The following is a 144,179-nucleotide window of genomic DNA, read 5'->3' on the forward strand; positions in this document are numbered from 1 at the left end:
CCAGCATGAGGAGGAGCCAGGCTGTTGTGGCTGTGTATGGTTCTTTCACATGTTAGTGAGGCTCCTGTTTGTTAAACGAAGCAATTGTTAAACAACCAATCAGTCTTCATCAAACAAAGAAGAGTCAGTGGCAGAATAAGCTGTTTGGCACTGGCAGAGAAGATTTGGCAAATTTTTCATGGGTGCAACTCACAAACTCAGCTCTGCTGCTCATCCCACAGATGCATGATCCTCATAAATGTGGCACCATTTAAAAGGGTAATAAACAGACTTTCTAACAGTATAAGATTATTTCCATTAGGCATTGTTACAATAAAGAAATAATCTACCAAACACTAATGCCCTTTCTTTTAATGCTAACTCCATCCATCCATCTTCTTCCACTTATCTGAGGCTGGGTCACAGGGCAGCAGCCTAAGCAGGAAAGCCTGGACTTCCCCTCTCTCCGGCCACTTTGTCCAGCTCTTCCCGGGATCCCAAGGCGTTCCCACACAGCAAAAACTTGAGTGTTGAATTCTCAGTGTTAAACATTTCAGTGTATATTTTAACACTCAAAGTGTTAATTTAACTCCATTCAGAGTAAATGGTCTTCAGTGTTGGAGTTATTTGACAGTGTTAAATCAACCAGTGTTATTCCAACACTATAGAGAGTCAGTTGATCCAAGCCCCTCCTACTGCAATTTCAAATCTGTAGGGCAGAGTTTTCCCATCATACCTTAGTGCAGAGTGTTAAGCTGGGTTCAGATGTTTTTAGATGTATTTAGATGATTAGCTGTGTTTAGACGTTGCCTGTTGTACAGGGGTCACTGCTGGGATTCACTTGCACATGTTTCTTGAATTATCTTGAGTTCCTAAGTTTTTGATGCATAAACACTTTTGCACCATGAGTGTGGTTGTCTTCTAGGTTGGTCAAGTCTTGACTGTGGTGACAAACCAGCTAAACTTGTGGAGTGAGAGTAGATTATTATCCCAGGGTAAGCTTTGTCTTAGAGTCTGCCTCATATCTCCCTGATCACCGTGGAATAACTCACAATGTGTGGTGGCAGTTAATATTGTCAAGTGTGTCTGAGTATCAACACCCACTTTGTGGAACTTACATGTCTTGTTTCTTGTTATTATCAGGTTGGTGGAAGAGGGGCAGTTGCTATCCACAGTATTTTACACCTGCTGAAATTAATTGTTATACACTCCTTAGTGTTAATTTTAACACTGACGCCAGTGTCAAGTACTATCAACACTACTCAGTGTTCACCAGTGTGAATTATTGACACCATACAGTGTTGCAGTAACACTGGTTTAGTGTAAAAAAGTAACACTTTGAAAAGTTTTAAATTAACACTCAAAAGAGTGGACACATATACATACTTTTCTATTGTTAGATTTAACACTCTCAGCGTTAATCTAACACTGGTGATTTTGCTGTGCAGGCCAGCCGGGAGACATAGTCTTTCTAGCATGTCCTGGGTCTTCCGCGGGGTCTCATCCCAATGGCCGAGCTTCTCACTTTATCTCTAAGGGAGAGCCCAGACATCCTGTGGAGGAAACCCCGTGATCTCGTTCTTTCGGTCACTACCCACAGCTCGTGACCATAGGTGAGGGTCGGAACGTAAATCAACCAGTAAATCGAGAGCTTCACCTTTTGACTCAGCTCTTTCTTCACCACGACAAACCAATGCAGAGACCACATCACTACCAATGCTGCACCGATCCACCTGTTGATCTCCTGCTCCATTCTTCCCTCACTCATGAACAAGACCCCGAGATACATGAACTCCTTCACTTGGGGCAGGATCTCATTCCCAACCTGGAGAGGGCATTCCACCCTTTTCCGACTGAGGACCATGGCCTCAGATTTGGATGTGCTGATTCTCATCCTTGCCGCTTCACACTCGGTTGCTAAGTTTAGTTTTATATTTCTTTAGGCTATACCCACTTTTGCTTTTATAAGATGTATATCCAGTTATTTAAGAAGATTTTAAAATGTATCATTATCAAGACAACATACTGGTAGATTAGCTGCCAAATGGGCCTTTTCCTGTTGGCAGAAATAAAAGTAAGAGAAAAGACACAATGCCAATCCTTTCATGTTAAAAATTAAACACTATCAAGGACATCGGCCATCAAAAACCTCTCCTCTCCTCTGTTTTTCATTTTTTACATTCCCTTAAAGATGTATTCAGGAACTTTTTTTTAGTTGTTTGCAGACAAAACAGAGATGAGACAGCTATAAAACAATGGCCCTGAAACAGAGGACACTCATCTGCTTAGTTTATGGCTGTGAGGGCATTCAACCCTCCCATTGTGTTTTATAACCAGAGATAATCCTTTTAATGTCCATTTAGTATCTCTGAAGAGAGAGAAACACCAGAAAAGCCTCTCTTCTACCACAGACAATGGCACTGCCTGGCATGCACAGCTTCTGGGCGTGTTAGCTTCTCTGTGAATCTGAGAGGATTTCTCTTTAATTATTAAACTGTAACCAGGAAGTGATGAGAGGGAGAGGCTGCCTCATCTGTTTCAGCTGCTTTTTTAACCAGGAAGCTGCTCTATTTTTTTATTTTACATACCTGCATGTTTGGTTAGCTGGGCTGTTTTTATCATCTCCTAGTATGGGGGACATTAAACTCTGTATGTATACATAAGCATTTAGATAATTCACAGAATAAAAGTCACATCCCAGAGAGTCAAACAAGAGGAACAATGAAATCTATTTGGCTGGAGGGTATTTTCATTTTATTCTTTCATCACGCTGTAGCCAAATGTTAGAGGCCGTTAAGGTATCAAGTTATTTAAGGAAACAATGAGAGAAGAGGAAGGATACAGTGCGTGGCGTTGGAATCTGTGTACGTGACTGGGTCACAGACTTCAACACACCACAGACCATGTGAGCATGTCAGTGAGGCAGGTATCACTCGCAAACAGCATGAGACGTGAGAGATGGAGTTTCCCCCACAGCTAAAAGAAAGAAAAAGCCCTTTCAGAATGACTTCTATTGATCTCTGTAGGTTTCAAAAATAAAAACATATTACACGTCATTTAAGGGAAGAGTTGAGTGAATGAGAGGGCTCATCAATTACTCCAGTTTATGGTATGACCGGACGGTCAGGTGGATGCTGTAAACTTCTGGCTCTGCTGGAAGACAAACAGAGAGTTGGCCCGCTCTGCCTCTGTGGTTTTATGTCAACTGCTGTTACCTGGAAACAGGACACTCCCGTTTCACTCATGCTTTCAAGAATAAACCTTTGATACCTCCTTAATTTGACTATGAATGTTGTTATGTGAGGAAAGCCTTGAATAGATGATGATTCAACAGAATACACCCTGAATATCTCAACTCAACAGCATGATTATAAACAGTTTTGTGCATTTATGCACCCTTATGGCTATAGATAATTAGTGTCACTGTAGATCAGTGATCAACAACTGGTGGCATATCAGGCCCCTCATAGCTCCCCATACAGACCCCAAAGGGATTAATAAATTCAGAAAATGTGAGGGGAAAAAAGGTGGTGTGGTTTTTAGGGTATCTTTGGTCTTTACATCCCTACAGCTATCTAATCATCCCCCAAATGATCATGATTGCAACAGTTTTCCCTGTAATGACTTGATTTTTTAAAATCATTTTTTACATGAAATCACCTGTCAGCTAAGTAAATATGATGCAGGATAAACAAGTACTTATCAGTCCAGTCCTGATTAAATCTACAGTTTTGTATCAACTTTCACTTTAGGCTCTTGGAGAGAGTGAATTTTCAGAACCAAACGTAAACCTGTTTCCTCCATTTGTTTTCCAGTTAAGATGCAGGATGGCAGTCCTAGAATTATGTAGCTAAAATATTTTGATTTCCCATAGGCAACGGCCCCAGCCTTAGACGGATGGGAAATTGTTATATCTTTCTTTATAAAGCCTTTCCATGACCTTCATACACTGGTTTATTACTCTCATAAAACTAACTGAGGCTGTAATCTTTTATCATCACATATCAAATTCAGTCTTTCTGCCTCTTTGGTGTAGTACCTTTTACTCCATCATCTTGGTTTAACCTACAGGTTCCTCTTAAACTTGAGTGTTTGTGAAGAAGATTTTTTAACCAGGATCAAATGTCAAACTAACCAATGTAGCACATGCTATAATGCTATATTCTGCTCATTTTACTGATCGTTCAGGGATGGGAAACTTTGGTTACCAAGAGGGCTGCATAAATTTTATTGTTAGTGCCAAAAGGCAAAATTAGTAAAACTTGTCTGATATACTCAATTTAACCATTGTTTATACCAATAATTCAATGAATGGAAGAATGTGTTGCTTTCATGGTCATTTGAAATACCTCGTTTATGTTTTTAAACTCAAGTACAAATAGTAAATGTCAAGGTCAAGCTCAATGGCATCTCTTTTGTCCTGGCCTTTTCACCCCTGGTGATACACCCAGAGACCACCATAGGTTTTCTGGGCCCTTCGAGCATCCACAGCTTGGGCAAACCTACTACCCGCCCAGACAGTACCCAAGGGCATATGTATATGCCACATCCACCCCTTTCTCCACCCTAAAGGTGCTGACTTTATTTTTTCAAAAGGTTATCTTCCCATGCCCCTGTGCAAGGACATCCAGAGCACAGCCAGCGTTTTGTCAGACCTCACCCAAAAGTGCCTTTAGGTGGCTTGCTTGTCAAATCAGCGTCTTACTTTAGCCTCAGTTTTTGGCCCAAACATGCCTAGAAGTTCTGCACAGTAATGTATTTTACTTGCATATCTATTTTTTACAAGTGTATTTAGTGATGCGAACAATAAAGTCTGACAAAGCCAATTATATCAACTAATTCATCTCTTTCAAAGAATTTAACATATACCAATACTGAAAGGCATAAAAGTTTCTATTTCCTTGTTTTCATGGCAGATTTGTCATGATTTCTTCATTTTTATAATTTATTGGTATTTGAAATTGACTTAGAGGCCACACTGAGCGAGGTAGAGGGCCACATGTGGCCCCTGGACCACCAGTTGCCCACTCCTGATGTAGTTTTTGAATGTTAGAGTCTGTTGCTTTTTTTTTTTTTTTTCAAATTTTGAACTGCTACCTTTGCAGGGACTCCCTTGTAAGAGGTTTTTGAATCCAAATGGGAATAATCCTGGTTAAATACATATGTAATACATACATAAACTCAAAAATACATAGTCTAATTTTAGCAATATCTTTGTGTGCTTTCAGGTTCTCAGTCTACATAAGACACAGATCAGACATGTTTCCCCCTTAAGGTTTTTCTAATTGTTACTGAGTTTCCACATGCACTATACAATAAATAATTTGGTTTCAGCATGTGAAAAGACTTGTTTTAATCTATGCATTAGTGTGAGCACCTTATTCTTAAGGGGTCAAAGCCAGTGAAATGCAATCTATATATATGCATGTTATCTTATCAGAGAGGATCCTGTCATGGCAAGAATTTCTCAGCTATTGTAAAAGTGCACCACCCAGTGTTGAAATGTGATAACTACACTGCATTCCTATAGTCCAGTTTTGTCAGTGCAGCCTGATACTACAGTCAAAGAAATTCATGTTGTCTCTTATTAATCTACACTCAGTGCCTCATTATGACAAAGTAACAACAGAATTTTAGAAAAATTTGCACATTTGTTTGAAATAGAAACTGAAATATCTCATTGGCATAAATATCCAGAGCCTCTGTAACAACACTTTAAATTTAGCTCAGGTTCCTCCAGTTTCTCTTTTTATTTTCTGAGATGTTTCTACACCTTGATTGGAGCCCACCTGTGGTAAATCAATCTGAGTGGGCATGATTTGGAAAGGCACACACCTCTTCATAGGAGGCCTCACAGCTTACAATGCATATCAGAGCAAAATCAAGCCATGATCACTCTGACTGAGCTCCAGAGATCCTGTGTGGAGATGGGGCAAAGTTCCATAAGGTCCATCATCACTGCAGCCCTCCACTATTCTAGGATTTATGGCAGAATGGCTAGCTGAAAGCTAGCAGTTACTCTTTACAAAAGAGTAACTGAAAGACTCTAACTCTAGACTGTGAGAAACAATGTTTTCTGGTTTAATGAAACCAATATTGAGCTGTTTCTAAATGTTACAGTATGTACGAAACCAGACATCGCTCGTCACCTGCTCCATACCATCCCAACAGTGAAGCATGGTGGTGGAAGCATCATGTTGTGGGGGTGCTTTTCAGCAGCAGGGACAGGGAGACTGGTCAGGGTTGAGGGAAAGCTGAATGCAGCAAAGTACTGAGATGAAAACTTGTTCCACAGCACTCAGAGCCTCAGACTGGGAGAAAGGTTCAATTTCCAACATGACCCTCAGCACACAGCCACAACAAGACAGTGAGCCAGAACCCTGACCTGAACCCTATCTAACATCTCTGGAAACACCTGACAATGGCTTTCCACCTATAGTCTATAGTCTATAGTATAGAAGAATGGCAGAAAATCCCAAAATCCAGGTGTGCAAAGCTTGTTGTGTCAATTCTAGAAGGACTTGAGGCTGTAATTTGTGTCAAAGATGGTTTAAGTACTGAGTAAAGGGTCTGAATACTTATGTCAATGTGGTAGTTCAGTTTTTACCTCTAAATACAGTTTCAAAAATATCTAAAATTCTGTTTTTACTCTGTCATAATGGGGTACTGAGTGTAAATTAATGAGAGCCATGTCTGCCACACATACAAGAGCCTTCACCCTATTACTCATCCACACATAATCAATGACTGTTAAAGGAACTAAGGTCTGTAAAACTTGCCACAGGGAAGTAGATATATTTATGTGGACACCTCAGAACAAAACATACAAGCAGTGCAGTGACCTCAATGGTAGGGACAGCCACGGATGTAAAAAAAAAAAATACAGACAGTCACAAATGATTAAATACTTTATTATAAACAAAAAGTGATCCAGTTTCTGATTTCGCTTGATAATTAACATCAGAGGAGTGGAAAGGTTTATCCAAAACCACGCCACAGCCTCTAAACACTTGACGGAGAAACACTTTCAACAACTTTATTGGCAGATCTCTCCTCACAGCTCTTCCTTTAAAAACACTGCAACTCTGAAATACTGAAACTCTCTTAAACCCATCTGCATGATTACACTGTAAGTCACTGAAAATGGAAAAAGCTGTGTATAGAGCGTAAGGCTGAAACCACACTGAAGTCAGTCTTATTCAAAGTCAGTCACACTTTGATTGTCAGTTGCCTGTTTGCCACGATAAAGTAAAGACAAGCTTGCGTAAAATGTCAGGTAAAAGTGAGGCTATTGAAAGTGTTAGTACGACCAATGAAGACCAATTAAACAATCTAAAAATCTGCTTTACAACAGACTTTGGCTGAAGAATACTAATGATTTAGTGCAATTGATGAGATGAAATGTCTACTTAAGTGGTACTCCTCATGTAAGCCAGACCGAGGAGTGCAGCTTATATGCCCTGTGACCACAGTTATTATCTATGGAAGCCTCTAGTGGACATATATCTGTGCATTTTCTTTTACTCAGTTCCCTAGAATAACAAGTACATTTTAGACCTTTACGTATCTTTCTCAGTATTTCAGGAAAGCAATGTAGGTTTTCACATAATCATAATCATCAGTTTTAGAAAGCTGGAGAAAACAAGTAAAACAAGAAAAACTTTCAATACTTTTTTTTAAGTCTGCAACCTATATACCAGTTTAAAGTGCTAAGATATGCTGAAAGATAACCACTAGTGCAGCCCTGCAGTCCTCCATTCTTTGTGTTTTGCATGCAGCCACTTCCCTGCTCCCATTTGATGATTCTTATGGATACATAATGACCAGACCAGAGGGGGTGGGCACCACTTTTTCACCCTCACTAGGTAATAATCTTGCATGTTAAGAAAAAGAGGCTCTAGATGAGCATATGAGCCTAGTGTAGCGCTGGCTTTTATAGAGGAGTCATTCAAAACAACAAGTGATGGAGTCTGCTGTTTGATGACTGTGCCTGTCAACTTCCCTGTAATCCTCGCAGACCGAGAGCTCAACTACCGTAATATAACTAGCAGCTACACCAGTGTTACTCATCCCTGCTCAGCCAAAAAGCTAACATGTTGAAAAAATACCCCTGCATGAGCCACAATCCAAACCTGGGGGTATGGCTCTTAAGTGTGTCTGACAGGGTTGACAAAAATCAGGATGTGATTGGTAAAAAAAAAACAACAACAAAAAAAAAAATCATATTTTGGGGAAAAAAAAGCTGATGTGGAAATCTGCTCCTACATCCAACTGCCAGCTGAGATCTCCGCCTACACAATTCTACACTTTAAATTACTGGAGTAAAACAAAAACACAAAGTCAAACTTAGAACCTGTTTGTCCCTTTTCTCAGGAATCAGTGAGATTCATCCTGCATGTTCTTTCTGCACATATGTGATGGAAAAATACAGGCAAAAAATAAAAAAATAAGTCTGGGAAACTAACTGATCTGACTTGCCATGGGTAATTTCTGAGGTCAAAATTTCCTTTTTAAGGTTTTCTTGGGAACGGGGGGGATCATAATAAAAAGTAAGAAAATAATAAATGGATCACAGAGGTAGACTGTCTCAAGCCATGGCTCTGGGTGTATTCGCACAGCGAGCCAGATTACAGCGACTGCTTTACGACAGCAACAGAAACTGTAAACATTAGCCCTATTAGCACTGGTTGACTCTAATGATACCAGAGTGGAAAATACTAATCCTGCCCACAGTAAAACTTGCTTGTTATGTTTTGTAGAAGAAGAAAGCTTCTTTGGGTTGATGGCGTTTGTTGAGCTGAAGCAAAAGCAACCATGACGGCTAACTACAGCCACAAGAGTGGAACCGATAACAGGATAGAACAGCGTGTTGATAAAGTGACAGGTAGGAAAGAGTCATGGACAGAGCTCATGTTACTGTTGGCTATCTTGTCTCAGGGCAGTGTGTTTTGGTCTGTAGAGGAGTTGACAATGATGACTGAATAACATTTTTACTGTTCAGTTAATACTGCTGAGCTCTGTGTAGAGTTTTTTTTTTTACATTCAAAAGGTTACCATCTCACGTTGTTTAATTCAGAGCTAGGATCTGGAGTGCTGCCGTGCAGCCCTAGTGAGAACTTGAGTATTGAAAACATTGTAAAATTCTATCCCTAACAAGCTAAAAAAAAAGTTGTCTTACATTATTGTTATGGGAAAACTGAGTAAAATAAAAGTACAAATGCATGTCCTCTTAGGGCTTCCGTAGTTATGAAACATGAGGTACGTTTCCATTGCTGACATTCTTAGTACAACACAGTCTTAGTTTATAGTCTTCCTGCTAGTAGCAAAAATTAAAATTATCATCTAGTGAAAAAGCATAAAGTGAAAAATCAAACAATAAAATATAAAAAAGTGACCTGTTGGAGTAGGCTTTTACGGTGAAATAAGAGCAAGTTTTTTCATTCCTTTAAGCAGAAACTTTTCAAACTTCACTCGCACAAAGTCCCTGATGGCTGAAGTGACCTTTCATTTAGAAATATGCATCTGCCGTTTCCCCAGCCTTTGGCACCTGTCTTTTGCCCCCTTAAAGAAATTACTGAGGCTCCTTCTATGGCACTAAGCTGTGACAGTGCTGTGACATCTAGTCTCTCTCTGTGTGCTGTGATCTCTGCTGTCTGTCTTCAGGCGCTGGGCTGCTGACAGTGTGCACAGCTGCGTACCGGCCGCTGTCTGTGAGTCTGGACCTGGACTGTGCACCTGGTGAGGCCGTAGGTGTGAAGCAGCAGGTGGCGGGCCTTTGCTTGGACCTCCTCCCAGTTGTTGGCACTAGAGGGCGCTGTGAACACAAAAATATAACTGAATATCTAGAGGAAACACTTGCAGTGTGTCTCAAAAAAAAAGACATGTTATACTGTATACAAAAGATTGACCTGATTAATGATGAATGAATCCCATTCAAGCAAAATCGTTTTAAGACCCTGGTTTAAGTTTACTGGTTTGATGAATTGAGGCATTGTTCATGTCACTGTATACGCCTGTGCTGCCCCTCAGGGGAGGTTTAAGTGATTTAGAGCCCCCTCTGGGAAGAGCAGCATTAATCCATTCTGCTTAAAGTAGCCATAGGGTAAAGAAAAGTATTTTGACAATTAACAAAGCCACAGAACTAAATTACCATAATGAGAGCAAGCTGAGTGTCACCTCTTATATGACTAACAAAAAAATCAAATCCCCACATCTCAGAAGTTTAACACCTCAAGGCAAGGTTAACTAGTAGAAATAAACAACAAATGCACACTACAGATGTAATATCAGTTCTTCTGCCACAAACACAATTTTATATTAATTTTATGCCATTTTGATACACAATGATCTGCTATTTTATTGATTTGATATTTCTGTATCTGCTTTGCTATAATTTGCTTGATATGAAGACATAGTTGGACTTTTTCAAAGCCTTGAACTGGGGATCCAGGTGTCCTTTCTAGGGGATTTATTTAGACAATAAAACTAAAGCTAGTACAGGAAATAAGGAAATTTGTGTTTTTTAGATTATTAACAGAGGGTTTTGTGTGCATTTTGCCCTTTTGTATACAACCAAACGACATTTAGGAGACTGAAAATGTTTTGTAAGAAAGTTTTAAAACACATCCAAACCAAAGTGGGCAGGTGCAATAAATAGCTCAGATTTTCGGAGCCCTGAAGTGTACAAAACACATATCATGTTCACCTAGCTCACTGAAAACATACTTTTTGGAAAACTCCTTTCAGGGTGAAGAATTTCAGAAACTTTGTTTGCAGTGTTTTATGTGTTCATGTGGGCTTAAAATGTCACAACATGAGCTGTTGCTCCTCATGCTGGTGGAACAACTTTGAAAAGGAGTGGACATAGTCCAGAGATCAGAGTGCACTTTTGACTGCATGTAACAGTGCTTTTTTGAATTTTTTATGTGGATGAAGATGTTTTGGAACATATGTGTGGACAGGATTCATTTTGAAAAACAGATGAGAAAATCTAAGCTTTCAAAAATGCCCACCTAAGTGTGTGCCTAGAAGCTCCTGGATGCATGAAGCAACAGCCACTTTCCAACCTTTGCACCTTGGTAAAACCGCCTATGGCTGGAGAAAAGGTGGATTCCACCTTTTTATACCACTTTATATAAACAGAACTATAAAGTTATTTCATCATTTATACATAGCAAACGAAAACTTGGTTGCACCAGATTAAGTTAGTTGTTAATTTTCATCTGTAGTCCCACATAAAACTGATGCGAAACACATAAAACTCGCTAAAACTAACAAGGACAAACACCTGACAAGACAATATACATAACATACATTGTTGGTCATTATAGAGCATAATTAATAACTCCTCCTCAGTAAAAGTGTAAACAAGTAAAAAAGTTGTCTAAAATATTCACAGGTGTATTTTAAATAGATCGACTGGCCAAACACACTAGATGAATAAAAGCATAGATAAAGCCTTTTCTGTGAGTTGTAAGAAGTGGCCAGGATGCAATAGCAATAGAGAAATACAGCAAAGCTATAGTTATAACATGATCAAGACTTAATAGCTTCATGATGTGCCTGAAGTCTAAGGTCTGTGGTATAAATAGCTTTATATTTGCTGTAATTCAAATGGCTCTTTGATAAAACAGACCAAAAGTCAAACTGTTTTCACTCTCAGCGTGCAGCATCAAAGAGGACAAAGATTTAGAGATGATGTGAACCATCATGGGTCAAAAGTGTTTTGTTTCACATCCACACGTGAAGTTTCACTTAATTGTTTCTTTTCTGTAACTGTGACTCAAATCAGGAAATATCAAAAAGATAACCACAGCAGTGTATTAAAGCTACGTGTCTACCACTGTAATGAAACTGTTGCTGTTACTTGTTTGTCTTTGCGGTCTCATGTGCAGAATAGATCACAAAGCTCCCTCTTGATACAGCTGTGCAAATAAGTCAGTACAGTTAAGAGTCTCACAGCAAAAACAACAACCAACAAATTATGTAAACATCTTTTTTATTCTTCAGTGAAGGTTTACCTGAAGAACAATGTGATGTGAGTGATGAAATTCAAACTGGATTCATATGTGATTTTTACTCTTTCGGTATATTACAACCCTTCACTTAAAGGCTGCTCTGTCACATTGTTCCCTTAAAAAATGCAGCTTCTTCCATTGAGTTATCGCTCTTTGCCTTGTGCAGTTTTTGATGGCATTTTGATTAATTATGTATGAGAACTAGAAGGACCTTTTGTTTCTTCATATACCAATGGCAAAAAATCTTTTCATCAGTCTGATGAAATGAAAATAGAAGTTATGAACTTCACTGCAGCATGCAACATCTGAGACCAATAATTCTCATCTAACATTAACCTGATGGTGAAACCTGATGGTAGCATCATTAATCAAACTAATATTAAAACAAATAAATCCACCTGGCTGTGGAGACATGAAGGCCTTATACAAACTCTTTAAAGGGCACATATTTTACCATTTTAAGACAAGTTTATATTGTTCTCAGAGGTCCCCAAAACATGTCTGTGAAGTTTGTTGTTGAAAACCCCCCCCAAAAACTCTGGTATTCGATTTTTGCATGGCAAAAGCCTTCTGTTTCAGCCCTTCTCAGAACAAGCTGTTTCTGTGTCTGTGGCTTTAAATATTAACGAACTGTCTGACTCCACCCCTGACCACTCTCAGGAAATGGATGCGGCTCTCCTGATATTACAATGTTACAGACACATTGATCCAAAGTTTAGGTTCTGACTGGGATTTGAACCATCAATCTCCCAGACCACAGTCAGCAAGGTAACCCACTGAGCTATCCAGCATCGGCTTGATTCAGCACACATTTTCTGAAAGGTGGAGAAAGAGAAAGGGGAAGGGAATGGATTTTTATGGTATTTGAGGGGATTGTGGACAGGCCAGGGGCACATATTTTTGTTAGAAAAGCCACAAAAAGGGATATTGTATAAAATGTCCCCTTTAAATTTTTATCCCATTGCCAAATAAACTTTTTGAGTCTCAAAGGTCAAAATAAAGGCTCAGAAGCAAATTTAATACTTATCAAGACCTTTTCCAAGACCCTCTCAATGTATTTTAAGACCCCATTACCTTTTCTATTTCTAACAAGTTACTGTACATTGGTGACACAATTATGCACGTTTTGTGCAGATTGTAAGATAAAAATGTCACAACATAGTCACGAAATGCAGACTGTATGAGTTACCGTAGTATGCAAATAGAGCTTTCTTTGGCATGCTAGCAGTGCTAGTATTAAACTAAGAAAAGCTTCGCTGCAAACCTGCTTTTATCTGTACAATCTTGCAGCTTGCTAGCCTTGCTAGAGACACAGTGAAGCTTTAAGGATGCACTGACAGCTCAATGGGCCAGAACAGGCGGGAATGGGCAGAAAAATCTAGACTACAGCCACTTTTGATAAATATAAAACCTGAAAACAGCTAAAAAAAAAAAAATCCTTAAGAAGTTACTTTCTGGCATCCTTGACTTCTTAACCCCCCTGAGCCCTAAGCGTTTTTTTTTTTTTTTTTTTTTTTTACCTGATGTTGTCCTGCCTGGACCTTTGTATCAAGAAGCTTGTAAACATCAACCCTGTGGTGCCTGTTCTTTGTTCGATATGAGAGCAAAGGTTGTCAGGGTTTGGTTAGGACAATCCATTTGAGATATAAATGTCAGACTTGGCAATAAGCCCCACAACAATGATTGATTTAAAATTTAAATATGACTACTTCACATCCCCTGTTTGTATTAATTGTGTGCATGTTGAGATGCTACTCACTGAGCTGGAGATGAACTAAAGCTGCAGTTTTGTCGGCTGTCAGCGCCCACACATTCAGCTCATCCACTGATTGGACATCCTCCAGCTTCAGAAGGTCCTCTCTGATTCGCAGAGTGTCCAAGTGTCTGGGAACACCTGACACAACAGGATAAAAACAAAATAATGAAGCATTTACTCTACTCCCACCACAACCCCCTGTCTTGTGTTTGTGTGTATGGACCCTGAGTCTGACATAAAATCAATCAATCTATCTATCAATCTATCAATCTATCTATCAATCTATCTATCAGTCTGTCTATCTATCTATCCATCTATCTATCTACTCCCACCACTCCAGTATTAAACCATAATCTGACAGCAATATTGGTGCATTTCCACCTATCAGTCTGCTTCGGTTCAGTATAGTAAACACTGATCTTCCTTGCATTGCCACAGCCAAACTCTGTCCAACCTTGCCTGTGGTGATGAAAATTCAAGCTCTTTGTAGAGACCTAGATCACCTGGCTCAGCTCAGAAATAAGAGCTAATCTTTCAGCAACCATGTGGCTTTTCATTTGGTTTTATTTTCATGTCTGTTAAACAACAAAATCTCAAAAAAGGAAAATGACTCTCAAACGGGAGGTGGCTCTGGCCATTCTAATGAAAGTGATGGCTCTTAGAACCGGCTAATTCACAAAACGACACATTGCTACAGCTTTTTACTTTTCATTCTGAGCTCAGTTGTCATTTCAATCTCACCAGGACCCCATTGCATTAACTTGGCACATTTTTTTTTCCATTATAATTGCTGTCCCTTCTACCAATCAACAGACAGTAGTGAGTCTAGTTCCATTCTTTAGGGCCCAACAGGTACGCTAGCCCCAACACAATGGTGCAATAAAAGTAAGACGGTACAGATCGGTTATTTAGGTACCTTTACCAACTTTTGACAGTAGAAATACAAATTATCACATACCATACCAAACAGAACTGAACCATGCTGCTTGATGGAAACACAGCTTATGTGAGCAAAGACCTACCCTCCAGCACGATGACAATTGTGTCACGTATGATTCGGAACGTGGTGCAGAGGACCAGAACAGAGAAGATGTAGGTACAGATCGGATCTGCCAGTTTTAACTCCGGCTGTAAAGTCAGAAAATTACATCGCGTTAGCTAAAAGGATAATGGTCTTTTCTTTCCTTTATTTTTTCAGCACATTGTGACTCAACACTTGACCTGTTGATCTCCTGTTACATGCTCTGCCCTCTTAACAGTAAATTTAAATTTCAAACCAGGAGCTAACGATTACAGGAGACAATTAGGGAAGCATGGTTTTGGAGAGTGTAAAAAAATGTTGGCCAAAATAAATTCTAATAAGGCAGTAAGCTGTAATAAAAATATCTAATGTTAATAGCTATAGGGCAGAGTACCTTGAAGCGGACAATGTAGGCAGCTATGAGCACCCCGACACTCTGGAGGAGATCTCCCAAAGCATGGATGAATGCAGCTCTTACAGCCAGGCTGCCATGTTGCCTCTGCTGACCCGACCCGGCGGAACTGGAGGGAGCTGAGGGGCCGTGAGAGTGACCATGGCCGTGGCCGTGAGAGTGGAGGTGACCACCCTGGTTTAACAAGAAACCCATTCTAAAGAAATGAGAAAGCATAAAAGAGAGATTTTTAAAATTACCTTCTATGTCATATCAGGTTGAACAACAGCCTTTAAAACTCACTCAGTGAGTCATTTATTCACCTTCCTTCTGTGATCAAAAATTACAAAACATAAAGCTATGAAGTACATCTTAAACGTTACTTTGGACTCAGCTGTTACATTTCTGCTGACTCTCACACTCGCAGACATGCAGACAGCACTGTCATCAAAGCTCACTTGGGTTCTTATTTTGGAAAAAAACACCCACAGTTCTTCTCTAAACAGATATTTACATGAGGTTGACAGCCACCCCCACAGCTGCGGTGATGAGCATGACATCTCCGTCTATATCGAAGTCTTGGTGTACGGTCCTCTGTATCGCCTCATAGAGCAGTATGGCCGTCAAAATATAGATTAGCACCACACTAAGGACTGCAGAAACCACCTCTAGAATAGGAAATCACAGTCAGTTTCATGGACAAAGAACAATGACAATATATTTGGCAAAAAGCTGGGGTTCAGATATGTACAAGGAGGTGGTTACAAGGCTTATTTTGCACACTACACTCATACCATATAGGGCAAACTCCACTAGTGGAAGATACTTTTACATGTAACAAACAAAATGACATTTTTAGAAGAAATATCCATACTGTGAATCTGTAATGGCTGCATAAGTGAATCTAAAGTATCATTTCTGAAGCCTGATCTCCTCTGAACACTGCTGAATATGCACTTTCACTTTCAAAAGTGACTCATCCACTAAAAATTTAGAAGTTTTACTTCACCTCACACGTGACAGAAGCGGCCGATAGAAAGGGTAATGGAAAGAAGAAGTGAGAAGGCCTCTGAAATCAGACACTTACCGAGGCGATGCAGCCCGAAGGTGAACCTCCTGGTGGGTGGCTTTGTGGAGAGCCAGAGGGCCAGCAGGGAGAATAAAATGCCCACCACGTCTGCCAGCATGTGCACAGCATCAGTCATAATGGCTAAGCTGTTTGATATGTAACCACCTGGAAGTCAGAGACAACGTGATTGGCATGGCATCAAATCATATCTATGTAAACTATTCTTGCAGGCACAGATCACACAATAGAAAACACGTGTGGATGAGTGTGGCTATATACAGACAAAAGCTGAGTACATGGCTGGAATTTTTTGATATGATTTGAACTGATGGATGGTTTTCTGAGCAGTGGGCTTGTTTTTTAAGTCTATTTCCTTGAGAAAGTATTAATTACAAAAAAGTACAGTCATGCAGGCTTCTAAGGGAATGAAGTCTTATTTAAAAAGGGGGTAAACTGGTGCACACAGCTCAAATTAGAACACATAGCTGTGTATTATAAAATAAAAACATGGGCAACAAACCATTCAAAGCATATCAACCTTATGGGTTTTAACATGCATTGGACTTTCTTTATAGTATAACTGATGTACTAAAAGTAACATAAACTCTTTTTAAAGATTAATCTATTGTCTAGGAGAGTTGATGGCTCAAGCAAGTCAGCAAAAAGGCTTAAAGGGTTTCTATCTCAGAGGCTGAAGTGATTTCTTTGACTTCTACAATTTATCTTAGTTGCCTTTGGTCCTTCCTGTGCAGACAAAAATCCAAAAAAAAAAAAAAAAAAAAAGAACTTGATGTGTTGCTGGGAGGTGCAGGTGAGGGCTGTGATAACACAGTCATGTGTTAAACCACGTGTAAATGTGCAGGACTTGATTGCATAATGTTATGCTGATAAATGTCCAAACTTCAAAAGCAACCTGCTCTTCTCTGTGCATATTTATACAAACAGGTTTTAGGTGCAGGGATACTTTTTTCTGCTCTTTACTAAAACAGCAAAAAAAGACAAGAAAGTCATTGCTTTTGCTCTGTGCAATGAAACAGCCACTCTGGGTAGAATTACAGAGATTCTTGCATGGCATAGCCTAACACTTTTTTGTGATTTGCCCCAAGGCTATTCTTTTGTGATGTTAGCGCTAGCATGTATGAGGGTGTCTATCTCCAAAAAATCCTGCTGAGAACCTGATCTGCAGCCGTTATAACATTCTGTACCCCTGCTGGTATGAGTAACTGTCTTTTTAGTGTAAACCAGCCCGTTAAAGAGAGTAATTACCACTGCCAAGGAGGTCATGTGATTGGGAGGGTTTGTTAGTTTGTTTTTTAGCAACATAACTCAAAAAGTTATGGACAGATTTTAATGAAACTTTCAGGGAATGTCAGAAATGGCATAAAGAAGAACTGATTCGATTTTGGGAGTGATCTGGATCACCGTCTGGATCCAGGAATTTTTTAAAGGATTCTGTACTACTGGGAGATAGGACTAATGGCGGAGGTCTGCGCACTCCGGGTGCTTTTATAGTTTAATCCATTTTATCAGTTTATTTAAAGCTCCTGTGAGGAGTTTTTAACTGATGGCTGTAAAACAGACTGAAATTTACATCAGTGGCTCTTCATGATTTAAAAAAAACAAACAACAGCATTAGCAGAGAAAATTATTGTTTCTCTATAGGTACTTTGCAGAAGACGTCATGCAGCAGAGGAGAACTGCCCTGGGGGGCGAGTAGTGATTTCTGAAATGTTACCACAGCCATGTTTTTGAGCTGCTTACAACTATGCAAGTTGAAAAGAGATGAAAAAATAACAGCCTTTATTCTTAAGCTACTTTTGTGTCCTGAAAATGAAGCATTCAGGCAAGTTTCAGTGCTATTGTGGTATCATCTCGCAATGTAAATTTAAAAAAAACTCAGTCTAAAGCCTGGACAAGCAATGTCACACAACCAGGGTAGGAAATTAGCACCCGCCACTGGAAAAAATGTATTTTTTGCAGTGTCTGGTCAATTTGCCCATCCTAACTGACAGTGGGGTGTAATTTTACTTTTCTTTCTCAATATATTTTAGGTGTTTTTTTCTCTTTTGATTTCTGTTTCTGTCTTGTGATTTTTATTATCTGTTTAAATAACTTGTTTTTAAGTTTCAGTTGTTTCTTTTTCCCACAGTCATTGTGTTTTGATATCTTTTTTGAAGCACTTTGAATAACCTTGTTTCTGAAATGCACTTTACTAATAAACATGCCTTGTTTAATGTTGTCTTACTTTCTCTAATTTTATCTCTTTATGTGATTGATTTTGGTGTTTTAATGTCTTTTACTGAGGTGATACAAAGGTGCTTTACAAATAAAACTAAGTTGACTTGAGTTGTGTAAAGTTGATTGAGAGGTTTTAATGGCTCCCCTTATACTTTGAATACTATGAGACAAGGCCGACATTAAGTAAAGACAATTCACCTCTGAAAAGCAGAAATGATGGCGCTTACATTGAATCTGTGACTTCCTACAAGTATTTGAGAATGGGTTTCGACAGCAGACTTTCAACGTACATGTTTTTAAGCTAGTCAGATAGTTAAAGGAGAAGATTGTTTTATGTTTTAGAAATAAGCCCTGCTTTACCTTCATTGTCAAGACAAAGTTTGTCGAAGCCAGATTTCTGTCTGTGATTGATTATGGTGACATTGTGTGTGCCAGCATCCTCATCCACTTTACAGACCCCTGAATGAGTGTATCATTTGTCTTTTCCTCTCAGTACTAATGTAAAATCCACTCACCACTGCATTTTTGATGAGCTTATGGGCTGGATATCATCTAAAATTTTCAGACAACAGCACTGGTATATTCTTATTAACGAAGCTATACTGGGAAAACTGCCAGCCTACCGCTGTGATCTTTTTTATTTCAGCTCTGCTGGGTACCAGTAGACCATCCCCACCATCCTCAGATTCTCCTCTCTGTACCCTGAGTTTTAAAAGATCTGCCTTTTCCTGCAATGCACCTTAGGCATGAAATAATCTTCAAAGAGAGCTAAAATTAGAGTCACTGATTCTGAGAGGGGTCTGTTGGCTGATATTGCTGAGTAAATTGAGGATAGCATAAAGATTGCGGCTACAGGGGCATTTAGTTGTTTTCCTAGAAAAGCCACTGGTCATTTAAAGTGTGCTCTAAATTGTTGTGATTCTCCCTCGTAGAATTTTCCTGGTAAAATAAAATAAAGAAGAAGGTGGCAGGAGTCATTTATTTTAAAGCACTAAGCACTATCCAGGTGTCCTTGAGCAAAACCCTGAGCTCCAAACTGCTTGGAGTGCCAGAGCCTGTGCTTCTTATTCTGACATCTCTCATAAATGAATTTCCACGTGTCCTGTTTGTGGTCCGTGTGTGAGCAGCACAATAACAGAGTTTGTCTCTCCTCTGGATTAATAAAGTCTAAATAATGATGTGTGAGGTGCTGATAACTCAGTCAGAATAGAGAATGGCTACAATCCTTGTCACATGGGTTCCAAGGGATGCATGATTTTGGATTTTTGCTGATATCAAACATGCCAATATTTACAAAATTATTTTAAATGAAAATAATGTTAATGTTTGAGGAAAGCCAAGTCTCTCCTGTGTTAGAATATACTGTGTCTCATTGTGAAAGCCTATTTATTGACATATGTTACACCTAGATCAAATTCATTTTTGAACATGTTTACATTTACTCAAGCTCTGTAAAAAGAGAACTATAAACTACTTAGCCATTGATTTCACAAAGATCCACAGCAGAGGATGTTAGTAGAAATGGTCTTTATTCCAAAGAAATTATAGCACCTAATTGGATTTTCTCCACTGTAGGACATGCGCCCTCTCCAGTTTCATCCACTGGAAGGAACCCCACTACCCCAGTGGGTAGAGCTGTAGAAGCTGTAGTCCTGGACGCACTGGTTGCAGAATTGTTTCCTGTCCCCTGTGTTGTGTGGTGCATGTCTTCACCCAGTCTTTCTTCCCTTGTTTCCTGTCTCTCTTTAGCTGTCCTCTCTAAATAAAGACCAAAAAGCCCCCCCAAACAAATCATTAAAAATGCCTCTATGAGGGCACTTCAGAGGCTCTTTGTTAAATTTTGTCTAAACAGGAGAGCAATTGTCCCCCTGAGTCCACCAGTGGTCTACAAGGTATTGGTTTTTATATGAACAGTTGGTTTGGTGTTGGTTTTGAAAAAAGGGCCAGTCTGTTTCCACTGCCACTAATGTTTTTGAAACCAGTGTGTCCCTTACAAACAATATGGTGCATCCCCAATGATTGCAGGTCTAATTCTTGATTCTGATCCTGTCTGGTGTATCTTACCTCCAACTCTCTCCATGAATTTCCTGTTTCTCTACATCTCTACACTCCCCCCAAAACACCAAAGATACTTCCACTTATGACAATAACTATAATGTAAAGCAAGGCTGGAATTTAATTTTTTCATCTACCTGCCGCTGTGGCTGGTGGATTCAAAAATATCCCAGCCACAAACAATTTTTACCAGCCACTTTGGCTTATCAAGAAGTATTATTACACGGGGTATATTATAATATTCAAGGCTTAAAGTATTCAAGTGACCAACTATTTAATAAGAGTGTTGGTGCATAAATGTTCCAATCAGTTGCTTCTTTTAAATCCTTCCTTAAATCCAATTTGTCCTGTATTCTACCATGCAAATCATTGCTGTGCTTTCCACGGAGGCACTGTAAATTCATAGGCATTTGTCTGAACTATGAGTGTCAGACTGACTAGAATTTAATATTTTGAGCATGACTTCTGCAGTCTCACATCAAACTTGAGGCACTGTTTAACTACCTTGGGCTTGTGACAAATAAGAGGGGTTTAATTTATGGTTTTTACTGTAATAAATTCACTGTGTTAGTTTAGGATAGGCTACTTTTATTTACCTGGCCCAGTGGCCAGTTAGTTGGATTGATTCACCTGACACTGCTCAATAGTATCTGCATTTGGCTGGTGGTGGGTGCAGGGAGAAGTACTTAGCACATACTTACCTACAATTTCACCGATCATGAAAAGGAAATACAGCAAAGCAGCAATGGCAAGCCTCTTCATCACCCTCCTGTGTTTGATGCTCTCCTTCTTCTTGCTGCAGTTGTCACAGGGGTCCATGTTTAACCCCGGACTGCCCAGGCTGGAGGACGACTCCAGCAGGGAGTCATCATCATCATCAGCCACCACCAGCGTGTTCACCGCCACCCCGTTGGACGGAGCCCCGGCAGAGTAGTCTGACATCTCCCCAGAGACCACCACCTTCAGCTTGTTGAATTTCGGGGTCTCATCCTCCACCAGCTCATCGGAGAAGTCGAAGGGAGCCGTGTCGCTCAGGTCCCATTCATCCGGCTCCCTCCTGAAGGCAGACCGCACCCTGCTCAAGAAGCTCCCACCTGACATCTTTGATGGTGGGGGGTAAATGTGTATCCAGGTGAGAACTATCCGAAGGGTACTATGGAAATCATTCACATTTTAGAGACGAGGTACAGTTGTAGGAGTGCATATCCATGTTAGCACCTGGAAGAGAGTAACCGTGTAAATGTTAATAAGACACAGAGAGAGCATCGTTTACGTCAAAGCAGCTCAGCAATTCCAGCAAAAACATCCCGGCAAACCTGTTAACGTCTTTATCAAGATGAAGATCCGATATGCCAGAGATAAGAAACTCCCAGTCCCACTAGAGCTGATAAAAGTTCAACAGTCCGTCAAAACAGCCTTGGCTAAACAGTAACAAGCTAGCTACCAAAGGTTAGCTATCTTCTCATTTTAGTTTCCGACAGACAGACATCCCTTACACTGCTGTATTTTGTTTGAAAAACACGAGAAAAACTCACCTTTACCCGTTTAACAAACTTACATCGGTCTTGTGTTAATAACTGTCATGGTAATACTAATGTAAACATCAGAGTCGTAACAGTAGCGGTCTACCTCCGCATTCAGGAGGAACAGTTGCAAGTACTGATGAGTTGTTACGGACGAGTGGGCTTTTTGAACCGATTCTTTATGGAACCGTGAATTGGACAACATTGTGCAACCATAGTGAAAAACAAACAGCAAAGAATATCTGTATCCCTCTTCAAATAAGGCTACCAGAACAAAACAACTTTTTCTAATATAAATAAGACACATTTGCACTATGAGTGAAGTTATCCACTTAGTAAATATTCCCCCTCTGACTTTAGTAGCTACCAAAGAAGGCAAAGACCATATTTTTCATCAGTACGGACTGCCTTCCTATGAAGTTGACTCTGCTTTGTTCTTGCCGGAGGAGACCCACCTTGCCACAGATTTTCAAGAGCACTGCAGCTCTTTCCTATTGTAAAACACCACTTTAAAAGAGTCACTTAACTACATCAAGTGTAGACTTATATAGATATTTATAAAGCATTAAATCTAAGTATATGTGATTGTAATTAACACTGTCAGTTTTGCTGTGTATTTTACTTTATCATAGAGATGTTACTTTACTTGAACAACCTGCTTGGAGATCTATTCTCTTGTTGCCAATAAGGAAAGGTCGTATTTTACAGTGCAACTCCTCTGTAGCTACTCAGTACTTAAAGTAAACTTTGAATAAAATACTTTAAAATTTTACTGGAATAGGTTTATGGATCAAGACTTACTTTTTACCTTTTAGCCTTGGTTACAACTTCCTACTAAAAGGATTTAACTAATAAAATGCAAGCTGACTTTTTTGTAGTGACACTGAATCAGACATGACTTTGGCCAATCCATATGCTTTGCAAAGTTAAGATTTCAGAGGAAGCATATATCAGTGAAGTAAAAGTTTATTCACAATAACATTCACAACAGGATGTAAAAAAATGTGTATTTTTAATACATAGTTTGACTGTCCCATCTGACTCATTAAACCAAAGCCAAAATGGCCCCATGTGAAGAACCGTTTGGGAGCAGAAAGAACCCCCCACCCCTATCTTGTTGCTGAGCCAAATGTATTGGATCACTAAAAATAACTTAATTTCCCATTAGTACAGCAAGATTGGTTTCGTCTGCACGCAGTCACGTGATGACGCATGAGTCACATGACATTTTTTTTTAGCTGCAGCAACAAATCCAAAATCTTGCGGTTGTCTGTCCTGCTAGTGTCAGCAGAACTAAAGTCACCTGTATTATTATTTTTATTAAGTACAGAACCGAGCAGGTAAGACAGAGGGGATTATTATTTTCATCCTGAAGGGTTTCTGACTGTGTGGTTGCTAACAGAGCAGCTTAGAAAGCTAGCTGGACACTTCCTCAACGTGCAGATTAATGTTGTTATTAGCTAACGTTATAACCTTTACTTGGACATTTTATGATCATTACTGTCTGATAAGTCCTGAAAAATAATGCATAATATTGCCTGGTGTCTTTTTTGGGTTAGCAGTGTTGTTTAAAAGTAAATGGAGGAAGAGGAGATGGGAGATGAAGGACCTTCGTCCAACAGTGAACTTCCACAAAGTGAAGGTAGGTATGCTAATGCTAAACATGTACTCTGGTATCTTCATCCACACTGATAAAGACCAGACCAGACTGTCTGAACTTGAATTTAAATCAGTGAAATCCAGCTGCAGCTCTAGTTTCAGTTTACTGTAAAACAACTCAGTGGCACCATTAATTTGAGATTAACATATAGGTGAGTAAATGCTCAGGTACCTTATATAATCTATATTTATTATAATTTGTACCATCATAGTTTAATTGTGTTACCGTGCCAGTTTATTGACAACAATGTTTTTTGCTCATACTAAAATCTGTCTAACAGTTAACCTTTATTTGTATAGTGTCAGTTCATAACCAAAGTTATCTCAAGACCCCTTACAAAGAAGGCAGGCCTAGACTGTATTCTCTGATGTGGCCAATTATAATAAAGACCAGAGCTAATCAGTATGAGCACAATGCTAGCAGTATTTCACCCTGTTACAGTGGTGAAAAAAACCTTCATCTCTAGGTGGGTTAAAGTAGTTACAAGTATCCCCATTAAAGCATAAAATGGAAAATTTTTGGCAGCTTACTCAACATAAAACATGATACTTCTGCAATTATACATGTGCTCATTTTGCACCAGTTATGGTAAAGTTTTGTCTTAAATTGAAGTTTAAAATCAGTGGTCTGAAACTATCCTTAATGCCACATACTCTTGTCTAAGCAGCGATCTGCAAGTGAAGTGCACTCCAGGACAAATCATTTATTTTCTAGTCAGTCTAGTCAGTTTCACAACACGCCTTCCGGTCCGTCTCTGGCACATACCAGAAGCGCCACTCTGCTCTAGAAACAGGCTGAGTCTATTTTCATCAGAGACCGCTGCCATGTCAATCCAGATTGGCACAAGCAGGACCAAGAGTGTAAAAAGCATCTTTTCAACTTCAAATACAACTTATTGCACAGTTTCTTATCACTATATCAACTTTAGGTCTCATCTTGTGGCACTTCACTTCAGAAGCGCATTTAGTTTGGGAGGGTACGCACCCTTGGTTGAAGCAGACTGCAGTGCACACACAGCAATGTGGGCAGAGATGATTTTATAACATAAGAAAAGATAAATTCTATTATTTCATCCTATACAGAGATTTTTAAAAGGTATTCACTCTGTTAATTTCATGTTCAGCATCTGATAATACCAGGCTTGGTGCTAAAGGGACATTGCCATTCATGGCTGGACTAAAAAAGGATTGTCTTCATTTTTTATTTACTCTTTATTTGCAATTACCAGAAACTTCTTGAGAGCACCAGGGATAATAATAATTATAAAGTAACACAGAGTGTTAGCAAAATGAGATAAAAGAAAGACAAAGCAGAACAGGGCTAACATTTAGTTAAACTGCATCATTCATAGTTATGTCAATGCAAACGCTGAAAGAGAGAGATAGGCAGTAATCTTTAAAACATGGTACTCTTTCAGGAATTCTGTCCAAAAATCCATCGTCATACAGGATGTACAGTACAAACGAGTAAAGTCAGTTATCCAGGTATTGAGCTGAGGTGGCAGTGTCTGACTCCCTGTGATACAACAACACTTCCCTTTGCAGTTACCATTGCCACTGGGTTGTTTTTGTTTACAGATTTAGATTTGGCTTTTTATGCCTTTATCTGAGAGACAGGACAGTGGATAGAGATAGGAATGGGGGAAAGAGTGAGTGGGAAATTACATGGGTAAGGAGCCTGTAGAGACTAAGCCAGTGCTCTAAGCCCTTGAAGCGCGGCACTGTGGCTGAACCAACTGGCCCGCTGATAGACTTGATCATGTCTGATGAAAACTGATCTAACACCGTGTCCATTTATTGCTTCCAAATTTCAGTGTGGCCATAAACAGTAAGTGTTATGCAAACAACACCCACACCACTTCTGCTTCTCCAGCTGTCAAAAGCTGTTTACCTTCTGGGTGGAACGCCTACCCAGACAAAGATCGGTTCCTCTTTGGTTCCAACAGAACCTTAGGTTGGATTATAACCTGGACCTCCCACCATGAGGACAGCAGCCTCTGTACATGAACTAATCACTAGGCCACACTCACCAAAAAATGGATCATTTATTAACTTTTTAATTTAATTTTTGAAAACATATATCGTTAAAAACTGGAACTTAATACGTCACTTCATGATGCATTTAAGACCAAGGTTGTCAGGATTTTTTAAACTTTATGATACCCCACTTTTAAACATTTCAACTAGGGCTGGGTAATTACTCGCAAATTAGATTAAATCGCAATAGGGCCTGCTGCAGTTTTTCAAATTGCAGACAGTGCAATATGTCTTTAACCTGAAACGTGTTTAAATGCTGGTTTGATAAAACTTTTTGCAGCAGAGATTTTTTTGCTCTACACATTGTGCACACATTTAAGTGCCTTTTTTTTTTTTTTTTTTAAGAAAAGTTTACAATTATCCTATGTTTCCTGTTTATCTACAGTGCTTAACAAATTTATTAGACCACCTGTCATACTTGTCTCAAAGACCATCCAGCATCATGAAGTGCTTTAAGGGCGGACTCTTTCATTTTCAGTGAGCTCTCAACGTTTTACCATTTTGAACAGGAATGAGGGATTTCAAACTGAATTCACCCAAATCTGAGCTGGCTCACTGGGCTTCTCTGAGAAGTCAGAAGTTAATCAAGCATAACATTGACCCACTAAAACTCATTTTCTGTTCAAGAATACAAGTAAATAACTATAATTTGACATATTAATCAAGAAATATTAATGTGCTATACTGTTTTTTTCAGTTTTTTTGTCAATCAGTAAATTTGAAAATTCATGGATAACAATAATAATTATATTTTAGCATAAAAAATATCATTTGGGTTAAAGAGCTTCTACATATTGGTGTATTAACCATTGCAGAAACATAAAAAATGATTTTGGTAATTACCAGTGCTGTTAATTTAGAGAGCTGTGGCATAAACCTTACTTTGGTTAGGGTTAGGGTGGTCTAATAAATTTGTTAAGCACTGTAATTTATCTATGATTTGATTTTCTTAATCAAAACTAGAATAACAATGATTTTTCATACCCTTCAGTTTACCAATTAATATCAAATTTGCGTTAAGAGTCAAAACTCACAATTAAATATTTTTTTCAAGTCTTTCATCCATAATTCAGTTTATCTTATATTGTGCTAGTTATAATATAGAATGATTTATTGCTTGTGCTTGTTGAGAAATACATAAATGAGGAACCTAAAAACAATCAGATTTTAAATTGCAATTTCAATATTGTGAAAAACATTGCAATTAGCCTAGATTATTTTGACAAATTGTTCAACCCTAATTACAGCCTCCTCTACTATGATGAAAAATTGTATTGAATAAAGCTAAAGCTTTAAAAAGTCCTGTACATCTTTAGCTATATTTTTAACTTGGACAGAAAGAGCACTGTCTATACTGCACAAATTCACTGGCACTGTTTCAGTCCTGAAATGTTACCAACATATTTATTCAACTTTGCTATTGTACAGGAGTTGACATGAAATTTCTTGGTGTTTTACTCCAATAAATCAGCCAATATAAGATATCCAGCACCGTATTTTTGTTGAGCAGGTATCAGTATTATCTGATTTGTGCTAGTATTGTGTCAAAGTTTGAGATTCTGGTACTGTGACATCTTTATTTCAGACTATTTTACTGAGGTTGTTAAACTTGTCAGTAAAATCTGCGTCAAACCAGGATTCAGTGGCTGCTAGGGCTGGGTATTGCTAAGAACCTCACGATTCAATTCGATTTCGATTCTTTAGGTTGCAATTCAATTCTATATCAATTTGATATTGATTTAAATGCTTTGATGTTGATTCAGTAAGAAGTAGAAATACACAAATGACCTGTTGACAATTTTTAATAATTATTTTCATGCCCATGTGAACATATGTAGTAGGTCATCTCACGTTTTTTAGCAGTAAAACATCTGAAAATAAAAATTTGCACAATAATAACTTATTTGTGCATAAGGAGTACAAAAGTAAAAAACATGCCAGTTATGTATAAACACTGAAAAAGTAAAGTGATAAGGTAAGATAGGTAAGATAAACCTCACATAACATGGTTATGGTTGGTTGTTCTTTGGTGGAATGTGGCCTCTGTCCATACAACGCCAATCACACGCACAGTGACCCCCACTGGCCAGGAGGTGAATCGATTCAGAGGATTTGCTGAATCGATATTGAATTGAGAGGGGAAATATTGCGATGCATCGATTAATCTATATTTTTATCCACCCCTAGTGGCTGCACTATGATTTTCAGAGCGATTCAGTCGTCCATTTCAACAGTCAGCAGACAGAAAAGATGAAAAATTTAGTACGGACTTTTTTGAAGCTAGAACTACCCAAACCACCCGTAAAAGATAATAAGTTTTAAAGGCTTATTTTGTGACATAAATGCTTTATACATTTTTCCTCTAAATGTCTGACAGATCAAGAACTGGCCCAGCAGCTGCCGCCGCCTGTTGAGAGCTCATCTCCTGTAGAAAATGTGTTTGTGGATAAGAAAGCAGTGGACAAACTCACTGAAGGATTACTCTCTCACTATCTACCTGATCTACAGAACTCTAAACGAGCCCTCCAGGAGCTCACGTAAGTGTATTTCTACAAACCTCCTTCAGAATTGTCTTTTCATTTATCTTTTCAAATATCCAGACAGAGCCTTAGCAAACAAGCGCCACTGCACATATTTTATGATTTCGTTTGTGAAAACAAAGCAAGGGGAAGATATTCCTGAACATTTTTTTGACAACAAGCTGGCTGTGACAGCACAGCTCTCAGTAATGTGAATCACACAGACATACTGACACACAGACTGCAGCATTCAGTAAACAAACATGTGGCTCAGAGTGAGCGTCACATGACGAGAAGAACAGGATATATATTTTAACCACATGCTCTTATTCTGACAATGCTCAGTGTCCAATCATAACAGCTTTACTGTCAATACACTGCCATATGATTGTACATGTTATGTCATGTAAAGCTCTTGAGTGGTCCCTCATAAACAAGGTTAGGAAAAAATATTGACCCAAATATAAAGAAGAAGGCAGGATCATGTCTGACAGCTCGAACAAGAAGTTAAGGTATTAGCTGTGTTGAGAGGGGAAACTGACACCAAATTTCAGTTAATATATGCAGACCCCAATTCCAAAAAAGTTGGGATGTTGTATAAAATGTGAATAAAAACAGCACAGTGAATCAAAAATCCTTTTCAGACTTTATTCAATTGATCACAGCACAAAGATAACTTAATATATATTTTTTAAAAATATTTTTGGGGGGCTTTTTATGCCTTTTATTGAAAGAGGATGTAACCTTGCAAAGCAGATGGATTCGTCCATTTCTGTGTTTCTCACTGGCAAATCCATCTTGCAGAGCTCCCATCTGAACTGTTTGGGTCCGGTTAGAAAGCGACAGGACCAATCACTGTCGAGGGGCAGTACTTTCGGGCGCAGCAGAGTTGTGGCGTAAGCAAGCAGCAACAAGACGCCAGTGCAGTTATGGCGAAAGACATTAGTTTGGATGCTGCTAAAGTGCTAGTTTTATCAGAACTTGACAGCAGTTCTTCATTAAAAGAAGAACAAAGAATAGCAGTGAGTTTTTTTTTTTTTTTTTCAAAAACGACTAAAGTCGTGCACTTACATGTCTACAGTGGCCATGGTTTGCGTGGTGCAGCTGTAATGGAGTTTACTCCTTTGGTAGGGGCGCAGCTTGCTGGTGGCTACGTCACGTGTTGTGTTGCTCTGATTGGCCCGTAAAGATGTGACAGACAGAATGTTCATCCAATCACCCTCCGAGTTTGTTTTTTCAAAGGCTCTGCCCTTCCCTGAACTCTCTGTATGAGTGGTTTATATGTGAAACAAATCCATTTGGCGTGTCAGGTTATACAGGATGTGGATAGAATCGAAATAGGGATCGAAGAGACTGACCACAGCACACTTTTCCCCCTTAGATCAGTCCACCTCAGGTGAAAAGAAAAGCCAGCTGGATGCTGCTGATATTTGGCTTCCACTTTGCATGATAGTCTTAATTTGCATTTGCATTTGTATTTGCAGTAACACCCTGTGTTAACGACATTAGTTTTCAGAACTGTTCCTGAGCCTATACTGGTTTTTAATACAGTGCCACCTGAGGGGTCGAAGGTCATGGGCATTCAGTGTTGGTGTTCAGCCTCCTGAAAGACAGAAATGCCTTACATGCAGAGATCTCTCCAGATTCTCTGAATTGTTTGATAATATTTTGGGCTGTAGATCTCTAAATTCCTTCCAAGTGCATGTGAGGGAACATTGATCATAAACTGTTGGTCTATTTGCCCACACAGTCTTTCAAAATGAAGGGAACCTCATGCTGTTGTTGAATGTGAACAACCAAGCCTTACAAGAGTTCTCCTTATATACCAAATCATGGTACTATCACTTGTGTTCTATAAACCTGCATACCTATAGTATATAACCTGTGTTTTTTAACTTTCACAACTTAACCAGTCTTTTCTCGCTCCTTTCCCAACTTTTTGGGAATTTGTTGAAGTCATCAAATTCTGAATTGATGTATATACTCAAAAATTAATGAAGTATATCATTTGGGATGATAAATATCTTGAATTTGTGCTCCATTTTATTGACAACTATGTGCAAATCACTGAATTTTGCTTCTCAGTTTACACAACATTTAGATTTTTCTTTTTTTTTTGCAAGTGGAGTTTGTACATCAACTATGCCTCAAGGTATCTTATACTCCAGACATCCTGATACATCATGATAGGACTGTCTTGCATCAGGATTCCTGTGTTGTGATGTTAAGGTTTTCTGTGATACTTATCGTGTATTTAGGTACCCCGTGATTCCTTGTCACAAAGACTGCATCTGCTATTTTTCTGCCTCTCCACCCCCAAAAAAGAGTAAATTTTGGAAAAATGTGCACCAGATGACATCTGTCTTCATGTTTGTTTTTTCTCAGTCAAAATCAGCTGGTATTATTAGACACACTGGACCAAGAAGTCACAAAGTTCAGAGAATGTAACGCCTTACTGGACCTCAATTCACTGGTATGTGTTCATTAATTTCATTCATTTATATGTTTGTTTTCTGCACAGAAGGAACTTTTTCTAATCCAGTTTGTTTTGTTAAGTTTACAGAGGCAAAGATTTACCACAATAAACTGGTGAACATAAGAAAAGAGATGATAATGCTCCATGAAAAGACAACTAAACTAAAGGTACCTCTGATTCCTGTCAGACTGAACATAAAAAGAGCATATATTTGTAGATAGATGGAAATGAACAAATGTTATTTTCTCTCAGAAAAGAGCTCTGAAGCTGCAGCAGCAGAAGCAGAAGGAGGCACTGGAGAAGGAGCAGCAGCGTGAGAAGGAGCTGGAGAGAGAGAGGCAGCTCATTGCCAAACCTGCTAAAAGAACGTAGGACCCCCAAGTACGTCTGCTGTATCAACAGACCCTGAAGCTGTTTTTGCATGTTTTAGCCTGTTCTCTATTTATTATTAAGTCTATGCCACATTACAGCAGACCATTTTCCAAAGTGTATGCCATTTTTTAATGTTAATTTAGGATGTATTGTTTTATTTGATAAATGGAGTGAAGAATAAAACAGACAGTAGTGGGTTGGGAAATGAGATGCAGTTAAAACATGAGGCCAGGGATGATTTGGTCCATGCTAAAGCAGTTTAAAGTGCCAACTAATGTGAGAAATTTGTGGTTTAAATGATAAACACATGACTTGAAAACGGATTGTGGTCGAGTGAAAGAATGCCTCCTGTCTTTGCAGGTTCTTTTTTTTTTTTTTTAAAGCACAGTCAATTTTAAATTCAGAGCCATTAAAATATTTCAGATAAAAAGTTTTTTAGGTTGAATGTTTTGCTGTCAAACATTCAGTGATTCTCTGCTGGTCTAACCTCAAGACTTAATACCATCTCCTTAATAAGAAATCGCCACCCAAATTTCTGAAAATTTTCAACCACTCAAATTTATTTAATAAACAATGGTGCAATTTATACCTGAGGTGGAAGAAAACATGACTGAGCAACAAGGCAGCAAACATGTTTAAAAAGTGGATCTTTGCAGCAGCAGTGGGACGACATGCATGCATTTCATTTTCATTTGTTCCCCTGTATATCTTATATAAGAGCTTGTGCTTTAGACTTCCATGCACCTTTTACTTTATGCCACAATTATGTTTTTTTTTTGTTTTGTTTTTTTTCCAGGGACTTATTCACCACCCAAATTTTGGTTCCAACCCACTAGTTGAGAAACACTCATTTAAATGTAGGTTCCTTGTATTCATGTGACTGATGACACGCTGGGGGTCAGGGCGTGGGGACAACTATAGGAAATTAATGAGAACAGGGAAAGTTAGCAATTTAAAGCTGTAAATGACCCTCTGTGCTACAGCTATCATCAGAAAATGTCTACATACATTGAGTATGATCCTTACACTTTATACAAAAAAGTGATTCTTACCAAAGTTTAACAGTTTTACCTGACGTGAAGGCGATCAATTTACTCAGTCCTGCAGACCTCCTGATGTCTTCATCGTATATCTGGATTAAGAGAGACAAGAGTCTTAGCTGAGCTCCTTTAACATAAAAAACTCAACATTTTGTCATAGACATGCTTTTAATTTAAACATATCTATTAACCAAATTAACCTTGTTGGGTAATGATGTGCCGTTAACGAAAGAGCCCATTGTATGAAATGACTTCTTCATGTTATCTATTGTAGCTAGCTCTTGTTTGAGTGCCAGTTTCTGTTCCTCCATCCTATGTTGTTATTTGATACACAGTTAAAAATCCAAGCTTTTGAGGAATGAAGATCAGTTTGGGAACCAAACAAACATTTTGAGCTGAGTTGAGCCAAAATTATCTGGATCTCTTTAAAGACACTGATATCCCGTCACAGCGAGGAAGACTAGACAGATATCAGCTGAAGAAACACGGACAAGATCAAGGCTAATGTGCTAAGCCATGGCAAGACTGTACTGAACCAAACTGGACTACTTTGTGAAAACAAACCATGTACGAGCATTTTTGTGACACCACTTGTCCAGGCTTTAGAAATGCCTTTTGAAGTGCTGCTTGCTGCCCTTTTACCCTCAGGTTTTTAAACTTCTTATTTTTGCCTGAATATTTCAGGACACACAAGTAGCTTAAAAATAAATTATGTTTTTATTTTTGCACTTGGAATGCCTGGCATAGTCGGCCTGTTTGGTAGCATTTCTCTATGTAGAAATCGTTTCATCCCCTCAAGGCAAGTTCTCTGCTGCTGCATGATGTCATCTGCAGACCCCATTACATTTTTCCAAACATATTTATCCATATTTTTAAACTTTCTAAAGCACATTGCATGCAAATAACAATTTAAAAGTGTACCTTGTGCCTTAATTTGAATAAGGTACATTTTAAATGAGGTTTTGTGTTGGAAATCATTAACAAAAATATTAGGTTCAATGTAAAAATCCATCCATGTGTGCACCCTGCTGAGTGAACTCAGCAGGGTTATGATAACATCCTCAGAGCCATGAGGTCAGCAGGTTTAGGCCTATTAATTAAGCATGTCATCACTGCAAAACAGAGTAATAAAAATATATTAATACATGTCTACTTTGGGCCTCCGTACTTCATAGACTTTGCCACATAATTTTTCTTCCTTGCACACATTTACGACCCACTAAAAGAAGCTCGATGCCTCATGTTTGAGTCCTGTCCCACCAGCTGAGAACCACTGCTATGAGAGATTAAATAAAGTTTCCAGAACAGAACTGAGATTATCTTTATGTATTTATTTCCACATATATTAGAGAAAGACAGATCTTCTGCTTTTGTTTACAGACCAGAGATGTGTTTGTGCAACTGGACACCGTTTGTGTCCCCTCTTGCATGGCGACTTTTGTACGTTTGTTTCGGACCGAGGAAGGAAAAAAGAATGTCTTTATGGGAAAAAAAAATCATTTCAAGTTTTTTAATGACTATTATTTGCTTTGGAAAATGGTTTTCTTTACAGGAAGTATGTGTGATCTGTAGTAAATGGGCTAAAACCTGTAAAAACTCTGTCACTGTCCTTTAAAATCTGACTTTGCCAAGATGACCACAAACCAAAGACATGGACTCAATCATCAAATGCTGGTTCCTTTCACTATCAACTTGTGATGACAAACTCAAGCACTTCCCTGACAACAGAGAGAAATCCTCAAAGACACTTTTATTGTCCCTGTATGCTGTCTATTGTTTAACATTAAGTGTTACTGTATGTTGTTCTGCCCTGTTAGTGTTGAATGCTATAAAACAGGTATGTTGTTGAAGCTTAACTGACCGTATTTCCGGGGTTCAGACAGTATGAGAAGAGTGTACCAAACTTTATCCCATGAACGGAGCATTTAAATATTTAAGAGACATTTCGAGAGGCCTCTATGCACTACTTACACCTGGACCCCACCGCTGTTTGTACAGTTAATAATAAAAGCAAAACAAAGTGGTTTGTAGAAACATGAGACTTGTTCTTTTTTACAGTTTGCATGTTTGGAAACGTTTGAAAATGTGAAAATGTCTTCGGCAGATAGACTGTGTCGTGATGTCTTTATGAACTTGAAGGCGTACTTAGGAAGACAGCAGGATAGGATGCCCCCTCTATGGAATCCAGACACTGGTGGTGGTAATGGAAGCAGTAGAATAAGATAAGGAATGGACTTCTGAGGAGCTGGACATGGATAACAGTGAGATGTAATGGAGGTAGCTGGGGTGGAAGGGGTTTGCACTGAAACAACAGACTGACTGGATGAGAATTCGAGTGAGTAGATTCAAGGGGTGGGAAGTAACTGATTACAATTACTCACGTTACTGTAATTGAGTACTTGTACTTTTTTGATCACTTTTCAAAATCACTACTTTTACCTTTACTTAAGTACATTTTGAGGGAAGTATTGTACTCCCCTACATTTTAATAAGCATCAAGTACTTATTAAAAAAATGAGCACTTAAAGCCAACAAGAAAATGGAAAAAGTTTGACTTTCACAGCGCATGATGATCAGTAGCGAGAGAATGATTCCACTTTTCTTCCTAAGACAGTCTCACCTTATAAAAAACAACCTGGTTGTAGATTCAAATTCTCTTGTAGTTATTTCACACTAAGAAAAGATAATATTTTACTGTTTAACTCTTTCAGGTATCAAAAGTAGCTACTCAGTACTTTAAAGGGGACATATTAAGCAAAAATCACTTTTTCCGGCTTTTCTAACAAAAATATGTGCCCTGGCCTGTCCACAGTCCCCTCAAATACCATAAAAATCCATTCCCTTCAGCTCCTTCTCTTTCTCCACCTTTCAGAAAATGTGTGCTGAAACAAGCCGTTCTCAGATTTTCCCCTCACAACCTCAAGTGGGGGGTAAGCACCGACCCTAGGTTTGGTTGGCCCTCCCCGCTTGGAGGAAAGCTCGACCCTCCTCTCTTCTCAGCTACCAGCTGAGATGCTGGATAGCTCAGTGGGTTATCCTGCTGACTTTAGTCTGGGAGATTGATAGTTCAAGCCCAGTCAGAGTCTTAACTTTGGATAAATGTGTCTGTAACATTGTAACATCTGGAGTGCCACATCCATTTCCTGAGAGGGGGTGTGATCAGGGGCAGAGTCAGACAGCTCATTAAACATTTAAAGCCAAAGACACAGAAACGACTCGTTCTGAGAATGGCTGAAACAGAGGGGTTTTTAGACATGCAAAAATCCTACACTACAGTGTTTTTTCAGCAACAAACTTCACAGGTATGTTCTGAGGACCTCTGAAAACAATATAAACTTGTCTTAAAAGGCAAAATATGTCCCCTTTAAGTACATTTTAGATGACTTTTTACTTTTACTTGAGTAAATTTATAGATTGCTACTTTCACTTCTACGTAAGTAAATTTAATCAAAAGTAACTTTACCTTTACTTGAGTACAATAGTCTAGTACTTTTTCCACCTTTGGTAGATGTCCATATTGAGAGATGGGACAGGGAGACAGGGGAATGAGTGATTATTAATGAATGAAGGATGAATGGAAATAAAGTTTTCCTGCTTGAACTTAGGTTAAGCTTCATTAGATGTAAACCATGTTTAAAGGAATTAAGCATGCATGCATTACTTTGCATTAAAAAGGCAAAATGGACTGAAATGTGTGCAGAAAAATTTTTGAGTCTGTTCAGTGACCTATAATTTTTTAAAAAGTTAAAAAAGTTTTTAAAAAGGACTCATTTAGTGTCTGGAGAAGGTTGTTTCATTTTCCCCTTGACTTTAGACACTCTCCTACCTTTCTCAATTCCCCCTCACTTCTCACAATGTTGACCTTTTGGTGATCTCTAAAGGGGTAAGATGATTTGTGAATAACTTTTATCTTCACAAGGATGTAGTCTGGACTTCTTAAAAAGTTCCAGATTCAAAGAATTTTCTCTGAGTTTCATCAAAAGGAGCATCTCTGTAGGCTTAGGAAACCTGAATAAGGTCCTCTGTGTACAGTGGAAACAATGAGCCTCTCTGTCCAGCAGGTGCCAGCAGAGACCAGACAGGTTAGCATGCTCCTTGAATGGCTTACTGTCTAAAATTTCTTGCACCTGCTGGTGTTGACTTTACAACCAAAGAGGAAAACTATGCCTTTGTTTATGTTCTGCATGTTTCTTAGCCATATAAATCAAACATTTAGGATGTGAACTGTTTCACTGCTCCTGTTTACTGCCTATTGACCATTACATCTATTCAAAGACATTTTACTCAGTCAGGTCAATTGAATGAAATGTCATCAATAACGTGGAAGAATGAAGCCTAAGGACTAAACTTTGTTTACTGACTGTCATCCTCATGAGTCCTGCATGCGTCATCTCTCCCCCACAAACCCTTAATTTCAACTGAATTGGTCAACACTAGACACATGTTTTCAACAAACATCGTCTCTTTTCACACACTTCTCCTGCCTCATTGTCTCGTACCAGCCGCACAAACACGAGTTTGTTGACAGAAAAGTAGGTTACATTCCTCTCTTCCCAAACACAAGCATGTGTCTGTCCCACCCCCGTGCAATTCACATAAAACTCTAATTTTATACTCACTACTACAGCAGGAAACTCAGTCAAAACCAACATGGCTTGGCCCGCCCCTGCTTGGTGCCTGTTAGAGCGGAAACTGCACCACAGTGTGGCCGTGGATGGGGCTGGATTTGGGGGGAGAGAGGGGGCAACATGATGAAACTGAAGAAAGTGAGCCAGTGCAGAAACCACATTATGAATATAGTACTCAGTATATTGAATTTAAGTTTTGTTTGACATGTTTTCACTGTATGTCTAAATACAGTGGCTTCATATATAAACTCTTTTTATGACACTTATTGCTGCGAGTTTTCTTGGCTCTACTGTAAGTGGGTCACTGATGTGAAGACAAAAAAAGGAAAGTGCCTCTACTTTGGTTACTCAAATATAAAGGTTTGGCAGGTGCACATTAGAGGAAAACCTTTTCCTAAAAAGGACAAAAAAGAAAATCTTGCAGATATGTTGTTAATATAGCACTTGTTATCAGAATCATATTTCATGTATCACTCCATAATAAAGTTCAATCAGGAGAGACTTTACACAAGTTTAACATTTTATCTTACATGTTTAGAAATGTTTAAAAATGTGAAATGTCTTTGGCAGATAGACTCCATTGTGGTGCCTTTATGAACTTGAAGCAGCAAGTCTCTATGGAGTCTAGACGCTAGTGGTGGTGATGGAAGGAGTAGGATAAGATGAGGAGTGGACTTCTGAGGAGCTAGATCCAGACTCTAATGAGATAACTTGGAAGTGGCGAGGAAGGGACCAGGATGGACATAGGAGCTTGATCCGGGCACAGATGAGATGCAATGGAGAATGGCTGGGGTGGAGGAGGGATGTGGTGGTTGCACTGAAACAACTGACTCACTGTGGAGGAAAGGAGAACAGATTTTAAAATATGTTTTTTTAGTTGCCAATTTAATATTGACTGCCTGAAAGGGCCAAGTGCAGGTTTTTCCATGTTTTCTTTTCCTGTTTTTAAACAGTGATTGGGAAACAGCTTGTTTCTTGATTTTGGATTTCTTATTGATGATTAAAAATCCTTTGGCTGTAAAGTACACTGACCCTTTTGGCTCCCAAACAGCTTTTCATTCAGTACCAGTTTGGCTGTGTACTAAATAATGACAAAAATTAAAATGGAAAAATGAGCTGCATGTCTGGTGTCTACTAAGGCTGGAAATGTCTAGTAGGTGCAACAGTGTTAATGTACAGTGGCCAATAGGTCTCACTCAAATGCATGTCCAAAATAGTTTGGATTAACAGAAAACACGAATGCAAGTCCAAATAGCTGAAACACCCGTGCAAACAAGTGGAAGATAACCACAAGTTGCCAGTGTGAAGGGGACAGTTATTGTTGACAGACGTAGACTGTTATTGTCCAAGGACAGGTGAATACAGTTGAAAAAGTACGTAAACCACTATATATTAGAATTTATTTATCTGTTTGTTTATCCAGTCATTTAAGCTGGTTGTTAAATATTTATCTAACATTTGATGAGGTGAACTTCCATTTTCAGTTTTTGCATTTTGTGATCAGCATCTTGACTCTGTGTTGCAGTATCTAGCAGTGGTGTTGCAGCGAATTGCAGCTCTGCTGCAGTAACTTGTGGTTGTTTTGCATCAGTGTGTGGTTGTGCTGTAGTTGTGTTGTAGTGACTTGTTGTGTTGCAGCGACTTGTGGTTGTGTTGTAGCAACTTGTGGTTGTGTTGTAGCAACTTGTGGTTGTGTTGTAGCAATTTGTGGTTGTGTTGTAGTGACTTGTGGTTGTGTTGTGGCGACTTGCAGTTGTGCTGCCGCAGCTTGCTGTTGTGTTGCAGCGACTTGCGGTGGTATTACAGCGACTTGCGGTTGTGCTGCACCGAATCGCGGCTGTGCTGCAGCATTTTGCAGTTGTGTTGCAGAATCCTGAGGCTCTTCTGTAGCACCTTGAGGTTGTGTCGCAGCACCTTGTAGTTGTGTTTCAGACACTTGCGGTTATGCTGCTGGATCTTGCAGTTGTCTTTTTCTTGTTTTCATTTTTGTTTCAGCGTCTTGGATTTCAGTCTTAGCTGTTTGCATTTGTGTTTTCTGTTAACACAATGCATTTTGGATATACGCCTGCGTTAGACCTCCTGGCCACTTTATTGTTGTGATGATGGGCTGGAGTTCCGTGTTGCTGGGTGAGCTCCACTGATTGATTTTGCACTGATAGCAGAAAGTAATCATGGTTTATCACAAATAGCAGCCCAAAACCAGAATGCAGCAACACAATGACAGCTTCAAATAGCAGTTCTCATTTCTTTCCATAGCCAATGGCTCTGTCAGGACAGCCAACATGTCACATCAGTTATATCTTGAGAAATTCACGTGAGATAGACAGCACTGTTCTCTGGCTGAAAACAGCCAGAAATTACTCATCATAATGGAAAAAATGAATAAAATAAATGTTTGATTGTACGTCCACCTAGGGCTTCCATACTCAAGCCCATTCCTAAATTTCCGCTTCCAAGGTACTTAGGTTTAATTATTCATACTTAATGTGTTTAGTCAACCAAAAATAACTTGCTTGTTTTTGTTTTTGTCTCTCAGTCCCACTATCTGCACCTCTAACAGCATCTTCTCTGCATTAGTTAACTGTGATTGAATCGGGTGGTGTTTTTCCAGCAGGAGGGGCTGTGTGAAGCTCCAAAGTCAGACAGCTCAGAGAGGCGGTGTGGTTTCCGAGGCTGCGCCCGACTCCTCCAAGCTTTTGGTTTTAACTTGTGTCTGCTTTTAGAAACTTGGCCGTCGGGGAAAACACAAACCCCCTCCCTCTCTGAAGCCACAAGCGAGTCAGACATGGAGCAGCAGCAGATGATGATGTTGTGAAGCTGCCGACCTTCCTGTCTAAGTAAACAGTGATTCAGACCGGTGAGGAGTGGGAGGCTGCGGTTGGCTTCAGGATGGCAGCACCAGGCCGCTCCTAGACCCACCATAACAGGATATGGTCGAGAGGCCCACACTCAGGACGCTTGCATCATGTTATTATTGCCCTTAGGTTTTACCATTTGGTTGGTGTGGTAGTACTCATGCACACTGTGTACCAAGTGGAGGGCTGAACTGGAAAACATATCTCTCTGTGGCGTTTCTGACCAGATGACAGTGACTGAGGTTACTTTCCCTTCTCCACCAGGTCTTATATAATGCTGCGTACGCATGTCTGGATAAGTGGGCGAGGATGACATTAGTAATTAGGTTTATGTGACTCAACAGATGGTGGAGCAGATATTCAAGAAGAACTGTTTTCACTGTAACCGCTCCATCTTCCCAAAACAGTCATTTAACATTTATTTACATTTTATACAGTATGTTGATGGAAAGTAACCCAAAAATTCAGGAGATAGTCTTCAGTGTTTTATGATGTTGTCTCTCTACAACATCTACCTGACCGCTGTAGGGTTGCTTTGAAAAAGAAATGTGATCAAATATTTTTAAAAATACAATTCAATGCGATCAATAAGGTTGAATACACTTGAGGGTCTGTGTCCTTAACTAATACAAAGCCACTGCAGTTTAGTGTTTTCACTACTGAGAGCCTAAGGCAAAAGAAAGACACCCTCAACATCAGCTATTTCTGTGGCTTCACTCACAATGCTTTCAGTTTCACATCCTTGTTAATGTCACTTCTCCCTCCCAGGCCAATCAAATTCAAGAAGGAGTGGCACTTCTGATAACTGGGGAAGCAAAACTGATCCAAGTTGTCTTTTCAAAGGTAAAATTTCCAGGTCTTTAGCTGCCATTTGTGTTTTCATGGTGATATTTTCTTCAATAAAATAAATATTAAACACATGGAGCTATTTAAAAACAGCATGAAGGGACACTGCCATGTTTTTAAGCATGGTGCGTCAAAGTCACCAACGCTCTGCTGATTCCATAGCCGAAAAGTTCTAAACTTCCACTGGCATTAATGTAAGCACAAAAACTGTGTGGTTTGAGATTCATGGAACGGCTTTCCATGGAAGAATAGCTGCATACAAGCCTCACATCAAGTTCAATGCCAAGCATTGGATGGAGTGGAGTAAAACACACTAACACTTGACTGCGGAGCAGTGGAAACCTGTTCTGTGGAGTGGCACATGATGCCTCTATGTTTGGCTGTCACATGGGTGAGTCTGGGTTTGTTGTTTGCTGGGAGAACATTACCTGCCTGACTGCATTGTGCTAACTGTAGAGTTTGAGTAGATAATAATGGTATGGGGCTGTTTTTCAGGGTTTGGGCAGTGAAGGGCAATCTTTCCAAGACATTTTGGACCGTGCTATGCTTCCAACTTTGTGTCAACAGTTTGGGGAGGGCCCTTTTCTATTCCAGCATGACTGTGCCCCAGTGCACAAAGCAAGGACTATAAAGACATGGTTTGATGAGTTCTGCGTGAAAGAACTTGACTGGCCTGCACAGAGCCTTGACCTCAACCTCAGCAAGCACCTTTCGGATGAACTGGAACGAAAATTTTCAGCCAGGTTTCTTGTCCACCATCAGTGCCTGATCTTCTATAATTGCAGTACGGAATGAATGGGCACAAATTCCACTCCAAAATGTTGTGGTTTAATGGTCAGGCAGCTGAATACTTTTGCCCATAGTTTGTATGATACTTTAAGACAGGATACAAGGAAAATCAGTACAATATGAAACCGTACGATGTACAACACAATATGATTTGTTAAGATACAAAACAACGCAAATTGATGCAATGCATCAGAATACAATATAAAATAATATGACATGTCACAATGTGATGCCATGCAACACAATATGATATACGATACAACATGATAACCTTTAAATCAGTCAATGTTATGAATATTAAGCATTGACAGAGTTCATGAAGTGGTCTGATTTTGCCTTATATGAAATTTTCTACATTCCACCACTAAATAATAATAAATGTAAACAATTAATGCCTTAATTTTTTGTTTTGACACAAGAGAAATGCTTCAAAATGTCCATGTTTCACAGTGAAGCTGCTCTCAAACTAAATCTGAACTAAATGTGCACTATCAAGCTGGATCAGTAACGTCTGGATTTTTAAGGCTTATGGAAAGTTGTTTCAATTTATTGACTCAGTAGCAGTAACTAAATGTAAATTATTTAAACACACAAAAAGGGCTCACTTTAAAAACAAAGTACAATGACCTCTGATTGCTTATATAACTACATTTTTTCCTGCACTTGAGTGTTTTGAATTGTGGTATTGCTGCTTTTTTCCTGGAGTAAATTATCCAAACACTTCTTCCACCACCTCTGAGTTGCAGCAACACCAGTGAAAAGTGTGCAATTTAAATGTCTAACTCCAAGTATGGGTCACAGAGTCTTGTTGTGTCTGGCCTGTGGTATAATTTCTCCAAACTCCAGCTCAGCTCCGGGTAAACACAGACAGACGGGTGAGCCACACAGTAGGTAAAAGGCTGTTTTCACACGAGCCCCCACAGGTGCAGCGTTAACACCGCTCAGCTCACTGTGTCGGCTCTGGATGGGTCACATTTTCAAAACAAACCCTCACACTGACTCCCAATGTCACAAAAGGCTTTATGGCATGACAGTCTGGTTTCATTGGCTCCTCTTAGACTGTAGTAAAAGCAGTAAATATAGAAAGTGAAGAGGAGGCTTTGAAGAGCAGAGTAGTTGTGGTCTAGGAAAAGGATGATTTGATTAAATAAATGCAGCTGGTCTTTCCTTGTTGTTTTCTTTGGTTGGGTAGTAGAAGAAAACAGGAGGACACGTGTTAAAGTACCTTCGCTTTGAATTTTGTTTGACACATTTGCTGTGGACCTCGAGGAATAATAGCTACTTTCATAAATGCCTTTTTAAAACAATTGCTGCTGTTTTCTCCCTCTCTTCGTAAGTAGGTCAGTGTATTTTGAAGAACAGGAGAAGGAAAGTTCTGTTTGATTTTTTCTCCTAAATAAAAGAATAAATTTTATGATAACAGCAATCCATATGGGTACTTTGCCAAAACAGCTGGCCCACCTTTTTATGGGTGAAAAAAATCCATCTAAATGAATGATGTTAAACCATGCATGCATTTTAATCATGGTAAATCAGTTGGATCTTCACTTTTAAATGTGAAAATGGGGTTCTCAATCTTTCAGCATAGTTACATAAACTTAAAAGGAACTTGTTATAGACTGAAAATTAAATAAGAGAACATTAAAAAAGTTCAGAAGACTTCTGACTTGCCCTCTGAGCTTTCTGTTATTTTTTTTTAAGTGAAATGAGACATTAAGGGACAGTAGTGAACTTGTTTACATCACCCTGGCTGCAGAGAAATAATAACAAAGCATGAGATTAATGGCAATAAATAAATAGTAAACTAATCATGGATCTTAATTAGTTGAGATTAACTTGATTAATCTCAACAGCCCTCATTTTAACCCTTTAAAGCCTGATACCTCAAATAATAGCCAGAAATTTCTATCTTTTTAAATGCAGAAATGAGATGTTTTTCTTAACTGAAATCCAGAAAAAAAATAAGACCATATAATTTCGCATATACATTTTTGTACCACATTTGATACATTAGGAATTGTTTGAAACTGAAAATCCACTGGAGGACATTTTTATCAATTATATGATTGTATACAAAAGATTTTTTAGGAAATTGTTAATCATTTTGATTAGATAGGGGTATCAAAAAAGTGTGTATCAAATATGATACAATTGTCTTTAAAGGGTTAAGGATATTTTTTTAAAAACATGACCTTAATTTCAGCTTAATATAATAAACCATTTGAAGTCACTGAAAAATATTCTTTGTTTTTAGGATTGCATCTGGCGATTCCTTCTCAGTGTCTCATTACCCCGAGGAGGTCCGACCCCTATGTTGAGAACCACTGTATTAGAAAATGTTCGGACTATTTTACTGTTCTCTGGCTTCATCCCAAAGCCACAGAGCTCTATGTTTACACTCTTTCTTCATTTGAGAATGAAAAACGAGTTGTAAATTATGGCTTTGTAGTCAGTTTAGGCACAAAGGGCACATTGCTACCACTGTTTTCTAATCTAATGAAGTTTAGTGTAAATTCAGGCGGGTAGACTGTTTCATCCTTTCATTTATTAGTGATCACTCACTCCACTGTCTCCCTTCCCCTGCTCTGGTAATCAGCTAGTATGGGCATCCACTCACTTAAACTCTGAGCCAATCCCTTTCAGCCACAACCTCTCTCCATACAGGCTGTTACTCTCATATTTTATAATCTGTTCTCTTTCCTTCACAGTCAGTCTGTTGTTTCAGTCCAAACGCTGCAACCCTCCTCCACCCCAGCTACCTCCATTACATCTCATTGCTTTCCAGGTTCAGCTCCTCCATGCATCCTGAATCCCTTTATCACTACTTTCAAGTCATCTCATCAGAGTCTGGATCAAGCTTCTCAGAAGTCTCATACTCATCTTATCCTCCTCCTTCCATCACCACCAGTTTCTTGACTCCATGGGGGGATGTCCTATCCTGGTGTCGGTCTCACTACCTTTTCAGGTTCATAAAGACATTACAATGGAGTCTATTTGCCAAAGACATTTCACAATCCTATATATTTCCAAACTTGTAAAATAAATCATAGTTAAACTCTTATTAAGTCTCTCCTTTTTGAACTGCCATTCAGTGGCTGGGTCTGGTGGGGTCACCTGAAATAAGGTGAACTTGTCTTATGATGAGGGGTTCCTCTTAAAGACGCATCAGTACTTGTTTTAGCCTCTTTAATAATCAGCATAAATGCTTCAGATGGGCTCTAAATTTGCTACTTTTAAAGTTAAATTTAGACTGCAGTGAAAGCAGCAAATGCAGAGCCTGAAGAGGAAGCTTTGCAGAGCATGTGGATGTAGAAGATGATTTGATCAAACAACAGCAGTCTGTCTGTCCATGTTGTTTTCCTTCATGGGTCAACAGAAGAAACCAAAAGGACATATGATAAAGGAAGCATTTCAAGGCTGTGAATAAGACAAAGAATCTGTTTTCAGACAGTCAGCCACAGAGTCGCAGTCACCTCCACAGCCAGGATGGTTAGTGGTTTTACGGCTGTGTCCTGTCTGACCTGTGAGAGGTGGAGATGGGATAATCCAAACCTTAACTGTATGGAGTTAGAGGTCTGGAGGGAGGATTTATGGTGTTGTTTATGTGCTCTATTTGAATCCACCACAGCAGACTGTTGCTTCCTCCTCTGCTTTTTGGATGCACTGTGTTTAGAGTGTGTGTGCATGAAGATACAGACACAAGACAGGCCGACACACTCACGTACGCAAACAAGATCCAGAGCAAGCCGGTACTGCAGGCCTCATGGTGAGGTGGTTGGTGTGGTTTAGAAAACTGCAGGGTTCGCTGCAGTCCAGAGGCGGTACGGGGTGTCAGAGGACGATGCATCTATCACCACGGTGCTCCTCGTCCAGGAGGTATTGGATCTGTGGACACTGAGTTCACAGTGACCTAGTTTATGCAACCCATTTTACTGAGGAATACAATTTTAGCATATCGCTTTTATATTTAAACTTTTTTGGCTGACCTGCAGAAACCAAACAAGTTTGTTTGAAAAGAAGGAAAAGCCACAGAAGAAAATCAGGAGGGTTGAGGTCTGTGAGCCGTATGCAGCCGTGCCTTTCTTTTCCTTTTTTTCAAGGGGGCCTTGGCAGCAGCAGTCAAGGTTACATAACAGCTTATCTCTCACATTTACGTCTAGACCGAGCTGCTAGTACATGCTGTGAAGTAACACCTGCTTTAAAATGAGTTAACCACCATCTGAGGTAATGAGCCCCAGCTTAAAATGATTTCTGGCATCAAAGAAAAGCATATAATAAGTGGCTGTGATAAAGGGTGAACCATGTGAGGACGGTGGCACAAAGAGTGCTTGGTTTTATGCAGGAATGTGCACAGAGAATGCTGAAATAAGGAGGAAAACTTTAAGAAAGTTTTGTGCAAGTTTAATGACTGCATTGTAAACTGATAGTAAAAAGTATGCTGGTATTTTTCCTGCAGATATCAAAGTAGGCAGCGGGAAATACCCAAGATGAATGGGACTGTAACAGGATCTCCTACTCACGATCTCTCGCCCCTCCCTTCCTCTACATTTGAACCAGCTGAAGAATTCAAGCTCAAGCCATGCAACAAGTTTTAAGCTGTAGTTACATCCAAACTGCCCTTGATTAATACAATTCTGAAGATTAAATCATATAAACCACAAATGATTTCGCCTGAGGCTCTGAATAAGAGCTGGAGAATGAATGAAACCTCTCCCAAACACTCCCTCACCGCACCGGAAAAGCCGGAAGTTCACACAGATGTGAGCATTTGTGTATATGTGGACACAAACAGCAGATATTTTGTAATGTTTCAGACAGGAAAAAGGTGGAGGAGTCATTTCAGGCCACAGAAATGCATTAAAATGGTGATAAAATCTAAACTTTTACTTAGTAAGTCAAAATGTCAAACAAAAAAAAAAAAAAAAACAGCTTCATAATGACAGATGTCTGCTTGCATGTGTGACGTGGAGCTGCAGAGACACAGGTGTGACAGACCCAGTCTGGAAAAAGAAACCCACAAGAGCTGCTTTGTGCTCTGTGAATAATGCTACACGTGTCTTTGTCTTAGTCAGACCTCCGTTTGCCCTGAATGCAGCGTAACATCAACATTCAGGCTTGTTTTGATTCCAGTGACACATCCAGCTGCAGCAAAACACTGACTGTCAAACGGAAAAGTAATTCAGGCAGTAAGTCTAAAAATAAAACGCAGGTTAGTTTCACTTGTAGTTGAAAATCAGATTTTTCTTTACTAAAAGTATTACATAACAGATGGTAATTTAAGATGTGAAGATTGTTACACAAGAGAAAGGAGCTGCATGACTAAGGGTCACACAGAAACCTGTCAGATTTAGGCCAGTTCAGGCTAGATGTTTTTTTCCCCCTAACCTCCATACAGCACTGACCCACTTCCACACATGCCTATAGAAACATTACATAACATGTGCTTTCACAGCAGAGTGAAGAAAAGACTGTGAAACCAATTTCACTGCCTCAGAGGGGCCGGGCACATCATGACTCAGAAAGATCCTGCCTTTGTTCACATGTTGACTTTACATTTTCAGGTGTACATTTCCATCACAGTGACAAAAAGAAATACTATACTAACACACATGTAGACTTCTTACTGCATTATAAAACTATTATATAATTACAGAAGCTGATTTAGAGCTGGATAATTACAGTTACAAACTTTCTATACTGATGCAGCTAAGGGTGGTGGTGTATCATTTGCTCTGAATGCATAACACACGCACCCTTGTGTGTTTTTATCTACACATAAAGTCATTGATAATAAACACGTTAATCTTATGTGGATTTATGCTGCGACTGTGCCTCACAATGGAAAGGTCAAGGGTTTATTCCCAGCTCCTGCAGTCACGTCGATGCATCCTTGGACAAGACGATTAACCCCAAATTGCTCCCATTGCTGCATCAGTGGTGGGTAAATGTGTATGAATGGCGTTAGTTAATACTGATGACCCTTCAGCATCAGTGCATGACAAGGGTTTGAACGGGTGTATCCTGCAGTGTAAAGCCCTTTGAGAAATCAGACAACTAGAGAACCCCTATACAAGTTTAAGTCCATTTAGCATTTACCTTTATGTATAAAACTAATAAAAAAGCAACTTTATATGTTACCAGTATGCCCACATTAATGTATAACTACATGAAATCATTGATAGTGACAAATGTACATATTCTAAAAGTAGTCTAGTTATGTGTATATGCAGGTTAATGATAAATGAGGCTTCATTAATTGCAGTTGCGCCATCTGACATTTGCAACTAACTTTAAACAGGAAAAATCTTTTACATTTGTTGTTACTCTTGTTCCAGTCAGAAAGTGGACACATATATATACTATATAGTGACACTTTTGCAGTCCCACCACCTCACATTTGCAACTGATTCTAAATTAAACAGGCAAATACTTTGACACACTGCTTTGCTTTTGCTCCTGACAGAAATAAATAAAATAAAGAGTTGTTTGGTTAAATACTTTATAGCACTTTTACATTGGTTTTACCACTTGACATGGAAAGTGTACCTGCCCACTTGTAACTGAAAATAAATGATTTGATCTCTACTTGAAAAAATCTACAACCCATGTCCCTTGGTCATGAGTGACAAATATTGCTACAATCTGTTTTTCAAGGTAAGTCAGTGTCACATTATGACGGTTGCACCATCCTGACATTAAAGAAATTACAAATTCTGTGAAGTCTTTCAATGATCTTACTAACTTTGAAAAGATCAATTTTAAAATTTATTTCAGAGATTTCACCAATTTAAGGATGTCAAAGTTTTCTAATTTGAATGTATTACTATTAAAATGCCATTATTATACTGTCAGTAATCTGTTCATTTAATCAGACATCACCTAACATTTTTAGGTTTTGAGATGCCAAAATATTAAATTAACATTATTCAAATAAACTGATTTTTTTTTTTTTTCGAACAAATTAGGTTTCATGGAACAAATTGATATATGCTATGAACTGGTTAATTTCTTTCAAAAGGAAATACAAAATTCAGACACAAAAATATGCATGCCACGTCACTGACCCATGTATTGTATTGTTAAAGTATTAATTGTGGTTAAGGTTCATAATTAGTGCATTATTTTTTTAAATCGCAGTAACACTCTGCACTCTTTGGTGAAGTCCTGCAGCCGAAGCGATGTAAAACAAGTCCACCACTAGTCCTTATTATCTCAATTTACTTTAAAAACTCAGGGCTAAGTGGACAAGTCATCTGCATAGTGTTAAAGTTTTTACTGTTCTTTTTCCTTTTCAATCCATAACGAGGTTCATTTTTCTGCAGTTAATATCATAATCTTCCATCTAATTCAGGTTCCTTATTTCTTTCAAAATAAAAGCAGCTTTGTTTTAAGACATCCTGGCTGAGAGGTGCAGTTAATTTATTGCCATGCATGTCAAAAGAGATGTCTTTGTGTAAAGGTAGAAACCAGTGCTCTTCACAATTCTTAAAAGCATGGTGTAGATTTACATTTTGTCCAATGTTTTTAGTTTTCTTAAGCGATGGTCTATTGGCATACTGTGATTTTTCTTAAAATACGAATATTTGGATTTTTTTCCTTAAGAGTACCGAAACTAAGCCTTTAAAGTTATCCCATTACTTTTACTGCATGCTTTATATCAACAAATTTTGCCTTCACATGCAAGATGTCATGTGATTTATGCAGCGTCTTTCATTATAAACTGATCTGCATCATTAAATCACACAATTCTGTAGAACCACTAAAGGACCTGCCTTCTTGAAAACCAACATCCAGGGAAGTTACACGTGTGCCACTGAATTCAGATAAGACTTGTGCTCTGAACGTGAGGTCACGGGGTGTTAACGTGTGACTCCACTTATCGTTCACACCAACTGCTGCCTGAGAGCAAGATAGTGAAAGCCGTCTGCTTGTTGTGACTAAGTTGGCGGCTATCAGGGACAGCAAGAGTTGAAAATAGGACTGTAGGTTAGGTTTAAGTTTGGAGATAAGGACTTCACATACTCCAATGTAAATTTTGGTGAAAGAGAAAGAACATGATGTTGTCCTTGAAAGAAAGAGATAAGCACAGAATTGGCAGGAGGATCATTTATTGACTTAAGCAACTAAGTGCAACCATCCTCTGAACATATCCATCAACTCTTTCGAGTAAGGCTGTAACAAAGCAATAAATATGGTAGATATAAAATCATGCCAGCATTGGATGCCGCCAGTTAAAAAAACATTTACAAAAGAATTCGTAGCAGTCAAGCTAAATGAGCTGCCAGGTAGAAACTTAAGGCAAGGTGGTCTTCTGCTTGCAGGCTGAGTAAGTGCTCCTTTTAGCCGATCGTTTGACCTGAAAGAGAGAAAACTTATTAGAGATTTGCCTTTGCAGAGAGAGATTGTTCATCAGGAGAGTATGACTCTGTACCTTTGTTCTGAAGAGACTTCTGGATGTTATTCAGGATGTCGCCATAGACGAAGTTGAACAGCTGTTCCCTCGACTTGGTTCCATCTAGCTGCACTGTAAAAGCATAAAAAACATGTACTCAATTAAAGAAACCACTTTCAAAGGTGCATGCAAAGAAGTTAAGACACAATGCACACTTACAGACGTCAACATTTGATGCCTCCATGATGTTCTTGTGTTTCAAATACATGGGCCAGACGTGACCATCAAACAGTCCGGGTGGATCTGGCACCGTGTAGTTCCTAGAGCTGCAGAGAAACAATTATAAACATGTTTAACAAGTTTTAGATGCACTACAGCTGAATGAAAATTAATATAATAACTGATCACTTACCACCTCCTCTTTTTGCATTCTTCATATGGGATGGAAATAAAGTAACGTTGGTTCAGCACGTCGATCAAAGGTCTGCAGGGTGGGAAGCAAATCCATGTCAGCATTTACTGGAAATTCATCTTTACTAACAAATAAACAGCAATGTAGAGAGCACACATACTCGTAGGTGTAAAGCAGAAAGCCTTCCACAATAAGGATGTGAGTCTCCTCCTCCTTAGTGTCAGACTTTGGGACGATCTCAGTGTCCAGGGTGTTATTAACGCCATGAGATTTCTCAAACTTCACGGGGTTATCCAACCATGCGTAGATCGTACTCATCATGGCGTCCATGTCCAGAGCATTGATGACTGGGGAGCAAAGCAGGGGGAAGGAAAGAAAAAGAAGCGTATAGAAAATTGCACAGAGCAATTAAGAAACACATGTTTAGTATTTGATTTTGATATAAGGCATGCAGATTACAAGTGAAACATACAGCAGGAGCAAACACACAAGACACAAACAGGCACCACAGGCACGCAAACCCTATTCATAAAAACCCAGGCTTACCATCGTACTGCTTAAAGCCATCTTCACCAACTTCAATCTGATCGTGGGGCTGAAACATACATTGATAAGATGTACCAAGGTACATACCACTACACTCTGCTATATGGGAGGCTCTGATACGTGTTTTTACACTCTACAGCAAACTATCTTGTAACACAGGCGGCAAAGTGTCACCACCAGCTTAGCTTGTGTTACTCAGAGCAATCACTAATGTTAGCTTTATTAAAATGTTTAAATTAAGAGGTGTGTGTACGAGACTCACCTTGAAGAAGTCATCCTGATGGACCACACAACAGTTGGGCAGGTTTTTGATCAGTCTGTTGGTGAGGGTGGTTTTCCCTCCATTGGTTACGCTGCAAAGCAATAAGTACACAATGAATGATGGGCTGATGCAACTCTTATTACAGGATATACAGCTGTAAAAGCTTAATTATAAACCCCGGTGGAGCACATTTGGCGGGCAATTACACATTGAAAATGCACCTTTGCATATAAAATCCAATGATTATGGCAATGCCTAACGTTTATTTACATTTTATTTGTGCAAAATAATGCGTTTAATAATAAGGAAGCATTTGTAAGGCCAAGAACATAATATCCAATAGATCTTAGGCGGTCATATCTACATCAGGTCAAAAAGGGAGCGTCAACCGCGCATGTGGCGGCTTCGTTTATCACTACTTCATGACCGTTACACTTAGCTTTAACGGTTTATTTACAACCATAGCTTTGAGTGTTTACGCTTCGATTATAATGAACAATGACATTTCGTTTCTCAACAGTTCAAAAAGCCTTACAACAAAGACGAAGCCACAATTAAGCGGATGTCATGACCGCCCTCTCCACGTGTATCGGCCTAGCAGCGGCTCAGTTAGCCAACCAGCTAGCTTAGCCTCCGTTAGCCCCATTCATTCACATTTACTCACCCGCCGATGCCGATGATGTACTGCATGATTTCAGAGCTCGTTAGAAAGTCGCCGAGAGTTCAAAACGTTAATAAAACCGGTCAGGGATCGGAATGATCAGACGGGAAGAAAGCTTAAAAAGAGAAGGTTGCAGCAGGAAACGTCAACTACTCGATTCCTCCATGGCACTTGAGTTGAGTGAGTAAGGGTAAGTGCAGGGACGGAGGTGTCGCTCGGACGTGGTGTTCCACCGAGAAAGAACCGTCTGCTCTCTGCCACTGCTACACATACTGCAGACAGCCCCGTGATTGGCTATTTAAACCCCTACGAGCTGAGCGGAGAATCCACAACAGCCAATCAGAAGCGACAGTGACCGCAGCTCCCTCCCTCTTCCTCGCTGTACCATGTCGCCCACTCTGCCTTCTTTTACGCTTAAGCCATGATGTAATTTATTTTTTTTAATGCAAAAGATGGAAAAAAGTACTTGTTGTACTAACCTTCTTTGCTCTTCATTTGCCTGTTATATAATTGTATGACTGTTTATAGTTCCTCTTGCAAGTCCTGCTCTTTGAGGTTAAAAAATACGATGCTCAAAATAATTAAATATTACATAACATTAGCCCCAGCCCGAAAATTTCAAAAGTTGAACACATTTTTACAAATACTCATGTAGCCTTTTATACAGAGTTAAACTTTAAACGAATATTTGCAGCTTGAATACTGTCACCAGCATTCTCGTAAATTGTTGAGTTATTTTTAGATAATAATAAACAACTTCTCATTATATTTCCACATTCTTGCACAAATTGCATATCAAGATATGACTGCTGTTCACCCTTACGTCGCCCTTTTGTCCAAGACAGTCTGGCTGCAGACCGATCATCTCTAAAGCATCCCTCTTAATTTGTTTTATGATGTATTGTTTAATTGTTTTATTACTGTGTGATAGTGTACTACACCCCTATGGGGTTTTATTGCTGTTTTTTAAAATGTAGTGCTCTTAGCTTTATGTTTAAATTTTATTGTTAATGTTGACATGCAGGTGGTTGCCGTATTATGGTGTAGCTTTAATATATAATGTAATGCTTTTTAGCTTTTTCATGTTTAGTGTTGTTGCTGTGTTATGTATTGTTGTGCAGTAATTTTATAGAGAATTGTTTGCTTTTAACACAGACTCTGTCTCTGTCTCCTGCCCAGGGATGACAGATGTAAATTAGCTAGTAGCTAACTCCGGTACAGCTAAGTAGCTGTATTTTGTCCCTGTCAAAATAAACAAATAAAAATTAAAAATTAAAAACAATTTAAGCTGTGTATCTCAGAATGGAAACATGTGCTTAAACTTTCAAAATAAAATAAAAATTAAACTTCTGTTCAGGGTTAGGGTAAGGGTTAAAGTAACGGTTAGAATATGAAAAGTTAAAAACCCTGACCTGAAAAACATGATTACAGAAAGTTTAATAAAGCTAGGTACATAGTCTGCTTAAAAAAAGCTTGTCCTCCATGAACATTCTAATGCAGCAAGCTTAGCTACGTAGCTCTGTTGGCTGCAATGCTGAGTATATGACAGAGCTACGTCAACAATATAACTTAAGCCAAGCTCACTAAGCAGTTACACATCCAAGCTATCAGCATAGCCAAGTTAGCTTTAGCTATGTTTGCTAAAACTCACATTGCTAAATCTAACTTAGATAACGGAGCTATGCAGCTAACGTGGCTGAAGCTTAGCTCCAGGCAGATACAGTGTCATAGCTACATTACATAGCTAATTAAGCTTTAGTTACATTTAACTAAGCTCTCATAGATACAGCTAACTTAGCTATAAATAACAGAGCTAAGTTGCTAATGGACCTAATGTTGCTAAAGCTAAGCTCAGACAACAAAGACATCCAGAGCACAACTGGGGTTGTGTCAGTCCTCTGTCCTGTTTGATGATCAGGCTTATTCACCATATTTACACCTTACGTCCGCCTCAGTTTTTGGCACAAATATGCTCGAAAGCTCTGCAGCGTACACAATAAGAGATAGTGGTCTCCAATGATCCTTTTCAGTCTGCCTAAATACTAAATGTTATCAAAAAACACATCTTGTAAAAATTTCATGTGCCTTGATTGTCATTAATCCCATTTACGTAGAACTCATTCATATGTGAAATCTTTAAACTTTTAGCCTACTCTTAGTTGTTACATCTCTGTAAACTGTCTTGCAAAAGATTGTGGTCTCAGCTCTGGGGCATTATTTTTGTTTTTTCGTGTATTTTTGAATTGTTCCACTCCCCTCTTTTTTCTAACTGGACACCAAACTTTGATAAGTTGAGAAAAAGGGGAGTCAATCTCCATTTATATGTAAAATAAAATCATTATAAAGAGGTAAAATGCTGTAAAAATGAAATAACACTCATGACCTGGTTGCAAATGCTTAAATAAGTGCAAATGCTCTGCTGCATCCTTGTAGGTAGCCTTGCATGTATCAGATCTATGACAAGTGATCCTCGTTTTACTGCCGGGACCTCAGCAGGCTCATGTTAATTATAGGCTGAGTTTACATTGTGAGAATAGTGCCGATGACCCGTCATATTATCATGTTGCCCTCTCTGCATTGTTATTGCTGCAGTGTTATCAGACACTTTTCACCATACACATAATAAAACAGTTAAGGCCACCTGCACTGCTCTTGGAAGGAGCTCATAACAGCGACTGACTCTAAGACAAAACATATGGAATAAACACAAAGAGACACATTGCTGTGGTGTGTTTTTCACCATCCTGGAGCTGACCTCTGTTTTGTTTAGAAACTCCCCAACCAACTCCATGACACGGTTTCCTGAGGCTGCACCAAAATATGGCTGGTGTTGGGGTTTACACCCTCGAGAACCTCAACTATGAAGAGGAAGTCGCCAAGTGTGGAATTTAGCTCAGCTTTTCAGATTTCTATTCATAGTTTGGTGAAGCTTATTCTGCCAGTTCTGAGGCTGAGAATGAGATTTTCCTGAAATCTGCTGCACCACACTGCACAGACACTTTCACATTCAATCCTGTGAAAAGTTTCAATGGGGTCAGCTGAGATGAATGGACTTCTCTGATTGTTGAATGTTTCCCATCTGTCACATCTCTCTCAGTTGAACAGCATGTGCTTTAAAGCAACATTATCACCTATAAATGTCACTGTGAGAGATTCCTGGTAATCACTGATTAAATATTGTGATTTTTAATCAATTACCACATTCCTGGTAAATGACCTTTCTCCATAAATCACTACCATAAGTGTGTTTTAACTCATTTTGCATGCATGTGAACAGAAAATGTCTGCTTTACACTTACAGTTACTCACAATATTACTTAAACATTGTCTGATTATCAGTACCATAGCAAATTTTACTCTGCCCCTTATTCTGATGCATTTTTTAGATGGTGCCAAATGCCTGAACAAAAATCTAAATTTTTAAAGATCATATTTACGCCTAATGTTCAGTGTCTAATATAGAGGTACATCTAGATTTAGGCAATGCTTAAATGTTTTACATGGACTAACCAGTGTTGGCAGGAATGCATATATTGTGAACCTGAACTCCCCTTTAAAGTGGTGAAAAATTACAAAATTTCTTGAAAAGTCTTGTGTTTATGAAGTGCTAAGAATTGCATTATTAAAAGGTGCTCAAGGTATTAAGCATATGCTTCACTAGTTTGCAGAGAAATAGCTTATTTGTGTTATATTTATTGGATTTATTAACCAAGCGGTTCCCTAATGGTGTGCAAAGGTATATTGGTGTGCCTTTCGGCAGGTCAAGGTGGGTTGTGGGAATTTATACATTGTACACCATGCATCAGCTATAAATACACTAAGTCATACTAAAGGAGATATTTTGCATATGTGCATATATGAATGTGGTGGGACAAAAAGGTTAAAATCTATTTCATTAATCAGAACATTTAACTGTGTAAGCAGTATGTTGGAGCCAATAGACCTATAATTATCATATCTTTAACCAGTTTTATAAAGTATAACATGAGAAAGTGTTCATTTTTTCCAAATGTAAAGCTATAAAAGCATAAGCATCGGTTCTCATAAAGATTATCTCTGAATTATAGCAATAAAAAGTATAACAAAAATAATTAAATATGAAAAATATAGTCCAACGTTGTTGATTCTCCTTGGGTTATCCAAGTAGTGAAGCATCGATGCATTTGTTGAAGATTGGTTCTGGCTATGTTTACAGCCATCGACCAATAATATGGCATCATTGTAGGTGCTGATGTTGATCTCATGTCATATCAATTTAATGCTGGAATCGAGTTCAACTATCTGCTAAATGAAATCTCCACAGACAAAATGTACAACAGTAGCTTTAAATTAAAATGCAGGGTTTTTTTTAATAAGATGACCATCTACACCCAGGGGCGCTGTTAGCCTGGTAGTTATTCATGGGCACCCATGAGGGATATAACCAACTTTACCTGTAGGCAGAAGCAAAAACTTGCCTGGGGTCTCTTTCTTCAAGGGGCCTCAAACTACAGCCATTAGGTGTATCACATATAGGGTAAATTACCATTGATGGGCCCACAGTAACCTTGCAAAGCAGATAGATATTCCCGTTTCCTTGTTTCTCACTTGCGAATCCATCTTGCAAAGCTCCCGTCTGAACCATTTGGGCCCGGTTAGAAAGTGACCGGACCAATCAGTGACAAGGGGCAGTACTTTTGGGAGTGGTGTAGTCATGATGTAAGCAAGCAGCAACAAGAGGCCGGTGCAATTATGGTGGAAGACATTAGCGTGGATGCTGCTAAAGCACCAGTTTTATCAGAATTTGATGACATTTCTTCGTTAAAAGAAGAACAAAGAACAGCACTGAGTTGTTTTCTTTTCAAAAACGACTCCATCTAGACAGAGCCTTGAAACAGATGATCTGGATTAAAGTCTGGCCTGTGGCTCCTTCCCTGCAGTCATTCCACTCTTTTTTCTCTCCCAGATTCTGGCTCTGTCCACCGTCCTGTCTAAATAAAAGCATAAAAACTCCAATACAGAAATATTTAAAACCATTTAAATGAACCTATTTTCTGCATTCACTGTTGACATTTTTAAGGGACGACAGTGTTTGTGTAAGATGACCTTGTGTGCTCCTTTTGTTTTCACCGTCACACAGCTGGGTGAAATTGTTCTGTTATAGATGAATGTCCTGTGTCTTCTCAGGTCATTATTGTGCCACATTATTTCAGTCATGGGTGTGAGTCTTCAGCCTTTAATGAATTTCTCAGAGCATCATTTGTTCTCCAACACGACCAAGACTGAAAGAAAAAGAGCCCAAAGTGTGTGGAAACTTCATGTCTAGTTGCATGGTGACAGATCCCTGCCATTTTGTTCATGTAGCCTTTTATATGTAGTTTAATAGGTGAAGTTCTCACTGATGTGTTTCCTGACATGAACCTGACAATGAGGTGAACCATCAGCACTGCAAACATTACACAGTCCCACATATGAATGTCTCATGAAGCTGTCAGATACTGCGGGCAGTGAACACCTACTACTGACTGTACACTGTGTTCTGATTTTTGACCCCTCACTGGTCCTCCATCACAACTCTCCTCAGACCTTCAAAGAGTCACATTTGTGTCACCCTTCATTCTTTACACTTAATCTGATTGTATTTCCATGAATGCCAGATTTTCTGCATGACTGCGGTGAGTTCACAGTGAATTCAGTAATCTCATGTGTGATTCAGTTTCTGGATCATGTTTGATGAAGTACGAGGGCTCTGAGCTGGAATGTGTGAAACTAATGTGACACTTGAGTTTTACTGAAGACTGAGCATGAATACAAACATTTAAAAACAGGTTAGTTCAATTTTATCTGCACATTTTGTCCTGCACTCATTGTTCGAAGTAATCTGACACTCGTGACTGCCACCTGCTGGCTGTGATTAAGTCTGCATTTCAAAAGGCTTCTCTTTGAATTTCTCCACTAGGCCTATTTGGCTTCATGCTGGTGCAGTGGTTAATGCTGTTGTCCCAGACTCAAGGTTCCTGGTTGATTCCCCTGTCTGACTGGCCTTTATGTGTGAACTTTGTATGTTCTCACCAAGCAAATAAAGTTGATTTGTTTCCTTGTGTTAAAAAGACAAAAAATATTAAAGAATTTCTACATATGAAAAGTTTGTTTGCAATAGCAGAAATCATAATTCATATTAGCCAGACAGAAGCTGTTTCAAAAAAATGTGAAAGGAAGGTAATTATAATTTCAAATATTCTTTTGGTTTAAATTATGAGGTCATAAGTCATAACTATGAGATAAAAGTCAAAATTATGAAAGATATCCAAATTCCAAAATAAAAGAACAAAATTATCCAATTAAAAAAATCAGGTTAATGAGATTAAAAGTTGAAATTAGAAGTTAGAAATGAACATTATGAAGAAAAAAACACAATAATGGAATAAAAATTCTGAGATGGGAAGTCAAAATTATGAGGCAAATAACAAAGCTGTGAAACAAAGTGTCCAAATTTTGTAACAGAAAAAATCGAGTTAATACGATTAAAATATAAGGGGTTATAAGGTTCATATTATAAGGGAAAAGGTTGGAATTATGAGATAAAAAGTAATAATTATGAAACAAAAAGTCAAATCAGGAGACAAATGTCAAATTTATTTCATAAAATTTCATAAATTATAAGATAAATATCAAATAAATAAGGTAAACCATCAATCAAAGGTTAATTATAAGTTGAATTCAGAGGTAAAACAGTGGACATAATAAAATCAGAATTCATTTTTTACAAAATTAAAATCAAAATTTTGAGATAAAAGTTGAAATTATGAGGCAAATATCAAAACTATAAAATAAAAATTGAAAAAATATGTAATAAAAATCAAGTTAAAGGGATTAAAAATTTAACAAGAGGTTTCAAAGTTGGTCATATTATCAGAGAAAAGGTCAAAATTATGAGACAAATACCAAAACTTTGTCATAAAACATTGAAACTATTTCGTAAAAAAAAAATCAAATTAATGAGATGGACAGTTAAAATTTGAGGTTGCAAAGTTGATAGCATTAGATAAAAAGTCACATTTTGAGATTAAAAAGTCATCACCATGAAATTCAAAGTTAAGGTATGAGGCAAATGTTAAATTTAGTTGATGAAAATTCTTATGAGACAGATATTTTAAAATGAAGAGTTAAAATGTCACTTGAATGAGATGAAAAGTTTAAAATCTTAATCTTAAGTCTTAAATCTTAAAAATGTCCTCTATTTCAGAGTAGTATTTTTGACTTATATACCCAAATGTTTCTTGTTACTAAGTATTTATCATCCATAGTCTGTCATCTATCAACAGCTTGATAGAAATGAAAAACAATAAGCCTGAACAGGAATAAGGAGAGTATTGTGTGCGTGTTTTAATGAATGTTTATCTCTCAGTATCTTTACATGCAGTTTGCCAGGTTATAATCAGAATTTATTACTGTTATATATCTCAGGTTAAGAATGGATGATGAATGTTTATAGGTACTATTAAAATTAACTATTACACAGAGAAGACATTGACCTTTTTGGTGATTGTTCAGTGTTGTTCTGGGTTATTTTACAGCAGCAAAGGAGACGAGTCCAGAAGACTCCGGTAAAAGCTGAAAGCACAAATGAAACCGAGATGTTGTCACATGCTGTTGTTAACAAAAGACAACATGTGACAGGGATGATGGTAGTGGGAATACCAGGAAAAATCTCAAACATCATCATCCTGAGAAGTGACTGATAATATCACAGCCAAAACATAGTGATTCTTTATGCTAATTCTTTTAGGATTCTTACGCTGTTGTCAGTGTTTTTCAGTGTTATTGAAACATGCTTATCATCAGGGCAGACAAACACATGATTTACAGTACATCTTCATATTACATTTAAGCCTGGATGGATTTGATAAGACACTTTAACAAAACTGGAAATGAGGGTGAATCCAAAATAAGTAAAAAGTGTGACTGTTTGTACTTTATAAATGTTCCAAATAGAGCATTCATTACCTGGCGATCTAAACAGAATATACGGACTGTATTTTAACACTTTTGTTGTTAAGGGGTCCAGATATAGATACATTATTTTATTGGATATGAAACTATTTATTTTGTCTTCAACAGACACTGTGTCTTGAATTCAGCTGGGACTGTGCGGCACATCTTTATTTGGTTAAAATTGTTTCCGTAATGTGTTCATGTGTTTAAAAAATAGGACAATAGATGAAATTTTAAAAAAGTTGATATAAAGACATGCTGGCTTATCAATATTGGTGTCTTTCATATTTTTGTGCACAAAGAAACACTCTTGGTATCTACATTGGGGTAAAAATAAAGATATATGGCTACCATTCTTGTACAATGCATTCTGGGCAGTGATTATCAAATGTTTGCATTCTTCCTTTTCCTATACTGAATGTTATGCTTACAGTCTTTGAGTTTTAACCTAAGTGGAATTACAGTGGACAATTAAAAAGAAGCTATGGCAATTTTAATGTGGAGAGTATAATCAGAGTGCATTCTATTTTTCAACTTCTCTCAAACTTTAAAAATGTAGTGTGTCTCTTTGTAAAACATACAAAAGGTACTGATATTATTCCACAAAGGTTAGTGTGTTCTTTATGCAGGACTCCCTTTAAAGCTCCTGTGAGGAACTTTTAAAGTCAATTTTGGTGCCCTCTGGTGGACAAAGCTGTGAGCTTTAGCTCTTTGTTGGTGTCTTGTACATGCTCAGCATGTGATGTTTTGTATTTTTCCTATAAGAATCCTGTTCAATCTTCTTTGCAGAGGCAAGTGTAAATAAAAAGGCTATTTGGCAATGCGCTGTCAATCATAGCCTCTGACTCAAAGCAGCGGTTACAGACATAAAAAAAACATAGAAAAATAATAATGAATAATAGATAATAAATGAATAAATAGGTGGTTTTAAAGGTTCGCTATTGAAGGTTTCAATCAAGTACTGAAAAGATTATAGCTAATTTAATAATTAACAGGCTCCTCAAGAAACATGTTTAGAAAGCTACTTTTAATGCACTATGCTTCTCAACCAATGGGCGGCGCTAATGCGACTGTACGGGAGTTATCCAACAGCCAATGAAGAAGACGAACATTACAGAAAACGGAAGAAAACAACTTCAACGGTAGAAGTTTTTACTTTTCTTTGGGAACAATGGACCAGACTCCTAAGTTGCAAGTAAGAAAATATTACAAACGTTTATTCCTTAAGAATCCTTGTTTATGTTTGACTGTTGTCATTAATTTTCAGCCTTGTAGTAAATTCATAGACTAAATTCTAAAGTTGACCTCTTGACTTGGCGTGTTTGTGAGCCAAAACGTGAAAAAGGTCAATTGTCTTGCTGGCTAGCTAAGGGGCTAATTAACCACGGCTAATAATGTTCATTAACTACGAGTACTGTCATTTTTTTTTTTTTTTTTTTTTTACCAAATCTCAATTCTATCACAATGAAGGTCTCTTTTCAGAAAGTTAATAAGTTAAACTAGTAATTGACCACAATAATAAAAAAAAATGAAACAAGGCAACTGACCTTCGTTGGTGCGATGTTAAAGTTAGCAGTGCAAGATTAGCCGACCACTAATGTGTTATACAGATAGGGGAGTAACGGTGCTTAGCAATGCTGTCAAAGACCGATGTAAATATTGGCAACCTAAATCGATGTACTAAATATGAATAATGCAGAACTGTTTTATTTTTCAACCAGCAGGAGGTGCTCTCTGCTTTGGACTAGTTTTCTCTTTAGGATCTGCATCTAAAAAGGCAGCAAATATGAGCGTCTCTTTCTATTAAGTGAATTGTGCTATCACAGTTACTGTACATCTTATGAAAAATACCTGTATTAATATTAAGAAAAAAGAAAATATTGAATTCACGTACTATTGAATTTAATTATATTTCTCATGAATTGACTTTATATTGTGTATGGATATTGTGATACTTGTGATAACAGTCAAACAGATTTTCCATTTTATTTAAAATTAAATGTTTGATTTGTCTCAAGAATAAGACTTTTTATATTTCTGTGTCTACTTTACAGGCCCATGTGTCAATCCAGGAGAGATTTTCCCATCCTCCACTGAAAAAATGTGAAAACTGCTGCATTCCAAGCAGATATCATTGTCCATTTTGTATACCGGAATTTTTCAAGCCTTCAAAACTCTACATGATCAGGGAGCACATGGAAAGTCATTTTAAGAGAGCTGTTTTTGCTGGGAGTAAGCATTTTAACCCTTACCCTTTTCTTATTCTGTCATCATAACTGTCACCCTCTACTAATTTTTATAATAATATTTGTTGTTCTTTTTTCAGAGTACACATTTCACAAATGTGCATTGGGGTGCAGAGACACGCCTCATTACCACTGTTTGTTCTGTCAGCGGACGCTGATAAGGAAAATAGATTTTAAAAGACATGTAGTATCATGCAACAGAACCTATAAGCAGATAGTCGAAAAGTTAGGCCAAAAGACCCAAGCTGAAGGACTGCAGGCTACACTGAATGCTGAGGAGAGTGCAAGCCCATCTCTGGACGTGGTAAGACCATGATCATGTGCTTTTATGATGATCTTTATGTTCTGGCAAATGCCAATCATCTTTTATCTGATTTTGTGTGTAATGATGGGTTGATGATGGGAACCACTGCCCTACCAATAGATGGGAATTTGCAAAATATAGCTGTGGAGCTAGGTTGTATTCATGAGCTGTGATCTCTTAACTTTGAGGTTGTCAAACTTTTTAGCACTTCAGTACTACGTATTTTAAAACTATATGATTTCTACATGTACTTCAAGACCAGTGGGTAGGGAAGCAATAAGTCTGTCAAAAATGCAAGTAAACTCCTACATTCTGTTGAAATTCTTCGAAATTATGACAGTCTTACAGTACTGAAACATTGCCATGGTTCTATGTTATTTTGATTGTGTACAGGTCAGGTTCAGGTTTTGCCACAGTGGTGTCAAAAGCATTTATTATTGTTTGTCTTGATTTGATTATATTGAAGTCAAAGATTCCTTTTTCTTGACAGCCTTACTTAACCATAATTTTCTGTCACAATGATGGGAAAACACAGACTACCTTGTAATCAGGAGCAATAGATCGAAAGAAGCTGTCAAAACTGCTGCAAACAGCTGAAAACAAAAACAAAAATATTGTTTAAGAAAATGCCTGAACAGTTCTGATGTATACTCCATTTTTTAAAATGTTAGCTAAGTTTGGGTATTATTTTCTGTCATAAATGAAAGGCCTTAAAAACCAACTGGCTTTGAGTTGTATACCAAGGCCACAGAACCCACATTTTAATTTTTTTTTATTTAATGCATTTGTCTTGCCTTCACAGGAGAAGGACGATGACTTTATAGATGTGAACATGATCTCAGATCCAGAAGACCAAACCAGCCAAGAAGAGGGCAGAAGCGACACTCTGACCATCCATGACTTTGGATACAAAGCTGAGAAGCCAGTGTCTTCTACATGTCATCAAACTGTGCAGACAAACTTTGACCAACCTCAAGACTGTGACGAGTTCTACTTCATGAACCTTGTGAAGTTGTTCAAAAAGCTGTCCAATGCCAAAAAGGCTGACGTCAGGATGAAAATCGAGAGGATCCTCTTGGAAGCAGGGTTTGAGTAAAGAAAAGCTGACACTCCTAAATGGTAACATTTTTATGATTTGGTGTTTATCTTGATTTATTGGAGGAATTGTCAGAGGGTGTGTACTGAGATTTATTTTCTGGCTTTGTTCATTCACATTGTACCCCGTTATGCCTTAAAACGTGCCTTTAAACATCACCGTGAACTAAACTACTGTCATTTTATAATGCATTTCCACCAAGCGGTTTGGTTTGGTTTGGATCAGTACAGTTTGATACATGAAGCCCTCATCTTGCTGGTGTTTCTGTGGCTAAACTCATCCTTACTTGGTAGGAAGAGGTGTAAGGCCAGAGATATACTTGTTGTTTCACCTTTACAGCTACGTTATGAGTGTGATTGTAAATACACTTGCGTATACATAACATGTTTTACTACAGCGTACATGAGAGCTCGGGGCATTTACAGCAGAGATTAGAACTAATATTACATTAAAATTTATAATCAGTATAACCACTGGATTAGCACAGACTAATGGCTGGTAGTCAGAACACTCCATCTACAACCCCTTTCTATAATGTTTTCTTCAGTGTAATGTTCACGGTGTATTGGTTGATTTGGTTACCATGTTAACTAGTGGCTCTCGCCTCCAATGTCTGCATAACTCACTTTTGCCACAGTCCACCCACAGCCAAGTAAACTGCAGAGAAAATCACAGTTTTCTAAAGAATTTTTTTGCTTTGCCTTTGTATATGAGTGCCTGCTCTACCCACTGAGCTGGACTGGCGCCCACAATTTGTTAATTTTTGAGGATGTGCACAGCTGACAGGCCAAGAACCACTGCAGGAGACCAACAGTGGGTCTAGCTCCACATCTTTTAGGGTCGGACAAGTATGCCTAGGACCCTAGCAGAAGTAGGATGGTACAGATCGGTTATTTTAGTACCAACTTTTGACTGAAGAAATAAAGAATTTCATGACATAACCAAGGTCTTGCAAATCAACCTGCAGGCACAAACTTGAACAGTGCAATCCGGTCATTGTTTCAGATCAGCGTGTAATAATCAGTGTTTGAGAATCTCATTTGGGGACTGCAAAAGTGTTCCTAAAAAGCAGCACACAGAAAAAAAAGTAGAAAAAAGAAGTGACAGGACTTAGATTAACTTCTAGATGAAGTTCCTCAATCATGTTTTTCTGCTATGAGCTACTTTTTACCTGTGGTTTGTCTAACTAAAGCCTCAGGATATGTTTAGGATTTCCTGTGATAGAACTGAGTTGTATGTGGGAAAAAAAAACATTGTTACTGGGTAGATGATGTTTAAAGGGTTAAAGTTGTTGTATATTTACAGCTTATTTTCTGTCATTTTTAATGTTCTAACCAAGGATTACTACCTCAGCTTTTTGAAATGGATAAAACATGTCAAGCTTTTGTTTGTGAGCCTGAGATATACTACTTGTTTACTGTTTTTCAAATAAAGCTCACACTGTGACTGATCTTGGGTGTTTTTCCTCTATTTTTACCTCTCACAGCCTTCATAGCTGTGTTGTTAAAAAGTCCCGTTTCCTTACAAAGAGCCAGACAGAAATAATCTCTACAAAGATAGCAATGACGGTTTGTTTTACAAAAGGAAGTGGTTAAGTTGGAAATGACTGTCTTCCAATGCTTAGAGGTTGTGTCATAAATGATGAGCTAACATTACTGTTTCATCAAAGTTAGATCTTTGTTCTCATACTAAAAATAATATGTTAATATACAGTATTTACACAAAGAGATTTGGGTTTAAAAAGGAGAAATGTCTATAAGCAGATCCAACAAAGAATGACATAGGAAACATTTCTGGAAAAATTTTCCCTGAACCTCTTCAGATGTTCACTGAAAATGATCCAGAAACGATTAAATCCCTACATTACACAAGACATCACCTCAGGCAGTGAAAATTTCTATAACCAAGAGAAACTATTACATAACGCCCTAACCCTCTGTGATTTGAGTCACTTGTATCATGTCTACAGATTTCATTCATACACATTTATTACTTTACTAAATGCCCACAGCTTTGAAATGCAAAGAAATCAATGTTCAGAATCACAAAGTGTGAAATGTTTGACACGTGAAGGGTTAGATATACCTCAGATGGTACTTAAGTATTACATAACACATAGTCTGTAGTTATAAAGTAATACAGTCTATTTGCTCTGTTTCTTGCATCAAGCTCATTCATTGGCTTGATATCCGTATCTGTTGTCTGAAAATGACACTCTTCATACCATACTGATAGTATTTCTAGTTTGATATGTATGCCTATTCCTGCACCAGTGTTAGTATAGATTAGGCCAAGATCAGTGCTTCCTTAAGTGTGGGCTGCAACCCCTTAGTCTTTACAATGAATAAAAATCAGAAGCATAATTATTAACATTGAAATTCCATTTTAAATCATAAAAATCCCTTATTTCATGATCATGTATTTTTTTAAAAGTCCCAGTGCTGATAAAACAAATCCAGAAGATTTAACTTACATATTATCTTTTTGTCTTTTATTTTGTCTGATGTTAAACTGGCATCACAGTTTAACTGGTGAAGACAATCATGCTACTAGGGAAGAAGTTTTAGTTTAACAAAGCATGTTTAAAGAGGATACAGTTGACTCTGCAGATAACTGATCAAAACCCACTTAAATTCTTTCCTAATATTCACGTCTCTGCAGAAACTGATTATCTAACTAGGAAGTGAACAGTAAAAAGGATTTAAGGGATTTTAATAGTCAGGCAAAACTTAGTAGTTACATTGAAATTTTCTGTTAATGAATTAAAAATGTATAGAAAACACCCTGAGTCTCATGTTATGGCCGGATGAGGGTTTTGTTGAGCAGCAGGAGGTTTGAATTTGGACCACAGCATGCTTAAGTCTGAATAAGTCTGCTCTGCACTTTACACTGCCTTTGTGATCCTTGATATTAGAGACTTTACACATGTACATTACTCTGCGTTCTCTTTTTTAACTATAGGTTTGTTGCTTACCCTGTCTGTATCTTCAGCCATTTGTGTGCATTGAAGAAAAACCTTTTTGAACCATTTGGTGTTGTGATAGGACATCACCAGCAGAGATCACTGTAGCATCATCTGCATGCTGAAAAACAAACTTTCCAGTATGGAAGCACATTTCTGCTTCTTTAAGAGAGAAAATAAAATAGAAGTTCAAAATTAACAGATATAGAACAGAATTATGTGAAATAAGTGATGATTATAAGATAAAAATTAAAATTATGAGATAAAAAGTCATGATTATGAGATAAAAATCATTAGACAAAAAGTTAAAACTATGAGCTCAAAAAACTAATTTATGAGAAAGTAACTATTTCTTGTAATTATCAGATTATACATCATTTTATTATTTTTCTAAATCTCATAATTTTGATTTTTATCTATTTGATTTCTTTCTCTATCATTTTAAATTACTACTTCAAAATTTTGACTTCTTACCTCATGATTATGGCTCACTTTTCTAACTTTCTCACAATTAGCAATCCAGCATAGGACAGAATGTGCTTAGATATGCTTCAAAATAAAAACAGCCTACTTCAAAGCTTTTTCAAAACAAAAAGTACAATACAGTCCAGAACAAGCTTCTTCTTTAATTATTTTAATTTTGGAGTAGGTGGTTGTTCTGCGGGGTTAAGTTTGGACATCACTGCTCTTGGGCATGTTTAAAACCTTTTGTGTATCTTGATAAAAAAACAAACACACAGCAGATTCTTTTAACATTTAATAAAAGATCTTAGTTCAAGACCAACAATGAATAAAAAACAATGTTTTGTTTTCTAAAACATTTCTATTCACATTTGTTGTAAAAAGGATTAAATCAAAACAATCTAATATACAAGAATGGAGCAGATACGTCTGTAGAAACACAGCAACAATCTCCACATTGGTAGCATTTTAAACTTTAAAGGTTTAAAATTTTTCCTGGAAATAATTTATTTTCCAGGATCGTTAGGTTCCAAACACACAGTATTTATTGTGCAGGTCTTGTGCTAGCAGTAGCAAATGAACAATGTGCAAAATAAGATCCATTTAACAAAATTTTCATTTGTTCCCCTTTCCTATTCAGACTGTTTCAAACAGAGATCAGGAAAGTTGGGACTGCAAAGGACGGATGAGAACTGTTTCAAACTGACAGTCATGTAGTCTCCAGACTTATGAATGAATGATGAAACTATTTACATTAAAGACGGAGCAAGCAATATAGACTAAGATTATGTCAATGTGTAGTGGATTTAAAGATTAGGTCCTTCAATCGACTCTATAAACATAAAAAGTCAGTATTTAGAAAGTGCTTAAAAGTGTTAACAGTCCCAGGATCTTTATCCAGAGAAACAAATAAAGGTCAGAACAGATGGTCCTGTGTGATTACCATCCTCTGCTGTGGTCTGAAGATGTGGAGCGAGGATGGAGAACAGTGAGGTGGAAGATTGAGGAGTTTTCAGTCGTCACAGCCCAGCAGCTCCATACGCAGAGTGATGCGCTCATGCCATTCCCAGGGGACGACTCGGACGTATCGGGCGTAAAATGGAGGCTCAAAAAGATTCTTCTTGTGGGTGTTGTTGTCGATGTTGCCCTGGAAAAACTGCAAATAAAAGAAAGGTTACAGCTGGATGGAGAAGATAGGTGTTGAAAAAATGTTATAAGACACAGAGCTTGTGTTGGACACTTTTGTGCATAACCAAGCTGGTGTAATCTCTCTTCTTGATCTTTTTTTTTTTTTTTTTTGCTGAACTGTGTTTTTGCGTCACACAGCCCACTACAATCCAGACCTTCTAGATAATGACCTGGCTTCATCGCTGTCTCAACAGTTTACAGAGTGCTCTGTCAGAACATCAGCGTCTGTTTTAGTGCATCATTTGGATCCAGAAATGGGACCTTAATTGTCTGAGAGTGATTAATTGAAAAGAAACTCCATCATTCAAAAAAAAAAAAAGTAAAAAAAAAGGGAGAAACACTAAGGAAGGTGTAAACTGTAGGTGAATTTTTGACTCCAGGCTCTCGGTTTTATGTAGTATCTTTAAAGGCAATCTCTCTTTGGAGGTGTGCTTTAATAGCTATAGGATTTTAAAGAAAAACACTTCCTAAATACCACTACCTATCTTTTCTTTCAAACATTTTCTGAATTTCATAATCTTGGCCTGATGGGAAGCTGTGGGCAGCCTGATTTGGCTCTTGGGAAGCCGATTGATGATCACTAATTTACACTTTTCAGGAGTCCCAGTTTAGTCATTTTTTTCTCTTTGAGTAATCCAGTTAAGACGAGTAATTAAGCTCAGAGACTTTCTCAAACACAGTTCTCTTTATGCTTTTACTTTGCAATTTGAAAAGCTAAAAGTACTGAACTTCCTGTTCAGATATTAAAAAAATGCTTTTACTTTGAAAGAAAATGAGAGACTTCTAGTAGGTAATGACATTAGCTTAACCACAGACAAAAGGAACTTACTACAGCCCAAAAGTTCTATAATTTGCATCAGGTAATGGTGTAAAGTGGGTATTTTGATACTACAAGGTGGAGATTACTTTTGACTTGTCCACTGAGCTATCTTTGAGTTTTCCAAGTAAAATGACACACTGAAAGGAGCAGAACCTCTGAGGACATGATGTATGTGTTCATGCTAACAGCCTTAATTTGCACATAAACACACTTCAATGAAGTGGTATTAACATAAAAAAAGCTGTAATGAAATGTGTCTTCTTTACTTAAACATAAATACAAATTAAAGAGTTTCAAGGATGACCAAATAGACATTCACAAATATCTGACCTTATCTTTGTTGCTGTTCTCCTCCTTTACCATGCTCCACGTCTCACCATCATTACTGTAGGCGATTTTAAACACGGACACAAACTGCACCACACCAAAGTCTTTGGCCCCCTGAGTGATGATTCCTGTGAGGCGCTTTGTCTTCTCCAGATCAACCTAGTGAAGAAACAAAAAAAACTGTTAGTTTTGTGATGAAATTCCAAACTAAGTTGAGTTTTGCAGTTACTGTCTCTCTGACCTGTATCCACTCTGAGTGGTTGTTGTTAGCAGGAGACCAGGCGTTTGTCTTTCCCTGCTTATCCAATCGAGCAAACTGAGGGTGCCACGTGAAGGCATCGATTCCCCACGTTCGGTAGGTGCTGGAGGCCGTGAGCTGCCCGTCTGAGATGAGGCGAGACTTCATTCCCAGAGGAGCCGAGCAACCTGCCGTGTTTGAATAAACTGTGAATCAAAAAGCGGACAAAAAGAGGGAGGAGGGAGGGAAGCCACAAGCCACAGAGAGAAGAAGAGAAACATGATTACACCCAAAGAAAAGAAATTAACCTCACCCTTTGAAGAAATAAAGAGGAAGTGATTTATTTAATAGATTGTTTCACCCACCAAGGACCAAAAGGGAGGAAGAAAAAGAGGCAAACAGAGAAGAAATGCCTTTTGCAAAGAGATTTACATGCAGCATGTGTTCAATCACCATGTTTCTTAGTATCTGCTGTTTTCAAAGACAATAAAGGAAGTATGGTTTACACTGGAAAGACCATGATCCTATTCTTTTTCTCTGTTTACTTTGAATTGTTGCTTTCATTATTGCATGTTGAGGTCTAACCACGGACACTGTGTATGCTATACATTCTCTTTCTAACCACATCCATATGGAGGCCATGTTATGTAAATGAACCCGTTTGCACTGTCTTCATGCATATCAGAGTAACCACAAAGTGACAGAAACAAGACAATAAAACCAGAGGCAAAGAGAAGATAAACAAAAGACAATGTTTGCACTTTAACCCACTTCAGGAATTGACATCTAAAAACATCTTCAACCACTGGAAGGATGCAGAGTTCACAGAGGTCAACTTGATTTGACTTGAACTCAGTGTGGGTCATATGTCTCTTTGCTTTAATATCAAACTTGTTTTAAGTAGCGTGTTTTTATGTTGGTTGAATTTCATGTAAAGCAACAATATTTTTCAAATTTCTTATACAACCATGATGGGTTTTTACCAGCTATATGTAAATTCAAATTTAGACTAATTTTTCACATAGTTTATGCTTTACTAACATTTAAGGTGTTGCACCAGCTGAGTTAGTAAGCTACACCTTAAATCCTACATAAACCTCCTAGTAGGTTATAAGTTCTTCATAAATACAGCTGTAGTGGTGTATTGTTTTGAAAGGTGGAAAAACAGAGTATGAAGAGGAGCTGGGGATTTGGCTGCTATTTTGGTAGATAATATAACTCAGAAATGTATAATGGCTTTCTTGGGATTTGCACTTTCTTTCTCAATCTCAAGCGGTCATGTAGCCTTAAATTACCTCATGTCATTTACAATTTCACCACTCATAGTTAATGCTGTAGTTCTATACTGGCTGTTGGTTTAGGGTGTAGGTATTACTTAACAATTTATCAAAATGCTTTGACATATTTTACACGTTTTTGTTGCTGTTTATTGATTAACAGCAGTTCACTAAGGTCATTTAGTCTATTCCAGGACTAATCTGGCACAAGAAAAGCACTTTGACAAATCTTGCAACCATGGTGCAACCCAACAATGACACAACCTCGGTTATAAAACAACTGGTTTTAACATAAAGTTTGGGGACCAGAGTATAAGACAGAATTTACACACAGACTTCAAGCATCTGGGTCATAAACCACCAGGCTAGATTTTGATAATGATAAAAAATACAAACAAAAAGAAAAAATTGCTTTAATTTCTGCTGCAGATGTGACCTTTGAGTGTGCTAAAGCCAAACCCACTTGCAAGAAGGATGTGTTCCTCCAAACTGTTAAGGACTGCAATTCAAATTCCCCTCAAATTCTGGCATCCAGGGGAGATGCTTTTGAAAAATAAAAACTTCACTAGCTGCCAAAACTGATGGCTGCAATTTTTTGTAGGAACTCACAATCAAGTGAGTGAAAAGATGCTGCAGAAACGCCCATAAGCTTTTACAGCTTAGCATTACTGAGGCAGGTTATGCTAAGTAAAACCAGTGTCTTTAATCAAAGTCTTTAATCAATAACTCAGTCAAACTTAATTTGTAGTCTTTTCCATGTCACATGCTTTTTTCCCCAACATACACTGTATAGTGACCAATTTTTCATTTTGCTCTACTTGATTTATAAGTTTCTATAGTTGCTGTGCCTGTTTAAAACAGTAATGTTTTTTCCTGTGTTTACCGTTGAGTTCACAGCCCACCAGCTCCATGCGCAGCGTGCAGGCTCTGCGACAAACCACAGGGATGATTCGGATGTACTGGGCTACGATAGGAGGATCAAACATGTTCGTCTTTGTGCCTTCATTATCGATATTACCCACGAAAACCTGCAGCATAAAGACACAAAAACATGATTTTCTTCTAGTACAAGAGCAAGAAACACGATGGGAAGTTAGAAATATTTAAAAGGAGGGTAACCTTGTCTCTGCGCTGGCCATCCACCCTGTAAGTGGTGTAAACTTTTCCATCAAAGCTGCTCGCCACCTTGAAGGCTTTGATGTACTCGGCCGTGCCCATACGACTGGCACCCTGAGTGATGATGCCCGTCAGACGCATCTTCTTCTGCATGTTGATCTGTGGATGACAGGAAGTTTATTTTACAGCAGTTTTACAGCTGTCATTGGTCAGCCTCATGATTGCCATTCATAAAGCACCATTTCTAGTGAGACGGGTCATTTTACGATCAGCTCCCAAACAGCTCATCATTTAGCAACTATACTAGATCTTATCATTGACACAATAATTGTACGTTTATATTTAGTACAGAACTTTACAATGACACAAACCTTATAACAAAATGTTTGTTTTTTTCTTCTTCTTTTTTAAGGTTTATTTTGGGCCTTTTATGCCTTTATTAAATATAGGAGGACAGTGGATAGATGCGGAAACAGGGATGAGAGAGCTGGGGAGAGATATGCGGCCAAGGGCCACAGGCTGGATCTGAGCCCGGGCCGCCTGCGTACATGGGATGCGCTTTCAACCACTTGACTATCTGTGTGCCCCAAAATGTTTGTGTTTTTAATGATTTATTTTATTTGTTAAAATAAATATGCAAGCTTAGCCATTTCTCTGTTCAATAGTAGGATATGTCCAGAAAATCTGTCGAGATAATCTTCTTAACAAACTACTAATTAAGTCAGTTACTACATAATTACATATGACTCTACAGACAAGTTTTACTTAACTACTTGATAACAATGAAGCAAATGTCAAAAAAATGCTTTGTTCATAATGTTTTTTGTTGGTATTACAAAAGAAGGTCATTTCATTATGAAACACTGTCAATATATGTTATCAAACATTTTTTTCTCTTTTTCCTCAAACATTTTTTTTCTTGTATTTGTGTGCTCTGAAAATTCAAAAAAGAAGAAAATAGCCTTCTTTACATGAAAAAACATAATTTTTCTCACTTATGCAAACTGAGTAAATCATACTGCTGCATATCTGTCTATAAAGACTTGTGTAGTTTTATATTTGGGTACTTTTTAGAAGCTGGTTTGAGTCTTAGACAATCAAGGATAGTTTTTCTCAATTCCTCTACTTCAAACAGCAAAATGACCACCTACATCTACGTAAACAGGTCAGGTCATAAACTCATAAAAACACCTTAAATCATTCCATCTAAATCAGAAACGACACATCTCTCATTTCAAAGTATTCACTGCTCTCACCTCGATCCAGGGGTTCCTGTCATGAGCAGCCGACGTCCAGGCGTTAACGATGCCTTGGTTGTTGAGTCGAGCCAACTCTGGACCCCAGCGCTGAAGACCCAGGATGCCATAGTGCACAGAGGAGGATGTTATCTGGGACTCGACGATCGCTCCTCCCTCCATCCCCAGCAGAGAGATGCAACCTGTGACAAAGCCATTGCAGTATAATGAAGGCAAGCATTTTTTGACACTGTCTTTAAACCCAAAATACATTAATAAAACACAATTAAAAAAAATAAGAATTAGTTTTAAAGGAAAAAGACAAGTCTTTACAAAATTGATCATTTTAATTAGAAAAGTGTTTATTTTCTGTCAATTCACCATTTTGCTAAAACAATCATTTTTCTTCATGTTTTTGGCGAAACTCTCAAAAGATTTGTTTGTCTTGAAATGCAAGACGCATAAGACGTTGCATATCAGTGCACATCAAGTAAAATTTTTTTAAGATTTAATTTCTGTGTTGCATGATATTATTGGCATGATGTTGGTACTGACAGATATTGGCTCAAAATGTTTATAATCAGTATAAGCAGGTATGAAAGGTTCTGCCGATGTTTAAAACAGATTTTTGCTTTAAAAATCTGCCTTTATCAGCTGTACCCTGTCAACTGTGGCTGTAAATTTTATATTGGCATATGGATATTGGCAAAAATCCAATATCATGCACCACTATTTCACATGTTAGATTTAACATACGTAGCTGGCACTGCTTTCCCACATATGGGGAGGGGCACTGGCAGGTGTAATCTCCATCAAGGTCTCGACACATCCCTCCATTCTTACAGGGCTGATCGGCACAATCATTCACATCTGAAAAAGAAAACAAGACATGGTATTACTTACATATTTTCATAATTAATTTATGAGGGTGAACTATCCCTATAGAAACTGTGGAAACAAAACTAGGCTGAAGTCATTTCGTGAATTCCTTTAGAACACGGCCATGTAATGCTCTTTTATCACCACTAGGCGGCAGGAAAGCACAGCATATCTGGATGGTTTATCTCAGTGGTTCCAATACTTTTCTGCTGAGGCTCCCTTTACCAGATGAGAATATTTTCAAGCCTCTTTTCCTTACCCCCTGTTGAACAGATGAAGCTGAGTGACATGAGATATGACTTGTAATATTTTCTTGTCTTTATTTTAGTCATTGTGATGTCTGCTGTAAATTCAGGTATGTTCACCTGAAAGTCCTCGCAAAATGCATTGATTTATTTAGGGTCATCCTAAACTAAACTATTAGATTTATAAACTATAATTAAGGAACAATTAACCAGCAACTGCACATGTTTTACTGCAGAATGCTGCTGATTTGTTTATTGGTGTAACCTTGGTTTGTTATGGTCTGTTGTTTGTTTTATGTTTGAAACATCTTGTGCTGCGGTCTTGACCTGGACTTCCTTGTAAAAGAGATTTTTGTATCTAAGTTGGAATATTTCTGGTTCAATAAAGGTTAAATAAATCCATTAAAGAATAAATTTAGTTTTGCTTCTCAAACCCTTAGGCTATCCCCCTTGGAGCCCTGGGCCCATCCATCCATCCATTTTCTTGGTGGCAATCGGCTAAGAAACTCAGTCCAGACATCCCTCTCCCCAGTGACATTTTCCAGCTCTTCCTGGGGGACTCTGAGGTGTTCCCAGGCCAGATGAGATATGTAATCCCTCCTGCAAGTCCTGGTGTACCCCGGGGACTCCTCCCAGTTGGATGCACTCAGAAGACCTCCACAGGGAGGTGTCTCTGATCACTCCTCACCTGGAGGGAGCAATCTACTGTTTCTGGCAGAGAACCATGGCCTTGGACCGCTGTGCACTCAGTGACAAACCACCCAGTACCTGTTGGAGGTCCCAGGAAGAAGAGGCCAACAAAAACACATCATCCACAAAAAACAGAGACGAAATTCTGAACCGGGAACCCTCCTCCTTCCAATTGTGAATGTCAAAAACAACCATTTGTTATTGTTTCAGGAAATTGTTGGTTTGAATAAGAATTTAATGGATGTTTATGAGGCTTCCTTAACCCTAACCTATTTATTAAGACAGCTATTGCTGCAGACAGAGTGCAGCTCTAGCTCTGTTGTGGTTGTGACCAGACTGGTTTGTGTTGTGTACAAATTGCGGAGTTACGTGAATCTACTGAATGTATCCATTACTGTATGGAAGTATATTTATTTTGGTTTCACCAAAGTGAGCATGGCTGATAGGGAATTATTTGGAAATTGAGACAACTGAAAAACTGTTTTTCTTCTATTTATAGGTTTGCGCTAGAATCAAAGAAATTATAATTTCTTTGGTAATTTTGTTTGAAGAGATTATGAATCCAAGATGGTGGCCCTCAGTCATCAGTGCCTGTTTTGAACCAAGTCTTTTATTTCTGACTTATTTTCTCAGATTTGTGCATGGACTGTGGGCTAGGAGGGCTTTGAGCATTAATGCATAATCGGGATGTGATCAAGGTCCCAGCATAGTCACATGCTTTATTGTCCCCTTCATCACACTCCAGTTAAGCCACTGCAACGTCTCCCTGCAGCCACAGTGATGCAGAGTAAGTCAATCATGGCTCCTTTTGTCTCATTTCAGTTTAAAAACTCACAGACAGCTCAGTGGACAAGTTAGAAGTCATCTGAACCTTGTTTTATCAGATATTTACATATTTACTATTCCTTTATTGCCTTTTCAGCCCAGAAAAAGTTCCTCTTAATAGTAGCGTTTGTGTCATAATCTTTGATCTACCCAAAGCTCCTAGTTTTCTTTAAGCGGGATCCAAAAATGAAGTCAATTACAAGACCGTACTGGAGAAGAGAATGTTTTTAAATGCAAAATAGAGGAACAGGGTTAATAAATAATTCAAAATTTTGACAGCCTTTATTATTTTATTTATTTGACTATATGCGTAGCCCTTTGTGCTGCATTTTTTTTAATATAAAAAAAAAGAAATATACAATTTATAAAAATATGCAGTATTTCCCAGGCCAGGAATAACACAGCAAAAACAAGCTTCTATGTTTAAATAAGAAAATATACATCTAACTAAGTAGAAAACAAAAGACAATCTGCATCAGTCTTGGACATTACAACTTTTTCTACCAGTGTTTTTGAATACAATGTTGCAGAATGTTTTTCTGTCTTCATGTGCATCCCTATGTTCATATATCTATCTAGATTTCTATTTATTATAAAATAAATGATGATTATGAGTTAAACATCACAAAATACAGCTGAAATGCATTTTACTGAAGGGCTGGGAGTAAAACAAGAATTGGAACAGGGTTCAGACGTAACGCAGGCGACAGGTTGACGCAAGATCACATGAGAGAGTTTAATTCTTGTTCCTGTTAACACTAAGAGGATTGGTCACAACTTAAAACAAATTACTGTATGGACGTGACAAAACTGGCACAACACAGCAGATGATCCCATCAAGAAAAAGACCGTAACGTAGCTTAACTCATTTTCTCTGGGATCATTTTACACTTGTTTGGTAACACTGTTGACATGACACTGGAAAATACGGCGACCTTTGTGAGCTTTACTTGCAGGTGAAACACAATCATTGTTTGCATTTTAACCTTTAATGCTTAATGCATGTGAATTTACTGAATATCAAGGACCACAACTTCCTCCTCTTTCCAGCTCCTCGACACCCACCCAGCCTATGACGTCTGACTGACTCAAATTTAGAAAATGTTTGGGTGTAGACGACCGCCCTGAACAAACACTACAATTGGTGGTTTGAGTGTGGGCTTTATGGGGAACTATTCATTCACAAAAAATGTCTCTTTAGTCACTGCAGGAGTAAAAGTCCATCTTTAGACTATATGTTTTTATAATCACTGCTTTAATAAGCTGAGTTTTGAATTCATAGTTGTTTGATGTAGAAACCTTTATTTCCCCAAAGAAGATTTTCAAAAGGTCATTTACATTTGCACAAAATAATCCTCTATTTTCCCTCCTTTTCTTCCACTACTAAAATGTAAAGTTCAGCAACATTTTCCAGCCAACTTAGTCAGTATAATAAGAGGATATGATGGATTTTACTATTATCAAATTCTTCACCTGATTTGTGAAAGCTTAAGCACAAACAGATGCAGTGTTGAACCGGAGAGGACGGCCTCTGCATGCTAAGAGACTTGGAGTGGTGTTTTGCTAATTAGCCAAACAGAATGACCACAGAATCTGCTGAAAGAGAGCCTTTCATGAAACTGCTGAACTGACAGCACGTCTCTGCCTTTGCTAATGCTATGACATGATGGAAAACCTCATGTGTTCATACTTTAAGAGAAAATCTGAAGAAAGTGGACTGTACTGCTGAGTATTACACTGCCTACTGACAAGTTTGGAAAAGTTTTGACTTTCTTTTCCTCATATAGTAATACATAGTTTAGTCTTTTTATGCCTAGCTTTGCTTTTATATAGACAAAAACAAACAAAAATGCTCAAGGTTTATAGGTTAACTGTATATTAATATAGACAGCCCAGCTCAATCATCTTCTGTTGTACAAAAGTGAGGCCAAAATACCCATAGACAGACACTGATATTGCATTGGCATCATTTGAAGCCAGGATGTATTTAGAAGGCCTCTGGCTGGTGGAGCTGTGATATTGATGCTGTGTCCTTTACTTTTAAACAACATATTAACCTGATATGCCAGATAGACTTTTCATATATCCGTTGCATGAATATATTGCATTCATCTGGGTGAGCTCCCATAGAAAGCTAGTTGAAGGGCAGGACTTTAAAAAAAACTCGCTGAAGGTGATTGGACTAACTATCTGTCTGTCACATTCATTACGGGTCAATCAGAGTGACACGACAAAATGAGGTAGTAGACATATGCAGCTCCAATGTTAACCTGAGCTCTACAGGTCAACGCTTCCATTAACTGAAGGGTGAAAGCTGGATAAAATTCACGCTGAAGCCTGTCAGGAGACGTGCAAAAACATCCTCTCTGCCAAGAGCAGCTTTTGGTGTGGCTTTTAGCTTGTTTTAATAAAGAAATGCAGTCCAGTTCTGATTAAGGTGCTGCTATACAACAAATATATTCAAGCGAAAAGCTACACTGGCAGAAGCTATTGTATATCAAGCTTATAATACAACTTAACCCCACCCATAATGATTACAAATTCATGCCAAAGGAGGACAGGAGAAGAACAAAAATGTCTTTCATGAAAAAGTTTCATTGTGGCCCTTTGCGCTTGTTTTAATAAAGAAATGTTGTCCATTTATGATAAAACTGCTGCTGTGGCTACATCTGATCTAATTGCTACACTAGCAGCCACTGTATACTGACTCAGATAATTGTATATACTGACTAAAGCTAAGTTCTGATAAAACTGCCGCTATTGCTTCATTCGAGCTTATTACCACATCAGCTTCCAGTACAACCAAACCCTGCCTGCCTTGCTCTCCTCCCAAACAACACTGATTGGTCAGGTCTGTTTTTTGTCCTGGCACAAACGTCATAGATTGGAGCTTTGCAAGATGGTTTTGCCTGATGACAGACATGGAGGCTGGCCAGTCCATCTGCTTTGCAAGGTTAAGTGCACATAAGACTTACTGATAAAATGTCAAAAATCCTTCAAGCCACTACAGTCAGAACAACAGAACTTATTCTTGTGTTTAGTCGAAGCAGATGTTCCATATATGTGCAAAGTTCAATGACTGTGGTCAAACCAAACTTCTGGGTATGCCAGTAGCATAGTGGTTATATTCACACTCCTCTTATACAGAGGATTTTGACCTTGACATGGGCAGTCTGGGTTCAAATTTGGCCTCTGGCTCCTTGCCAGCATGTCATTCCCCATTTTCTCTCCCAAGTGTCTGACTCTATCCACTGTCCTATCTCTTAGCGGTGCTCAATATTAATCCAAAACCATTGTGTCCAGCATTTTCAGTGCTTTGAAAACACTCGGTGGTTGAAAAAGTTAACTTTAAGAACAGCTCTGTGCTTGTCAGTGTCCCTTCTCCCTCAATGGCATTTTAAAATCAAATAGTGACAGGACTTATGATACCGGCTAAATGTATGTAAGGTTTCGACTGACTGGTCTTTTGAGGGTAAAGTTTCAGGGGTCTACAGCTGCTGCTAATGCTAGTGAAGGATATCTTTACATTGATTAGGTTTTCTTGGTGAAAGCCAAGTTGGATAAATGAAAATATTAAGTGTACAAAGCTATTTAACAGCAGTGCTACAGACACCAAAGAGGAAAGCAGAAGCTAACTGTTTTAACTAACAACAAATGCTGGTGAGAATCACTGTAAAGCTGAAAACTGTGTATACAGGCTGAAAAAAAAAGCATGATAGTAACTAACTGTGAAGAGAGAAACCATGTTGATAAAAGTGTATTTAACAAATGTTTTGTCTTTATAGGTTGCTCCGTGCCCTGTTGGTTAACGTGGAGGAGGCTGGGTTTGTGGCTGTACTGTAGCCAGCATGGGCAGCTCTAAATCTTTTGGCTTCACTTATAGGAAGCTCTAGTGATGTCTATTGTTAATACAGTCTATGGGTTCAACGAATCATGTCCAGGATATATATTTCTTTATGTAAGCTTTACAGATAATTATGGGCCATACAAAGATTTGGCTGTGTATGTGTACTGAAAAAACAGAAGCAGACTAATGAATCATGTCAGAAATAACATACTGATCTGGCAGTGCACTCCCTCGAAGCCCGGCTGGCACCTGCAGATGTACTCATTGAAAACATCACCTCGTCTGGTCGGAGAGAAGACCTCACACGACCCATCGTTCCTACAGGGATTTGGACTGCAGGGGCCTGAGAGACAGACAGCAAGGTATCACCTAAGTTAAGGTGAAATACTAGCCACATTTTTCCTCAGAAAATCTTCCTTTATTTTTACCTGTTTCTGTCAGGTTGCAGGTGTCACCTCCAAAGCCATCAGCACAGATACAGATGAACGGATCGTCTCCTACTCCTGTCACACACGTTGCTCCATTATGGCATAAATTTACTTTGCAATAGTCACCTGGAGAAGAAACGGCATGTTAAAGATATAAATACTTCTGTTATAAATATAGGGGAAAAACATATCAACATTTCAATAGAAGCCACTGTCAGAGCAATTAACATTTGACACATTTTTTTGCTCAATGATGGCATGTTTGACTTGTAACATGGATACAAGATAAACTACCACTACAAGCAGCTATTTCAGACTCCAGAGCAGCTACAGCACATGTTGTTGTTTTGAATCCCTCCCTGTGTCTCGGGGATGAAAATCTTGGCCTCCTGATCTTGTTATGCTATCCCTGTTGCTCTCTTAGCCTTTAGAGTTTAAGTCTCAGGTCAACAGATCAAGCTCTTACTGGTTCTGTGGAGGGTATCTGGAGTCATTCTGGGAAAGAGATGAGCTCAGTTTGTCAGTTTAAAAACAGTCATGTCAATTCAGGTAGCTGAAGGCAGGTTAGGTAGCTACTTGTTTGCAGTTTCTGACAAAAGCATTCCAACAATTAAATGTTCCATTTAAACAGTTTGTTTTTTTAACCCCCCCCAACACACACACACACACACACACACACACACACAAAATAAATTCAACAACAATGGGTTGTTTGTAGTCACATGGTCCTGAGGATGCACAAAAGTCAGATGGAGGGCAGGAAGTGAAGAACCCTAGGAATCAATAAGTTATTTGCAGATGACGTCATGTGACAGCAGAAAACAGAGCGTAGGGGACAATAAGTGAATTCTACATGGGGAAATGCAACCAAAAAGGCCATGTTTTGAGCTGTTTACTACCATGTTCAGTGTTCAAAGTGGGAGAATATATACATTCTTACTTCTAAAGCTACTTTTGTGTCCTGAAAGTAGTGAAATTTTCAGGCAAAAAAAAAACCCTGTTGGCGAAACGGCAGCAGGCAGGAGTTAAAAAAGCCTCCATCCAAAGCCTTGACGCATGTCACACCACCCTCGTGTATGATCCATTTCCACAAAGCTCATCACAACGAGCAAGGCTGAATTGACATCAGCTGTGGAAACACAAGCACCATCCTGGTTTACCGTGACTGAACCAAACCAGAAGGCCTGGTGAAAACGAACCACATGTGAGTGTTGTCAGACTCCAATCTTCCAGACTTTTGGTGGAGATTTTTAACCCATGTCTGTTTGTGTTCCTCCTTGAGATTTTTGTCTTTTTCACCTCAATGTGTCACTACTTTCAGGACTCAAAAGTAGCTCAAGATTTTTTTCATCTATGGACAGCTGACAAAGCCATAAACAGCAGAAAATTTTGCTGTTTTAATAGCACCTCTCCATGCAAAAATAATTGTTTTCTGCCACTTATCTGGAGTTCTTGCCATGACATGGCATTATCTGCAAAGAATCTATATGACAAAACTTGATGTTAATTTTCTATTCAATTAATCTGCTCATTATTTTTGTGGTGAATTGATTAGTATAAAAATCAGTGAGTAAGAAGTAAGAAATAATTCTTCAAAGGTTTTTTTTGTTAATCATTTTCTGAGATAGTTTGCTGAGGGGCTTCAAGACCCTATGTCGTATATTTCTTGTCTTTATCATTTACTTTGGAAATGTTGCTGCTTTAATGTGAGAGAATTTCAGACTTGTCCACCAAAGGTCATGCAGATCAATCAGTCATAATGATTACTGATGATAGGAGTCCACTGGCTCTTTTAATTTTACCTGCTTCGCTCTGGTACACTCTAGTACAGTTATCAGTTATTCCTGAATGATGTGCTGAGACAGCACACTGGTGTGCCTTGAGGCAAGTCTAGGTGTGCTGTGAGACTTTGCAACTATGTGTCATTACTACAACTATACATTATCTTAAAGGTACAGTGTGTAATATTTAGCCTGGTAGCATTTAGCAGAACAAACCTGGTCAAAATAGAACATAATATTTACAAGTAAGCCTCAGTTTAAACAAGAGAATGATCACCTGAATATATCAGATCAGTTTAATTAACTAAGAAAGCCTTTTATTCATAAATAGGGAGGGCCCCCCTCCATAGACTTTAACATGTTGGATTTGAGCATCTTGAATGTTTCTACAGTACCACAGAAAGAATAACGATTGCACATCTTTAGATTCCACTGGTTGCCAAAACAAGAAGTGAGCATCACTATCTAGACTCTGAATGATAGATGTTGCTAATTTTCCCCATGTTACACACTTAACCTTTAAAACAGGTTTTAACATTAAACTTAGTAAATATTCTACTAATACACTTCATCCCCTACTATATTCCTGTGTATCTAAATCTCCGCAGCCACCAGATTGTGACACAAGCATTCTGTAGTCACCAAAATAACCCTGATGACATTACCAGGACACTGACAAAAATGCTTCTTGTCTTAGGAAAAAGAAAAAGGATTTATTTAACTGGTTAAGTGCCCCTTTAAAACCAGAGCCTGAGACACATTTTGACAATTACTCGAGTTGCGAGTTCACTGAGGTTACACATTTATCAGAATCTGCATTAGAAGGAGGGAAAGTTACTAAGGAAAGACAAAACATCTGTAACAACAGCTTTGGCTGTTTGGCCCAGAGTGCTGACTCACAGGTCCCGCAGGCTGGATCAGTGAAATAACAGCAGAGGCTGCCATGCGGTGGGAGTGGCAGATGAGTCACACACACACAAGCACTAAAATGACAAAACCTCCACTCATAATCTCTGTGCTTTTACATGCCTGTTGACTCATTAGAGGCCACGTCAGAGTCTGCAATCAAACTCGGAGCAGGACCAAGTGGATGTACTGGACTTTGTTTGCCTTTTGGGGGGGATTTAAAGGATTAAACTATGACAAGTGTGTTAATGCAGCAAATTTTCACTTATGAGAAAGTATACATAAAAGTGATTAGTCTAATAAATTTGATACTGATTATTATTTTTATTACAGCTGTCTAACTTTTCAATACTACAGTACATGAACTCCATTCATACTTGTAACCACAGTCCTGAAAATGTCCTGACTTTACCTGGGTGGGCTGCATGTGTGAATGTAAACCAGCAGAGTTGTTCACCCTGACTTTACCCTGAAATCTCCAGGCTAGCCCCCTAGTATTTCCCCACACCTTCACTGACTGACATGTAGACTGCAGAAAAACTTTCTGCTGTGCAGGATCAAGCATGAACAAGCAAGCAGTGTTAATTTCATCGACTCAAACAATGAAAAATATTGGTCGACAGCCCTTTTTTTTCCATGACAAAAACTAGACTAAGACTAACAAAAATAGACCTTTGATGACTAAAACTGACAAAAAGTAAGTTAAGGTTTTATTAAGATTGACTAAAACTAGACTAAAATGTAATAAAGCTTTTGTCAAACATTCAAAATCTGTGATATTTCTCCACTGTGGGTAAATCTGTCAAAAAACAATGCATCTATAGCTATTCTGGCTCTCAGCTGTAGAAAGCAGGGAGCCCAGGTATTGCAGGGTGCATAGAACACACTACCATGATTTGGTACCAGATTTAGGCAAGAAAATAAACGCTTGGACTAAAAGTAAAGACTAAAACATGAGGACTTTTCATGGACTAAAACTAGACTAAAATGTTTTTGAGTTTTTGTTGACTAAAACTAGACAAACTAAAGAGGGTTGAAATGACTAAAATGTGACTAAAACTAAAAGACATTTCATCTAAAGACTAAGACTAAAATTAAAAGTAGCTGCGAAAATTAACACTGCAAGCAAGTCGGGAAATTTTCAGAGTTGCCTTTGTGAAAAAAGCTTTGCAGAAATGGTATAATTTGTGTTATTCCAATGATCAACAGTACTGAAAAGAGGGGAAACTTCCTTTAAAAAAGACATCTGTTTTGCAAGATAGATACATAAACGAGGGATAAATCCAACAAAAGTTGCAAGCAAATTCTTATATACTGTCAAAATTGCACAAAAACATCTGCAAATTTCAAGCAATAGAGAGCTGCTATTGAATTAGTACAATTTAGACCATTGATGATTGAAGACAAGGAATTTACCCAGTTTTGGGTGGTTGAGAGTCCTATTTTTGATGATGATTTCTGTGGACAGTATTGTATCAAAGTTTAAAATTGTATTATTTTATCATTGTGTCAATCCTATTCAGCAGGGTTTTTCATAATATTGTATAAACTGGAGCAAATATGGCAGTTGCTGTCATGACTCTCGTGAAAATCAGTAGTCTGACTTTATTAGAGACACAGTGATGCCTGCAAAAAAAAAACCAAAAAAAACAAACAAACCCAGAAGTAATAATTAGGGCAAAAAAAAAAAAAAGATTTATAAAGCCAAAATAAAGTTAACATGGATACTCAGATCAATTGATTGGGTTTCATTCAAATTATGTTTAAAAATAAAAACTACTGTGTGTTCTTTTTAGCTATAACTCCAATCAACAATGTCTTTATGAGCATGAAAACAAGCCATTATATAACAGCTATTTTTTCCTACAGCACAGACAGTGACAACAATAATTGCCATCTAGTTGATTGTGATGGAAAAATTCAACACATCAATAAACAAATACGACATTTTTATACAGTGAGCAACTGACAGTATGAAGTGTCTATGTGCAGGATTAAGAGCTTTCAGGATTAGCCAGGTTGCACAGATGCATGAAGCTCTTCCAGGGCCGAGTAGTTACACAACATGACAGTGCAGGAATGCAGGAGTGGCTGAGGACACGCATCACACCTGAATTAATGACAGGTAAATTAAAGTGACCAAAATAATCCCCTTTGATTACATATAAACTTCATAGATCAACAGCCACATACAGTGAAGACAATAAAACTAATTCACATGTTTAAGATTGACCCTGAGCCTTTACTTTAACAGCATACTGTCCAGGTTGAACTTAAGTTAGGTGAGCGGACAGCTGGCTCATGCTGGCTCCAGACTAAAGCACATATGGTGTTATTTTTCTGTCCATCTGCTCCAGCTCTTAGTGTGACTGAGGAGGTTTCCACAGGGAAATAAAGAAAATAAAAACAAGCAGATATAACATGTATAATTATATAGTTTACCTCCTGGAGATGCATCACTGTGACATTTCACAAACGGTTATCACTGTGGGTGCAAAGGTTGTCAGAATTTCCTGTATTTTACAACTTTTCCAATACCACGTGTTTAAAACAAAACTTTGTTGATCCAGCTGTTTTAGGGACTGACAGCATCCCAAAAGTACTGAAACATTAAAAAACATAACTTCTGCTCTTTATTTCTCTTAAATATGACATGAACAGATTTTCAAAAATCAAACAAGTGTAAAAAGAATGTCCTGAAGCAATGCACTAGACAGTTACCAAGCAGAAAACACAAGGATGCATTTGTAAATGGGCAGAATGAAGCAGAAAGCTTATCTTACCTGCCCATTCATAACATTATCAGGTCTCAAATCACATCTCCTTCATGAGACAGGCATATAAGAGATTACAATTAATCTACCCAAAACTGCCGACAAACTTCTGCACAGTCTTGACTACATAGAAATAGTTTTAACTTACCAATTACTGCTATTGCATTTACACATTTTAGTGCAATTTTGGTCCCTGAAAGCAAGAAAATCACCCAAGTTTAGATGCCTAAAACTTGTATTTTTGTTACCTTGGTGTCAGAACAGGTATCTTAATTGTTTGATAATTGCTAGTTTCTAAAGATGCACTGATATCACAATTTTCCAGACCAAGTGCAAATACAAGTACTGACATTTGAATACTCAGATATTGGGTCCAAATATGAGTACTTTGTAATACCATTACTCTTCATTTTTAAAGTTTGCTTTATTTTCATCCAGTGTTCATCGTGTCTTCTCTTGAATATTTATCAGTGCATAGTTTTCATTCTCCTCTACTTTTGTCATTTTCATTTGTTAAAATATCACCAAAAAAAGACTCCAACTATGACGACATACTCACATAATGAGAAGCTAACATCATGCTTTAAAATGGTACATAGTACAGTATCTGCAATGTTTTATGAGTAAAACTACGAGCACTTAGGCTTGGTATTGGTAGAATCTGTGCAATGTCACTTCCTGGTCTCCAGAGTGGCCACGCCCCCGTTTGGGTAAAAACATAGACTGTAGAAAGAATTGGACAAGCCCTGTGTGATGTCAGTCGTCTGCTTACAACAGACAGACTCAAACAGCTCTTGAAGCCAATCAGTGGAGGCTTCCATATTGAAATCCGGTTCTCAACCAAACTTTGGATCAACTTTACGGCCCGCCCACTAAGCGCGACTTCCTATTAGCCTGCTAGCCAGCATTCTGGTTGACAGAAACGGAGCCTCTGCCTGCCGAGCTATCTGTCAATCAAATGAGACACACCAATCAGCTTTCATCCTAAATATAATCCAAATGATCGTGGTCCAAAAAAAAAACACCCTGTACAGTAGGAGTACAACAAGACACTAGCTAATGAGACACGTTTGGTGTTTTGAACCAGGCTGTAAACCAGTTTATTTCTAGTGTCAAAACTGGCTGTTTAACATGTGTCCAGACGGGACTTCTGGTGTTCCTGCAGCCAGCCTCTAGTGGACACTTACGGTACTGCAATTTTTGGTACTTCTGCATTGGCTTCATTTTTCAGGACCTGAAGTTGCCATTTGGGTAAAAAACAAGCCCTGTGTTTGAATGGTGGTAGATAAGGATACGCCGGAAGCAAAGCGATTAAATGCTATTGTGTTGCATTTTAAGCATCAAATAATGAATAATCCCTGATTTACCACATTTTTTATTCTTAATTGATGAGGGACAGTTAAAGAAGAGTTCTATGTCTTTTGGCTGAAACTAGAGAGGACTATAGTGGTCACATGTTGGACGGTTACTGTGCATATACTGACTTTAAGCTGGCGCACGCTATGCAACAGCAGGAGCCGTAGTCTGCTTGCCTATGAACAGATTTTTCAAACATTTGCAAGAGTATTAATGATGTTTTAAAAGTGTGTAGAATCAACTACTTAACAAGGTTTAAATACATAAATGCATAAGGTGAAATGATTGGGCCATTTGTCCAGTTTGACTGAGAGAGTCTAAACAGACTGGTATACACCAAAAAATGTGTTTGTTTTACAATCTTAAGATGCCAATCATTACTCTGAAATGTCCTATTTTTTATGCATAACCCACTATTAGATTTGGACACTCAATGATCATAAATGTGTACAGTTTTTATATTTTAAGCTCTTTAAAAACAAATGGCCTAAACTTTGCCATATCTCCAGTCATTTTGATGGGACATTTTTATCAATAAAGGGACGGGACTGTCATAGTTGGGCAAAGTAACTGGATGGGTTGAAGCTATCATTTGGGATGATACCAGACACTGGTATTATTATCAGTTAGGGCTGGGCAATTAATCAAAATTTAGATTAAACTGCAATATGCCCTTATGCGATTTTCAAATTGCACAAGGTGCAATATTTCTTTGACCTGAAATGCGTTTCAAAACACCAGTTAAATACTTTTTTTTTTTTTGCAGCAGAGATGTTATGCTCCACATGTCTGAACACTAAAGTGACAGTTTTCTCAGAATAGTTCCTACTTTCCTTGTTTTAGTATGTTTGTCTTAAAAATGAGAATAACCTACAATTATTATTCTCTTCAGTCGAACAGTTCACGTTGAACTTGCAAAAGTAAACAAATTGCAATTAGATTTTTTAAAAATTGTTCTCCTGAAGTTAAGTGTACCGAATATTGTGTTTGTTGTAATAGGGAAGGATGTTTTGTTTGTTTTTTGAGAAATACAGTAGATGAGAACCCTGCTAGTTTCATATCAAAGTTAAACATTTCAGTATCTTAACAACCCTACTTTGTGTTGCAGGAAAACAAGATCCTGTTCTTTATAAGCTCCATGACTTTTGCAAACCAGTATTTTACCCTTTGAAAATAGAACTTGTAATAACATAGTCTCACATAAAATAAGAGGGTTGTCTCACGTTTAATAACCATTTTTACTGTGACAATAATAAGTTTGTGTTTCTGGATGAGGGACTTACTCATTATATGTCATTGGACCCTAAATATTGATGTCACTTCAAAGGTGAGGAAATGATAATAACTACTCCATAATGCATTCTGAAGCAGATGTAATATTAACGGCATTTGGCATGTAGAAACACAGAGGACGGACTTGTAATTTACATTTTGCTGCGTTTCTCCTTTTGCCTCATTCATCCGACTTTTCTCACCAACAAGCTAGAAGGCTTTGACCCTGTGTATGAAAAACAAACTGGAGCTGCATGAGTCAGTAAAATGGAAATGGAAAATTAGACTGGGTGGACCAGCACAGTGGCAAAGCCCTTTTAAGACTTAAATGGAAAAAGTGAATGAAGTCTGTTGATCGATATAAGAATAAGAGGCACAACCAAGGACTAGGCGTTATAAAAGGAAGCTATCTATTTTATGCTAGCTCCACTTTAAGGAAAGGTTACTGCCCCAGCATAGACACACTGTGATATGAAGATTTGATAGGATGGTATTTTTAAAGACTTACCTCTGACTGAATACAGGCAAAGTAGGAGAGGTATTGTAGCTAAAATCACTGCTGTTACATTTCCTTGACGTGTCATTTTGTTTGTCTTGACTTTGTTTGTTCCGTTGGATTGAATGTCCAAGACGCCGTGCCGCTAAACTTCTAACTTCAGCTGCCTTTCAGTGCCGTCGGAAATTTGGGGATTCAGACAGGCGCGTGAGGTGATAAGAGAGGGAGCCATCGGGATTTTTCGATAATACCCGGGTTTAGGACGGGTGACGTTATAAGGGGCGGGGCCGTGAGGTAAACACGCTGCAGATTTACAGAACAGACGTTGACTGGGGCATTGGAGATCATAGAAGCCTGTTGTTTATTATATTTGAACGCACCACATTCTGTATCTTCGACTTAGAATGAAACCTTGGTGGCAGGTACTATTGAGTTGAGCCATGACAGGCCCAAAACTATTTTACTCTTACTTTACACTGCTGATTTAAGCGCAAATTCAGCATTGAGGCGCTAACAGGTCAGTTTTACGTGGAACATTTGAAGGCAACATCCACAGACAAACAGAGTAGGCGTCTTTTGATTAAACCCATGCAGGGATTGTTTAATTTATTTTGTGAAGCACTTCCAGGTAAATATTAAGATATCGGCGGCTTAGAATGACATTTAAAGCCTAAACGTGACAGTTATTAAGTTATTCGTCTGTCTTGCTTCCGCCTTGGTAAAAAACTAGATGACCTACACTTCTGACACGGAAAGATCTGGGAGAGAACCGTGTCAATTAAAGAGATCTACCAGTGTGGTTCCTTGAATTAATCCCTGTGGGAAATCTACATCCGCTCTCTGCCAGGAATTCAGGAAAAAAGGCAAGAGAAGTGCAACGGCCAATAACCAAAGCTCTATAAGCATTATTTTCTTTAATCGAGGGCACTGACAAGAGTCTGAACGGTCTTTCATTTAAATTGGGTGTTTGGTCAAAGATCTTATTTTATAGACACATATTTATGACCAGGGGTTATTTAATGAAACTACAGCATGATTATGAATTGTTTACAACCAGTTAACTCAGATGAAATTTGTTCATATTCTGCTATTGCCTGATCTTCTGTAATCTTAAAACAGCATATAAACTGGATTTTCATTTTAGTCTGTAGCATACAGAAAGGTAACTTAAAGGGGACATATTTTACCCTTTCAAGACAAGTTTATATTGTTCTCAGAGGTCCCCAAAACATGCCTGTGAAGTTTATTGCTAAAAAAAACACTGTAGTATAGGATTTTTGCATGTCTAAAAAGCCCTCTGTTACCGCCCTTCTCAGAATGAGCTGTTTCTGTGTCTGTGGCTTTAAATGTTAATTAGCTGTTTGACTCCACCCCTGACCACGCCCATCTCAGGAAATGGATGTGGCTTTCAATCTCTGAAGGACCATCAATCTCCCATACCACAGTCAGCAGTGTAGCCCACTGAGCTATCCAGCGTCTCAGCTGGTAGCTGAGAAGAAGATCAGGAGAGGAGGGTGGAACTTTCTTCCAAGCGGGGAGGGCCAACCAAACCTGGGGGCGGGTGCTTACTCCCCATGTGAGGTCACAACAGGTAAAATCTGAGAACGCCTTCTTTCAGCACTCATTTTCTGAAAGGTGGAGAAAGAGAGGGGGAGAGGAAATGGATTTTTTTTTGGTACTTGAGGGGATTGTGGACAGGCCAGGGGCACATATTTGTGTTAGAAAAGCCTGAAAAAGTGATTTTTGCGCAATATGTCCCCTTTAACATGCATGGACAGCCAAGAAAACCACATCTTTTCTGAACTCTGTTGCCAACAAGTGGATATTATCATCACTCTGCAACATGTACTGTCACCTAAAATGTGCACCTGTTGATCTTTACTGCTGATCACTGATCATCAGCTACGGACTTTTTTCTACCTTGAAGCAACAAATCCGGCAATCTATCCAAAAGTGACATGAATAAGGGTAGGAGTCTCTTTACTACACGCTTATTCTTTCATTAATCTCAAGATCCTGCGTGTACGTGAAGACATTACATTTCGACTTTCCTACAACACAATAATAGTAATAGTTTCTGGCCAGAATTTCCATAGAAATTTGAGTAATTTTCATGTATTCTCTTGGATATTTTGGGGAGTTTGCTGGAAGATTCTCAGGGATTTTCTTGGAAATTTGGGGGATGTAATTTTATCTTTTGGAGTTTGAGGGTTTCATTGAAAGTGTGGAGAAAATTGGCTTTTTTACATAGTTTTTTATTTGGTATTTTCATGGGAATTTGGGAAATTTGTTTGGATGTCTGGGAGAGCTGAGATTTTTTCCGGGAGGGCATTTTCATTTAAATTTGGAAATAATTTGTGTGAAGGAATTTCTTTCATTTTCATGGAATTAGGGGGTATTTTGGGGGAATTTGTCAAGATATTTGAGGAGGAATTTGCATTGAAATTTTGGGAAATTTGCTAGAAAAGTTTTGGGAATTTTTGGGAGATTTTTCTTTTAGAATGTTTAGGGTTTATGATTAAGTTTCAATGAAACATTTGGGGAATATTTTAATATTAGGGTGCTTTCAATGGAATACCATAATGTCTATTTAAGAATTTTCACAGAAATTTTAGGTAATTTCTTTGAAATTTTAGGGAATTTATTTTGATTTCGGAGATGCCCTACTTATCCCAAATTCCAAACAAAAGCTCAGATCTCAGAAAGTTATGGCTTTTAGGCACAATTTTCCTGTGTTGATCATGTGAAAATATCTTGCCATTCCTCTGCAAAGACCAGTTAATTTTTCTTTGTTTTTATGCACTTATATCATTCTCAGGTTTTTAAAGGTTTTAACTCCCATGTAGTGTTGATTTTTAACTTCGGATGTTTTTTTATTACAAATTAAAGAGTAATTTTAGGACAACATCGTTTCATTTTTCCATTTTGGGTTCTAATTTGCATTATTTTTCATCTTTGGTATAAACACTTTGCAATGAAATTACCAGCTAGTGCTGAAAATTTGTTGTCCTCTTCCAAGAATGCAGTAGAGGGACAACTACAGAGCCAGGAAACACGCTCTGATAAAATACCATGAACCACCCATTACTTTAAATGAGCAGTTTTTACAAGTCACTTTTGGAAACAGCACTGTAAAGACTACTATTATTCCACATTCACCTGAAACATCCGAAACAAAGTACTGAGGAAGAGCAGAACTTAAAAACAATCTCTGCAGTTGATTGGATGAAAGTTCTGTCCATCACATTCATTACAGAGCAATTAGAGAAACAAGAATATCCCTAATTTAATCTGATATTAGTCTGCTTTCTCCCTTTCAGTGTTAATTTTGACTGTTATTTTTAATTTTAGTGTCAGTCTTAGTCCTCAGATTAAATGCTGTTTAGTGACATCTGAGTCATTTCTACCCTTTATAGTTTCCATCAGCAAAAGCTCAACAACATTTCAGTCTAGTTTTAGTCCATAAAAAGTCCTTACATTTGGTCTTGACTTTAAGTCCAAGCATTTATTTTCTTGCCTAAATCTGGGACAAACCATGCTAGAGTGTTCTATGCACCCTGCCAAACCTGGGGTCCCTGCTTTCTACAGCTTAGAGGCAGAAGAGCTACAGATGCATGTATTTTGACAGACGTACCCTCAGTGGAGAAATATCATGGATTTTGAATGTCCAACAAAAACTAAACTTACTTTTAGTCTAGTTTTAGTCATCAAAGATCTATTTTTGACCAGTCTTAGCCTAGTCTTTCTCATGTCTAGTTTTAATCTGTTTCTCACTGAGCAGACCGCGTTGTTTCAGGCCTTTTTGCCACGCGGCCTGACTGAGCCAACGTCTCCATACTGAAAGTAACGTCAGTGCTAGCCCACCATAATCACAATTTCTCATTATTGCTGTTACAAATGACTAGATTTGTCCATAATTTGGCGATCTTTCCTCATAGAAAACCTGGTCAGAATTCACCCTGCTCATTAGAAAACTGGGTGCACCTGTAAAGACTGTTACTAATCTGCAGGGCTGGGAAGCTGGGGAGCAGGATGTTGCTCAGGTCAGCTGAGCTGTGTGTGCCAGAGGGTCAACACCATCAGTTGGCTCTCTCTCTGAGTTGAGTTTAAAAAGACATTTTGTTTGTGTGTGTCAGGGAGAGAATCAAAAATCTTTTTTTTTTTTTTGGTTATTTTACCTAAACCTAAATCTTGTGACTCCCACCTGTCCTGATTTTGAGTCACTTCTTTTGTTGGCCTATCATTTTGATAGAATTAGTGAGTGGTAGTGTGGTGCTACATTTGTTTACAAACCATGGAGGTATCATATATCATATGATATATCAGATCATATGATATGATATGACACCCCTAGGGGGGCGCGAAAGAACTCATGGGGCGCTTGGGACCCGGTCTGCTCTGACACTGTCAAAATTAGATGTACATATTTGTTTTTTCAAAACCATGATAAGAAAAATGATGTATTAGGGCCAGCTAAAAGATGAAAAAATGAAAAGAATCAGTTGATTTTTGTGCAAAAAAAAGTCAATTTCTTTAGGAAAAAAACAGATTTTTTTTTAGGTTCAACAGCATATATTTACAAGAAATCAAACTCAGAATTTCAGAGTTTAAAAAGTCGGAAATTTAGAAGAAAAAACTTGAAACTTACACATTTAAAAAAGTCTTAAATTTTGACACTAGACACTTAAAAATTCCAATATTGTTAAAATAACAGACAAAGATAAAAGGGCAAAAGAATGTCAAATGTAATGACAATAAATCATAAAGGGAAAAATAGAAAACTTCAAATCAAATAAAGGGAAAGGCATAGGGGTTAAACAAGAAAACAAACATGAGTAAAACCTCATATTTCTTAATTCTTCTCAGACTTGCTGCACTTCTATGATCAGTTTACTCTGTTTCTATGTGCAGTTCGCCCTCTGCTGGTCTACTTACTTCATTACAACTCAGTGCTCTAAATTCTCATTCAGAAAAACACATTTCAGTCACTGAGGACAATATTTAAAAAAAAAAATCACAGCTATACCTACACTTTAAAGGGTTTTCTTTCTGGATCATACAATCACTGTTACTGCTGTTTGTTACTGAATTTTCCCATATTACCCACTTGTATCATGCTTTATCTGTGTGTGTGTGGGTGTGTGGGGGTGTGTGTGTGTGTGTGTGTGTGTTTTATTTTTTTTATTTCAGCTCTCTCCTCTCTGTGGGAACAGCTGCTGCCTTCATGGTCTCCTTGTAAATCTCAACCTCTTCATGTGGAAGTTATGCAACAAAGAGGGGAAGATAACATAGTAAACGATTTCTGTCACGGAGGATGAGACTCTGCTCATAACCCCTCGTTATAAAAAGAAGATATTTGCTGAATTTTGACACAAATTGAATAAATCAAAAAAGATGTTTCTGTTAGTCATTTGGTAACAGGTTTATGAGATGTTAATTCTGAGTCTCAAATTACTTTATATAAAATATTCATGCAATCAAAAAAAAAAACAAAAAAACAACTCACCTGAAGGAGTAGATCACAACCACAGACCATGAGTATGGTTTTAAAAAATAAACAGTAAATATATGTGTATGTATGCTTTGAAGGAAACTATGTACAGATGAAAATACTCTAAAATATTTCTTTATTTTCTAGATGCATCCTAAGATTTCAATAGAAGTAATCATGGCAAATTATTTTTAAAACTAAAAAAACAGATTTTTTCCAGTTTTTAATCCCATTTCACCCCCTTTCCCCCCATTTCTGCCACTTTTAAGCCATTGTTGACCCTTTAAACCCTTTCACCACTTTTTTATGCCTGTTTTTGCCATCTAATCATTTTATGTCAATTTTTACCTCCGCCAAGGAGGTTATGTGATCGAGTGGGTTTGTTTGTTTGTTAGTTAGTTAGTTTGTTTGTTTGTTAGCAACATAACTTAAAAAGTTATGGATGGATTTTCATGACATTTTCAGGAAATGTCAGAAATGGCATAAGGAAGAGCTGATTAGATTTGGGACTGATCCGGATCACCATTTGGATACAGGAATTTTTTTAGAGGATTCTTCACTATTGGGAGATAGGGCTAATGGCAGAGGTCCGCGCTGTTACCACTTTACACCAGGAGATGGCGGACATGAGTAACTTCCATCCCAGCAGCATTTCGTGGTGTGTTTCTATTCAAAGTTTTGGAGTTTATAGAGTTTGAAAAGAGGCACGCTCGGTCGAGGAGACGAGTCGGAGCATAACAGAGAGAAAGACAGCGAATTGTAGTGAGAATACTCACAATGCTGGGAGGAATAGAGGAATATTCACCGTCTGCCATGATTTTGAGTCATCCAGTGAGACCATGGGTGCTTCCGCCATGACAGTCCACACGTAGTGAAGCCAATGCTTTGCCTTACCGTGTCTCCACGCCACAGGGGAGGGAGTAATCGGTGAATTTGATTTTGGGAGTGATCACTGTCTGGATCCAGGAATGTTTTAAAGGATTCTTTACTATTGGGAGATAGGGCTAATGGCGGAGGTCTGTGCTCTCTGAGTGCTTTTCTAGTTCCCTATTTTTTTTGCTACTTTTATAAAATTTTTGCCACTTTTAACCCATGTCTATGGTTTTTAAAATCCCATTTCACCACCTTTTCACCTTTTTTGGTCATTTTTAACCCATTTTATTTCTGGGATTTAGGGATTTAGGGCCCTCAGAATATTACACGGGGGCCCCCTTAACCACCTAGTGAAGAAACAAATGTGTCATTTTTACAAAAATATCTGCATTTTAGTGTATTTTTGAACCATAATTTCCTCATTTATTAGCAGCATTTTGCTGTGGTTTACCTTTTCATCCCTAGGTTCTTTTTCAGAGTTCTAGCTTGAAAATAACAAATACAACTGTGTGTTTCTCAGCAACTCCAAAGTCTACATGAATAAGCTTGGCATCAATGTAACGATAACTCTACAGATCTCAGCAGATGTGTAAAATCCCTGTAGAAGTTACTGGAGCTGAGTAAATAAAGATGGAAAATAGCATAACTGATTTTTTTCTGCCTACATTTTTTTTTACACTTTTAGAGTAAATATCTCCTGTGTCACTGGCATGAAATACAAAGTTTTGAGGGTGCCATGTTGGCAGTAAAGTACCGTGTTTTAAAGCAGAGTAAGTGAAGATTTTTCTCCTTTATGTGAGGAATAAAAAATCTATGACACAGTGAAACATGTTTGGTGAATCTCAGCATCCAGAGCAGCTTCAGGTGGACCAGTTACACATCCGGATGATGAATACAGAACAAAAGACAACCAGAAATACTAAAGTGGCATCAAACAGGTACTCTCATCATTTCAGGTTTATTTGTGCTTTATTTTTGGATGAATATCAATCGTGCTGTCATCCTGAGGAAGGAGGCTCGCTCAGCTGCAGGAGGAGGTGTTGGAGGAGGTGCTGGATGTGTGTCTGCAGCCTCATCTCTCTCTGGTCCTCCTCCAGCAGGATGTTTACTCCTCTCTGATGAAGACCTCGATCTTCACAGAATGCAGAATGATGTTAAAATAACATGAGAAAATTATCTTATATTCAGATTTTCTTGATGTTTTCAGCAAAGCTGCAGAGAGCTGCTGAAGAGGCACATGTGCTCCAGAGCTGCAGGTTTCTGACCTCCATGCTAGAGGGAATGACGCCTCTGCGAGTGTTGTTGAGAGGAGGACTGACGTTTGTTAGGTTGCAAACGGAGTTGGATGAACAGTTTGGTGTTTAACAGGTCAGGATGGAGAATGGACATGAAGGTTTGATTTGAGCTGTGCAGATGAGGAGAGGACAGCGATGGAGACTTACTGAGCTGAACAGGAGAGCTTCTGCTGCAAGCAGGAAGAGGATTGTGGTCTGATTTGAGGATAAAGAGGAGATAAACAGAAGCAGGGAGCTTTAAAGGAGGTTAAGATGTTTTCATGAAATATGAGACGATGCTTTTTCTAGGTCTTCACTAAAGAGGAGACAAACCAGGACATTGTAAGAGGAGGGCTGACACGTGTGGCTGAAACTACAGCTGGATGAAGAATTTTGTGTTTAAAAGGAGGTCAGGATGGAGAATCTAGACATGAGCTGTTGAGGTGAGGAGAGGAGATCGATGGAGATTTGTTTTGCAGACATTGCAGGAGAAGAGTTTGTTGGTTAACAGGAGGTCAGGATGGAGAGACTGAACGGAGGCTTTGATTTGAGCTGTCAGGTGAGGAGAGGAGATTGATTGAGATGTAGAGATGAGGAAGAGGAAACCAGAGGTGAGTCTGGGCATCATGGGAGATTTATAACCCACCTCATAGAGCAACCAGCTGCCAGAGAAAGCAACCTCAGACTGCAATAGACTCCAGCAACTCACTGGAAACTGTTGCTTTATCATCAGTCTCATTTCTGAGAGGAAAGTGTCTTAACTGAACCTGAGTTTGCTTTAGTCAGAGAGAGAGAGAGAGAGAGTAGAGGGTCCAACCACCAGCTTCAGCAGCCACCCAACAGTTTGACCTTGGGTGCTGCTACTCAGGGTTTTATCATCTTTTTTAACCTCTGCTGCTCAGTCACAACCTCCCAGCCTCCTTTAGCCTTGCTCCTCTTCTGTAGAGGTTTTCTTAAAGATGTTCTTTTTTTCTCGTGGAGGTTTTTGTCATCAGCTTATCAGCTGTTCATGTTTCAGAACAAGCTTTAAGCTGCTGCTCATTCACAACCTCCTTTAATATCTTTTTCTTTTTTTCTTGTGGAGGTTTTTTTTATTTTTGGAGGCTGCCGCTCGCTGTGCCTGCTCAGGTCGAGTAATCTTGGCTGTGCCTGCCTTAGGATGCCCCCATATTCGGGGGGGGGGGGGCATCATTGGCCATCCAGTCTTCCATACTCGCCTCTATATGATGTGTCAGTGCACATCAGCAGCAGAGCAGCTGAAAGGAGAGTCTGAAAGCCTGAACTCATTCAGGTGGACTCGGATTCTTCCCCAGTCCATCACTTTCTCAGTTTAAAAGCCATTTCTGTCTCTCTTTGAGGCCTACGCTCTGGTGAGGTGGAGGCAGTTTCACTGGTTCATGGTCTATGGTTTTAGTATTGTTCTCCTCTTTTCATCAAAATATGGCAGCTGTCACAGACTGGCAGCTGAAGGGCTGATGTCACGCAGACCTGGCTTCAGTTTTAAATATGGCGGCAAACACTGTTTGGTAACGGAGTGGAATAAGAAACTCAGAATTTGAGTGTTTATTTATTTATTTAGTCTTTTTTGTCTTTTTTTGTCTTACTTTTTTATATTTATTTAGTTTCCAAGGCCAAAACCACTGCTGACCAAAAAGAACACAAAGGCTCATCTCACATTTGCCCAGAAACATCCTGATGATCCCCGAGACTTTTGAAGAAATCTTCTGTGGACTGATGAGACGAAAGTTGAACTTTCTGGAAGGTGTGCGGCCCGTTACATCTGGAGTAAAAATAACAGCATTTGATAAAAAGAGCATCATGCCAGCAGTCAAACATGGTGGTGGCAGTGTGATGGTCTGGGGCTGCTTTGGTGCTTCAGGACCTGGACCACCTGCTGTGATTGATGGAACAATGAATTCTGCTGTCTACCAGAAAATCCTAAACACCAACGTCCAGCCATCAGTTTGTGCCCTTAAGCTCAAGTGCTCTTGGGTTATACAGCAGGACAGCGACCCGAAACACACCAGCGAGTCCACCTCTGAATGGCTCAAGAAATAAAAGTTAAGGTTTTGGAGTGGCCAAGTCAAAGTCCAGACTTAAATCCAATTGAGATGATGTGGTGTGACCTTAAACAGCAGTTCATGTTGGAAAACCCGCAATATAGCTGAGTTAAAACAATTCTCTGAAGAAGAGTGGGACAAAGTTCCTCCACAGCAGTGGGAAAGACTCATTACCAGTGATCACAAACACTTGATTTCAGTTATTGCTGCCAAGGATGGAACAACCAATTATTAGGTTCAGGGGGAATCACTTTTCACATAGGGCCAGATAGGTTTGGATTTATTTCCCTTAATAAATAAAATCATCATTTAGAAACTGCATTTTGTTTTTACTTGGGTTCTCTTTCTGAGATACTGACATTGGTTTGATGATCCAAAAAAATTTAAGTGTGATAAATATGTTAAAAAAAAACCCCTCAGGAATCAGAAAGGGGAAAATACTCCAGTACACTTCCCTCCAAAAGTTTTGGAACAGTGAGGCCAATTACTTTATTTTTGCTGTAGACTGAAAACTAGGGATGCATGATAATTATCGGCACCTATAAATGATCTGTCTCTGGCACCTTTATTTTGGGGGTCGTGGGCTGTAAGGTTGAAAACCACTGCAGTAGAGTACAGTAATCTGTTGCCGGCTGGCTGTGAAAGCAAGATGAATAGTTGGATTGATGATGTTAGACAGTGGCCCAGAGTTACTGATGATGGTAGATATATACATATACATATTTTGATTACGAATATGGGTAGGCCATCAAATTTTAAATACTATGGCACATTAACCACTGTTACTGCCAAGGAGTAAGCTAACTAACAAAATTTAAAAGAAACGTGCATAATAAGGGCATCAGCTAACAAATGAATTAACAGACAGGTAGATGGGTAAAATTTTAACATCAACTGTTGTTCCTTATGCTGAAACACTAGCTAGTTAACTAACAACACATGTTGCATCATTTTTTTTTTACAAATGTATATGCATTTAATGTACTTTTGAAGCATAATTTCTACATTTATGAGCAATATTTTTACGTTAAACTGCATTTACTTACATTATTTTGCAGCACTGGACTAAAACATTTGGACATTTTCAAGGGAGGAGCAGGGCCCCTCTAGTATTTATTTTACTCTCTCTGATACAAATTTAAGTCTGTTGACCGATTCATTTGTCACTTTTGATTCAATAATGACACTAATTATTAAGGAAAAGAATAAATTAAAACATACTTTTCATTGCAGGCTCCTCAAGGGCCCCTCCCTACCGTTGGCCAGGGTAATCAGTGCCCTTTTCTCCCCCGAGTTACGCCCCTGGATAGCCTGCTTCTGTTGCTACCTTAACTACAGTGAAGTTTTTTGCATGGTTCATCACACAACAGGTATTTAGACAACAACAACAAATAAAGTGCCATTTCCTTCAAGCACCTGCTGCTAATTTGAGCTACAAGTCTCACAAGCAATTAGGACAATACTTTGACTTTAAAATGCGTTACAGGTTTACTGTGGTCTATTTTTTTTTAAATAATGTGTTGCCATCCTTTGCGTTGTTCAGCGAGTAGCCGTCTTTCCCACAGTCCTTGAAAGCAGCAGCCTATCGCAGCATCGGCGGACCTCTTCAGGTGTCTCTGTCTGCTGGGCGGCCGCACGGCGGAGCCAATGGAGGAGTGCAAACGGGGCGGCATGGCGGACCGAGAGAAGAGGAAAACCAGCCCTCCTCCTGGCAGAAACATCCAGGTGAAGTCTCCAGCCAGTTTCAGGTAAGAACTCGAGCGGTGGGAGCCTGTAGAGTGGGGGTGCCGGAGCCGCCGACCCCCCCCCCCCGAGGCAGTGAATGAACAGTGAGGCAGCAGGAGCTCTGCGGGTCTGGGGGCGCTGACGCTGGCTGCTCCGAGCCGCTGCAGCTGCGTTTGGCTCAGCTCAGCTTTGCGGGTTTAAAGTCGCAATGTGTTGTTGAGTGGCATGTTTTGTGTTTGGGCGTGTCTGCTCCCGGAGGGACCGAGCCGAGCTGTGGGCTCCCTGAATCCACTAGAAGCATACATTTTTAATGTGACATACTTTTTGGTAACCTGCTCCAACCTTAAATCAGTACTCATAAACAAACGTGCAGCTGCTGCACGAGTTTCAGTCACAATTCATCACTTCAAACTGGCCTTGTATGCACAAATACGAGTGCACAACGAAATCCATATGCTTTAGGCTACTTAGTTTAGGGTTTCCTGTATGATCTGTGCAGAAAAATGCAGTTTTACTGTCGTGATATGTCTCAGTGTGGCAGCACGTGACCTAATCTGTTTGTTGCACTCATCTGTGCTCTCACATCAAATTAATCTCCTTAGCTTAATTAGGTTATTAAAATGACTCTTGTTGGCATGTTTACAGCAGCATTATGAGAGCTGTAGCCAAAAATGGTTTCTTTATCTTATTTGTGATATTTTGTTTGGATTTCCAGTTTTCATTTCAATTCTATAGCAAGTTGTTTTATTGAATAGATTTGTTTTTACTCCTACTTTATCAAAAAAGGCCTTGTTATGGAGTGATTTGTGATTTAGAACTCACTAGATCTACATTTAATAGCTGTTTTCACAGTGTAATAATATATTTTAATTTGTACTTTGGTAAAATTAATCTGTTTTTGCACTCTGGATGTTGTTTGAACTGAAAAAGCTTCCTAAGAGTCACTTATGGCTTTATGAACTTGGTATTATTACATAGAATGAATAAATAATGAAGTGCATATAGCCATGATTGAAAGGCTGTTTAATAATGAAAGTGTTTTGAAGCAACAGATAAGCCAGACTCCGTCAGGATGGTGTTAAGTCGGAGCTTATCAACCTGCAGAGGAGCTCAACATGCTAAAGCACCTAGTAGTGAGAGGGATTAGCTGCATGCTGTAAACATGCTTCCTTATAAGCACACACAAACACCCAGAGAGCCTGCATGGAGAGAGGCTGTGATTTTTTTTTTTTTTTTCAGTGGCATTACTGGGTTGATGCTGATCAATATTCCCCAGCAAGACAGCAACACGCATGCAGGCACAGTTGACACACCCACCCTCAGGCTCAGTGTGTCCCTGTCTCATTAGCTGAGACACAAACGGGCGGATCCACAGCCATCTTTCTTGGGAGTTTTTATCACCGTGGCTTCAAAATTCCTGCATCAGAGTCTGATGTATCTGTCACATGAAGTATACAAATGAAATAATGAGGGCCTTGAAAGTGTCACGGAACAAACATCAAACTGAAGAATGGAAAACAGGCGCTTCAAGCAGCACAGTGTGATAAATTAAAGTCAGAATCGCATGCAAAAATAATAGTGCCAAGCATTATCAGCAGGGCAACTAAATCAGGCTTTGTTAAGAAGTAAAACTGCTGTAGTATAAACAAAAAACACTGTGATTAACAGTTACCGCTCAAATTTGAATATTTTTTTAATTAAAACTTGAAGCAAACTGATTGATCTTTCAGAGTGGTTGTAGACTGGAGAAAGGATGCCAGATAATCCACAGTCTTGGTGTTGGCCCGGTCCCAGAGCGGCCATATGTTGACATGTTTTCCTCCGTCACCCTCCCTGATCCACACACTGTGGTCCAAGCCTCCATCTTTTCCTGTTAGTGAACAGACTGTCGATATGCTGCCGTCTGTGCAGCCCCCCCTATGTGGAGATATTCAGTGTCCGAGATACGAGAGCTGCTCGTCTTCACATTTTTATTCAGGCCACGGTTTACTCAGTGTTTTCTGCCTGTCATCAAATTTTGAGGTCCCTAAAATATTTGTGGCTTGTCAGTAGAAAGTTGACATTTACAGTGGAAAATATTTCAGTAGTTATGTCATGTTGGAAGCTTTGAAAGATTATTTATTAAGCCAGCACAGTATGATAAAACAGGCCAATTATACTTACAAAGAGCCCCTATTAAAAAGTATTCACCCCCTTGGATGTTTTACCCTTTTATTGATTTTTTTTAAATCAATCATGGTCAATATAATTTGGCTTTTTTGACAAAGAAAAATTACAAAAATACCTTTAATGTCAACGTGAAAACATATTTCCTCAAATTAATGTCAAACAAAAACAGGTGATGTAAAATAAGTCATTGCATTAATTTTAATCCCCTTTGTGACTGACCTCATTCAACAGAGATCCAGCCATTTGGTGCTGGTAGTCTCACATTTAATGAATTATGGCTCATCTGGGTGCAGTGAATGTCTCAAGTGATTGTAGTTCAAAGACACCTGTGTCTGGAAGGTCCAGTCACTGGTTAATCAGTATTCCTGGCAACCATTACACCATTAAAACAAAAGAACACTCCAAGCAACTCAGAAAAAAAAGGTTATCGAAAAGTATAAGTCAAGGGATGGACAAAAAAATCCAAGACACTGAACATCCCACAGAGTTCAGTTAAATCCAACATCAAGAAATGGAAGGAATATGGCACATGTGTAAATCTGACTCATCAGACCGTCCTCACAAACTCAGTGAATGTGCAAGAAGGAAACTAGTGAGAGAGGCCACCAAGACACCCATGACTACTCTGAAGGAGTTACAAGCTTCGGCAGCTGAGATAGGAGAGACTCTGCAATAACTGTTAGCCAGGTTCTTCACCAGTCAAAGCTTTATGAGAGAGTGGCAAAGAGAAAGCAGCTGTTGAACAAAAATCTGGACTAGAGTTCAACAAAAGGCATGTGGGAGACTCCATGGTCAAGAGGAAGGAAGTTCTTTGGTCTGATGAGCCCCAAATGGAGCTTTTTGGCCATCAAACAAGACTCTTTGTTTGGGGAACAGCAAACAGACATCAACACAAACACCACTGTGAGGCGCAGTGGTGGCAGCATCATGCTGTGGGGATGCTTCTTGGTAGCCGTCCCTGGAAGGCTTGTTAAGGTAGAGGGTCAAATGAATGTAGCAAAACAGATGAAAATCCTGGAGCACAATCCTATTCAGTCTGGAAGAGAACTATGGCTTGGAAGAAGATGTATTTTTCAGCCAGACAATGACCCAAAGCATACAGCAAAAGCTAAGGCAAGGCAAGTTTATTTGTATAGCACATTTCAGCAACAAGGCAATTCAAAGTGCTTCACACAGGTCATTAAAATACATTGACAAAGGGAAAAAGAAACACAATGAAAGCATGTAAAAGGTGATTAAAAACAGTAAATAAGACCAACACAAGATAGACACATCCCTAGTGTCATTTGTCTGAACTTAATATTTATAAAATCCAAAAAAGATAAAAACACACAGAAAAAGTTTTTTGAAACAGAAAAAAAAAGCTACAGTGCAGAGTTGGAGCAAAAATGGAAAATTTGAAAGGTAAAAAGTTTTTCAATCAAAGGCAGCAGTGAACAGGTGAGTCTTCAACCTTGGTTTAAAAGAACTCAAACACTCAGCAGACCTGATGTTTTCTGGGAGTTTGTTCCAGATATACGGAGCATAGTAACTGCACGCTGATTCTCCATGTTTGGTTCTGACTTTAGGGACACAGCAGACCTGCACCAGACGACATGAGCAGTCTGGATGGTTCATACTGGACTAGAAGGTCTCTGATGTATTTTGGGCCTAAAACATTCAGTGCTTTATAAGCTAACAGGAGTCTAAAGTCTATTCTCTGAGAGACAGGAAGCCAGTGTAGAGACCTCAGAACAGGAGTGATATGGTCCACTCTCTTGGTCTCTACTAAAAACGGACTTGTAGGCGGTGAATATTCATGCAGCCACTATTTTACATTACATTTTTTATTGAATTAACACAACTTTGTAGAAATGTATTTTCACTTTAAAATTAAAGAGTGTTTGATTTTTTGTTAAAAAAATATATAGGTTGACCATGATTGATTTATAAAATTTATCAAAGGGTAAAGCATCCAAGGGGGTGAATACTTTAACGGGCACTGTATTACTGTTTGCAGTATGCCCCGAATGAAGATAAAATAAATCCGATAAGGTGTTTCTTTCCATCTGATTGGTTCCTGTGGGTAGCAGACAGTTAGCTTTAGCTTCATCTGACTTCATCAAAATGCTGTCAAAGCCTCAAAATATATGTATACTCAAGCCTCCGTCCATCATGAAACAAATACTTGTTTAGAGTGAATGAAACTTGTTGTCAAATATTTTTCTAAATGACTGTGATGCATTCAGACTTTTGCATATCGCTATTTGTGATGCCTCATATTGCAATAATCTTATCTGCAATTCATTGTGAAGCCATATCGTTTACATTTAAAAGGAAATTATTCTTTCTGCATCAGATCCAAGTAACTGCTATGCTCCTCCTCTCTATTTTCACACTGTATAATAAAGCAGCAGTTAACACATACAGTATCTGATCCTCAGTTAAAACAGAAAAAACATTGCAGTCATGCTTGAATATCAGTGTCTTATGGATATTTTGCATGGCTTTTTAAACCTTACCATTTTTAACCCAGTGGGATCATGTAAGAACAAGTGCTATTTGTGCAGAAGGTACTTGCATTGAAGGATCAAGCATGACTTAGCAGCATTTCTAATGAAACAGACAAAATAATTTCAGCATCTGCTTCAGTCTGTTGTGCATGAAGGAGCTGTAAATTATTATCTGAGTGCTCAAAATAGTGCTTTTTTAAATGCATTTTTGTAGCATTTTATTTACAGCTAAGTACAATAATAACAAATAAAACAGTAGTTTAGGCTTCAGTTGCAAAACATTTTTATTCTGAGCAAGATGTGTGGGCTTAAGCAGAAAACTGATCTGAAATTTGTCAGCGACAACCAAAAAACAAAACATAAAAACAAAAAGAGCAAAAAAATAAAGATTAGAAATCAGAAGCTTTTACTATAAACAGTGTTGTAGGAAAGCAGGTGTTATGTTTTAACAAGTGACCGTGTTAACTTGTGACTTTCCAGCAAAAAGTGTCAGCAGTTGTCATAAAAACTCTGCGTTTTTTCGTATGCCTAAGATGCCTAGAAGATATATAAGATAAGATAAGATAAATATGAATTTAGAGTAAACTTAACACAGCAGGGCTCTGTAAGTTTTGCACATCTGTAACTAACCCATACGTATTTAATATAGTCACCAGTTAACATGGTAACTTTTTAAACCATAACATCAACCTTTGACATTGAAATAGACATACTCTACTTATTTTTACTCTGTGTGAATGGGTCTGTATGATGTAAACTCGGGCCTATGAACCGCTCCTCAAGTAGGCTAGCTTTAGTTTAGCACACGTGTTGGGTCAGACTTTCTTAGCTGGGATTGTAGACTCCGCAGTGGGTCTTAAAGCTTTTCTTTTGGGAACAGCAGAGGCTGAGTAACTCAGGAGTCCATAGTCAGCTCAGGCAGTATTTAAGTGCGTCAGACACAGTGATGTAAACATTACGGACACCAAGAGCTAATGCTGCTAATGCTAACAGCACAGCTTTAGAGCCACACATCCTCCTGCTGTATGTGTGACCGAAACCTCACACTGAGGAAATTACTTGCTGCTGAAAATACACTCAGGATGTTATAACATAAGTTTAAAAATAAAGATTCTTGGAAATTTTGGATCCAGTCACAATTGTAGAAATTAATGTGTGGTTCTGACATGAATAATTTTTTTCCATCACCTCTATTTAACCCCTTGAATCCTGATAACTCAAATAATAGCCAGAAAATTGTCTTTTTTGGAACTAGGACATTTATTTAACCTCCTACCAAAATCCAAAAAAAGAAAACTGCCATAAAATTTCACATCTGTGCATAAGTCACATTGTATGACTTATGCACAGATGGCTGTATCAGCTTGGATTCACTATCAAAATATTCAGATTTATAGATTTGTTGAGCTGCTCCTTTATAGATTTGTTGAACTGCTCCTTTAAACTTTCCTGCTCTGCATTGCTCGTTTGATGCAGAAGAGGGCGCTGCAGGAGATCCCTTCACATTAGCATAGTATTTTTATCCCTCTGTGAGAACGTGTGTGAGCAGCATGCACAGTGTGGAGCAACAGTGAAGGATTGCAGTCTGCTCTCTGGTGCATTATGGGCAAGAAAGGAAAACTAATGATGTCTGTAACATAAAACCAGAGATTGATCCATCTTAAGGCACAACTATTCCCTCTTTGTCTGTGTGCAGCTCAATGTTTATCTTATTTGAAGTGACAATTATGGCACAAGCCTGTTTGCACCAAGGGAGACTGGATTGATGTAGACAACATGGATTGATGGAGGATAACTGTTTAGATACTGATGTAGCAGATTTGATTTCTGGGTTTCACATTACCAGGTCATTAAATTGATTTGATTGTGTGCCTTCAGCTTTTGATGTTTAGCTGCTTGCCAAATCTGAAATATGAGACACCACTGGTAGGAAATGATGATGAAACCCAAACAGGGACCAGATTCTTATACTTCAGTGTGATACTAGCTAAAATCAAATCACATCAGGTTCTGACCCAACAAAAATAGAAGCTCTAGGCACCTCATATTAGTTATTTACTTGTTTTCAATTATTAAAACCTGCAGGCACAATCCTGCACACTATTTGTGCAAATTTAAAAAATGTGGAGGACAGCGTTTATACAGTGTGCTGAATTTCACCTGCAGTTTTTGACAGATTTCTCCCCTAGGATCCTGTCCTATGAAATAGATATCAGTGAGCATTAAAATAATAGGTATTTTCTTTTAAAAAACTTGGTACTAAAAGTATAGGGGTAGTGATCATTTTGACAAACTTGAGCCCAAACTTGACTTCACAGGCATTAAACTGATGATGACATAAATATTATGTTTTGATTATTATTATTATGCTATGATTATTATTTTTTCTCTATTTCTATTTTAGTTTATTTAGTTTTGTAAGAGCACTATACAGTTTTAGTTTTTATTTTTTGGTAAAGCTTTTTATCTAGTTTTAATACTGATGACAACTCTACATGGCAGCTTTAGCCATCAGTGTGTGCATGTGGATTGAAAAGCTGTGAACAGGTAAGAGTGACCTGCAGTGAGTAGTCAGATGACTAGAAATGTTTAAATGCATCTACTATTCACCATATCTTAAAAACTCAAAATAATGCCCTGCCCTAATTAGAAGTAGAGAAAAAAAAAAAAACAACACATGCACTCCCCTGCCAGTTTGGCTCACAGTGTAAAGTCTTCATGACTCCTTGTGGTGGCTCTTATGCATGAATGAAGGTAATGGGAGCAGAAGTTAATTGGCCAGAGAAAAAGCTGACAGCGGGATAAAGAAGATCATGACAGCAGAACAATACTGGACAGCAGTGAAAAGCAGTTAAAAGCTACAACATGGGTTTTAAACTGACAACAGTAGTGAGTATACATTTTTCCTACATGTTACCTTCATAGGGGTTTATTCCCCTCAGTTAATCAGATACAGTGTGTTTGTCTTTCAGTATCAATAACAGCAGGACTTTTGTATCATGATATTATCAGTTTCTTTGGCCATGTATTGGATCAGATCATATTGTATTGTGAGTTACCCTGTGATTTCACTCCTGTGAGTAGATCATTTTGCTTTAGTTTGTGAGATGCATCTGCCTATGAGATATTGTTGTCATTTATTTATTTAATAGATGCTAGGCCTAATGTTTGTTAAAAGATTGTTTATGCTAAGAACCACTCACAGTAATATACTGATGGACCACCAAATAATTTTTGGTATACTAGTAGTCTCACAATTAGTGAAATGGGGGTCACTTGAGTGCAGTGAATGTATACCCTAGTATAATGACACCTGTTTCTGCAAGGTCATGTCACTGGTTAATCAGTATTTCTGGCTACCATTACACCATGAAGACAAAAGAACACACCAAGAAAAGGTTATTGAAAAGTTTAAGTCAGGGGATGGATACAGTTACAGTTATTATAATTACAGTTGAATCCATCATCAAGAAATGGAAGGATTATGGCACATGTGTAAATTTGCCTAGATCAGGCCATCCTCACAAAGTCAGTGACTGTGCAAGAAGGAGACTAGTGAGAGAGAGCATCAAGACACCTATGAAACGGTTTAGGAGTTACAAGCTTCACCAGCTGAGATGAGAGACTCTGTTTAAAACAACTGTTGGTCAGGTTCTTCACCAGTCAAAGCTTTATGGGAGAGTAGCAAAGAAAAAAGCCTGAAGAAAATGTATTGAATCTTCTCATCTAGAGATTGCCAAAAGGCATGTGGTGCTTTTTGGCCATCAGACAAGAATGATGTTTTTGGCAGGAACCACTGCACATCGCCACAAACACATCATCCCCACTGTGAGGCAGAGTGGTGGCAGCATCATGCTGTGGGGATGCTTCTCAGCAGCCAGCCATGGAAGGCTTATAAAGGTAGAGGATAAAATAAATGCAGAAAAACACAGGAACATCCTGGAGGACAGTCTTATTTGGTCTTCAGTAGACCTACTGCTTGGTAGGTTGGAAGATTTCTTTCCTGGCAAGACAGTGACTCGAAGCATGGAGCAGAAGCTACACGGAAATGGTTTAAAGACAACAAGCTGAATGTTCTGGAGTGGTCGTGTCAAAGCCCAGACATCAGTCAATTCTCAATTTGTGGCTGGACTTGAAAAGGGCTGTTCATGCCCAGAGGAAACATGACGGAGCTTGAGCAAAGAAGAGTGGAGTAAAATTGCAGTGTCTAGATATGCAAGCCTGATGGAGACCTATCCACACAGACTCAGTGCTGTGATTGCAGCCAAAGATGCATCCACTGAATACTGACTCGAAGAGGGTAAATATTTATGCAGTCACTTATTGTTCATTACATATTTTTATTTAATTGACAATTAATTTGTAGAAATGTATTTTAACTTTGACATGAAAGAGGGATTTTTTTTTTTGGCCAAAAAATCCAAATCATATTAACAAGGATTGATTTATAAAATCGATAAAAGAGTAAAACATCCAAGGGGGTCAATACTTTTTTATAGGCACTGTAACATATTGTCCAGCATAGTTTGTGATCAAACAACTTCCTTAAAGTTATTCTTATATAGAATAGAATCTCATACACTGTATTAAATAGTATATATAATATCATGCAACCCTAAAATAAAACAATTAGTGCCGATTAGTGTTTTGGCATTTTTAAGATATATATTGTTGTTTTGCTGTGAAACTAAAAGGATCTATCCTAATTCAAATATCAATATTTGCCTCCAGCTAATAGATTATTGTATCACACAAGTCAGGATGATGCCAAATTGATTTTTTGTGGCACCTCTCCTTCTGTTTCTATGATTTTAAAAGCTGGCTGTACATTTGCTCTGTTTCCTGATATTACTTAAATGACCCAGACTGAAGACTATCTTTTGCATTTTTCTGTTTTCTGCTGTTGTAAAGATCAGACTTAATTATTTGCATATCTGCATTCAGCACTGCATTAAGAAATTGACTTTTCAGTGTGTCTGCAGTTCGCTGAATAATCCAAATGAAGGCGCAGAAGAGTCCATATCTCTCTGTATCTCTTTCTCTCTCATTAATTCAGTGGCATTCCCTTTTTTTTTCCCCTTTCATCTTTTCTCTGCTGCTCCCTCTCTGACGTGATTGCTGACAAGATCTGCTCAGGCAGATGGAGTCACAGTGTGCAGGATGTGAGAGGAAAACGAGGGAGGTTAAGCAGACTGTAAAGTGTCAGTTTCCCTGATTCACTGCATCGGTCTTTGACAGACTTTGATGTTTTCTTCCATAAAAACGTGGTTTTCAGGGGTCGTTTGTAAAAGACTAGGTCAACCTTTCTGTTGTGTTTTATCATTGAAAAGGAGGAGAAAGAATTTTAAACAGAGCTGATTTGAATTTCAGCCCCAGTGGAAGCTGACACAGTGGACAGTTAGTGCTCTGGTTGCAGTTCGCCCCTCGCTGATTATTTACTGCTGTCGATCAGTTCTGCTGACTCGACACGTTCCATCAAACAGCACCTCCCCTCTGCTTATACAGTGCCCCACTCTTCATCTCCCCCTCTCTCTGTTGTTTCTGTCCTTCCCTTCCCCCTGTGTTGATAAGCCTTTTCCCCTTATAGGTCTTAATACGAACTTCTTCTTATGAATGTGAAAAAAATAAATGATCAGAAGAGGACAAAAAGAAATGAGGAAGAAATTAATTTATCATATTTATAGAAGTTACTTGTTTTTCTTATACTACTTCTGCAAATTGCGACTAAACCAGTGTTTGTATTGGATAGATATTACCTGGGACCTCTGATTTAAAGTCCTTTCTGATGATGCAGTGCTGCATTACAGAAGCAACAGATTCATTAACATAGTCTTTAAATTTGATTCACCTCTTGAAAGTTTTACTTTTTTATTAATCTTATAAATCAATCATGGTCAATATAATTTGGCTTTTTTTGCCAAAAAGGTACAAAAAAGTGTCTTTAATGTAAAAGTGAAAACAGATTTCTGCAACGTAATGTCAATTAAATAAAGAAAAATGTATGTAAAATAAGCTTGAATAATTGCATAAATATTCACCCTCTTTGTGAGTGATCAAATTCAACTGAGGTCCAGCCAATTAAACCTTGTAGTCTCACAATAATTTAAATGGGGATCACCTGAGGGGAGTGTATGTGTCTCAGGCCTCACTGGGTAATCAGTATTCCTGGCTACCATTACACCATGAAGACAAAAGAATACTCCAAGTAATTCAGAGAGAAAGGTTATTGACTGAATATACTGATACTGAACATCCTCCAGGGCTTGGTTAAAATAGTCATCAAGGAATGGAAGGAATATGACACATGTGTAAAGCGTTGGCCAAAAGGCATGTGGAAGGCTCGTGGTTAAGAGGGAGAAAGTTCTTTGGTCTGATGAGACCAATATCGGGCTTTGTTGCCATCAGACAAGATGCTTTGTTTGGCAGACACAAACACTGCACATCACCACAAACACACCACTCCAACTGTGAAGCACAGTGGTGGCAGCATCATGCTGTGGGGATGCTTCTTGCTAGCCAAACCCTGGAAGGCTTGTAATGGTACAGGGTAAAATTAAGGTAGCAAAATCCCAGAGGACAGTCTTCCTTGGTCTGCAAGAGACCTACAGCTTGGGAGAAGATTTATTTTCCAGAAAGACAATGACTCGAAGCGTACAGCAAAAGCTACATAGAAATTGTTTTACGACAATAAGATGAATGTTCTGGAGTGGCCGAGTCAAAGCCCAGACCTCAATCCAATAGAGATTTTGTGGCTGGACTTCTTGAAATGTGGCCCGTCTCTGATAAAAACTGCCCCTAAACCATAGCTACATCTGAGCTAATCAATACACTGGCCACCATTGTATACCTGCTCGCTGTACAACTCATCCATGTCTGTAGTCACCATCTTGTTCTCCTAGAAATGACGCAGATTGGTCTTGTCCGTTCTCAGGAACATTCATCTCAGATTGGAGCATTGCAAGATGAATTTGCTTGGTGATAGACAGGCCAATCCAACTGCTTTGCAAGATTATGCTTTGTGCTATGCTCAGACTTGATGCACTTTCTTGTCCCTGGCATCAACGGGAAAGGTATACTTCTGCATGGTATGGTTGCTTTTGCATGTGCAAAATCACTGGACCAAAGCATGGATGCAACATGTGCAGTATATGATTGGATTGTTCCTTTTGACAGTTATTTTCAACAGGGGAAAAGTTTTACAGAGCTGTATCTGTCCATGCACCCCAAATTAGCCATAAAGTGGATACAGTTACAGTTATGTTTGTGTATTTCTCCATTGTGCTGACTTAGTGAGATCACGTGCCTTGTAAACTGAGTGTCATATTATGACATGATTATGCATCTTTCTCATTTCTGGTTGGTTCTGAAGCGATGTGAGCGCAGGCCAGCAAAGGACATTGTTAGAAATAATGCTGAAACTTTGTCTTCTCTTATCTGGTCGTGCTAAGGAATTGAACTGACACCAGGAATCAGATGAAATCCTGTACTTCTGTCCGTACTGGGACATAAAGCAGTTCTTTTAGGGTCGCTAATCTATGTCCCTACAGACTGAGCAACTGCTGCCCATTACAGGGTTAAATTTACTCTTCTGATGAGCTAAACAGGGATTAAATAACACAATGCACAAAGACACTCACAAACCAGGGATACCTCTCTCTTTCTTCTTCTTTCTTAGAGCTAAAATAAATATTTCAAAACTTTTTTTTTCTCTCATCCAGAGCCCTTTGTGTTCTAGTATTTTCTCCTGTTGCATGAACAAATGTTGCTTATTATTTCATACATTTTGAAGGCTTGTTGGAGCTCCATTGGCTCTGGCCATGTGCCCAGTGCTATAAGGCTATATGTCTCTATGGTAGGGGTGTACGGAGAAACACTGAAGACCATTCTGAGGGAATGTTTGTAGCCTGGGGTTTGACTTTGGAAAAGCAAAAGTTTTCCTGTTTCCTTTTGCATGTTTGTCTTCAGACTTACAGACCAAATGTTACAAGGTTAGTGTAATGACAGTAGCTATTAACTGAAGCTAGAGTGTGTAGTAGTAGTGGGCACCTGTGTTACACCTATTCCAGCTATTCCACCTATTCTGCTCGGTCACGACTTTCATACCAGGTGTTTATACTGTCTTTCTTCATTGTTTTATCTTACTAAATCTCCTTAAAAGTGACTTCATACATTTCCCCATTGGGAAAGGTGAGCATTTCGAAATAAAAGCCTCCACGTCAAACAAGAGCCATCTATTGTGTTTCCATTTTTGGTCCAAAATGAAAAAAAGGCTTGTTTTTCAGTTTTTTTCCATATTTTGTCAAAACTAAAAAAAAAAAAAAAGCGAGAGTTTCTCCTGGTTTTTGAGTCTGGTTTCATGCAGGAAATGGATCTGCCAGAAAATACATCGAACATCGGCCCTGTTTACAATCACTGGCCATTGGGCACATTATATAGCATAAATGGATATCCATTTTAAGCCTTTATCTGTCATGTCTTATCAATTTTACACTGGTATCTGGTATATCTACCTGCTGAATCTGATAAAAAGAAATACAGGGCAGAAAAAAAGACTTGTTGGACAAACTGATCTGATTTCCTGGTCAAATATGAGAGAAAATGTTGACATATTCAGAGTGTCACACAAAGAGAGATATTGAAAAAACCCTGGTATCAGCTAAATTCTTATTTAAACATCGGCAGCCTTTAATTTCAAAATCAGTGCATCTGTAATAAGGGGTTTAACTGAGTAATAATTCTGTCTCAGACTGTGGAGGTATCTGAGTTTCATCGTTGAGCTGGCTCATCAAGGACATCACTAAAAATCTCTGCTTTAGTCCTGTTAAACTCTCAGCTTCTAAAAACCTCTCCTGTGCTTTCAGCTTTTCATTACATTACATCACAGTTGTTTAGCTGATGTTTTTAATCCAACAAGACTCACAATGAGTGCACTCAGCCAAAAGCTTACAACCTCAGAATTGCAAGAATCCTGCAGGAACATCAGCTTCATGAAATATGCGGACATGCTTCAAGCGCTTCATTTTTAGACACACTGTGATATAAAGGCTTATAGAAAAGGTGGATAAATGAAAGAATCAGAGAAAATGTGATAAAGTGGACTTTTAAGAAAATAGGATGGGCAGACAGGAGACAGAGGGAAAATTAGGAGCCCTATGATCAATGGGATTCATGAATAATTGAGCATGAGGGTGTTTTTTTCAGAGCGGGAGAGCGAGTGGGAGAGAGGAGTGTCCTGTTGTGCTGGTGTTCCTCCTGTTTGGGCTCAGCGTTAGATGTTCTGCAGACACCAGCACTTTTCTGCGGTTGTGGAGTAAATCTGATGCTCACCGGACGGAGTAAACATCAAAGAGAGAGAGAGTTGGAGAAGGGGAAAGAGAAAGAGGAGCAGATTATATAACACTACTCCTGTGGCAGATTCAGCTCCTTTGCTTTAAATAATTTCCCCCTTCTTCCTTTCTCTCTCTCTCTCTCTCTCTCTCTCTCTCTCTCTCGCTCTCTCTCGCTCTCCTCTCTGGATGATGAGCGGCAGCAGCACCGCTCTGAATCGGACGCTTTTCCCATCGACCCGAACAAGCTGCACCCCTCCTCCTTCTCTCCTCTCCTCCAGCTCTCTTCCTGCTTGCTCCTCCCTCTCTCCTGCCCTCCCTTCTTTCACTTTCTAACCCTTCTCTTCCTCCTCCTCCTCCTCCTCTCGGCTGTGGATGCCCTCTTCACTTACAGTATGGACTCGGGAGGGGAAGGAGGAGAGGGCTGGATGGAGGACCAGTGGGAGAAATGGTAGGGAATCTCTCTTTTTTCCTTCTCTCTCTCATCAACATGGCTGTGTCTGACCTTGTGAGTGAGTAACTGCTGCTAACATGCCTGTTTCTTGCTACATGACATCTCCTTGCATCTTTAAGATCAGGGTAGGGATGCCCTTGAAGCGGAGTGGAGGCATATGGCTGTGTTTATTTGTGTTTAAGGGAGAGAGCGGCAGAGCATGCAGCACAGGTTGCTAGTTTTGTTGACAGAAATAGAACCAGGGAATTGCAGATGCTGGAGAAGTAATGTGTGGATAAATGTGCGTTTTTCAGAGTTTGTTTTCATACAGCACATGATGCTGATGATGTAGGAGGAAGGTGGGACGGTCCTGATCCTCAACCTGGTCCTGTCCTTGCAGGAGGACGAGGCTGATGAATGACAGTCAGCGTGCAGCCATGTAATCTCTCAGCGGGAGCATAAACACTTGAATTATTGGGGTTACACGGGGAAAAACGACACAGGAGAGGGGGATGCATGGAATCGCTGTGACGAAAGTGCACCATCTAAGGTGACTGAATGATAGCATTACATACATGCTAGTCCTATAAACCTTCAGCATAGCGAGAAGTGTGATCTACAACATATTGACAGTTAAGTTGGATGCTGTTGCAGATATTCCTCAAAATAAAAACATATGTGTGGACTCTTGACAGGTTTTTAAATGCTTTTTCATTTCTTTTTCATCTTTTTGATGCATTTTTGCAGCCTATTTGCATCTAATTTATATATTTCCTGCACTAAAAGCTAATTCTTGGATCAGTTTTCACTACAATGCAACCTTTTCTTCTATAAACAGCAAATGACAGATCTTCTGCAGCCCTAACTACAACAGCTTAGAGAAACCAGGGTTAACTTTTCTGTTTTTAAATGGTTTAAAATGACCCACATGCATATATGACCTTGCATACTTGTACGCCAAAACTGCCACCACATCTGCAACCAAGAGTAAAATAAATCCATTGCTGTTTCTTCATCAGGGTCATAGCTGGACCCAGATAAAGACTAATGAGCTGACCGGCCCCATCCTGTCCTGAGCGTGAGGTCATGCTGTCCTTCATTAACACAAGCAGAGAGGCTAAGGAGGCACAAACAGGCCTGCAGGATGCCCTGTCACCCCCCACCGACAGAAAAACGCTGGTGTTTTGCCTAAATCCTCAGCGAGACGCACTGAAACATCCGTCCTGCAGTGATGGTGCCTTCTCATGTCATTTCAGTACAGAAACTGTGGACATGCTGTCTGCGATGTCACCTTTCTGAGGGGACACTTAAAAACTTGATCACTGAGAATATTTGTACCTATGTTTACAATCCAGCGCTGTGGGTGCCACTGGTTAACCCAGCAGTAGGGTCCTGTCCTGAGTATGGAGGCAGACATCCTGGGTCCAAAGAAGGGGGTGGGAGTTTACTGTATTTTTGGTACTCAATTAGTTGCACGTTGTAATGAACGAGTGCTGGCCATCAGCACTTTCCAGCTCTGAATGAAGTTAAAACTAAAGTTACAGTACAATAAACTGTATACAGAAAACACCAACACAGAGCTCCGTAGTAAGGAGACGGTCAAAATGTTGTTCAGTCATCCCCATCAACTCCTCCACAGACCAAACATTGACAAGGAGAACTCTGCCCTCAAGTCGCTTTATCAACATGCAACTAACATCTGTTCCACTCTCTTAGTTGCCGAAAGCCAATATGGCGGCTTCTTCTCCAGCTCGACAGATCCAGTTGCCTCGGCTAATGTTTTTATTTTGTCCTTTGATTGTGTTTCCTTTAGAGTTACCGTAGCTGTTGTAAAGAACTTGTCGAGGCTGTAATCTGGCACCCTGCGCTAATAAAGCCAGGGCCATGGCTGGAAAGGATTTACATCTGAGTATCATTTAATATTTTTTAACTTAATATTTCTTACCACGTGTCTTCAGTTAGACAAACCCGAGTTCTAGCACACATGTCATGCTAAATCAATAAAATTGTTACTGCTTAAGGTAGCATCTGCACAGTAGGATTGGGCGGTATTTATTTGATACTGTTTTACCCTCCCCTATTTTTACCAGGGTATATGCTATTACTGCCAGGTGTTCAAAACATTATACAGGCACTTGTCAGTGTGCATGCACAAGCACAGAGAGCAGAGTGTGCCTCCATCAGTGTTTCATTAAATCCTTTACCAAAAAGTTTCCAGTCTAACAATATCAGCATTTATAAGGCCAGGGTTACAGGAGCGCTGGAAGTGATTAATAGTTAAAAAATTTTTCTTACACTTACACTAAGTAAGTAAACTAAGCATCAGGACAGAGGAGCAAAGTTCCTCTCTTTTACCTCCACTTCTATGGCACATAAGTGCGCTCTTTTCCTCTCTCTTCCATCGCCTCCTCCCTGATTTAAAATGAGAAATAATAATCAACTATTGTCATGTAGGATCTCAGAATGTGAAGTAATGTTTCCCGTGCTTTTAAACAGATGAAGATACGCCTTTGTTGTTATTTTAAACAACCAATCACTGACAGATTTTATCTACATCTCACATAGAGAAAGGGATAAAGGATACATTTAAATTTAATTCTTTTTCTTCTCTTATCTAGAGCCAGAAAGAAGAAATAAAGTTCTTTTAAACACATCTTGTATTGGATCCTATTACAGCCACTGGTGCACATTTAACAGACTGGCTTTAACAGTTTGTATTACCATATAACCACTCATTACTGGTGCAGTGTGCATGCAATGAAATATTACTCTAGTAATGGTAGCCACTGCAAGTACTTGTACCCATCCCTAGTCCAAACTTGACTTTCTTTCTTGCATGCCATTTCCCCCTCTTTCTATACCATTTCCAACATTATCCACTGTTTTCTGAAATAAGCATAAACGTAAAAAATGTCAAAGTAAAAGAAGTGATTACAGCGTGTTTCATGGATCTTAAAAAGGTTTTCTCAATAGACATCAGTATGTCCAGATAAACAATAACAAGAATCAGTCCCATCTCTTTCACCCCTGATCTTTGATTTCCAGTGCCTCCTTGCCTTTTGGAACAGAGGCATAGTGTTCAAATCGTCCCAAATGAAACGGGACGGCCCTTCAAGTTCCTGATACATTATCAGTAGTAATGGACATTAGAAATAAAATTCAAGTACAATTTTTGATGATAATACTATTATTTATATACTAATATTTATTTATTTATTTACCTAATTATTTGTTTTTAAAATTACTGAACTAAACTAATAAAAACCCAGATTTTACTTCTCCTTGCTGTTATTATTTCCATTTTAAACAGGATTATTTAGAAACATAACGATTTAAGTTGGTGTCTGCACCTAAACTGTATAACCAAAGGGTCACAGAGTTGAACCCAAAATCAACTTGCCTTTGTCAGAGAAAAGGGTGTGGAAAAAAAAATGATCTTACATGCTAAGAATGGCTTCATAATCAGTGAAAAGCTTATGAAGAATTTAAATAACTGTAAGGGGCTGACTCAAGGCTTAAAGCTCATTATAATTGTAAAATGAACTGACAAGAATCTTGTGAAAAGAATCCATATTTTAAGAGCTGCTTGGGGTGTTGGAGCAGGAACCAGATGTCTTTAAAAACTCCTTTCAAGGCTGTGTGTCAAGAAGTTTCAGTGTTGAAACGTGCAATTCTTGCCAAAACAACTGAAACTCTGAGCTGTAGTTGATTGTGTATTGTTCCTTTTACTGCATATGGTATCTAGAATATAAAGGAGAGACGTATTTTTGTTCTCCAGTCTGGAGTTGTGCACTGTGTTGTTTCACAGGAGCATATTGCATTTTAATTCTTATCCTCAGTGGTTGCTGAGTCTTGTCTTGTGATTGAGACAGTGGAAACCAAACTGACAGTAAACCAGAGTGATTGTAACTCTGCTATTACAGCCTGTTAGACACAATTTACACATGACCAGACATTTAAAATGACTGCAGAAAGACATTATTTTATTTGTCTGTATGTTGTATGAAGAGACATAATGAAAGTTGTGGGCTGTTAACATTATACATTGATGTTTAACACAAAAACAGCGCTTAGCTTCACATTAGTACGTTGGCTCTAAGTTAGCCTGTTGGCATATTAGCTGCTACCATAATTTAGCTGTTTACAACTGCCACATACCAGCCTCCACTGAACACACCAACAGACCATCCCAACAAATAACTAACCAGCTTCATAAACAGTCACCACCATAAAACTCTGCATTTCAAAAAAAAAAATTGAGGCTTACCATCAACTTTCCAACATTAGTCCTCATAAGCTGATGATCTCAACTGTAACCACTGCTAAACAGTAAAATCCGACCATTGTAGTGTATTTGGAGTAGTTCCAGGAAAATACAAAAGTGTCCACTGTGGATAATTCAGTCCAGTCCTCCTCTCATCGACTGCCTCATCCCACACTGCTGCTGCTGATTAGCCAGGACGTCCTGAGCATGGGGAAGAGCAATGGTGCTCTTATCATCAGCCCAAAGGATCCACGCCTTTCTGCATGACATTATTCTGTGTGAATACAGTTCCACTTCGTCAGAGAAGTGGTCATAGGACTCAAGGTCCATGACAATGCTCTGCTCGGCCCAGGCCCATCCTCGTCCCAGCCGCCGCATTGGTGTTTATGTCACCCAGCTATCTACAGTTCCCTTTGTTTTGACTTCCTTATTATCTGCATCAATGAGATAACTGGGAGATAACAGAACAGAAGATAATCAGAATCCTTCCATTCTAGCAATTTTCCTGTATAGGTTTCAGTGGCTTTAAAGTCCCCTGGAAATAAGCTTTGTTTGACGTTTCCCACGTAGTTCACATGAGTATTTGCCACCTAAATTAGCCATGTGCTGTGTTACATAGATAAACAACCCAGCACCAAACCGGATGTGGTATGTAGTAAAACTGCGTAGAGTTCATATTTGTTTGAGTTTATATTAAAGGATTATTGATAATGTTAAATTCTAAAGTCAAAATAACTGCAACATGCTTTCTGATAAGCAATTGATTTCCATTATCACGGAATTAGTCCGAGTATTCGCCAGCAACTTTTGATTCATGACTTTGCTTGAAATACTGCATACTGTACGCTTGTGTTCATACTGATGAAATGATCTGGATTTTAGGGTAAGATGTACTGAGATTCACCAATATGAAACCACACACAGAAAAGTTGTTTTCAGATCAGTTCAGCTTTATTTATCCTATCTGAGGCAATTATATTGTAGCACATAAAACAGCCTAGTAGAGGCAAAATAAAATACATGTGGTCTGAAATGCATGGAATAAGGCAAAAAAAGAATTCTGATGTTGAGGAAACCTGATCTACTTACTATCATTGAAGTGGCCCAAACAGATTGAAGCACTCTGATGTTTACTCTGTTTTCATAACCTCATCTTAACTTGTCTTGCAGAGTCCAAACTCCCGATCAGGATGCTGATATGACTAATATTTCGGAGTGTCCTTGAGCGTCCTGCATGGTTCGTAGAGTCCTGTGAGGCAGCAGAGTGACAGCGTTCATGATGTTGGTGTCAGCTTGTTGTTACTCTGCTCTGACTGGTTTGTAGAGTCTCACTTTCAGCGATGATGACACAGTGGATATGCCACAGAGATCTTTGACCTGCACAGCTCAGCCAGTCTGCTGAGTCAGCGTGCATCGATTGCTGAGGATGTTGTGAGTGAGTGAGATGATGTGTACACATCGTACAGGAAAACAACCCCAGAGGAATACGCTGAGGTTATTTTAGGTTCTGGATATTCCAAGTTATGAATGGGTCTAATTATTAATAAATCAGGACAAATAAGATTGTTAATTTTTCTGAAGAATTTGGTGAGTGCAGAGCAGAAACATTCCCGTTTGCCAGGGTGACCTCCAGGTATGCAAGCCTCCCTCCGCAGTCCGAAGACATGCTCATTGGGTTAGCTGATGATTCGAATCAGTGTGAGCAGGGATGTTTGTCACAACATGCCAGCTCCATGATTGACAGGCAACCAGTCTAGAGTGTACCCCATTGGGATCAGCTCCAGCCCCCCAGGACCAACAAGAAGACAAGCTTTACAGATAACTGATGGATGTGACTGCATGTGGATGTTTGACAGCGTAAGTGCAGCACCACTGAATGAGTCCATGGCTGTCTCAATGGCATGGGGGTCATGTATTTTATCTAATGGCTATGCACGTCATCCAGATCACATGTTCTCAATGTCATTTCAATCAGGAATGTCTAGTAGATGAATAAAAGATTAAAGATGTGATACTGTGGAGGGTTGCATCAGCAAAGTCATGAATGAACTGGTGGAGGAGAAATGCATATTTTATTAAACAACAGGGACAATATCATAGGCTAACAATGGAGGAGTGGAGCAGTGCCGTTGGATGGATTTAAACATTAGAAGAAGATGGGTGAGCATGTGAGGAGGAGCGCATGTGACATAGTGTGAGAATGAATAATGAAACCGGTGTGCAGAATCCCAGCTTCCTGCCTATGGATTAGCCAGATTTCTCACACGGGGGCTCAATCTTGTAAATCTCCAAGCTGAAACACTGGTTCCCAATCAGAGAATGAACAGAACAATCTTGTTATTGAGGAGAAAGAGGCGGTAACTACCGGTGTGGTTTCGTTAAAGCAACTGCAAGCCTGAAAACAACAGCTACAAGTGAAGAGATTAGCATGAATGCAGCTGCAGCGGCAGTATCAGAACATTTTTATATTAAAACAACAGCTAAGTACTGCTTGAAAGTAGAGCTTTTCATGATGGAGTGGAACCAGTTGGTAAATCAAACCCAGTTTGATTTACCAACTAGCTCCACTGAAGTATGTTGCTTTGATTTGCCTGTAACAAATGTGACAGGACATTTGTTCTCTCATACTCCAAAGGTTCCGCCCTTCCTGAAATATGGTCTATGGGGTGTTTTCCAGACAAACTTGTAATATATCCCATACCATGGACATGCAAGCTGTCTGGCTTGTAAGGCAATTAAAATGAGCCACAGACATGGTATTGATAAAGGTACACTCATTAAACTAATCTGAGCTATTCTAAGACTCTCTGCATGAGTTCAGTTCCTCCTTATTCAGATTTTTTTTCATCACATCATCTCATTATGACTGTATTTTTGTATGTTTCTATTGGTGATCTCAGCCAAAACTCCATGCCCTGTCAAAACTCAGCTGCAAGACTTTTAACAAGTCCTGGGGGACAGGATCATATCACTCCCATTCCACACTTTCTAGTTGATTTAAAATGTGAACTACCAACACTGACAGCCTTGCTTGGCCCCTACATATATCATAATCATTTTCTTTGAATCAGAACTTCCAAACTGATGTACCAGTCCCCCTTCTATCCATTTACTTGATATGAAGATCTTTTTATAGATTCTTGGTTTTATTTTTCCTATCTTATGCTCCTCTCTCCACACATTGTTTAATGCCGTTTATAATGAGTATTTCCTCAGTTATAATATTGAACAGTATTTCTATGAATAAGGTTGGACTTAATAATAGAAAAACTTCTGTTTAGATCAGTACAATTCAACAGCATCACAAACAAAAGAGCATCTTAATGTGGGATTTGTTGCAGGATGTTGTAGCCTGTTTTACCACTTTTTAGAAATATCTTATAAACTGAGTGTGTCTGTGTAGGATGTACTGGATGTCTGCGTAGGGAGAGGAAATGTTCAAAGCTTTGATTCAGTTCACACCTGCAGTTCTTCGCTTTGGCCGAATGCTCTTTAGATATTGCTGGCAGTGTTGGTGGTGGGAGGCAGGTGAGGGATCATGTGGCTGCATGAAGCATCTGGTGACTATGCAGAGGAGGAAGAGATCTGCAGGGAAGGAATAAAAGCTTAGTTCATAATATTGAGTTTCCATGCTTTATGCTTTAAAAACACACATGCTTTTAAAATCTTTTTTCTTATCATTTTTCAAATCCTTTTATGAATTGAAAGGGGAGGGTTTGTAGAATCAAGTGAGAAATATTTGGAAAGGAGAGATAGCTGACTCAGCAGATTTCTGGTCAGAACAATGCGAAAGGTGTCGAGTCGACACTCTTAAGAAAACCTTTTTTATTAAAAAAGCTGAATATTTTTGTCCAGTACTGTTACAAATCCATTAGGGATGTTCCTGGGTGAATTATTTCCCACATGCTGTAAACACTAAAAGCAGCAATTCTTACAAATATGCTACAAGATACAGCAACAGAACTGCAGCTTCCAGTCCAAGCTCCTGGCGTGTCTTGTCAGGACCACCATTTCCTCTTAGAACAGGTTAACAGGTTTAGTTTTAAGATCAGGTAACATTGTTTATAGGTAGAGTTGTAATATACATTACAGCACAGAAATTACAAAACACAAAAGGTAAACGGTAAATTAGGTAGACGGTAAATTAATTCGACAAACTACATGAAAATATGAAGACCAACAGCTTGGAAGAAGATTTATGTTCCAGCATGACAATGACCTGAAGCCTATTCAATTCAATTTAATTCAATTCAATTCAAAACTTTATTGCAGACTCTAGGTCCAGAGAATAAAAAAGAACAAAAACTAAACAAAACAATACAAAACACATAAAAAGGACAGAACAATACATGCATGCTACTGTCACGGCACAATAAGTTAATGAATCAGATTCAATATAAGCACAAAAAATAAAATTACACTGAAAACAGGCATCTGTACCAGTGTTTCCATAGTGGTGACATGTATTTAACAGCACTATGTTTGATGTTCGTCAAGGCCAAAATAATTTCATTCCCAGTGGAATCAAGTCGAAACATGAATTTATACACAAGATTTCTTAATACAGCGTGTAGAGTATTAACTCCTGCACCTACAAACATCTTACTTGCACTGCACCATCTTGGTCTTTTCAGTAGTAATCTCAGAGCATCATTGTAGGCTACTTGTAGCCTCCGCATACTTGATTTCTTATAGTTTGTCCATAAGTGTGCAGTATACAAAGGCGTACAATATGCTTAATGAATGCCACACAGAAATGGTTTAAAGACAACAAGTGAATGTTCTGGAGTCAACGCCCAGACCTCAAACCAAAGGTGCACCTATTCTGACTCGGTGGGGTTGAGTATTTATACAGTCACTTATTTTACATTACTTCTTTATTCAGTTGGCATTACTTTTTAGAAATCTGTTTTCACTTTGACATTAAAACATTTTTTTGTCATCTTTTTGGTCAAAAAGGCCAAATTATATTGACCGTGACTGATTTATAAAATCAGTAGACGGGTAAAACATCCAAGGTGGTGAATACTTTTTATAGGCACTGTAAATAACCTCTTCAACTAAGATGGGGTGAAACCAACCCTAGACATATTCTAATTAATAAACAAATATTTGCAAAAACAATCAAATTAAGGATTACTCTGACTTATAAACCACAACAGTTCTTGAATAACGCCTACTTTAGAGAGTGTCATAGGCATCAAACAGGCTGTGTGGTGACAGTGCAGCAGGTTTGATGAGAGCGTGCTTGACATTGCCCGCCCTGCGAGTTACCCTGTAACGTCTGAGCCGTGATGTGTGACAACCTAATTTGCTGTATTATACACTCTGTTGGTTTTCTCTGGTGTCTACCTCCCTGCTTACCCACAATTCCCTGCAGCAAAGGGGTCACCCTGTCCAGTTTAGGTGGTTTATCTCTCTGCACTTAATTTGCTCTCCCCTCCCTCTCTCCATTCATTTTTGTCCCTGTGACTCCCTCTGTCCTGTCACTGTCCGCTGCCTCCATTTAGACTTTTCTCTGATCTACATTCACAACATCATTTCCTCTCACCTCTTCTTGTCCTTTCCTTAAAGTCTCTCCATCTTTTTAAACTTGCAATGTGCCTGTTAAATATCAAACTACATATTAGGATTACAATGAAATGACAAATGTTTGTCGTATTGACTTTGATCAGGATCTACAGTCTTGTTTTACCCTCCTCTCCCCTCCTCACAGCCTTACTCCTTCCTGTAAGCGATGCTGATAGCAGGGGGACACTCAGGAAAATATTGATTTTGTTTCTTTTCCAGGCATCTTTCTTTGGAGCAATAAATCAGACTTGTCCAAAGCTGATAAGCTCAGAATTTTGTATTATTCAGAAGCAGAGCGGTGTCCTCAGACACTGACGATGCAATGACAACGGGACAAAATAAAGTCGAGGATGTTTACTGACATCATTGCTCTGGATGGCGCCTTGCTAAAACATTCCCGAGGTTTCAGGTAATGCTGGCTGGTATTTACAAACACATTGTGCAAAAAGCAGGTCGGATCAAGTGCTTGCTGAGCACGCCAGGCCAGTGTTGCATGCGCCGACATTCTTTTCACTGAATCCATTCATCCATTTTCTATACTGCTTATACCATTCGGGGTCATGGAGGGCTGAAGCCTATCCCAGCAGTCGTTGGGTGAGAGGCAGGATACACTGGAGCCAATCACAGAGCTGACATTTAGACACAGACAACCAGGCCAATTTAGAGTCACCAATTAACATGTCTTTGGTGGGAGGAAGCTGGAGTACCTGGAGAGAACCCATGCATGTACGGGGAGAATATGCAAGCTCTGCACAGAAAGGCCCTGTCCGGGAAGTGAACTAGGAACCTCCTTTCTTGAGGCAATAGCACCGCTGTGCAGCACCCTTTTTAATAAATACTTTAACAAAGTGCCTCTAGTCTTAGAAGGGGTACTTGATGTGATTTGTAATTGCAGTATTGTTTGAACACTTGACTAATGAACAGATTTACATCAGGACATGTGACCAAATTATTTTTCTGTTTTTTTTTCCTATACCTCTGTGTGCAATAGTGCATGAAAAAAGGAATAAAAAGTTTGTCCTGTGTGCTTTCAGATAGAGATTGACCATGAATATCATTTATTTTTTACACTGTGCAACAACTGTGAGCTCCATTCAGCTGTGACTTCACCCTGCAGCAAGGTTACAAAATATTTGACTGCTTTAGCATTTGGAACTTGGGTGACTTTATTCAAAGATAGCAGCTTGGATACTGAACATGTTTTTATGAGGGCTGACACCATTCTCTCGGTTGGTCAGATGGGTGGTTGATATGCTCTTGTCTGGCCACAATCCTGCTCATCAGTTGGTCATGCATGTGACAGTGAAATAGTGGAAGCACACATATCTGACTGACTGAGAGACAGGCAGCAGGAGACAGAGAGGAGCTAAGCAGTGCTGGGCCGTACAGGTGGAGAGTCACACAAAGTGATGCAAAACATGTTGTATTCTGATTGTTTCATAGTGGTTACACTGTAATTATACAAGGATTTTTTGGAGGGCCCCAGAGGATTTCCAAGTCTTAGATTGGGCCCTTGCATACATTTGAAAATATTGGCATATTGCTTGTCTGCAAAAAATCCAGTATTGCGCATTTGTAGAATCTTTCAGTCCAATAGTCCTGATGTCTTGTCATCTCCCTCTTTTCTTGTTCCTTGTGAATTTCATTGTGAGTTTTAAAAAAAGATAGTAGGAGTGGGGCAGCAGGGCAACAACGTTGTGTCACATGGATACTGAGGCTGTCTAGATACTGCAGTTTTGTCCCATATGCTCGCTTGTGTCACATGCCTTTAGGACACGCTGTAAAGCTAGCAAACTGTTTGAATATACTGTATTTGTTGTCTCTTTTTTTCTGTCACTGACTTGAAGCTCGAATGACGCTCTGTGTGCATGTGAAGTGCTAACGAATGTATGTGTGATAGGGAAGGGATCAACTATATCAGACAAATTCCTAGCAGCTTAAAGCCACATCTTTGCTTGAATCACCATCCCTAAGCATGCACAGTTTTGTAAATGTTCAGTGAAAGTGGGTGATTATATTCCACTGGGTGATTTCTGCTCTGTTTCTTCATCTCTTTAGTTGAATTCTTTCCATCAGGTGTGCATTTATTCCCATTAGGCTCAATCACTCCCTATACATCACTGCATTCATATTTTCTCTCTCTTCATCCTTCAGCCTTTCTCTCTTTCCTCCTTCAGGGCCTCATTATAGAAATAAACAGCTGCTTCAATTCGGGCTATTTAACTCCCCTACCCATCCTTCGACACGTGACAGCTATAGACAGTCGCAGCTGTTCCTACTTTGGTGAGATGAGGCAGCTGCAGTGTGGGTATTATTATTAACATTATAGCATCATGCAACAGCAGAAGCGTCATGGATCTTCAAGTTCAACCAGTCTTACTAACAGGTTTCTCTAATGCACGCAGTGATCAGTGTCATCTTCTCTGTCCTCCCTCTAATAGCATTTGCCTGCCTCCTTGACTCTGTCTGTTATGCCCAGGAGGCTGCAGGGTAAATAGATAAAAAGCAGACATAATTACAGATGAGGAAAACTGAAGCATTGTTTACTGGAGCATAATTGAATCCTGCCACAGACAGCAGGACACTAACTCTCTTTGCATGATACTAGAGTGGTATTAAGGGTTGTTTCAGGAGCAAACAAGACCTTGTGTTCTTCTCTGCAAAATCTGAATAGGGATGCAACAAAGGACCATTTTGATATTTGACTAGTCACTGATGGTTGGCATGACCAGTCAACTAATCCAATCACGCTTTGCCCCATTACTTAATGACTCAAGTGAGTGATAATAAAGGTTGGATGGTTTAGTTTTTGTGTAGCGTAGTAATGTTACCAATGTGTTAATTTAGTAAAGTATGTTAAATAAAACTCAGATAAGATTTTTCTCTACTATTTACTGTAAGAGTGGAAGAAGAAAAGAGATGACATGGAGAGAGTAAAAAAGGGAGGATTCGGTGTTTAAGGTGAAAGCTAAAAATGTAAATAAGAGAAAAATCACTGTGTGGTAGAATTTTTGATCTGTTTTTTGTTATATGAGAAACGTAGCTCTGTTTGAGACCAGCTGAATGCTGCAGTAGGTGGTGAATTGAGTGAAATAAGGTACCAGTGTCTTTGTTTCTTAGTTATGTTGTTATGACTAGAGAAAGGAAGAAGTGCAATGGATTACCGCAAGATAATGATCCCCAAATGTTGGCCTAGTGTGGCCCGCCAGTGGCAAATATATGGTCAGCACAGACCCTTAAAGTAAAGAAATGCTGCCATTTTATAATGCTGGACCTTTTACCTCTTTTCGGTATCTTCTGAAGACAAACTTTCATTGGGTTTTAGAATTCCTTTCAAAGAATTTTATGTCTTTCAGAATTCTTTTAAATTAATTTTATGTCTTAGAATGGTTGTTTTTTTCTTGGTTGTCCCTTTGCAGCTGGGAGGATACACCAAGTTTGATGCGGCAAAGTACTGAATCAGTCTATGCTTTCATACCTGACCTGATTTGATGTTGACCTGCCATCCAGGAGGTCTTTAAGTGGTGTCTTCTATACAGTGCTCTATCTTGCAAAGGCTTACATCGATTTCAAACACACACAACCTCAGACAGTTTATTAGAACTTCTTAAAGATGTAGAATAGACTTTATGGGGATTCAATCTTTTTATTTCTTTTCATTTAACTTTTATTTAACCAGGAAAACCACTTTTAGATTAAGAATCTTTTTTCAAGAGTGTTCTGGCCAAGGCAGACAGCAGCACAGTTAGAAAAAAACATTTCAGACAATAAGCAGCCATATGTACATGCATAATAGCGCGCTAGAGTATATGGCATAATTGAAATAAGCAAATATTTGTCCAAATTGAACCCCAATCCTTAAACCTCATAGATCAGGCAGAACATCTACAAACAGATGTTTGCCTCCAAATCATCCAATGAGACAAAGTCATTAACTTTTAGCTCTTTTTGTAATTTGTTCCTGGCAAAGGGAGCTGCAAATAAGTTTAAGTAGACAGTTCTGACCAGAGCTTGTGACCCACATTCACACCTCTAATGTGTCACCAGGTTTGGATTTAGGATTGCTTTTTCCACCCTGTCAGACACATAATTCCTTTAATGGCAGATTTTGAGATGAAATGAGTGCTGGAGGATTAGCACTGATTTTTTTCTCCCCCTTCTCTCCCTCCTCACCTTAATCCTCCTCCCTCTCTAACCAGGTTGACCCATGACATCAGCCTGGATGAGTTTGAAGATGACGACCTGTCGGAGATTACGGAGATCACAGATGAGCGCGGGATGAGCCTCAACTGCAACGGCCCGGATATAAAGGTAAGCTGACCTCACAGAGAAGCTGCTCTCCCCAGATTTCTTTAAATCAACTTTAAATTCTTACATGTGGGTCTTTAGTCACTTCTTAAAATTACTCATTACTCAGACTGGGAGACATAGTAGTGAGGGTAGTCGGAGCTGAATGGTCTGTGAACATCTGCATAGTTCATATTTTGTGTTTAAAGCCGGTATCTGTGGTTTTATCTTTGCAGCTCCTCTTCTTCTCATCTCTTTTGTCCTCTTTCTGTGTCACTACACAGAGAGGTAGCACAGGCACACATCTAAGTCCACCAGGTTGCAGGAAAGCGTCTTTGTTCACAGCATTTCTATTCACAAATATTGCTTCATCATTTCATTCTCACAGTCTTATTCAGCGACTCAGGTTGTACCACAAAAAGATGTCAGTGCAGTGGTTGTACTCACATTGGTAGCTGACAAAGAAGATTTGTACTACAGTTACGCTCAACAGCAGGATATCAGAGTAATGCAGCAGAACAGCTAAGGATGCGCTCATCATGAAAACGGCTCCATTCTTTAGCTCGCTCATTTCATCAGCAGTCAAGAATACAGCCATCAACACTCTGCATCTGGTTTGCAGTGAAAGAAGGCGGCCTACAGCTGGACCTTGTAGGTTGAGGTGTGATTTCTGTGAGGGGTGAGACTCATCTCCCTTTCCCATTTTGTCCTGAACAGCTGCTGCACTCAGCTTCCCGCCAGCAGAGGAGAGAGGCTGGAGGCTGAGCGGCCTGGCAGACAGTGACAGAGACGTTCTATAAAAAAGCCTCAGTCTGATCACACACATTTGCCTCCCTCACACTGCTTTTATAAAAAATTCAGTCTGCACTCCCTGCTGTTTGGAGCAGCCTTCTTAAACCTATGCAGAGTTCATCATGTGTCCTCTGGCTACATGGATTTAACAGGTTTGAATGGTTAAAGGAGCGGATTATCAATGAAAACTGGAGCAAGTGCGAAGTGCTGCCATAGACTCCAAAATGTGTTTCTGGAAGTGCCAGCTAATTCCTTTTGATTCTTTGTTTGCCATAGAATGGTACGAGCTACCTGAGAGTGAAATGATGGGGTGTTCTTGTGTAAATGCACAAGTTTGTGTTATTTTAACTGGTGGTGTATGAGTAGTAGTTTTGAACTAACACATAACTGATAATTTCCTGCTCCTAAAAGCTGATAATTGATAAGCTCAATGATAATTTTTTCCACTTTCATTTCAAACACAAGTTTATTTTATGTAATTATACACACATGGGGGTAATGTGATTAATATTTAGTGAGCATAGATATTTGTAACCAATTTTTACTGACATGACTCATGTTTTCTAGGATTCATTGCTGCATATCTATTGGTTGATTAATTATCCAATCAGATCAATAGAAAGTCAAAACATATATCTGCATGTTATCTTTAAGCTACGCTTTTATTTTGAAATTCCTCCCACATGCCTGTTTATAGTTTCCACCAAGTGACACATCCTCAACAAGCTGATGGTAAACAGCAGCACTTGCTGACAGGATGCAGCCAAGATGCAGAGAATATCCTCACCTCTCAGCTTTGTGGACATATTTCAGACATAGACTACTGCAGGACGGGCCTTCACGCCTTATTTTGCAGACTCTGTCTGCTTTTTTATCTATTTGGAACTGCTTTATGAGAGCATTAACGGATAAAAAAACACCATCCCCTCATTATGCTTGATAGTAGCGTGAGTGCTTTCTGCTACAGGCAGCAAATGTAGAGGGAAAAGTCCGCTGCTCCATGTCCCATTTGATAGATTGACTGAAGCTTTACGTCTCATATTGGATTCATAAATAACGATAAAAGTTGTTTGACCTCAAAGTGATTCAACAGCTGCTCTCCCCATTTTTCTCTCTTATAATCAGGCTGCTCAAAACAGGGGATTGACCCCTAAAATAAAACCTTTTCCTAACCTTTCCATTTATGAAAATCAAGAGTGCAGTATAATATCACTATATTGCACATTAAAAAGCTCCTATTTAAAGTATTAATGACTGTAATAGAGCAGAAATAACAATTCAAGTCTGCATGTATGTGAATGTGTAAAAAATGAATGAATTTACTAAGACAAGAAATAAGAGACTAAAAGACTTGATCATGATTATGAAAGGCTGCAGCAAAAGTACCTAGTGCTTTGGAGTTATCAGAGTATAGGAAAGAAAATAAAAGTGTTTAGTACTTAAAATGTTTGCTGTTGTAAAATCAACATGTTTTAATACTTTTTTTAATGTTTGGTAATTGGGGTCCTCAATTTTAAGTTATTAGAAACATTTGCAACATTTAAAAATGGTACTGTAAAAAAAATGTCTTTGTTGTAATTTTTAACTGGTTGTTTTTATCAAACATCAAAAAGAAATTCTTAGAAATTAATCTGCCAAAACTGTTTTTTCTGGACCTGTGAGAAATGTGTGCATAAAATCACCTGTTATCGATCGTAGGCTCTTTTTTCTTAATCATATCGAAATCGCATCAGGGCGATACGACATCAAACCATTACATTGATTGAAAATGATTTGGAAAGGCACACACCTCTCTATTAAAGGCCTCACGGCTGACAATGAAAACTAAGCCATGAGTTTAAAGGAACTGCCTGCAGAGCTCAGAGACAGGATTGTTGCAGCGTAGAGATTTGGGTAAAGCTAACAAAATTTCTGCTTCACTGAAGGATCTCAAGAAGACAACTGCCTTGATAATTCTCAAACAGCAGCTGTTTGGCACATCCAGGACTCTTCCAAGAGCTTGTAGATAAGCTAAACTGAGCAACTGGGGGAGAAGGGCCTCAGTAAGAGGGGTGGAAAAGAACCTGATGGTCACTCTGACTGAGCTCCAGAGATCCTGTGTAGTGACAGGACGAGGTTCCAGAAGGACGACCATCACTGCAGCCTTCCACCAATCTGGGCTTTATGGCATAGGGACTTGACAGAAGTCCCTCCTTGAAAACATTTTTTATCCTTTTATAACAGCAAAGTTTTTCGTAAACTCCAAGTGGCCTTTCATTTGTCTTGAACTGACCTGAGGCTTAGCCACTCTGCCAAAAAGCCCAGATCAGTGGAGGGCTGCAGTGATGGTTGTCCTTCTGAAACTTTGTCCCATCTCCACACAGGATCTCTGGAGCTCAGTCACAGTGACCATCAGGTTCTTGGTCACCTCTCTTACGATGCTCTGATGAATGCCTCACATAAGAGGAAGAAAATAGATGGATTTTTAGTCTACTTTTAAAACAAATAGACTGTTACTTCAACAGGTGAATTTTATTACAGGAATGACCTTCCAGTGTCCTAACCTTGCAAAGCAAATGGATTCGCCCGTTTCCGTGTTTCTCACTGGCAAATCCATCTTGCAAAGCTCCCATCTGAACCGTTTGGGTCCGGTTAGAAAGTGACGGGACCAATCAGCGACGAGGGGCAGTACTTTTAGGCGCGGTAAGGTCGTGATGTAAGCGAGCAGCAACAAGAGGCCAGTGCAATTATGGCGGAAGACATTAGCGTGGATGCTGCTAAAGCGTCAGTTTTATCAGAACTTGACGACATTTCTTCATTTAAAGAAGAACAAAGAACATCAGTGAGTTGTTTTCTTTTCAAAAATGACAAAATTTGTGTCCTGACATGTCTACAGTCTCCATGATTCGCATTATGCAGCCTAAATGGAGTGTACTCCTTCGGTAGGGTCAGCTCGCTGGCGGCTACGTCACGTGTTTTGTTGCTCTGATTGGCCCGTAAAGATGTGACGGACAGAACATTAGGTTGGCTTGGTTCCAGGATTAGAAATATGGATGGGGTTTCTGAAATGCCAGTAGAGGATTTAAATGTATGAATTTACCTCTGGAACCAGAGCGGCTGAAAAAGTGTTGGGCTCTACTGGGGAGAGAGAGAGAGAATAGAGACAGAGGGGGATGTGGAAATAAGCAGAAGTGAATTTATTATGCTGTCAGATCTCTCCTGCTCTGTTCCCAGTGAAACCATCATCACCTCCTCCATTCAGCTCCTCATCTGTAACCAAGGCAACAGGAGGGTCATGGGGCTTATTTCAGTGTAGAACAGATAAGAGTTTTTTTTTTTCCTTATGCGACTCATGTTTGATTGTCTCGGTGACCTGATGGATGAGAAATTGCTCCGGGATTATTTTTAGGTTTAAAAGCCACATCTCTTTCTCCCTCTGCTGTTTCTTGTCTTCCTGTTCAGGGATCTAATTATAGCTCGGATTATTGAGCGTGAGAACTCTCTGCTGGAGGTGTGTTAATGTGTATGTGGACATTGATGACTCATAGTCCTGCAGGGGCCTCACAGAGATCAGAAAACGGCTCCATGACAGCAAACATGAGACAGCTGTGACAACAACAACAGCACGTGCCGCTGAGTGTTGTCGCTGTCAGGACAGGAAAACATTGTTTGGATTCTGAATTTGTGGCTGCATGTGAGGAATATTTCAGCTGAGGGATTTTCCTCCTGCATCATTTTGTAGAGAAAGAGCAGGCTCTGCTGGCTGCTCTTAATAATGTGTTCTCCCTCCATCCTCAGTCTAATGTCATCCTGTCTGTTTGATCAGTGTGGAGTGTCTCCCTCTGTTAGCTCTGTGCCTCATCACACAGGCAGTGTTTCCTCTCTTTTCCTTTTCAAAGGTGCACAGATATTCACTGAGCTGGCACGCTTCAAAAAAGATGAAGGTAGAAGTTGGCTTTGAACATGAACCTTACAAACAACCCACGCATTTGGAATCCTTCCCAATAAAATCACACTTATACTGATACAGGTTTGGAAAGTGATATGAGCAATAATGTGCACATATTTTGTCAAATTCTTACAAAAAGTAATCGTAGGGCACTAAAATACTAGGGCATGGTGACACGATATAGAGTGCATTCAGAAATATTCAGACCACGCCACTTTTTTCAGTTTTCAAAAAACAAAAATATTCTCATCAGTCTACACTCAGTACCCCATCCTGACAAAGTCAAAACAGAATTTTAGAAATGTTTGCAATTTTTTTAAATGATAAAAAAACTGAAATATCACACAGGTTCCTCCCATTTCTCTAAATCTTTGCTGAGATGTTTCTATACCTTGATTGGAGTCCACCTGTGGTAAATTAAATTGATTGGACATGAATTTGAAAGACACCTCTTTAGAGAAGGCCTCAAAACTGACTATGCATATCAGAGCAAAAACCAAGCCTCTGGTCAGAGGAGCTGCCTGCAGAGCTCAGAGACAGGTTTGTTGACAGGCACAGATCTGGAGGAGGCCACAAAAAAATGTCTGCCTCACTGGAGGTTCCCAAGAGCACAGTGGCCTCCACAGTTGTTAAATGGAAGAAGTTTGGCACAACCAGGAGCTGGCCACATGACCAAACTGCAGCAATCAGGGGAGAAGGGTCTTAGTAAGAGAGGTGACTAAGAACCCAATGGTTTTGGACTTTGCCTGTTTCAGAAACTTAATGAATTGCAGTCATATTTTAATCCAAAGAGAGCACTTTCTAATTAACAAATGTGTTGGCAACATTGAGTGGGTGGAGCTGGTGATGAACAAGGGAAATGCTGAGGATACTAGGGGATGTTGACGGGGTTCTTGTGCAGTTTAGACAGTGTGCTGGCGTTTGCTTCCAATTTAAGATAATTTAAAGAACAACTTACTCAGAATTGGGGTTCTCAAGTTACTATTTTTGTTGCTATGGCATCGAACAAGTAATAATATCATTTGATTTTCAAATATAGCCTAAATACTTCTAAATAAACTGAAATGATTAATCCCAAACTGTACTAAGCATTTTAAATGGATTATCTTGTGGTCATTAAGTTTACTACTGTAAGTTGCACTTACTCTAAACCATCCTTTCTCCACTGGGGTGCCTTCTAACATAATCAGAGGTGCCTTCAAAATGCAAAATGCATGTAATTACTGTGCAGGAATCATGACTTTCATATATGTTCAGTTCTGCAGGTTGGCTAAAATACACCAGAATGGGGTTTTAAGCTCTATGCACCCATTCCATAAAAATATAAGCATTTTAATTGTTTTAAAAAAGTGCTTTAAAACATTGGTTCTAAAGTGGTCTGACTTTAGGACTCACCACAGTCTCTTTAATGAGTATTCATGGCCAAATGCTTGAACACATCCAACAATGCATATTCATAATGAAAAATGTTGCAGTTTTTTGTTAGCTTTTCAAAGATCTTGTGGAATTAATGACCCACTTTGGGTCCTGACCCAAAGTGTAATCATAGGTGGTGTTGGGATAAATTTAGGCACACAGGTAAATGATACAAACTTTTGTTAAAGAAATGTTAGTTTCAGTCCATCTTTTTTTGCTCTTTCAGGTTAATACTTCTATTTGCTTTTTGCTCAATGTTGGTCCCCGCTTTTTCAGCCCAGAAGGTAATCCTCTTTTTTGATATAACCAGCCTACTAAGCTTTTATTTTCTATCCAGCTATCCCCTTATGGTCGTAGTCAATTTGCTGAAGTTGGTGGAAACTTGTGCTTACATGTAGATTCATCATGTTGTTTTTAGTCCCTGCTTAGTTATCTGACATTTCTTGTAAGTCATGAAAACATGAGAAACTTTCAGACTTTGTGGATACAGAAAACAGAGATCAGGACCAGAGAATATCTGATGATTGATGTTCTGATTTTGCGTCATATTCCAGTCCTCATCCCAGCCCTCAGGGTCACAGCTTTATCTTTCTTCTATTTCAAGTGCACTGTGTTTAATGGAGGCCCAGCCAGGTTAAAAATGAATGAAGAGGGGGTGCATCAGCGGATGTTTGGGGCTGTCAGTGGGTGGGGTTCAACTGTGACCACTTTATGCACAGCCCTGACTGTATGTAGAAAAGTGACCTCATCCTCCCAGGGGGGTTTCACCGTGCATCTCGTCTCATCAATAATGGACGGTCACATAGAGGGAGCATCACTCAACGCAGACAGGCGTGATGTCTGTCACAGCGGGCAGTTATAGGGAGGGGTCAGAAAGGGTGTCCCAAGTGATGCAGACATTTGACAAAACTGTTCCAGGTCAAACTGAGCTCCAATCATGTTTTTTCAATCAAACAATTCAAAGAATTTTAAATTCTCTTTTTCATTCTTTAACTTAGCTCAGCTTTATTTTTATTGAACCTATACACATAAAAACATGCAGCCCCAAAGTGTTTCACAAATTAAAAAAGATAATCAATCTAAAAAGTAGAATAAAAGCAATTAAATCAATACGATCAGTTACGTAAAAAAATTACAATACCAAAAATACCTAAAAAGTGAGAAACATTTACAGTGCCAATAAAAAAGAGTTTACCCCCTTGGATGTTTTACTCTTTCAGTTGATTCTATAACTCAGTCATGGTCAATGTATTCCGGCTTGTTTGACAAAAAAATCCTTAATGTCAAGGCAAAACGGATTTCTTCAAAGTAATGTCAAGTGAATAAAGACATTATTGTACAAAAGTAACTGCATAAATAATTTCTCTTGCTGGAAAATAAATATTAGCTCTTCTTAGACATATGAAGGGGTGCTCAATGAAAGAAAGGTTGGGAACCACTGGCTTAGAGGACTATAGCTTCCTTACATGGGGCATGACCTAACCACAAAGCCATCAGCACTATGAGGTTTCCCATTCTTTATAGCCAAGGATTTACTGAGCACCAGCTGCTGATGCAACATATTAATGAGACTCATAATTATTCAGAAGCAGAACAGGTTTCCCATCCTTTCTTAATCAGGATTAAGAATGAGAGTTTATTGTTGGGTCTGTTTGAATAAAAGAAAGTATTTCTGTTAATTTCCAATAACATACTTATATGGAAAGTCAATTTCTGTTTTCATTGTTAAATGCTTGTTATATAAAGAGAAAAGACTGAAAACACTGAGCTGATCATTGCAGCTTATTCAGACAAATGTATTGCTCTTCTTTCATTTGCATTTTTATCTCTGTTAATCCACATTTGACGTCTTAAAAAATATTCCTATGTTCAACGTTCCCTTAGCAAAGAAAGCAAATGTGATTCTAAACAAAGCTGCAGCTTTTAGATCTAGTCTAGTCCTCTTATCTCTGCAGATGTTCCGATCATTAAATGTGATAGAAACAAACAGCAGACTCTGTTATGCTTGGTTGACAAGGCTTGCTTTTTTAAGGGAGAGGCTCCAAACAGTGAAAACAGCTGTACCTTCCAATGTAGCTGAATTAGTGACATTACGAAGGGTTAATACAGAGTAGCTCATGTTCAGGATGAAACATAAAAAGGTTTTATTCCCCAGAGACATGAAATGACAACATGAATTATCAGAGGCACTCTGAGTGAGTGTGAGAGGAGAGTGCTCCAGTGTTTGTGTGCAGGGTTAATGGATTTGATTAGCCGTTATTTTGTCCTGTGGATGGTTGAGAAAGGTTATGTCGAGGTGAGGTCAGATAGAATGGACAACACCATTAAATGACTGAACCACCTGAGTGATGTCCAACACAGACACAAGCCTAGCTACAGAACATTCAAGGCTTTTTCTATCAGACCATGATGTGTCATCATGAAAGCAGCCCAGACTTAATGGCTTTAAAACAAAACAGATTTATCAGGAATGTCTTTGTGCACTCTTAAATAAAAAAATAAGTGTGACTTTCTTTTCACTGCCCATTGAAAGCCCTTTAGAATTAAAGGATTCCCTCCAAGCATGTGATTTCTATTTTCGACTTTATTTATTTTAATTCCGTCATTTGATTCTACTGAAATAAAAGCATTATCAAAGTTATTCAAAACAACATTACGACAGTCATGTGCAGTGGTGTCTTAAACTAAGATAAAATTAGAACTGGTGGTTATTTGCCTCTGTGAGTTGTAAAATTGTTGAACAGGGAAGGTCAAATTAAAGTGGATGGTTGTTTTTTAAGTCATGCCGCAGCAGAGAATACTTGTTGGGTGGCAAGAATTGAGGTCTGCATAAGGAAACACGACCAAAAAGGCAAACTTTAAGGTGTTTTTATGACTATGCCAAGCATTCAAAATTAAAGAACATAAACATTCGTAATCCTCAAAGTGCTTTTCTGTCCCAAAAGTAGTGAAATATTCGGGCAAAAAATTTAAAGAATAAAAAAAATAAATTCATGGAGCAGCGGAAACAGGCCGGAATTTAAAAAGCCTCCATCTGAAGCCTGGACACAACGCTCGTTTATGGTCTGTTTCCATAAAGCGGTCCACGTTTGTTCCGAGCAGTTTTGTCACGGTTTAGCACATTAAACTCTGATCTGTTTCTTCAGCTGATGTCGGTCTCACCAACCTCCTGCCTCGGTAGTTGTGACATGAAATACGTCTCTTTAAAGAGATCCAGATCACTGGCTCAGCTCAGTAGAGCTGCTTATTTGGCTCTAAAACAGCTCTTCATTTGGTACCAATTTGGCTTTTTAAGTGTAGATTAAATAACAACAATGGATGAAGGAAAGGAAACTGGCACTCAAACAGGAGCTAGCTACTGTGGCTCACATTAAACAGCCATCCCATATAACAGGCCTTTTCATGAACGGGTCATCATTACTCAGTTGCTCACCTCACCAGGTTTATTTGGTTGATAGTGCGTCATTGTTTCAATTAAAAGCATGTTGATGACAAAATGAGGATTTTTCTTTATGTTAAAGGGGCTCAGCTAGCCTCTTAGCACAGAACAAGACTCCTCTAGACTCTTGTTCCCCCTCATCCATTTAGTCAAAGCTGCAAGGTCTGCAGAACTTAGTATTTGTGATATTGATTGCCTCCATGCTAGGTAAATCAGTTAAACTGCGGTAAAAATCACATTCCACTTAGAGCTGTTAAGTACAAACTTTCCTCCATTCTCAGTTATTCATAATAAATTTCCCACTTTCCAACCCCTAGTGGACATTTGGGATCATGTGATTGTAAACAACCTATTGGGTTTGCAAGGGCGAGATAAACATGGGCCCATTCAGGGTCACCATAATGACACTGACCTTTGACATATGCCCTCCAAAATCTAGTCAGTTCATCTTTAATTCGGAGTGGACGTGTGTGCAAAGTTTTATGAAAATCCTTTAAAGGGCTGATAAGATATCACCTTTACAAACAATCATTGAGCATAGTTCCTTTTGACCTTGACCTTTGAGCTTAGCCTTCAAACTCTTGGCACATTGTCCTTGAGTCAGAGTAGACATTTTAACAAAGTTTTAAAAAAATGCCCTAAATTGTTCTTGAGATATCGATTACAAAAAAATGGGAATGTCTGACATACAGTGAAGACAATGCCTCCAGCCCTGCATGTCACCAGTGCAGCAGCATAATAAGACTTACATTTTATGATTGTTTTCTGCCTTTAGATATAATTTATAGATGTAGACCTTTGAGGTCCTGTATTAATGGTGCTTTGATTAAATAAGTTTACTTGGAACATGTTTATTTAAAAAATGAATTAGATAATGAATGACAAAAACATGAAATGATATCAAAGTCAAACCTAGACATAAGCTTCTGTATGCATTGCAAAGCAAACAGTACATGTTCAAAAACTAGTAGGATAAAGTTCAAACTTTATCCAACCCCATATTTAATTTTCAACCAGAAGAACAGAAGTATCAGTCTGCTAATACCAGAGAACTAGATCCGCAGAAAGGGATAGGGGAGAGAAAGCAATAGCAAAAAAGAGAGAGCAGAAAGGAAGAGTGAGGGTTGAGATGCACAGAAAAGGGGGACATAGCATGAAGGGGTGGGGAAGGGGGTCCAGCAAAACACTTACAAGAAGAGAAGGAGGCTATTGCCATGGCAACAGTGTTTTTTTCACCTACTGCATGTGTCAGAGCTGAAAATACGTGCAACACAGTGTTGGCGTGCCTCCGTGGTTACTGCTCTCGTCATCTGGTCCACACATGGAAACAACAGAGGAGGCTGCCTCATGAACACGGACAGGAACCAGAAAAACACTTTTTTTCTCTCCGGTGTTGTTTACTACATCATCCACAATGAGAAGTCATTGTTGACATGTTCTCAGCTGTTTGCTGATATAATCATTTCCATGGACCCCAGCACTGTGTACACCAGGGCTTCTCAGCTACATCAGCAGCAATACTATTGTCATTCATTTTATAATTTTGATTATTCTTATACATTTGATATAGTTTACATGGTTATGTTTAAGTGGTTTTACTTTATTTTTCTATGCAGTAGATAAAAACATGAATTAATGAATGTACACTATATGGACAAAATCCAATTTTTGCCTGACCTTTACACTAACAGGGACTGTAATGATACTTTATTCAAATATGGGTAATATGGAGTTGAACCCTTTTGCAGCTAAACAGCCTTCACTCTTTTTGGAAGGCTTTCCACATGATTTTGCAGTGATTCTTTCATTCTTTTTCTGTATAACATTTATGAGGTCAGGGCACTGATGTTGAATGAGGAGGCTTGCCTCTCAATCTCCATTCCAATTCATCTCAAAGGTACTCACTGGGGTTTAAGTCAGGGCTCTGTGCAGGCCAGATAAGTTCTTTTACACCAAACTCTGTAAACCTTGTCTTTGCAGTCCTTGCTTTGTGCACTGGAGTACAGTCATGATGGAACAGAAAAGGGCCTTCCTCAAACTGGTGCCACACAGTTGGAAGCATAGCATTGTCCAGAATGTCTTGGTATGCTCAAGTATTAAGATTGTCCATCAGTGGAGATAAGGGGAGTAACTTAAACCCTAAAAAGCATCCCTATGCCATTATTCCTCCTCCACCAAACTTCACAGTTGGTACAGTGCAGTCAGGCCGGTAATGTTCTCTTGGCATTCGCCAAACCCAGACTCACCGATCTGACTGCCATACAGAGAAGCATGATTTGTCACTCCACAGAAGATGTTTCCACTTCTCACACGGTCTAGTGTCAGTGGGCTTTACACCACTCCATCTGACACTTGGCATTGGACTTGATGATGTGATCAAGGATCGAGAATGTCTTTATTATCCCTGGGGGGCAGTTTGCTTCACAGCCAGCAGTACCATACAAACCATTCCTTAAAGCATAGAAATAAAGTTCAAACATCTGAATCAGCTGTTTTTTTTTTTAAATTGGTCTCTTTCCTTCATGTTGTTCTGTAGATAAATCAGCTGTATGAACTCAGCAGCTGGTTTTGATCCATTTAGCTTTTCAGACTTTGTTTTTGTTTATGAGTCGTGTGTTTTTATATCTGACCTGTCGGCTGGGTGATTGCCCTGCTTCAGCTGCTCTCATTGGACGAGAGACCAGCATCACAGCATCTAGAGGGTAGATGCATCACTTCAGCCTCCTTGTCGTCACAAAGCCCCTGTATCCTAGCAACAGGGGCCAGGGCTCTCTTAAAGAGGCCAGTCATTATTTTAGACCATAAAACATGAGGAAAAGAGTGGGAGCTCGCTACATTAGCAATTATTGATCTCCAGCAGGTGAAAAGGTGAGGAGAAGCAGAGAGGGGTGAAAGAGGATAAAAATGTCTGTGCTTTGATTACAGGCAAAGAGACAGACTGGTTTGATGTGAGTGGTTTGAATCTGGAGGAGGAGGAGGAGTGGGGAACATCTTCTGACAGCTCATCAGGCTGAGGAGTGAAATACTGGTAGTAAATGGACAGGGTAGAAAACAGGAGCAACAAATGGATGGATGATTGAAAAGATGGGCAGATGGGTGGACAGGAGGGGCTGCAGGGCCAAATCAAAGGGGCAGAAAGATGGAGGATTTGTGGAAAGATGGAAGGATTGATGGGTAGATGAATAGAATGATAGATGAAGTGCTGAGATATGGTAGGACTTCAGGATGGATGGATGGATAGATGGGATGATGGACACTTCATGAATGGAGTGACACATGATGGATGGATGAGTGGATGGATGCATGCACAGATGAATGGATGGACAGAAGGGTGGATGGATGGATACACACACTATGTATGGATGGATGGACACATAGACTATAGATGGATGTATGGATAGATGATGGCTGGACGCCTGGATGGATTGAGTGAACTGATGGATGGATGGATGAGCATTTAATGCATTGATTGTCGATAAATTGATTGACACATTATAGATGTATAGGTGGATGAATGGATGGACACACACTTGATGGGTGGATGGATGCACAGATGAGTGGACAGGTGGATGGATGGATACACACTAAGGATGGATGGATATACACATGATGGATGGCACACAGATGAATCGATTGACAGAAGGGTGGATAGATGGACACATAAACTACGGATGGATGATGGATGGATGGATGGATGACCACTTGATGCATTGATAGATGGATAAATGGATTGATACATGATGGATGGACAGACAGACGAATGGATGGATGGATGGACACATGATCTATGTATGAATGATGAGTGGATGAATGGACTAACACATGATGGATGGATGCACAGACAGACGAACAGAAGGGTGGATGGTTGGACACATACACTATTGATGGATGATTTGATTACAACTTAGATTAAGTTGCTGGTTTGTCATTTCTCCTTCTTGTCTCACCATCTGTCAGTCACACATCCATCAGCTGTTCGCCATGTTATCATCAATCAGAGCCTTAACGTGTGTCACATGTGTAATCTCGTCTTGTGTCTCGTGGGCCCTAATCTCGTCTCGTCTCGTCTCGTCTCGTCTCGTGAGATAAGCGTCTCGTCACGCCCTTGATGGACACATGATGTATGTGTGAATGATGACTGGATGAATGGATGGAGTGTCACATGATGCATGGATGACAAGTTGATAGGAGAATGGAAAGATAATTGGTTCAGGATGGATGGATGGCTGGATGGACAGACACATGATGGATGGATGGATGTGCTGATGCTTTCAGTGTAACGGTAGATGATTTAGCAATTTTTCCCTGCCCAATTTATGGTCTTGACATTACTGTATGAATTAATCTCATAGGTTTTTCCACCAATGTGGCACTTAAGTGTAAACCAAACCATGCTACAACATGCAAATGTGAAATATTCTAATGTGATTAAAGCACATGATTTCACATATTGTGAATGTGTGCTTTTGTGTAACCCTTCCTTATCCTGCAGAGTCATCCAGCCTGAAAATAAACCATGTACTACTGACTGTTGTTCAGGGTAGCATTAAAGGCTTTAAATCTGGGACGGTAAACAAAACAAAAGATTAGTGATTCACACATTACACATCTTCGAGTCTGAAGGGGAAGCCTTGGAAATCAGCAGTAGCTACAATCTCTTTGTACACATCTCTTTGTTCGCCAACAATTGATTAATTATGTCTGTAATTACAAGAATCCATTACTGTGCTTTAGTTTCATTCATGAGTCCATGTGCAGCTTTCATTATTTAAACCTTAAAGGTGCTTTTTTTGTGACAAGTTAAGATATGTCTGGATGGGACTAAACGGTAAACCCAGGCCACATTAGGAGCAACATTTAAAAAGGGTCAGGGTATTCCTTTTGTTTTGACCCCAAACATGTAAGCTTTCAAGGATATGAGCCTTGAATAGGAAGGCAGCTTCACAAAAAATTTCCCATTGTCGTCCCAACTCAAAGGGTTTCTGGCTTTTAGGCAAATTATACCAGCAGCCCCCTCTCAAACGCACACAAGCCTCTTTCTTTTCAAGTGAGAGACCTCTGGATATCTGTGATCTCACTGCATACAAATGTGCTTGAAGGCAATACTTGGTAGATGGAATTGGATTAACCTCCTTTCTATTCACCAACAGTGAGGTTGTTCTGTGTGCAGCAGCACACACGCATGTTAATTCCCACTCTGCTCCATTTACGAAGAAACCACAAAGAATAATCTTCATCATACTGTAATTCAGAAATGCTCAGCCAAAATGGAGGGAACACATACAAAGCTCTACATCATAATCTAGTTGTCAAGGTTTTAGGTTTTCTTCCTTGAAGATATTATTCTGTGTGCATGCAAAAGGTCATGTTTATATCAGTTAAGTTTAACTTTTAGTTTAACTAAAAGTCCTGCTGATCTCTCCTGATATGGTTTAAATGTTGTAAATATTATTAAATGGTATTCACAAGGATCTTATAATTGACTGTTATAATATGACTTTGCATTTCCAGACAAATGTGCTCATCATGCTCATGTTAAAGTTTATTTGATTAGATTAAATAGTCGTATTCTAACCTGTGGTAGTGGCAAATCAATGATAGAGCAGAGGGCCCAGCATCAGTATTTTTCATCTGATTGGCACTATATGGACAAAAGTAATAGAAAAGTAAGAATAGAAAAGGCATTCCCCAGACTGCTGTCACACAGTTGGAAACATAGCATTGTCCATTTCTGCAAAAGTATTTATTTTTTGCATTGATGACTCTGTGCGTTTGTATGTGAGCAACATCCTGTTTCGTCATGTGTTTACGTTGTGATTCCATGGGAGATAAGACGGTTCTATAGACTGTAATAGGCTTATCAGTGATTCCTGTGTCTGTGTCACATCATCAGCTGACAGGAAGAGTGATGTGTGAGTGGGTGGTGGTGTGGGTGTCTGCCTGTGTAGCTCTAGGCATTGTGATGCTAAGTGAGGCAGACAGTACTGTCCCAGTGCCCTCTGACTTCCTCTGTCTCCGAGGACGGGCTTGTTTGCCACTTTCTTTGAACTTGGCAGCAATGGTACAAACAGTCGGAGTGAATCTGATCACAAAGTCCAACAACTTCTCAGATATTTGGAGCCGCTGACTTTGGAGCCAACTAAAGTTGGGTAGGAAGGTTTGGGAACAGACTGTTCTGTGCTCGGATGAAAAGACAAAAAAAATCAGAGGAGTGTTATTCCACTGTCTGCAACCAACTTTTATGTTATGCTTTGACAGAGATGTTTTGTAGTAAGTTTTAGGCATGTGGGGCTGGGAGGAAGGGCGACCAGAGACAAGCTCGACACGTCGGCTAGAGATGAATTGGTTAGCG

The 144,179-nt window shown here is 38.8% G+C and overlaps 6 protein-coding genes across 11 annotated transcripts in view; 3 read left to right on the plus strand and 3 right to left on the minus strand.

The window, feature by feature from the left end:
- Positions 1-6,882: 6,882 nt before the first annotated feature.
- Positions 6,883-34,200, minus strand: slc30a4 (solute carrier family 30 member 4). 4 transcript variants are annotated; one of them, XM_041789763.1, is made up of 8 exons: positions 32,184-34,200; positions 21,228-21,744; positions 16,252-16,398; positions 15,679-15,832; positions 15,168-15,381; positions 14,775-14,880; positions 13,756-13,890; positions 6,883-9,793 (listed from the first exon to the last, which is right to left on the minus strand). In XM_041789763.1, the coding sequence occupies exons 2-8, from the start codon at positions 21,625-21,627 to the stop codon at positions 9,639-9,641; spliced, it is 1,311 nt and encodes a 436-aa protein (XP_041645697.1). In that variant the 5' UTR covers positions 21,628-21,744; positions 32,184-34,200; the 3' UTR covers positions 6,883-9,638. The 4 variants fall into 4 exon arrangements, with proteins under 4 accessions (XP_041645697.1, XP_041645764.1, XP_041645914.1 ...); XM_041789830.1 differs by lacking the exon at positions 32,184-34,200 and adding an exon at positions 22,062-22,178; XM_041789980.1 differs by lacking the exon at positions 32,184-34,200 and adding an exon at positions 22,062-22,169 and having other exon boundaries at positions 21,228-21,679.
- bloc1s6 (biogenesis of lysosomal organelles complex-1, subunit 6, pallidin) lies at positions 23,276-32,188 on the plus strand. 2 transcript variants are annotated; one of them, XM_041790185.1, is made up of 6 exons: positions 23,276-23,389; positions 23,609-23,691; positions 28,123-28,282; positions 30,650-30,737; positions 30,821-30,907; positions 30,993-32,188. In XM_041790185.1, exons 2-6 carry the CDS (start codon positions 23,628-23,630, stop codon positions 31,110-31,112), a joined length of 519 nt encoding a protein of 172 aa, XP_041646119.1. In that variant the 5' UTR covers positions 23,276-23,389; positions 23,609-23,627; the 3' UTR covers positions 31,113-32,188. The 2 variants fall into 2 exon arrangements, with proteins under 2 accessions (XP_041646119.1, XP_041646033.1); XM_041790099.1 differs by having other exon boundaries at positions 23,285-23,389; positions 23,612-23,691.
- A 15,161-nt stretch (positions 34,201-49,361) lies between the features above and the next one.
- mibp2 (muscle-specific beta 1 integrin binding protein 2) lies at positions 49,362-51,819 on the minus strand. The gene is made up of 8 exons (XM_041794737.1): positions 51,547-51,819; positions 50,883-50,973; positions 50,621-50,669; positions 50,235-50,421; positions 50,075-50,146; positions 49,882-49,988; positions 49,702-49,794; positions 49,362-49,626 (listed from the first exon to the last, which is right to left on the minus strand). The coding sequence occupies exons 1-8, from the start codon at positions 51,570-51,572 to the stop codon at positions 49,610-49,612; spliced, it is 642 nt and encodes a 213-aa protein (XP_041650671.1). The 5' UTR covers positions 51,573-51,819; the 3' UTR covers positions 49,362-49,609.
- An 8,807-nt stretch (positions 51,820-60,626) lies between these two features.
- On the plus strand, positions 60,627-64,614 carry LOC121522967. Its single transcript, XM_041807712.1, has 4 exons — positions 60,627-60,712; positions 61,572-61,749; positions 61,844-62,067; positions 62,870-64,614. Exons 1-4 carry the CDS (start codon positions 60,689-60,691, stop codon positions 63,161-63,163), a joined length of 720 nt encoding a protein of 239 aa, XP_041663646.1. The 5' UTR covers positions 60,627-60,688; the 3' UTR covers positions 63,164-64,614.
- Positions 64,615-67,392: 2,778 nt separating this feature from the next.
- mfge8a (milk fat globule EGF and factor V/VIII domain containing a) lies at positions 67,393-88,503 on the minus strand. The gene is made up of 10 exons (XM_041788306.1): positions 88,300-88,503; positions 79,703-79,828; positions 79,486-79,617; positions 73,545-73,658; positions 72,810-72,991; positions 71,557-71,712; positions 71,321-71,465; positions 69,164-69,366; positions 68,926-69,081; positions 67,393-67,743 (listed from the first exon to the last, which is right to left on the minus strand). Exons 1-10 carry the CDS (start codon positions 88,373-88,375, stop codon positions 67,600-67,602), a joined length of 1,434 nt encoding a protein of 477 aa, XP_041644240.1. The 5' UTR covers positions 88,376-88,503; the 3' UTR covers positions 67,393-67,599.
- An 11,052-nt stretch (positions 88,504-99,555) lies between these two features.
- The window catches only part of mapk8ip1b (mitogen-activated protein kinase 8 interacting protein 1b), a 78,515-nt gene continuing 33,891 nt past the window's right edge, over positions 99,556-144,179 (plus strand). Inside the window, exons 1-2 of one of the 2 annotated variants that reach the window (XM_041788103.1) lie at positions 99,556-99,733; positions 128,165-128,276. In XM_041788103.1, the coding sequence (XP_041644037.1) occupies positions 99,633-99,733; positions 128,165-128,276 (213 nt within the window). In that variant the 5' untranslated portion in view covers positions 99,556-99,632. Of the gene's footprint in view, positions 99,734-114,050; positions 114,149-128,164; positions 128,277-144,179 lie in introns of those variants that run through there. The other variant, XM_041788111.1, reaches the window with a different exon arrangement.

This window comes from Cheilinus undulatus, linkage group 1, assembly GCF_018320785.1.
Source record: "Cheilinus undulatus linkage group 1, ASM1832078v1, whole genome shotgun sequence".
NCBI classification, from domain to species: Eukaryota; Metazoa; Chordata; class Actinopteri; order Labriformes; family Labridae; genus Cheilinus; species Cheilinus undulatus.

Excerpts from the sequence above, each read along its gene's own strand:
- slc30a4 (XM_041789763.1), bottom strand. The coding sequence starts at position 21,627 with ATGTCAGGTGGGAGCTTCTTGAGCAGGGTGCGGTCTGCCTTCAGGAGG. Across the intron at positions 15,382-15,678 it reads GGGGTGGCTGTCAACCTCAT|AATGGGTTTCTTGTTAAACC; the intron begins GTAAATATCTGT and ends TCATTTCTTTAG. Across the intron at positions 13,891-14,774 it reads AATTGTCATCGTGCTGGAGG|GTGTTCCCAGACACTTGGAC; the intron begins GTAGGTCTTTGC and ends CTGTTGTGTCAG.
- mfge8a (XM_041788306.1), bottom strand. The coding sequence starts at position 88,375 with ATGACACGTCAAGGAAATGTAACAGCAGTGATTTTAGCTACAATACCT. Across the intron at positions 79,618-79,702 it reads CTGCAACCTGACAGAAACAG|GCCCCTGCAGTCCAAATCCC; the intron begins GTAAAAATAAAG and ends TCTGTCTCTCAG. Across the intron at positions 67,744-68,925 it reads AGAACAGCAACAAAGATAAG|TTTTTCCAGGGCAACATCGA; the intron begins GTCAGATATTTG and ends TTTTATTTGCAG.
- LOC121522967 (XM_041807712.1), top strand. The coding sequence starts at position 60,689 with ATGGACCAGACTCCTAAGTTGCAA. Across the intron at positions 61,750-61,843 it reads GAGAGCTGTTTTTGCTGGGA|AGTACACATTTCACAAATGT; the intron begins GTAAGCATTTTA and ends TTCTTTTTTCAG. Across the intron at positions 62,068-62,869 it reads CAAGCCCATCTCTGGACGTG|GAGAAGGACGATGACTTTAT; the intron begins GTAAGACCATGA and ends TTGCCTTCACAG.
- mibp2 (XM_041794737.1), bottom strand. The coding sequence starts at position 51,572 with ATGCAGTACATCATCGGCATCGGCGG. Across the intron at positions 50,974-51,546 it reads TACATCATCGGCATCGGCGG|CGTAACCAATGGAGGGAAAA; the intron begins GTGAGTAAATGT and ends ATTGCTTTGCAG. Across the intron at positions 50,147-50,234 it reads TTTCTGCTTTACACCTACGA|ACCTTTGATCGACGTGCTGA; the intron begins GTATGTGTGCTC and ends CCCACCCTGCAG.
- bloc1s6 (XM_041790185.1), top strand. The coding sequence starts at position 23,628 with ATGGAGGAAGAGGAGATGGGAGATGAAGGACCTTCGTCCAACAGTGAA. Across the intron at positions 23,692-28,122 it reads TGAACTTCCACAAAGTGAAG|ATCAAGAACTGGCCCAGCAG; the intron begins GTAGGTATGCTA and ends AATGTCTGACAG. Across the intron at positions 30,738-30,820 it reads TACTGGACCTCAATTCACTG|TTTACAGAGGCAAAGATTTA; the intron begins GTATGTGTTCAT and ends TGTTTTGTTAAG.